Source organism: Haliotis rufescens, unplaced genomic scaffold (assembly GCF_023055435.1).
Source record: "Haliotis rufescens isolate VD_foot unplaced genomic scaffold, xgHalRufe1.0.p SCAF_21, whole genome shotgun sequence".
Taxonomy (NCBI): domain Eukaryota; kingdom Metazoa; phylum Mollusca; class Gastropoda; order Lepetellida; family Haliotidae; genus Haliotis; species Haliotis rufescens.
Genome location: NW_025963902.1, coordinates 14,090,533 through 14,234,711, shown reverse-complemented (window position 1 = coordinate 14,234,711; position 144,179 = coordinate 14,090,533). Strand labels below are relative to the sequence as shown.

Below are 144,179 nucleotides of genomic sequence, written 5' to 3'. Positions count from 1 at the left end.
GCTGAAAAATCTGTCATTATATATTTTATTATCGGATGATTATTAAGTTCAAACATCTTTATGTTTAATTTTAGCACCCAGTAACTGAAATCGATAAGATTAAAAGCAAAATGAAAGTCGATGTATATTTTCCGATTTTTGGCGTCTAATCATAACATAATTAGTATATTGTGCTTTTGAGGCCCTTTTGAACTTTATAATTTTAGTCAATTTGTCAAACGAATTGACAGATCTTTCAGTCAATTTGTGAAATGATAGAAATATTTAGGCATTTTGTAAATTGCCTAAGTGAATCATATTTTACACATTGACTTAAAATACTCACTACGAAGACGTGGAGTTCGTCCGTGGTAGCTTGGATGTTACAAAATAACATAATGTTTCTGATTTTGGAACCACAGTACAGCGTCCACTCTCGATGAATAGCGCAAGAGGGGAACATCTAAATCTTGTCAATGTGTGTTTGTTTGTAAATAATCGAGTCTGGACCAGACAATCCAGTGGTTGACATTATGAGCATCGATCCACGCAATTGGGATCGATGACATGCATCAACCAAGTCAGCGAGCCTGACCACCCGATCCCGTTAGTCGCCTTTTACGACAAGAAAGAGTTGCTGAAGACCTATTCTACCCCGGATCTTCACGGGTCTCTTGTCAATATATTCCGATATATCTTTACATATATATCCAACAGATACATCTCATAGCAAACGTGCTGATTATCAAATGCAGGTAGACTTCGAAGTGGACAAATGATGTGTTTGTTTGTTTAACGCTGCACAGGGCTATAGTCCACTTCTATGACGACGGTCTGTAAATAATCCAGTGACCACTAATAACCCGGATGTTCACGAGACAATAATAATGTGTAGTTTATACGGTAGACTCTTCAATAAAAATTGGATAGTATTCTATAATTGTGACCACAATATCATAATAAACTAAATTTCTTATTGTTTGGTCGTTGGGCCTTTATTCGTTGACATTAGAAACTAGAAACTATTAGAAACTACTGAATAGATGACTGTCAAATATATGCTATTGGTGACCTAGATCTAGTGGACATTCAAATGGATGACATCACTGATAGCCAAATAGATGACGTTAGTGATGGAAAAATATTTCTCGAGCAAGATGGACGCAAAAATCAAAAGTACTCTGATTATATCACACACAGTAGTTCATAAGGAAGTCCATATAATAGATTATATAAATATATATATATATATATATATATATATATATATATATATATATATATATATATATATTATGGTCTCTGGTTGTATGAAGCTGTCCGAGATCATCCGAGGGTTTACCTTGGGTAATCCTTTTTCATGTCTTCTTCATGACGTCATCATAAATTTGATTGGTTCATACCATAACTTGCTGTAGATCACATGACCTTTGATCACATGACATTGTAAGGAAAGATGGCGTTGTACAACAACAAAGTTCGTCGCGCCTTGAGAAAGTTTGTTAACGTGATGATACGATTTAACCAGTGACAAGTACAACTTGGACAGCAGCAATACACAAATTTCATATTCGCCGCCATGTCAGACGAACGCCGTGCCCTGCTCCCTCGTAGAAATGAAGAACTTTCTCTGGGCCCAACCAGGACTCGAAATAGTTTGTGGTCTGTTCGATCTGCCTGTGGGGCGATCCTGTTGTCAGTCGTTTTGGAAAGACTGGCATTCTATGCGCTTGCTGGAAATTTAGTGTTATTTCTCAACAGCCAACCGTTCACATGGGAGTCTTATCATGCGATGAACGCTTCCTTTTATTTTCTAGGTCTCTCGTTTGTGACTTCATTATTTGGAGGATGGTTGGCCGATTCAGTGTTTGGAAGATTCAAGGCTATCATAGTAGCGCTAGTAATTTATATAGTTGGGTATGCCTTTATGCCTCTATTGTCACCAAAGGACGACAGCAAGTCCCTTTATTTGCCAGACGTCTGCCGAATCCACAACGTCACACCGATATCTCATAGAATTCACACGCATGACTTTGATCTCAGTGACTCAAATGACAAGAATCCATTTGATGAAAAATGTGCCTGGCTCATCTTCATTGTCCTGACAGTCATTGCTGTAGGAAATGGCTCATTCAAAGCAAATATTGCTCCATTTGGAGCAGATCAGGTGAGTACTGTAACTGTGGATGTCACTTTAATTTTCCACTAATAGGTGAGTAGAGGTGACATCTAATGGTTTAGTGTCATTCCGTATAACGGTATATTCATATCTCGACAGTTTCGCCACTTACAGTTTCTTTCGTTTCTCGACAGTTTCACTTCCTATAGTTTAAGCGTATCTCGACAGTATCGCCACCTACAGTTTGTTTTGTATCTCGACAGTTTCGCCATCTAGAGTTTGTTTCGTATCTCGACAGTTTCGCCATCTATAGTTTGTTTCGTATCTAGACAGTTTCATATAAACAGTGTGTGTGTGTGTGTGTTCATGCCTATAGTTTGTTTCGTATCTAGACAGTTTCATATAAACAGTGTGTGTGTGTGTGTGTGTGTGTGTGTGTGTGTGTGTTTTGTTGAGCAATAATGCTGTGTTAGTTACTAGATATACAAACTTCAAACATTTATTTTAAAAACAATGGACACATGATACATATAACATATAAACTTGTTCAAACAGAAGTAAAAGCAATATAAAAACAAGTGTATTAAGGAGCTGTTAGCATTACCCAGCACTCACCATAGGGGGTTGTTCTTTGATTCGAACACAGGTTTTACAGATTTTCATTATTTATTCCCTTCTTTGAATTATTTTGATATCAGATCAACTTGTTATTTTTATATCAATGGCTTTAATATCAAACTGTGTTGTTTGGAAATGCAGCTTATGCTAATTACAAGAAGATATTAATATTAAAATTATTGGATTTGTACATTACTGTTACCCTCACAAACAGATTTCAGTGTCCTCCCAAAAGCCTACTGCTTATAACAACAAAGTTCACAGTTGAATGCATACCTAATCCCCTGCCTGTTGCCTTTGTCATTTAAATGGAATAACCCCAAGAATATTTATATACATTTTGTTTTACTAATCAGTCAGATGATAATCACAATAAGTCACTAGCCAAGTTTCAAAAGATGACCAACAGCATCCATGTATTGGATGGGTGTTTTTGATCCCTGGGCGAAATTTTCTTTTAATCGGCACAAGCGATTTTCTACCTCTCGGTAGACTCGTTTTCTACTCGTTTTCTACTCGTTTTCTACTCCTACCATAGTCGATCTGTTATTTGTTCTTGGACCTATCGTTGAGTGATGGTTCCACAATCGCATCAGGAATCGTGCTCCTTCGTCAACCCAGTTAACAACCACATAGTCATTGAATTCAACAGCCCTGAAGTGATACGAAACTGCCAAGATACGAAACCTACTAAAGGGGCCAAACTGTGAAATGAAAGAAAGATACGAAATGACCTGTTACCATCTAATTGAGATTTACGTTACGTTCAAGAGTATTGCGCTTATATAGCGACAGGCATGTGTGTGGCTGCTTGTGATTATCCGGACTAACGCCATGTTTATGGTACTGGCCCACTGAGATACCATGCTGCAGTTTAATATGGATACCCCACTCAGAAACAGTGTACTGACTTGATTTATCTCCTTCATCATTTTAATACCTAGCGCCAGGCAGATTAACAGCATGTACCATCTTTTCATGTCTTTTTGGTATGGCGTGACAGAGTGCTACAATTTATTTTCTAGGTTTGTCAGCACCATATCCATGCTTATGGATTTCACAAAATGGTAAACGTATAGGACATACATCACCTGCATACATTTGATATAACTGAAATACTGTTTAATTAGGAGATAAGCGTGTTCGGTTCCAAATAAGCTTGTTCGATTCCAAATTCAATTTAGCGCTGTTAAATCTACAGGTCACCTAGCTCTACATTGAAAACCGGCTGTTTCAATCAGAGGGGGTTTATTGTGATTTAATAGCCTCTGATTGAGACAATCAGAAACAAGTTATTACCAAATTCATGGTAGAATGCTGCTGTCTTCATGCTCTTGCCCTTAGCAGGAACCTGAAACCAGTCAAGGAGTATCAGTTTTACTCATGGGATTTTGTCATTAAACATGTTCAGCATGGCACAAGAGAAGTCATTTTTTAAACATTTTATAAAGATTTGAGCCATATAGAAGTTAATTTTACAGTAAAACAAGTCGGTTCATCATGTTTCGGGGGGCGTTTGGGTAGCCCAATGGTTAAAACGTTTGCTCATCACGCCGAAGACCCAGGTTCGATTCCCGACATGGGTACAATGTGTGAAGCCCATTTCTGGTATCGCCAGCCCAGATATTGTTGGAATATTGCTAAAAAGCGGTGTAAAACCACGGTCACTCATCATACTGTGATTTAAAGGAGATACCATTATCTATCAGCATAATCATAATGAACACCTGTGGGGATTCTTGGGCAGGCTTGGCACAAAATACCCAATGCTTATTTTGAGACCTTATCAGAGGAACTTGAATATAACTTGAATATAACTTACACCAGTTGCTTGTGGACATGAAATCCTAGCTGCACCATTCAAAACCAGAATGGACCCGGTTCTATAAATGTATCAAGCTGAAACATGCACTTAATCTTGAGGGGGCACGGGTGGCACAGTCGTCGAAGGCGCCGTGATTCGCTGTGCAGAGTTGCATCCCTTGGGCACGCCAGAAACCTATGATTGTGGGTTCGAATCCTGGTTCGCCCAATTATGTTTCTAGGTTTGTCAGCACCATACCCGTGCTCGTGGGTTTCACCGAAGTGGTAAACGTCAGAGACCTGCATCACTTCGGGCTTTCTTCCCACATAAAGCTGACATGCCATGACATAACTGGAATACTGTTAAAAGCGGCAAAAAACCTGATTCACTCACTCACTCATACAGTCAGTTCAGTCAGCTGTGCAAAGATGCGTCCCTTGGGCATGCCCGAAACCTATAATCATGGGTTCGAATCCTGGATCGCCCTGATTATGTTCTAGGTTTGTCAGCATCCATACCCGTGCTCGTGGGTTTCACCAAAGTGGTAAACGTCTAAGACCTGCATCACTTCGGGCTTTCTTCCCACATAAAGCTGACACGCCGCAATATAACTGGAATACTGTTAAAAGCGGCATTAAACCCAACTCACTCACTCACTTAATCTTGAAGTACCCACAGTTTGACGTCAAGCCCCCAAAATCATGACAAATTCTGCATGACACTGATACTAGTGATGTAATGTGGTTAACATAGCTTAGAGGTATTGAGTGTGTTCAAAGACCGATGTAGTGAGGACATGTAAGGGTTAGACATAAATTTGAAAGATTTTGACTTGGCTCATGCAGCCGAAAATATTAGGTTGCATTTTTCAATAGTAGGTTGAACTGGTGCACATTCATAAGCATGCTTAGCAGACATACGTTTACAAACAACTAGGCCCGTGAAGATCCGGGGTAGAATAGGTCCTCAGCAACCCATGCTTGCCGTAAAAGGCGACTAGGCTTGTCATGAGGCGACTCACAGGATTAGGTGGTCAGGCTCACTGACTTGGTTGATACATGTCTTCATGTCCAAGTTGCATGGATCGATGCTCATGATGTCAATCACTGGATTCTCTGGTTCAGAATCGATTACTTACAGACCACCATCATTTAGCTTGAATATTGCTGAGTGCGGCGTTAAACAACAAACAAACAACTAAACACTTATTATCATAACTATGGTTTATATGATCAGGTCTTGCAAAAACTTTGCCAAAAACTTATAGTGCATGCACGATTGTGCTAGTCTAACCCGACTAATGTCGTTTTTTATAGTGCTGAGATGCCACAGTTTTAACATGAATACCCCACTCAGACACAGTGTACAGACTCCGAACAGACCAGTCATTGTTTTATCCCCTTAATGCCGAGCTCCAGGGTAACAACAATCAGGCTAGGAAAGGGTTGGGGCATCTTCCCGAGGCAAGGGTGTTAACTGACTTTAAAAGTCCAGTTTCCACCCTTGCCGAACTTGGCTGGCATTACTTGGCCACCAGTGGCTATTACCAGTTATGTCCCTTTTAAGCCTCTCCTATGGACCAATCAGATTCCACCTCTCTCATCACTTGTGTTTGCTTCACACAAAATGGTGGCGCCGATAATCGATAATCAAGATCTATATTGTGATAAAACGGGACTTACATAGCGAAATGCATCAAATCACCTGAGCACCTTGATTAAAAACATGAAAAAATTTGGAAAATATATGCTGACAACAGGTTGGCGGTGCAAATGCTTTGCAAATCCTGCAATCGACCGAAATCTGCATGCCAGTTTACCAACCGGATTTCGTTTTCGGGGCGCGATATTGATTGGACTATGCATAGACTCGTTAGTCCAGGCAAAATGTAACTCCATAATACCAGCCTAGTTTGGCAAAGGTGGAAACTGGACTTTGATAGTCAGTTAACTCTCTTACCTCGTGAAGATGGGGTTGGCGGTGGGGGTGTGTGTGTGTGTGTGTTTCTGTCTATATTTTATGTGACTGCTTTATCTCAGAATGGAAAGTCATTGGTAACTTCTGTAAGTATGAAGTGTCCATGTCTGTTTGATGCAGGTGAATCAGGAGGGTCAACAGGTGACACTCGGTTTCTTCAACTGGTTCTACTGGTGTGTGAACCTGGGCGCCTTCATCGGGCTGCTCGCCATCACCTGGGTGGAGCAGATGAAGAGCTTCTTCTACGGCTACCTGTCAGCCTGTGTGTGTCTGTCTGTGGGGGCCATCATCTTTATACTGGGTAGGTAGACAGGAGGATTGAGGGGAAGAATACTGTCAATTGTGAAATTAATGCGTCTCCAAAAGAATGCGACCACTGGACCCTAGCCAAAAATGCGACTCAATATGAATGCGACACCACCTCCTCTCAAGCATGAGTGGATTTCTATCTAAAGAAAATGTCCTCAGTCAAGTCTTATTGTTGATATAAATGCGATGTTTAAAAAAGCGAGCAAAGACCACTCTCGCATTTTTCGCATATAATTCACGGTCGCGTTAATTTCAAGGTTTACAGTACTGTTCCACAGCCGTCTGTGTTTGTAAGGGCAACTCAGTCGATCAGGCGGTAAGGCTTGGTGACTTGGTAGATTGCATGTCATTGATTTCCCAGTTGCATGGATTGATTCTTATGATGTCAATCACCTGTAAAGATCTGGTCCCACTTGCGCAAAGGGATCTTAGCACTAAGATGATCATAACTCCCATACTTTAACATAGGGGATTACAATAGTTGTAGTGCTAAGATTGCTTTGTGCGAGTGGGCCCTGGGTTAGAATAGGCCTTCAGCAAGCCATGCTTGTCATAAGCGGCAACTAACAGAGTTGGGTGGTCAGGCTCACCATGCTCACTGACTTGGTTGATGCAAGTCATCCCATCCCAGTTGCGTAGATCGATGCTCATGCTCATGCTCCAGACTCAATTATGTACAGACTGCCATCATATAGCTGAAATATTGCTCAGTGTGGGTTTAAACAGCAAACAACAATAACAACATGTCAATCACTGGATTGTGTGGTCCAGACTTGATTATTTACAGACTGCCATCCTATAGTTGGAATGCTGCTGAGTGTGGTGTTACACAAATGCGGCAGACAGTCAGAAAGTACTGGTATGAGTCCATCTGTTCAGCCTTCGAAATTCACGCTATTCCTCTTCGCGGAGACAATTTTGTGCTGAGAGAAAAGTAAAAATCCTCATTGACAAGTAACACGACCGTCCTCCCCTAATAGGTGATCTTAAAAGAAATATGTGTTGCGTGTCTGGATAGAGGTCAAGTAAAGACAAATAGATTACAACATAAAAACACAAGGTGTGATGAGTCAAAATATGTGAAAGATCATAACCTTACATAATATCACATCACATTCATGGACGTAAGTGAGGATGTTGTTTAGACGTAATTGAGGATGTTGTTTAAAGGTAATTGAGGATGTTGTTTCGACGTAATTGAGGACGTTGTTTTGAAGTAATTGAGGATGTTGTTAAGATGTAATTGAGGATGTTGTTTAGACGTAATTGAGGAGGTTGTTTTGATATAATTGAGGATGTTTTGACAGAATTGAGAACGCTGTTTAGACGTAATTGAGGATGTTGTTTCGACGTAATTGAGGATGTTGTTTCGACGTAATGGATGATGTTTTAACGTAATTTAGGATGTTTCAACGGAATTGAGGATGTTTTTAAGACATAATTGAGTATGTTGTTAAGACGTAACTGAGGATGTTGTTACGACGTAATTGAGGATGTCGTTTAGACATATTTGAGGATGTTGTTTCGACGTAAATGAGGATGTTGTTCAGATGTAATTTGTTGTATTAGGTTGTTTTGTGTTGTTCAGGTGGCTGTTGTTATGTACGACGACCAGCTGCTGGAAGTATACTGACAAACATTTTCCGAATCATCCGTGAAGCTTTTCGGATGCGACGTCGAAGACGCCGGGACTATCGCACAAAGTCAATAACTGGTGGAAAGTAAGTACTTCAAGTCGATCACAGCAAACTCTTTCTCTGTAGGGCATATTGTTTTTAAATTTTGGAATGTGGCATCTTCTATATATATTTCGGTAAGAGGGCATCGGGGTAGCCTCATGGTTAAAGCGTTTGCTCATCACGTTGAAGACCTTGGTTTGATTCCCCAAATGGGTACAATGTGTGAAGCTCATTTCTGGTGTCCCCCGCCATGATATTGCTGGAATATTGCTAAAAGCGGCGTAAAACTCACTCACTAGTTCGGTAAACCTATACTAACACCTGGATGCATTCCCATGGTTCTCGCGAACTCAAATTGATATTCATTGGCCAATTTAACTTGCTGCACTACTCACAGACCAATCAGAATTGTGAGTCAGAAACCAGACTCAATGTTGGTGTGGCAATATCAACAACATTGTAGCCAGTCCCTCTGATTACGATAGAGTTTACAAGAAACTCAACATTGAAAAACTGACTGACATGCAAAAGAAAACCCTTAAACATATTTTTGATGGAAAGGATGTGTTCATGTCCTCCAACATTACCGATTTCGTATTTCATTATCTCGACGTTTGATTGGTTGGTATAAAGTCAATGAATATCAAGGGCGGGTAATTAGAGATCACGAGAACCATGGGACTAGATCAAGAGGTTAATGTAGGTTTACCGAAATGCCAGCCCTGGAGACAAAGAGGATGGGGAGGAGGAGGAGGAGGTTTATGTTCATGGCTCCATAATTTCACTTTGAAGAATTGATCTTGGATTCGATTAAATCAATTTTGGAAAGTCACTAAGATGCTTATGACCTGTCACTTGTTTGGGAGGATTAGTGGTGTAACGGTATGGCGATACAGTATTGTATCCTGATGCACAGCCCACGATACGATGCATCGATTTGGAAAGCATGTATAGCGATACATACCATATTTTCATAACACAGTTTACTTTTAAACATGAAACACGTTTAACAGTTTCAAAGCCAGTTTGTTGTTTCAGTAAAACATACAGTATTGCTGACAATTTGCTATAACAGTAAATAAACACCTTATATCTTCTTCAACTGTACTTGTCACATCTTTTAGAGAGCAGAAAGACATCAACTTGGCTTAGCTTGTACCAGTTAACACTGTATCGTGATACGTATCGTATCGCGACCCCTGTATCGCAATACGTATCGTATCGCGACCCTCCCATATCGTTACACCTCTAGGGAGGATGAGACAGTCAAAGATTTCTATGTTTCCTCCATTCAGAGTGTTGAGATCTGATTGGTTCATGTTATCTTGAAGGGGGGCACGGGTGGCCCAGTCGTCTAAGGCGCCGCGATTCGCTGTGCAGAGTTGCTTCCCTGGGCACACCAGAAACCTATGATTGTGTTCGAATCCCTGTTCCCAGTTCGCCCCGATTATGTTTCTAGGTTTGTCAGCACCATACCCGTGCCCGTGGGTTTCACCAAAGTGGTAAACGTCTGAGACCTGCATCACTTCGGGCTTTCCTCCCACATTAAGCTGACACGCCGTGATATAACTGGAATACTGTTAAAAGCAGCGTTAAACCCAACTCACTAACTCACTCACTCACTCATTTAATCTTGATGAAATATGACTTATCCTGCCTTGGAGGGAAATACATTTCTGAGCGGGAGATTAAATCTCTTGTTGCGAAGCAAAAAAGCTGCATGTTGTTTATGAGTCAATGAAAGTCCAAGACGCAGCACAAGTTAACTTCAGCTCAATCAAACAGCTGTTTTCTATCAGTTTTGAATTTGTTTTAACCCTTTTATAAAGGCAGATTGAAACATGTTGGCAAGATAATTCATTGTAGCGGCATCAGTTGGTGTTTATGTGGTTTTAAGCATCCCTCTTTGTGGTAATAAGCCCAACAAGGGACACATGAAACCACGGTTACCCCTTGTGAAACTGCTGCAACTTATGATATAGATTTATGTCACTGCAAATACGATGTTGGTGATTAGCATCTTCTGTCAGGATGCTATAACCTCAGGGGATTCTGGGTAAGAATTAGTCCCCAGCAATCTATGCCGGTCATAAGAGGCGACGTAATGGATTGGGTGGTCATGGTGACTTGGTTGATTGCATGTCAGCGGTGTGGCTCATTGTTCACAATATCCTTCTCTGGATTGTCTGGTCTAGACTCATTTACTGACCGCTTGAATGTTACTGAGTGTGGCATTATACAACACACGCCAGGTGTGAGTCAGAGGTTGCTGTTGTCACTTGACAGTGCTGTTTCTACCTCCAGGATGGTGGATGAGGCTGAGCCACTCCATGAGAGGCTGAGTTTCTTGGACTATGCCAAACATCGCCATGGTGGAGTGTTCCATGACTCCCTGGTGGAGGATGTGAAGGAGCTGAAGAAGGTCCTGTGTGTCTTTGCTGTCCTCATCCCCTACTGGATGGTGTACTTCCAGGTAACACAGGGAGTAGTTGTGGGGAGACAGGTAACACAGGGGAGCAGTGGTGGGAGACAGGTAACACAGGGGAGTAGTGGTGGGAGACAGGTAACACAGGAGAGTAGTGGTGGGAGACAGGTAACACAGGGGAGCAGTGGTGGGAGACAGGTAACACAGGGGAGTAGTGGTGGGAGACAGGTAACACAGGAGAGTAGTGGTGGGAGACAGGTAACACAGGGGAGTAGTGGTGGGAGACAGGTGACACAGGGGAGTAGTGGTGGGAGACAGGTAACACAGGAGAGTAGTGGTGGGAGACAGGTAACACAGGAGAGTAGTGGTGGGAGACAGGTAACACAGGGGAGTAATGGTGGAGACAGGTAACACAGGGGAGTAGTGGGGGTGGAGACAGGTAACACAGGGGAGTAGTGGTGGGAGACAGGTAACACAGGGGAGTAGTGGTGGGAGACAGGTAACACAGGGGAGCAGTGGGTGGAGACAGGTAACACAGGGGAGTAGTGGGGGTGCAGACAGGTGACACAGGGGAGTAGTGAGGGTGAAGACAAGTAACACAGGGGAGTAGTGGGGGTGGAGACAGGTAACACCGGGGAGTAGTCAGGGAGATGGGTAACACAGGGTAGTAGTGGGGAGACAGGTAACACAGGGGAGTAGTGGGGAGACAGGTAACACAGGGGAGCAGTGGGGAGACAGGTAACACAGGGGAGTAGTGGGGGTGGAGACAGGTAACACAGGGGAGTAGTGGTGAAGACAGGTAACACAGGGGAGCAGTGGTGGGAGACAGGTAACACAGGGGAGCAGTGGTGGGAGACAGGTAACACAGGGGAGTAGTGGGGGTTGGAGACAGGTAACACAGGGAGTAGTGGGGGTGGAGACAGGTAACACAGGGGAGCAGTGGGTGGAGACAGGTAACACAGGGGAGTAGTGGGGGTTGGAGACAGGTAACACAGGAGAGTAGTGGGGAGACAGGTAACACAGGGGAGTAGTGGGGGGACAGGTAACACAGGGGAGCAGTGGTGGGAGACAGGTAACACAGGGGAGTAGTGGGGGTGGAGACAGGTAACACAGGGGAGTAGTGAGGAGACAGGTAACACAGGGGAGTAGTGGGGAGACAGGTAACACAGGGGAGCAGTGGTGGGAGACAGGTAACACAGGGGAGCAGTGGTGGGAGACAGGTAACACAGGGGAGTAGTGGGGAGACAGGTAACACAGGGGAGTAGTGGGGGTGCAGACAGGTGACACAGGGGAGTAGTGAGGGTGAAGACAAGTAACACAGGGGAGTAGTGGGGGTGGAGACAGGTAACACCGGGGAGTAGTCAGGGAGATGGGTAACACAGGGTAGTAGTGGGGAGACAGGTAACACAGGGGAGTAGTGGGGAGACAGGTAACACAGGGGAGCAGTGGGGAGACAGGTAACACAGGGGAGTAGTGGGGGTGGAGACAGGTAACACAGGGGAGTAGTGGTGAAGACAGGTAACACAGGGGAGCAGTGGTGGGAGACAGGTAACACAGGGGAGCAGTGGTGGGAGACAGGTAACACAGGGGAGTAGTGGGGAGACAGGTAACACAGGGGAGCAGTGGGGAGACAGGTAACACAGGGGAGAAGTGGGGTTGGAGACAGGTAACACAGGGGAGTAGTGAGGGTGAAGACAGGTAACACAGGGGAGCAGATCGGAGACAGGTAACACAGGGGAGTAGTGGGGGTGGAGACAGGTAACACGGGAGTAGTGGGGGTGGAGACAGGTAACACAGGGGAGTAGTGAGGGTGAAGACAGGTAACACAGGGGAGCAGTGGTTGGAGACAGGTAACACAGGGGAGCAGTGGTGGGAGACAGGTAACACAGGGGAGTAGTGGGGAGACAGGTAACATAGGGGAGTAGTGGTGGAGACAGGTAACACAGGGGAGTAGTGGACTGAGACAGGTAACACAGGGGAGTAGTGGGGAGACAGGTAACACAGGGGAGTAGTGGTGGAGACAGGTAACACAGGGGAGTAGTGGACTGAGACAGGTAACACAGGGGAGTAGTGGGGAGACAGGTAACACAGGGGAGTAGTGGTGGGAGACAGGTAACATAGGGGAGTAGTGGTGGGAGACAGGTAACACATATTATTGATGCCTGTCTGATGCATTTATGGATGAGTCATAATATCACCAAGTAAATAATGGTGACATATATATTTGGTCTTTTTTTCAGATGCAGACTACGTTTCTGGTTCAGGGCCTACATATGAAACTCATGTTCCACCTGAACGAGTCGAACGATGATCCACCACATCCACAGGTCAGTCCGAGATCGATTTGTTAATCCAATCCTGGTTCCTGTTATGTGGTATCACATGATATCTACTTGGAGATACTGCTTTCCTGACCACCCATAGGCTGACTAGTATAAGCAATGGCTTCAGGTTTAAGTGTTTGAATCTAACTCATGAATCTATGTTATACTACCTTTACTTAGAATCATAGTTGTATTCATTTTAGTTACTGAGTGCAAGGCTAGACATTTCCATTCCAATCTGCGAATTTAGTCACAAGTCCCAAAGCCTGAGTCTAATAAAACAAATAGTAGACTGAACAGTTTGGGCACAAATTTGCCAGATTGCTTCAGTTGTGATGTTATGGTAAAGTTATGTGATGTCATCATAAAGCAATTTGATGTCATGGTAAAGCTATGTGATGTCATGGTAAAGTAATGTGATGTCATCATAAAGCAATGTGATGTCATGGTAAAGTAATTTGATGTCATGGTAAAGCTATGTGATGTCATGGTAAGGTTATGTGATGTCACGGTAAAGTAATATGATGTCATAGTAAAGAAATGTGATATCATGGTAAAGCAATGTGATATAATGGTAAAGTAATGTGATGTCATGGTAAAGTTATGTGATGTCATGGTAAAGTAATGTGATGTCATGGTAAAGCAATGTGATGTCATGGTAAAGCAATGTGATGTCATGGTAACATAATGTGATGTCATAAAGCAATGTGATGTCATGGTAAAGTAATGTGATGTCATGGTAAAGCAGTGTGATGTCATGGTAAAGTAAGGTGATGTCATGGTAAAGTAAGGTGATGTCATGGTAAAGTAATGTATAATGTGATGTCATGGTAAAGTAATGTGATGTCATGGTAAAGCTATGTGATGTCATGGTAAGGCTATGTGATGTCATGGTAAAGTAATGTGATGTCATGGTAAAGTAATGTGATGTCATGGTAATATAATGTGATGTCATGGTAAGGCTATGTGATGTCATGGTCAAGTAATGTGATGTCATGGTAAAGCTATGTGATGTCATGGTAAAGCGATGTGATGTCATGGTAAAGTTATGTGATGTCATGGTAAAGCTATGTGATGTGGAATACAGGGCAACCCCACTTTTCCAGACACTTTCATTTTTAAAGGAATCGTCTGGATTAATGAATTTCTGGACATGCTGGATGTGTCAATCACATAGTGAACCGGCCTTACATTTGATGGTTCAAGTTTTATATGATCATCAGTGGTGTATCCAGAGGAGGCGTTCGGGTGACATTTTGTATGCACATTGCCTTACATGATAACATGTGGAGTTGGTTCTTAACGCAAAATTAATCATAGTTTACATGACATGTTTGAGATTTTTTAGGTATGCTTTTTAGGGGACCCTACTATAGTTACAAAGGTGCAAGTAGAATTAAAAAAATTGCTGAATCCCTAGCTGAATTTATCTTTGACTATGTTATCTTGTTCAAATGTTCAGTTCCTCCTGAAAACACATAGCCCATTTGTACTGGGTGTAATGATAAACTGAAAACATACAAGCGGATAAAACTGAATCATTTACATCCTTTAACATAAGCACATCTGATATACACATTTTTTAGGCACATGGATGGATTCCAGATTAGAATAGGAGAAGAGGCGACTTTATGGATTCATTGGGTAGTAATTTAGTTGATTGTGTTGTTTTGGGACGTTGTTCATGATATCAATCACTGGTTTGTCTGGTCCAAACATGATTATTTTCAGGACTGTCATAAGGCTGGAATGTTGCTAAGTTTTTCTTAAAAAACAACATGGGCCCTAAAAAGTGACTGCCGATCCTTAAATATTTCTTTCATCAATCTTCATGTTTTCAGGGCGTGGCGGGGTAGCCTAGTGGTTAAGGGTTTGCTCTTCATGCTGAAGACCCGGTTTTGATTCCCAACATGGGTACAATGTTCGAAGCCTCTTTCTGGTGTCCCCTGACATGATATTGCTGGAATATTGCTAAAAACGGTGTAAAACCTCACTCACTCACTCATGTTTTCAGTTGGTGGTGGCTTGGTTCTCCCTGTTCGATGTTGTCTTCCTCATCCTGCTGCTGCCGCTGTTTGACCGGGTCATCTACCCTCGTCTGGCCAAGGCTGGACGCCCCTTCGGAATGACTAAGCGTATCATTGTAGGAATGGTATTTGCAATGGCGGCTATGATAGTGGCTGGAGTGGTGGAGCACTACCGATTGGAGGCCTTCTGGCCATATCCTAACAGTACATGCACGAACCATTCCATAAACCAGAAAATCGGTAAGTCAGTGTTAGATTTTGATACAGTATCATTAAATTGAGATTGTTGACTCTCGCAGTATACATACCTCTCTGCAACCCATGCTTGTAGTGTGACGTCATTCCAACGTTACGTCACAATGAGATTCGAATGATGTCAACAATGCCTTCCAGATTGCGGAAACAATAAACTGATGCGCGAGAAGTGATATCCGCACTAGTGTACATAAAATTTTTATGAACTTTGTTATTTCTAACCCAATGAGTAATAATGGAGTATAATGTCAAGGCAGGTTCACAGCACATGGGCGGAGACAATGCCATGTATAACAAAGCTCACACTGGACATGGCTTGATTTAAACAGTGCTTGTCACCAAGTTTCACATCAAGTGTGGTCATTTGGTTAACACAAGCTGATCAAGTTGATCAAACACTGCTCACCACATAGACACATTAATTTCATAATTTACAGTATATTATTTGTTATGGTGTCTTTAGTTGCCGTGAAGATCAGGGGTAGAATCACATTCTCGATTCTGCCCGCGTTTGACATCTACTTCGGCTCGGGGTTGGTAACATTTTCTAAGCTAGCGCAATAAACTGTCGATATTTTGGTAAGTAAGGGACATTGATCGAATGTAGATGACTTGTACATGTGTAAAAATGTGTTATCGATCAATCTACGGCCAGAAATGCGCTTGTCAATGAGCGTATAATAAAAAAATCACCTTGGATATCGAATGTAAACAAACCCGCAAGATGGCGAGTGACGCTCCTTTTTTCTACTTACATATAGGGGGTATATATTTTTATTTACTGACCAATAACGAGTTCGTTCCTGTGGGTAGAATAGGTCTTCAGCAACCCATTCTTGCCATAAAAGGCGACTATGCTTGTCGTAAGATCACATGGATCAATGCTCATGATTTCAATCACTGGATTGTCTGGTCCAGACTGCCGTCATATAGCTGGAATATTGCTGAGTGCGGCATTGATTAACAAACCAACCAACCAACTTTAGTTGCCATATACAGTGCCATATTAGGTTTGCCTTGCCCAATAGTTTTCTGCTCCCCTAATATGACTCCGTATACAGCAACTAAAGCCACCATAGCAAATATTTATGCCGAAAAGTTTACACTATTTGGTAACTTTGTCGGACATGTCATGTCGAAACTTAACACTTGCAACCTAAGACGTTAAGGGTCAAAGGGAGACTACTCTTCCTCAGAGGCCAAACCTTGTTGATAGTTTTAACCTCACATAATCTTTATCAAAGTCACGAAAAGTGATCCAAAGAGACATTAACGTCCTTGCACATCAAAATTAATGATATTAAAACACAAAACACTGTTGAATAACAAATTTCTGTACCAGAATTTTCATGTGAAATATATGTGAGGTGGGTGTTGGAAAATCCAAAATGGCTGTAACTGACGGTATAAGGTCTCATATAAGGTCAGTAACAACCATCTTGGATTTTTACTGATGGTATACAGGCTCATATGGGGTTAGTACTTCTGCTCTCTGAATGGTCAAACTCACTTTGAGGCATAATTAAGAATCAAGTGATGTAGCTTGTCTGACTTGTCTATATTCCTGCAGGAATAGAAATGTATTTTGTTTCAAGTGTGCCACAGGGCAGTCATTATGATGTTTCTGAACCATTTATGAATGTCAAAAGGTATTTTTAGAAATAGGCTATTATTTCAGGCACCTTGAACACATTTTATCATTTGTAACCCCGGTATGATTGTTTCCAGGAAATACAACGTACCAAGCAGCAGACTTCAGCATCCTGTGGCAGATCCCTCAGTATGCCCTGATAGGCACCAGTGAAGTGTTCACCAGCGTGGCAGGTAGGTCCCTCGGTATGCCCTGATAGGCACCAGTGAAGTGTTCACCAGCATGGCAGGTAGGTCCCCGGTATGCCCTGATAGGCACCAGTGAGGTGTTAACAAGCGTGGCAGGTAGGTCCCCGGTATGCCCTGATAGGCACCAGTGAGGTGTTCACCAGCGTGGCAGGTAGGTCCCTCAGTATGCCCTGATAGGCACCAGTGAGGTGTTCACCAGCGTGGCAGGTAGGTCCCCCAGTGAGGTGTTCACCAGCGTGGCAGGTAGGTCCCTCAGTATGCCCTGATAGGCACCAGTGAAGTGTTCACCAGCGTGGCAGGTAGGTCCCTCAGTATGCCCTGATAGGCACCAGTGAGGTATTCACCAGCGTGGCAGGTAGGTCCCTCAGTATGCCCTGATAGGCACCAGTGAAGTGTTCACCAGCGTGGCATGTAGGTCCCCCAGTGAAGTGTTCACCAGCGTGGCAGGTAGGTCCCCGGTATGCCCTGATAGGCACCAGTGAAGTGTTCACCAGCGTGGCAGGTAGGTCCCCGGCATGCCCTGATAGGCACCAGTGAGGTGTTCACCAGCGTGGCAGGTAGGTCCCCGGCATGCCCTGATAGGCACCAGTGAAGTGTTCACCAGCGTGGCAGGTAGGTCCCTTGGTATGCCCTGATAGGCACCAGTGAGGTGTTCACCAGCATGGCAGGTAGGTCCCCCAGTGAGGTGTTCACCACATGCCTGGTAGGTCCCCCGGTATGCCCTGATAGGCACCAGTGAGGTGTTCACCAGCGTGGCAGGTAGGTCCCCCGGTATGCCCTGATAGGCACCAGTGAATTGTTCACCAGTGTGGCAGGTAGGTCCCTCAGTGAGGTGTTCACCACGTGCCTGGTAGGTCCCCCGGTATGCCCTGATAGGCACCAGTGAGGTGTTCACCATTGTGGCAGGTAGGTCCACTAGTGAGGTGTTCACCAGCGTGGCAGGTAGGTCCCCGTTATGCCCTGATAGGCACCAGTGAGGTGTTCACCAGCATGGCAGGTAGGTCCCCCAGTGAGGTGTTCACCACATGCATGGTAGGTCCCCCGGTATGCCCTGATAGGCACCAGTGAGGTGTTCACCATGTGCCTGGTAGGTCCCCGGTATGCCCTGATAGGCACCAGTGAGGTGTTCACCATTGTGGCAGGTAGGTCCCCCAGTGAGGTGTTCACCACGTGGCAGGTAGGTCCCTCAGTGAGGTGTTCACCACGTGGCAGGTAGGTCCCCCAGTGAGGTGTTCACCAGCATGGCAGGTAGGTCCCTCAGTGAGGTGTTCACCAGCATGGCAGGTAGGTCCCTCAGTGAGGTGTTCACCACGTGGCAGGTAGGTCCCCCGGTATGCCCTGATAGGCACCAGTGAGGTGTTCACCAGTGTGGCAGGTAGGTCCCCCAGTGAGGTGATCACCATGTGCCTGGTAGGTCCCCGGTATGCCCTGATAGGCACCAGTGAGGTGTTCACCAGCGTGGCAGGTAGGTCCCCGGTATGCCCTGATAGGCACCAGTGAGGTGTTCACCAGCGTGGCAGGTAGGTTGGTATGCCCTGATAGGCACCAGTGAGGTGTTCACCAGCGTGGCAGGTAGGTCCCCTGGTATGCCCTGATAGGCACCAGTGAGGTGTTCACCAGCGTGGCAGGTAGGTCCCCCGGTATGCCCTGATAGGCACCAGTGAGGTGTTCACCAGCGTGGCAGGTAGGTCCCCCAGTGAGGTGTTCACCACATGCCTGGTAGGTCACCCGGTATGCCCTGATAGGCACCAGTGAGGTGTTCACCACGTGGCAGGTAGGTCCCCCAGTGAGGTGTTCACCAGCGTGGAAGGTAGGTCCCCTGGTATGCCCTGATAGGCACCAGTGAGGTGTTCACCACGTGGCAGGTAGGTCCCCCAGTGAGGTGTTCACCAGCGTGGCAGGTAGGTCCCTCAGTATGCCCTGATAGGCACCAGTGAGGTGTTCACCACGTGGCAGGTAGGTCCCCGGTATGCCCTGATAGGCACCAGTGAAGTGTTCACCAGCGTGGCAGGTAGGTCCCCGGTATGCCCTGATAGGCACCAGTGAATTGTTCACAAGTGTGGCATGTAGGTCCCCCAGTGAAGTGTTAACCAGCGTGGCAGGTAGGTCCCCTGGTATGCCCTGATAGGCACCAGTGAGGTGTTCACCAGCGTTGCAGGTAGGTCCCCCGGTATGCCCTGATAGGCACCAGTGAGGTGTTCACCAGCGTGGCATGTAGGTCCCCCAGTGAGGTGTTCACCACATGCCTGGTAGGTCCCCCGGTATGCCCTGATAGGCACCAGTGAATTGTTCACCAGTGTGGCAGGTAGGTCCCCCAGTGAAGTGTTCACCAGCGTGGCAGGTAGGTCCCTCAGTATGCCCTGATAGGCACCAGTGAGGTGTTCACTAGCGTGGCAGGTAGGTCCCCCAGTGAGGTGTTCACCACATGCCTGGTATGTCCCCCGGTATGCCCTGATAGGCACCAGTGAGGTGTTCACCATTGTGGCAGGTAGGTCCCCTTGTAGGTCCCCTCAAAGAAAGTTATGATCACCTGATTCTTTCATATGACATTCGTTAATTTGAACTGGTAGTTTGTGATTTTTGAAAAGTTTCGAGTTTCCATGGCAACGACTTTGACTCAGACTGAAAATGGCGGTAATGCTCCTTTCTGGAGGGCTAATGCCCGGACATGTCCTATTGGCGGAGGATTGTGTATATATGCATGATATCCTGAACTTGTTGTTGCTAAATATGAATCCTTGTGCAGGTGGAGTGAGGGTTTCCCCATCTGTTCCAGGCCTCCAGTTTGCCTACTCCATGGCACCGAAGTCAATGAAGGGCATTATCATGGGGCTGTTCTACTTCTCCTCCGGGATCGGCAGCTTCCTGGGAACAGCTTTCATCTCCGGCTTCTACAGCACCAACACATGGTTCCACTCCTCTGATTTTGGTGACATCAACTGCCGTCTGGCTTGCGAAGAGGAACCCAAAGGGGACGTTAGGAATCAAGCTTGTCACCTCGACTATTACTTTTACCTGCTGGCTGGGGTGGAGCTAGTCGGACTTATTTTATTCATTGTTGTTGCGAAAGTGTTTAAATTGGGTGTAGAGACCCAACAGAGATTGCAAGTGGGTTCCTCAGAGCCGTTCCCACCTGAAGCAAAGATGACTGATGCTAAAGATGGGCGTCATTCTATACAGAGAACGACGTCTAACTTGTCATCTTAGCATTGAGTCGATCTGGACAGGGTGGGTGGAGTGGAAGATCTTTAATGTGTGATTGGTGTGTGCAGGCTGACTGGTTGAAGATGTTGTTGAACTGGGCCCACTTGCACAAAGCGATCTTAGCCCTAAGATGATGGTAACTCCCACACTTTAACATAGGCTTACAATAGTCGTAGCGCTAAGATCGCTTTGTACAAGTGGGCCCAGTTCAACAACATCTTCAGTGACTATTGTAAGCCTATGTTAAAGTATGGGAGTTACCATCATCTTCGGAATAAGATCGCTTTGTGCAAGGGGGTCCAGGATCAGAAGCTGGGAAGTCTGGACTTTGGATTGTGTGAGAATACTGTATTACGTTTGAGAAAGGTGACATTCAACTTTTTGGAGTTGAATTTATAATTAGTTGGATATTATACTGTGATTGGCAACGACAAAGCTCTCTGTTCTGTAGTGAATTTCCTGAGGTCTTCCCGAAAGTTGTTCATGTGTTTTTATATGTCCAATCTCATTCAAATCAGATCACTTACTCCGATGTGATTCCTCGCTGTGTGAAGTTGTGAAGACACCTCCAAAGAGTGAGTGAGTTGGGTTTAACGCCGCTTTTAACAGTATTCCAGTTATATCACGGCGTGTCAGCTTAATGTGGGAGTAAAGCCCGAAGTGATGCAGGTCTTAGACGTTTACCACTTCAGTGAAACCCACGAGCACGGGTATGGTGCTGACAAACCTAGAAACATAATAGGGGCGAACCGGGATTCGAACCCACAATCATAGGTTTCTGGCGTGCCCAAGGGACGCAACTCTGCACAGTGAATCGCGCCGCCTTAGACGACTGGGCCACCCGTGCCCCCCCTCCAAAGAAGATCACATCAGAACGGGGTGGGCACGGGTGGCCCAGTTGTCTAAGGCGCCGCGATTCGCTGTGCATCTCTTGGGCGTGCCAGAAACCTATGATTGTGGGTTGGAATCCCGGTTCGCTCCGATTATGTTTCTAGGTTTGTCAGCACCATACCCATGCTTGTGGGTTTCACCAAAAGTGGTAAACGTCTGAGACCTACAGCACTTCGGGCTTTCCTCCCACATTAAGCTGACACGCTGTGATATAACTGTAATCATGTTAAAAGCAGAGTTAAACCCAACTCACTCACTCACTGTCCTTAAAAAATATTTTGCTTTGCTGAGGTTTGAACTTTGAACCCCTACACGTCGCATGACATTTCGATAATGATTCTCAAACTACTACCACTTCAGTCACTGGGGTGTTGCAAACTGTGGGAAAATATTTTTGAAGTCATACATTTGAGTGTTATAACTTATTATTGGCAGTGTGTGATATAAAGGAACAGAGACACCTTGTCGTCTAAAGCCAATAGTTGAGAGAATGTTGTCAGGGGAAAGTTGTGTTGCATGTGAAAAATTGACATGGTGCTGATCAAGTTCAATTCTGAATAGAGGACAAAGAACTGAACTCTCGACCAGTGCTTGCAGCTCGTGCATTGTATTTGTGCAAGTGTTTTTTGTTTATGAAAATCATCTTCCTGAGGCAAGGGAGTTAACTGACAATATAAATCCAGTTTCCCCCCTTGCCAAACTAGGCTGGAATTATGGTGTTATATTTTGGCTGAACTAATGAGTCTATGCATAGTCCAATCGAAATCGTGTAACGAAATTGACATCTGGTTCATAAACTGCAGTGCAGATTTTGGTCAATTGCAGATTTACAAAAAATGTGTTCTGTCAAATTAGCATCAACATATATATCCCAAATATTTTCATGTTTTTAATCAAGGTGCTCAGGTGATTTGATGCACTTCGCTAAGTAAGACATGTCTTATTATAATAAAGATTTCATTATTAATCAGATCGTCTTGACTGGGCACTGACATTTTTTTTTAAGCAAATGCGATATGAGAGGTGATATCTGATTGGTCAAGAGGAGGGACACGTCTTCCCGAGGCAAGGGCGTTAACTGACTTAACAAAGTCAAGTTTCCACCCTTGCTCGATCCTAGCGCCACCAGTGGTCATTACGAGTTATGTCCCTTCTATGTCCCTCCTATTGACCAATCAGATTCCTTCACTCATATCGCTTGCATTTGCTTGAAACAAAATGTCAGTCCAGTCAAGACCATCTGATCATTAATCGAGATCTATATTGTAATAAAACGTGTCTTACCCCACAAAGTGCATCAAATCATTTAAGCACCTTTATTAAAAACATAAAAAGATTTGCAAACTATCTGTCGAAGGCAAGCTGGCAGTACACATGCTTTTCAAAGCCTGCAGTCAACCGAAATCTGCATGTTGAAATATTATTTCGTAATGCGATTTTGATTGGACTATGCAAAATGTAACCCTGGAATTCCAGCCTAGTTCGGCAAGGGTGGAAACTGGACTTTTATAGTCAGTTAACTCCCTTGCCCCGGGAAGGTGGGAGGGTCAAAGAAGGGACATAACTTGTAATAGCCACTGGTGGCGCTATGAATGAGTCCAGAAATTGGAGCCTAGTGCGGCATGGGTGGAAACTGGACTTTTACAGTCAGTTAACTCCCTTGCCTCTGGAAGAGGATAAAAATGTGTACATAGATATTCATCAATTTAAAGTATTTTCAAGTGCAACAGTCAGTTAAACACTTTCCCTGGAGGTTTTGTAAGAATAAAACCCTCTTCCTTGGAATAAAACCACCGGGCTGATAAGGGTGAAACGATACACCAATATTCTGATGCATCGCGATACTTGACCAACGATACGATACACGATACACGTGGGTCTATTTATCGATACGCCACGATATGGAATGCGCATCTTACTAAAATGTTCCCTGGCTATTGCGCCTTTCAATATAGCGCCAACTCTGTTATAGAGCGTGGAAACACATGGCTTCCAAAACTTACATACATTTTAATAAGCTCAAGTTTCTTCACTGACAGGATGTTTCTCCCAATCACAAAAAACCATCAGCGCGAGCAGGGAACACAGGAAATACCAGTCAATAAATCCAAACTCAAGTACGCAATTCAATCCTATTAATATACGATCTGGTTATAAAAACGTGTTCATTGTATATCTGAACTAATGTTTGTAATAAATTTTATTAATTTTATTCAAAATTTCATTCAATATTGTTTACCGGTACATTAATTTTGGCAAAATCGTTTGTGAAGTGATCAGTAGTTTGCACAACTCACCGTTATTTACAGCAACCATGGTCAGATTGCAACACGATATTGAAATATGTTATTCCTGATAAAACAATAATTTCAGATACAATTTCTTCAGACCATTGCATCCAAATTCTTTGAAGTTATATCACTGGGTATGTTTTAACTGAATCACCGGTAGATTGGGAGAAAACCTGTGTACAGCTGGTTGCTATTTCCGGCTTAGTTTACGAGGCAGTACACACAACAATCTTAATCTCTGCATATAAAACAATGCCTTGGAGAGCAGGAAATAGAATGATAATGGTAAATCATCGTGTCTGGTGATGTTTTATATAAAATTTCATATTTTTATTGACTAGGTTTGTAATGCCTGTTTATTCACCTGAATTCGCTGAAGGGATACAATGTGTATTTTTCAAAAGCGCATAACACTCGATAAATATGTTTTTTACAATATTCTAATCCTTTTTCAAACTCTGAAGCATACATCGTAGATCGTGTTAGGTAGGCAGAGTATGTACTGTTGTGTTGGTCATCTTACCCCCTACGACTCCACCTCCGTTAAGAGAGGATATCACTGTCCCTGAAAATGTTGACATTTTAATTTTTCTGAAAAAGAACCTGAAGTTGAACTATTCACACTGCGAAGTGCATTGATTATTTTCTGGTGTTTGAACTTTGAAGTTTCCTGCTGTTTTGAAATTTGGCATGTTTTGACGGAGGGTGAGAGAAAGTTCCATTTAGAAGCTTGACAAGTAGTCTTTGTTATTATAAAATAATTTTGACTGTTCCAAAATCATGAAAGGTCCAATCCTGACATGTTTGAAGCCTTGAAATTTAATATATGCTGGTGTACTGGAGTACACTTTTTTATTGTTGCGTATCGAGATACGTATCGTATCGTGACCAGAATATCGAGATACATATCGTATCGTGACCTTCCTGTATCGTTGCAGCCCTACGGGCTGATGATGCTGGGTTTTATCCCCCAGCTCTGGGTTTTATATCTCTTAAATCTCAGAGATGAGTTTTATTCTTCACATAAACCATGATAACAGGTGAAACTTTCATACCAATTGTCATAATTTTCTACAAATCATCTCGTGGTACATGTATTAACATAACAAGAAAATGTATTTGTATGTATATATTTTCCAAGAGGTACATATTTACCTATTGTCTTTCATCCAACTCATCTCCATGCTATTAATTTGTTAAATGCAACTGGAACTGCACGTTTTTAAGCCCTGGGCTTAATTACAGATTTTGCCTTTTTTTTAAATGAATGACATTTCATAAAAAATCAAGCCCAGGACTTAAAAACAAAAAAGGACAAAAACATGATAGGAAGAATGTATATCCCAAGTTTAATGAAACAATACTCACAAATGGAATGAAAGATCAATATTTTAAATTAAGATTTTTTTTGCAAGTTGAAAATTATGAGTCAAGAACATGTTCAAAATTGAAACAACAGCTGTCTAAAAAGTAACACAACAAACGTATATTGCAGCTGTGAGTGTCTGTCATATGTGTTTAAATTGTCACACTGCATGTCCAAAATATCACCTACATTAGGGGTCCAATGTGGCTTGTAAATGTGGAAACGCTGACGGCACTTAAGGTGCAATATTGGCCATATAGAAGCGTGCTACAACACACGTTGAAGCACTTGCGGTAAGGGAGATCAGTCGATTTTTCAACTTGATTTAAGCCCATGTGCTTAAAAGTGTTTTAATTTTCTGTTCTTAAGCCCTTTTGCTAAATATTGAGCTGGCTTTAAAATGTGCAGTCTTGGAATCAAACTTGTCAAATGTAAATACAACTTTCTGTTCAAATAAATTCTATATTTAGTTCTGCAAATGCAATGTTACTTGTTCACCTTACAAAAATTGTGCATACATGAAGGTTAAACTTCAAGAATTTAACTAACACTGGACACTTGGTAACCATGGTAACATTCATTCAGTTATGGAAAAATATTCTGAATTGTCTGTTCATTTTTTCACCCCAACTACAAACCAAAGTTGAATATAAAATGTATCGCAAAAAAACGTTTTTATGATAATGTGTAACATATTATTGTTAATGATTGCCTTGTATGTGCTCTAGTGTATAACTATGTATCCATGTTGGGCAAATTAATTGTAGAAAAATATATTCCTACACATAGAATACATTTTTAATTCTTAAGAGATTATTCCTAATTTTTTAAGGGTTTTGGAGGCAGTAAGCTGATTTTCTCTAATAGTATTGCCTCATGTTTCAGGGGACCTGTTGAACTGCAGTTTGTTAAAGACATATGTTCGGGTCTACAAAAGAAAAACAGCAGAGAGCTACCAAACTATGGAATATGTACACCCTTTAAACAGAAATAGCCACACAAACTGCAAACAAAGACACAATCCCCATAAAATTTGATTGTAATGATAAGCATCTTCCCGAGGCAAGAGAGTTAACTGACTTTAAAAGTCCAGTTTCCACCCTTGCTGAACTAGGCTGGAATTACTGGGTTCGATCGTAGCGCCACCAGTGGTTATTACCAGTTATGTCCCTTCTAAGCCATTCCTATGGACAAATCAGATTCCACCTCACGTATCACATGCATTTGTTTCACACAAAATTGTGGCACCCAGTCAGGACGATCTGATCGAGAATGAAAATCTATATTGTGATAAAACGGGTCTTACATGGCGAAATGCATCAAATCACGTGAGCACCGTGATTAAAAACATGGAAAGATTTGGAAAATATCTGCTAATGAGTTGGCGGTGCACATGCTTTGCAAACCCTGCAATCCACCGAAATCTGCACGACAGTTTACGAACCAGATTTCAATTTCGGTGCGTGATTTTGATTGAACTATGCATAGACTTGTTGGTCAAGCCAAAATGTAACTCCATAATACCAGCCTAGTTCGGCAAGGGTGGAAACTGGACTTTCCTAGTCAACTAACTCTCTTGCCTCGGGAAGATAAATGAGAAGAACCTTTTACAGTTTTAACAAAAACAAACACAGGAAGTCACGCAGACTGCAACAAACAGAGCGCCCGCGAGTACCTTTTTAAATTATGTGATAAATCACTTTAAAAAACGCCACATTCATTGGGATTGTGTCTTTATAATTTGTGTGATTATTTGTAATTAATGTGTGTTTTGTTCGTTTCTTTGTTTTTTAATGCCACACTCGGCAATATGACGGCGGTCTGTAAATTATAAAGTCTGGACCAGACAATCCAGTGATTGACATCATGAGCACATCCACACAATTGGGATAAGATGACATGCATCAACCAAGTCAGCGAGCCTGACCACCCGATCCCGTTTCCTCTTTGACAAGCATGGGTATTTAAAGGGTGTATATTTGCCATAGTTTGGTAGCTCTCGGCTAGTTTTGTTCAGTATGCCTGTAAGAAGAATAAACCAGAAACAGGTGTATGTAGGATGAGATGGTGATGTGACTGCTAACCATCCATCTCACAGGCAGCTAGGGATGTATACTCCTCAGGGAGCTGAGAATCAAAAATCGAGTGCACTCATACGTTAACCGGGATAATAATAATGCAGCACTTTGAGCACGCATGTACATTGCATATGGAGTAATGTGCTTTGCAAGCAGACTATTGGTGTCTAGCGAAATGAAAGTGTACAAATTTACATTGTGTATAACCACAGGCCAAACCTATCAAGTTTTAGTGTCTTTCTCAACAAAATCAGGAAGAAGTGTTTACAGCATCTTTATCCTATATTTGTCTTCAGTAATATTTGGGAAAAAGGCTCATTAGTACGACCATACAGAGATAAGTCTGGCCATTTCATTCATATGTGTATAAGAAATCTGCAAAAATACACTTAAATATCATGTGTATATGCTTATAAAGTATCGTACTGTCAGGGACACCAGTGGCCCAGTCATCTAAGACATGCTTTTTTCTGTGCAAAGATGCGTCCCTTGGGCATGCCCGAAACCTATAATCATGGGTTCGAATCCTGGATCTCCCTGATTATGTTCTAGGTTTGTCAGCACCATACCCGTGCTCGTGGGTTTCACCGAAGTAGTAAACGTCTGAGACCTGCATCACTTCGGGCTTTCCTCCCACATCAAGCTGACATGCCATGACATAACTGGAATACTGTTATAAGCGGCATAAAACCCAATCACTCACTCATACAGTCAGTTCTATGTTAAGTGGAGAGATGGGTAGCCTAGAAATCAAAACATCACCAAAGGCCCAGGTTTGATTCCCAGCATAGGTACACTCATCTTCCTGAGGCAAGGGTGGTATTTTCTATAGAGGCTAGTGACAACTCAAGCCTCTGGAAGATGGGGTCCAATGTGTGAGCCCATTTCTTGTGTCCCCTGCAGAGATTTTGCTAGAATATTTCCCAAAGCTGTGGAATACCATACCTTCTCACTCTGTTAAATAAAAACATATTTGCTTTACATGTTTCCTGTGTTCTAGACAAAGTCATAATGTCTTTCAGCATAACTGTCTATTTTTCGTTCTGTAAACTCATGTCATGGGATGTCCCTAGTTTCACACATAACCTAGATTTCAAACAAATTGAGTTACGCTTTAGTTAATGTCTTCATTTTTTTGTTTATTAATGTTTATTGGAAAATAAATAAAAACATATTTCCATAAACTTGGTGTTGTAGTTTTGAGTCTTTGAGTATTTACTCGCATGAAAAGGTTAAATTATATGCAAGAATACCACTTTAAATAAAACCATGATAGTGGTTTTGCCTAAACTTGTACATCTTCCTGAGGCAAGAGCATTTACTGATTGTAAAAGTCCAGTTTCAACCCTTGCCGAACAAGGCTGATATTCCAGAGTTACATTTTGGCTGGACTAACGAGTCTATGCACAGTCCAATCAAAATCGCAAAACGAACTATACATCAGGTTCATAAACAATATAGATTTCAATGTGCAGATCTCTGTCGACTGAACTGGGCATAGACAGATAGTTTGCAAATCTCAAGTGATTTGATTCACTTTGCAAGTTAAGAACTGTTTTATTACAGTATAGATCTTGACTATCGGTCAGATGGTCTTGACTGGGCACGGCCATTTTGTTTGAGGCAATTGCAAGTGATACGAGAGGTGGAATCTGATTGGTCAATAGGAGGGACATAGAAGGGAATATCTCGTAACAGCCACTGGTGGTGCTATGATCGAGCCTGGAAATTCCAGCCTAATTCGGCAAGGGTGGAAACTGGACTTTAAAAGTCAGTTAATGCCCTTGCATCAGGAAGATGAAACTTGGTGGGAGCCGGGTTTAGGTGCAATTATTATAGTGGTCATATATACCATGGCATTCTTGCCTGAACTTGGAGAGAAGGAGCCCTGTTGGGATTTCATCTTTGAATAGGTTCTCAGTAACTTATGCTACAGTAAACTATGTTACAACGAACACCCATATAATGACCTGACAGATATAATGAACTGTTTTTGGTCCTGTCTATTTGTTGCATATATACTGTATATATGCTTATAACGAACTGCGGTCATAAATTAAAATTAGTGGTACCTTTTAGTTTGTTATAACCGTAGTTCACTGTAGATGGTGACCGGATGTAAATGGATCATATGGTCAGGCTGTGATGGGTTCTTGTCTTCATACCCAGACCATGTGGGCAGAACTATACTCATAACATCTACCACTGGTTGGTCAAGACCAAATTTGATTATTAACATGCTGTGGTGATATAATTGGAGTATAGTGCTGTAGAGTCCTGGGATAATGCTCCTTAAAATAACTTTCACTCACTGGAGGGAGCAGAACAAAGCTACAGTGTTTCAACTTCAAGAATTCTTATGTTTGCGAAAATTTACAGCTGAATACGTTTTTGATGGATGCACAATTGGAGGATACAGGGGTTCATGACAGCGATAAATATAAAAGAAATATCAATAACATACTATTTATGATTACCGTATTCGACGTAATAAGCGCCCCGCTCTAATAAGCGCCCACGGCGATATTTGTTAATATACTGGCTAGTGAACAATCCTAATTAGCACCCCTTCCGATTGATAAATGTACACAAGGCTATTTATTCGTGCATAATACGTTTGTCATATGCATCCTTAATTATGGGCAATTAAATTCTGGAAAAATATATCTGTCGTTTATAAACATTTCAGCATAAACCACGAAATTTACGCTCTTTGAACTCAAAAATATATATTCTAATAAGAGCCCCCTTTCTAATTTTGAGAGCGCCCTGGGCGCTTATTATGTCGAATACGGTAATATTTATTGTGAGGCCTGCTTAAAATAGAAAGATAAGGCAAGTTAATGAAATATTATTTCTCCTATTATTTTCTTAAATTGACTTTCTTGGGAGGGGTGTGTGTATATTTGTTTTTTATATAAATTCTTTTTCGAAGGTTACAAATCTTTAAAAGCTTGATTCAATAGTACCATGTGACCATGATGATTTGGTTGGTTGGTTGGTTGGTTGGTTTGTTGTTTAACGCCGCACTCAGCAATATTCCAGCTATATGACGGCGGTCTGTAAATAATCGAGTCTGGACCAGACAATCCAGTGATTAATATCATGAGCATTGATCGATCCACGCTATTGGGATCGATGACATGCATCAACCAAGTCAGCGAGCCTGACCACCCGATCCCGTGAGTCGCCTTTTACGACAAGCATAGTCGCTTTTTATGACAAGCATGGGTTCCTGAAGACCTATTTTACCCGAAATCTTCACGGGATTGTGACCATGATGAAGTAACTGCATAATTAGGCTGCTTAGTCTATAAAATAGCAAGCAACATCCACGTATGGGTCAAGACTCCAGTGTGATTGTGTAAAGTGAAGTCAGATGAACTAGTGAAACTAGTGGACTCCTCCCAATGCTGGCTGACAAGGGCAACAACAATAATTTTAGTCTGCCCACAATTCTGTACACAATGTATGCTTAAAGTGCTGCATTATTATTACCCCTGTCAAAGGATCAGTGTGCACTCAATTTTTTATTCTCAACTCCCTGGGAATAATAAAACCCAAGCTGCCTGTGAGACGTTACCAGTCATTACAAACTCATCCTACCAGGTACCCATTCACTGATGAGAGAACAGGCATAATATGAACAAAGCCACTTGCCCAAGGAGACATCACATATGCTACTTGTGCATCAATGTGGGGCAGGACCAAATCCCTAGTAACTCCCAGGAGCCAAGCTGCTGACTGTCCGGGACCAATTTCGCCTGATTTGTGACGTGTGGGCTGTGCAGGACCATATGCCACCATTCTGAAATCCTTGATCTGATTGAATGAGAAGTGATGTTGTAAATACAAACATACAGCAGTTCCGCAGTGATAGACAAATATGTATTTTGACATATATATCTAACATAAAATATTAATTTTAGCGCCAATAACATCTTTAAAACAAAAGCAGAACACCACAACAGGGCCCCTGCAATTATCTCCCCTGATTACCTCCCTTGAAAAGATATTTACCGATGACTACTTCAATTATTAGTAGCTATTGAATGTTAAACATTTACAAGGCTTAATTGTGAAATTTATAAAATTACAGATGCAATAATTAGACTCATTTTAATATGCCGGTCATTGACAGGTATAATAAATTTTCTTTGTGAACGATAATCAAATTGGTATGCTGTAGATTGTTTTTGACAACTACAACATCTAAAACAGCATGGCGGATATGTGGCCAGAGGTGGCAACTGCGAAAGAAGAAAACAGACGAGAACTCAATCTCCACGGTCCAGAAATAAGTGAAAGGATTGAGAAAAGAGGGTTTGATAAGCATGTGTTCGATCTGGTTGGTTTGAATTATCTAGACGTACGGAAAACATGTATGACGGAATTATCTGTTTCTGTTTCGAAGTTGGTCAACCTAAACACGCTGATATTGCACAACAACAGGCTAACGACACTACCGGAATCGGTAGGTGATTTGAAGAAATTGAAATTGTTGGACGTATCTTCCAATAAAATAGAATCTTTTCCAAATCTTGACGGCCTAACTGAGCTGCAGTCTATTAATGCCAGTGGTAACCAGTTATCGGCATTCCCAGGTGTTTCAACCCTCACGAATCTACACATCCTCAATCTCTCGCATAATGAGTTACAAGCACTACCGGACGGGATCGGAGACGACAAGTTGGAGTATCTGGCACAAATCCTCGCTGATAACAACGCCATCACCCAGGTTCCAGATGACTTGGCCAACCTAGTTCGTTTGCATACCCTTGATTTGTCTTTTAACAAAATTACTGAACTTCCCTCCCAACTAAGTGAATGTCAAAAGTTGAAAGAATTTAATGTTAAGGGAAATAAATTCAAAGATAGGAAGTTAACCAAACTGGTGGAACAGAGTCATGGAAAGTCGGTGCTGAACTTCCTTGGCGTTCAACTGCAGAAAGAACAGGCAAGTGAGATGGGTAAAAAGGGAGGAAAAGATAAGAAAAAGAAAAAGAAGAAAGGAGGGTCAAAAGATGAAGTCGAAGAACTGGCTAAAGATATCATTGATGTTCTCCATTTCCCATCAGAAACTGGAATTATTGTTCAAGTAAAACCTGCCGTTCTTTCTGTTCGTCCATATTTTGTCTGTTGTATTGTCCGAAAACTGAATTTCAAGAAGTCTCTTAACATGTTCAAGAGGTTCATCACACTTCAGGTAATACAAATTACTTACTTTTTGTTATTGATTGCATGTTAAACAAAAGTACTAAGCTTTTTTGTCATGTAAATTGTGTCCTATTCTTATGTACAAAATACACAATTTTGTGTTAACATGTATGCACAGAGTTGTGTCCCCTGGGTGTGCCAGAAATTTGTAATTGTGGGTTTCAATCCAGGTTTGCTCTGATCATGTTTCTAGGTTTGTCAGCACCATATTCATCATGTTCATGATCATGGTTTTTACGGGGGCACGGGTGGCCCAGTCGTCTAAGGCGCCGCGATTCGCTGTGCACAGTTGCATCCCTTGGGCACGCCAGAAACCTATGATTGTGGGTTCGAATCCCGGTTCGCCCCAATTATGTTTCTAGGTTTGTCAGCACCATACCCGTGCTCGTGGGTTTCACCAAAGTGGTAAACGTCTGAGACCTGCATCACTTCTGGCTTTCCTCCCACATTAAGCTGACACGCCATGATATGACTGGAATAATGTTAAAAGCTGTGTTAAACCCAACTCACTCAAACATCATCAAGACAACAGCACACTTCTCATGATGATCACAAAAAGAGATGCTTGATGTCGATGGGTGGTCACACTCCTGAACTTTGTTAATTGTGTGTCATTGTGTCTTGATGACGTGGAATGTTGTTTATTATATATATTACTTATTTTTCTGGTACAAACTAGATTATTTACAGACTGCTGTTAAATTGCTAAAATTTTCTCAGTTTATGTGTACACAGGCTGACTATATTTGTTGTGTATTTCTCAGACGAGACTACACGACACAATCTGCGAAAAGAGACAAACTGCAACCATTGCTACACATGACCTCAAACTTGTGAAGCCAGAGCTTGTGTATGATGCCCGCTCCCCACAGGCCATTAGGGTAAGTAGCACAGGCATAAAGATTACCAGAGGCCTCTCTGGTCTGGTGGAAGAGTGTCTGACCAGAGAGCGGAAGGTCCGGGGTTCGATCCCTGGCAGCGTATTACCAAAAGACGTTAAAAGATGGTACTTGTTGTTACCCTGTCTGGCGCTCGGCATTAGGGGGCTAAAACAAGGACTGGTCTGCTCGGAGTCAGTATACTGTGTCTGAGTTGGGTATTCATGTTAAACTGCGGCATGGTATCTCAGTGAGCTAGCACTATAAATCGGCATCAGTCCGGACTAGAACAAGCAGCCACACAAACACACACACATACATGCACGTCGCTATATAAGTGCAATAATCTTGGACGCGACGTTAAACCCCATTTCACCTCATTCTCATGATATGTAAATAAATCTGTAAATAAAAAACCTGGCAACATAATCCTGATGACTACCCTGATGGTGCCCACAATATCATTCACTGGTTTTGTGATCTGGATTCAAGTATATACAGCCTATCTGGAATATTGCTGTGTTGTGGAGTTAAACCAAAAAAAACCCACCCAAATATAATCAACATGTTCTTCCAGGTTGTGCCCTTGTTCAAGTCATCCGAGGTCACAGCTGCAAAGTTGGTTTCTGATCTGCGTAAAGAGGCCGATGAAGTCAGGAAGGAGAAGAAACGGAACACGTTCAGTGGCATTCACAAGTTGGTACCCTTAACTTCCTTCCCACAAACCCATCGGGGTTCTGGGTTAGAATTAGTCCCCATTAATCTGTGCTGGTTGTAAGAGGCAACTCTATGGATCAGATGACTTGGTTCGTTCATTGTCATTGTCGTCAAACAGATGGAATATTTCTGAATGTTGCTGAGGGCACCTGGGATTTTATCCCAAAAAAATAAATTGGCCCAGAGAATGCTTGAAAATTAAAATTACCTTTCAGACTGTTGAAAAAAAAGAAAGAATTTGCTTGACACAAAAATACATTGTTGCAAGATGCTTTTAAAATGAATAAATATTTAGGCTCGTAGTTGTAATTAAAAAACATCTGGTTTTGCAGATGTTGCTTAAAAAAATATCTAGTCTCAATACAGAATCCCCCCCCCCCCAACCCTCGCAACGCACGCACGTACACACTACCCTACCCTACCCTACCCTGAATATGAAATGGTGGGCCCCCAAGTGGATGTTGTTTTCTGATGCCCGAACAATATCAAATGGTGGGCCCCCAAGTGGATGTTGTTTTCTGATGCCCGAACAATATCAAATGGTGGGCCCCCAAGTGGATGTTGTTTTCTGATGCCCGAACAATATCAAATGGTGGGCCCCTAAGTGAATGTTGTTTTCTGATGCCCGAACAATATCAAATGGTGGGCCCCCAAGTGGATGTTGTTTTCTGATGCCCGAACAATATCAAATGGTGGGCCCCCAAGTGGATGTTGTTTTCTGATGCCCGAACAATATCAAATGGTGGGCCCCCAAGTGAATGTTGGTTCCTGATGCCCGAACAATATCAAATGGTGGGCCCCCAAGTGGATGTTGTTTTCTGATGCCCGAAAACAATATCAAATGGTTGGCTCCCAAGTGGATGTTGTTTTCTGATGCCCTTAACAATATCAAATGATGATGAAGACATTTTGGTTTTCCTTTTAACTAGTTCAACTTATGAATAGTAATATTTAGTTGAAAATATTGTTACGATAATCATTTGTACGTTCTCAGCAACTTGATTACGAATTGGTAAAATTTGTGGTTTATTAATTTATCTTTTCTAGATACCTGGATCTGTTGAAGGATAAAGCGCATTACCCGTGCTTGCTTGATGGAGATGGTCATGTGATCTCATTTCCACCAATCACTAACAGTGACAAGACAAAAGTAAGTCTAGTCGTGTTAGGGAAGTTTCAACAAAAAGAAGAATGTATAGTCAAACCATTTAACTTTAATTTAGCTTTTTTTTCTTAATGCGTGGCACTGTGTTGTAAGCTGTCTTAGTGTATATTGTTGACAGTAGCAGTAAACCCCTTCACTCTCTGAAATCGTAAGGTGTTAATCATGTTAATAAGTCTCTCAAGTTTGTGCAGAGTTGTCCCTTAGGCTTGCCAGAAACCTGTGATCTGATCCTAGTCTTGCTCGAGGGTTGCACCAAAGTGTTAAAAGTCTAAGGCTTGCATTGCTTTGTGAGTGAGTGAGTATAGTTTTTCGCCGCTTTTAGCAATATTCTAGCAATATCACGGTGGGGGACACCAGAAAAATGGGCTTTACACCTTGTACCCATGTATGGAATTGAACCTGGGTCTTCAGCGTGATGAGTGAACGCTTTATAATCACTAGGCTACCTGACCACACACATCGCTTTGTGACATGCTGTGTTCCAACTGAAATATTGTTCAAAACAGGGATAAGCACTGGTCTGTTAGTCCGAGGCAAGTAACAATCTAGAAGGACTAGTTGTTTATCCAAAATCTAGTTCTTTTACATAACCACTTGTCCGAAATGTGCTGTGGGCTAGTTGGATTGACCAGTGGAGTCTACTGGTTAAAGCCCCTCACTCACTCTGATGTTTTTCAGATCTCCCAGGACACGACTGACATTCTGGTAGAGGTGACGAGTTCCTCCTCCCTGGATGTGTGTAAGAAGGTGGCTGATGAGCTGCTGCGGGAGATGCTGGTGATGGGGGTGGGGACCCCCGTAGAGGAGGCTGCGGAGGCTGCTGCTGACGGTGGAGAAGGAGATGCTGACGCCATTCAGAAACTGGTTGTCGAACAGGTCCGGGTCATTGATCATGAAGGGGGGTTGAAGGTGGTGTATCCATCTCGCACAGACTTGCCTCTCGACATCTACGAGGTCACCCGGGAGTGAGATGCTGGCGGGATTGTCATCTACCCGGCCTGAAAGTTAAACCCACAGCTGCTTTAAGCTGAGTAACCTGCCTGCCTTAAAATATAAACTTTCAATTGTCGGAAAACTGAAGCTCTTTGTAAAAATTACAAATAAAATGTACAATAAAATGAGAATCGGGTGACCTGGCACATTGTCTGCCACTGTGCCCCAGCACGTCCTCATGCTATCAACCACCAGTTTCCCATGTCAATTCTCCATTGTTTAACTGTGGTTTGACCCCCTAGATTATCTGGCCCAGATCGGATTATTTACAGACCACCGTCATGTAGCTGGTGTATTGCTGAGTGTGTTGAACAAGAAGCACACTCTGTATTCTATTGGCTATGGTGAGTTAAAGTTTGTGTTAAATGTCATGAATGGGCTATTGAGTTCATAGTTTCATGTATTGATGATGTTTCTCTTAGGCGACACTTTTTTTTATTTCTTGGTTTATGGATTTCAAACTCATTTCAAAAGTGAGGTAGGCCAATTCAGAAAAAAAAGCCTTCTAGTGATTTGTTTTACTTGAATTTTGACCTAAAAAGTTAGGTAGGTATGAAAAAAAATATTCTGGAGAAACAAAAGTAAAATAACTCAATTTTTCAAGAACATTTGATTATATCCCTGGCACTAAGCTTGTACAATATAACTGGTCACCAATGCGCTTTGCGTTGACGAGCTTTGATGGATCCCAGTGAGACTTCCCCTTGGTTTACACTCGCGTTGCAAATGAAATCTTTTCTTTTTATGTATTTTTTTAAGTAAAGATCTGCGGTAATAAAAAAAGGAGTGATTTGTATTTTTGTATTTTTTCAACATTTGGACTTTGAAAGAGCGGCGCATCTGTAAACCATGTAATATAAGAAATGTTGCCTGATGGGAGTTCTTCATTTTGTGTGCAGTTGTCATATTTCAGACCAGAGAAATTTACTGGTGCTACATTTGCAATAATATGGGAAATTCTGCTAGAATGGAGAATATGAATAGAGAAATATGTTCTTGGGTATGGTATAACGAAACCTTTTTTGTGAAATCAAACAAAAATGAACTTATTGATATCAAACTGGTATTGAGAAATTATTTTGATTGTCTATGAATTTTCAGTCAAATGTAATATGATTGATATCTATTGACGATTCATCAAACTGTCTCTTTCATAATCTTGTTTGTTTATTACTGTTTTAGTTGCAGGGAGATCATGTAGGTTTGTTGGATGAAATGAGGCATGTTTAAATCTTGTCTCGTTGGTGGAGAATTAAAGATTGTGCTACCACAGTGAAAGATTTACATAAGTAAATCATGTACAAACTTTTGAAACAGTCCCTCATGCCATTTGTTTTGTTGGTGTCAATGTAAACATTGAATTGAGCTATTTATTTTTCAGATAGTGCTATCTATTGATCAGGAAGTTTGTTTTGATTTTTAATAGAGAAAAGAAATGAAATCTGTAGCTTGTTGGTTTGTTAGTATTTAGGGCTGACCTGGGCAAGTCATCCGTCATCTTCCATAAACTTTTACTTGTACATGGACTTCTTCTCTGAAATGGATAGATCGATTCAGCTGACATTTTGTGTTGATGTTTGTTAAGATAAGGTGATTCAAGTTTGTTTAAGGAATTAAACTTTGAAATCAAATATGGCTGCCAGTGGCCATATTGGAAAATACAAAAGTGAGTCATTCATCATAAACATCATCCCCTCAGTGGGCCAATGAATCTAACACTTGACATGCTTGTTCTCACAAATGATGATATCTGAATATGTTTAAGAGGTTCAAATCTGATTTCAATAACAGCACCTGCAACCAATTCTTTTTTGAACGTATATAAGGTTCAGAGTTGAAACTAGGTGTAAAATAAAATTAGCGGTTGTGTATTGCAGCAATGTTCTGCGTTAATATGTTCCATCTTGCAGACTTAGAAACATTTCGAAAATTTAGTTTTTTGTTTGTTGATAATTTTGTCCTCGATATTTATACTGAAAATATTTGAATAGCAATGCTGACAGCAATTTTTATAAAGAGGCTCTGTTTGTTGCAGTTGTAAATGTTGACTACAGTATCAGGTGAGCTACAGTGCCTTGGCACTTTTTTTTATGTTATCAAAGGATTTCTGGTTAATTCTATAAAAGATTTTGTTTTCAACAGAGTGATACTGAAGAGGCTTTACAGACAGTACCTACTCAAACATTACCATGCTTCCCAGACAGGCAGAAAAATATCACCTTGCATTTCATGTTGTCCAGTGTTTATGACCAGGAACAATAATTTCAAGAAGTGGCCAGAATAATATATTTTATTTTATTATGGAAAGTACACCCTACATTTTGTAAAATAATCAATAAAATGACATAAGAATTAATGTTTAATGTTGTGCATATTTCTGTTTTAAATTTTGTTACAGCTTCCATTTCAAGAGATGTTTTTCAGACCACAAGTCTCACTTTGATATCTTTAAAAGTATATGTCCCCTATCATGGCACTAGGTCGGGGCACATTGATTTAGAAAAAAAATTAAAAAGGAAATCAGGGAATGTTTGAATTATTTTTCAAGATGACTATATTATTGTGATGGAAGTACATTTTTGAGAGGCATATTATTATCTTCTCCAGTTGTCCTCTGTTACAAAGCAGGTCACTGGTGAATTGAAGTTATCAAGTTCCAGGCAAGCACACAAGCATGGGATGTATCATTCAGGATCATCCTGAATCATATGTCCTGTTCCTATTAAAATTTGTCTATGATATAATTTTTTCGTGATTTATATTCTTGATGTCTTTTCTTTCAATAAAATTGTTCAAATATCTTTTGTGTTACTGTAATCCTTCAGACGTAGCTATCTTCCCGAGGCAAGGGAGTTAACTGACTGTAAAAGTTATGTCCCTTCTAAGCCTCTCCTATGGACCAATCAGATTCCAACTCACGTATCACTTGCATCTGTTTCACACAAAATGGTGACACCCGGTTAGGACGATCTGATCGATAATCAAAATCTATAATATTGTGATAAAACGGGTCTTACATTTGATACTCAAATACAGCCAATTCTATTGTATGGATCTGAAGTGTGGGGTTACCGAAGATATGAATGTTTAGAAAGAATTCACCTACTGGGCATGTAAAAGTTTCTTCGCGTTGGAATAGCAACACCAAATAATATGATATATGGAGAATGTGGAAGATACCCACTTTACATTAATTCGCAAATAAAGTGTTTAAAATATTGGTTATAATTGGTTATAAAATAATATCATCCGTATGCCAGAACATCGGCTTCCGAAAAAAGCTTATAACATGCTCTTTCATTTAGATAGTATCGGTAAGGTTACATGGGTATCGCATATTATGACTATTATTCTCACATGGATATGGGTATATATGGCTTAACCAATCTGTTGGTGATCAACATTTATTTCTAAATGATTTTCGTAAAATAGCAATAAATATGTTCTATCAAGGGTGGCAATGCAACTTGGAAAACAGTTCACGTTATGATTTGTACAGAACATTTAAGACTTTATTAGAGCCAGAAAAATATCTATCAGTTTAACAAATAGTCACCTAAGAAATGTTTATATTAAATACAGACTTGGCTTGTTAAAACTTATGATTAATTATGGACGGAATATATCACTTGAAAGAATACAACTCTGCTATAGAAGACGAAATACATTTTACCTTTGAATGTCCTTATTATGCAGAACTACGTACTAAATATATACCAGAATGTTTCTTATCTAAGACGAGTAGAATAGCGTTTGTTTCTATTTTGTCATCGAATGATGCCGACGTAATGTTTAAACTGTCTTTATTTGTAAAACATGGGATGGAACTACGAAATAATATGTTGAGTGGAAATTCAGAATTTTAATAACCTTACCCTAGAAAGTCCTCATGATTATCACCGATTGTTAAATGAATGTTATGTTTTTATCATTTTTGTTGTATCTCCCAATCTGTAAATTCTCACCCACTGTATTTATCTGAACTTGTATATGGGCCGATGGCCTTTGATACAATAAACATCTTTGACTTTGACTGGAATATATATTTTAGTTCAATCTCATATATGATCTAACCATGTGTTACCTGATACCTATAACGTGTGATAGTGGACTTGATGCAATAATTGATTTGATGAAGTAACTTCCAGTAAACAAGGCTAGTGGTCCAGATAACATTAATCATAGCTTATTGGAACATATTGTCCATTCTATAGACACTCCGTTGTATTTAGTGTTTTATTTGCCTTCACTTAAGCAAGAACTTCCTCATCCGTGGAAATTGACACATGCCATTTCTCTATAAAAGAAAGGGGATAAACATTTACCTTCCAATTATAGACCTGTTCCACTACTATCATGATCCATAAAGATCCATGTTACAATAGTTAATCAGCAACCCATGCTTGCCATAAAAGGCGACTATGCTTGTAAGAGGCGACAAGCGGGATCGGGTGGTCAGGATCGCTGACTTGGTTAGTGCATGTCGTCGATCCCAATTGCGTGGATCGATGCTCATGATGTCAGTCACTGGATTGTCTTGTCCAGACTGGATTAATTAAAAGACTGCCGCCATACAGCTGGAATATTGCTGAGTGTGGCGTTAAGCAACAACCAAACACTACTGTCGTGTATCTGTAAGGTTTTTGGGTGAATCGTTTTCACGAGATTGTATAAGCATGAAAAAGATCATAACTTGCTGTGTAAATATCAATCAGGATTTATACCAGGACACTCAACAACATTTCAACTGCAAGAAATGTTCTATCAAATATTTAAGTCAATTTATACCAGCACGAATATTTTAGCATGTTTTTTTCTGATATGTCTAAAGCTTTTGACAGAGACTGGCATAAGGGTTTATGACACAAGTTGAAACAATATGGTATTAGTGATAATCAGGTTAAATGGTTTCATAGCTCTCTCGCTAACAAACGGCAAAGATGTTAAGCGTTGTCTCACCAGTGAACAAATACTATACTCGCTGGTGTCCCTCAGGGACCAGTCCTCGTGGCATTATTATTTATTTCCACTAATGGCATATGGTAAGAAATGAGAAATTTAACACGTTTGTTCGCAGATGATACCAATATTGGCATATAAATATTAATCTCCTGTTATTAAGCACATTGACAACTCCACGAATAAAGACCTATTCCAATTATGTTATTGGGCACAAACATCGTTGATACAATGCAAACCTACCAAACCATTTATACATCAAATCCCAGATGAAATACCATCAATAGTTCAATAACACATGTATAAGGAAGGGTAGACTGCCACAAGCACCTTGGTGTTACAAAAAAATGATTTCATCCATGCGAAAAGCTAAATATCGGTAAAGCTGATCAAACTTGATAAAATATATATCTATAGTGTTTTATCAGACCGACATAAAAATATGCCACAGTTGTCTTGAAGCAGCAAGAACAATAACAGTCTCAGCCTATATCAAGAAACTGGATGGCAGCCATTAACGTATAGAAGAAACGTCAACAAACTTTATAAAATAATTAATCAGCAATGCCCTTCATATAGAACTGATCTTACACCGCCATCTATCTCAGAACGTCAATTACAAATACAATCTCAGAAACCGCCAAGATTTTGTAGTACCGTTTGCACGGACATCTACGATTAAAAGGCCCTATGTTATAGATACATTGGGCCAATTGAATAATCTACCATTAGAAGTAAGGGATAGTTCGTCATTATCTTCTTTTAAAGCTGTCGCACTGGAGCAGTCCCCCTCACCACATATATACCATAATTGCGGTAGGGGATATACAAGCATACTGCGCACAAGACTGGGATACAACTGTATCACATTAGATTTCAACCTGTTTCATGTTGATTCATCTGATTCTTTTTCCTGTAAATGCAGAGCCCCTTGTAAAAAATTCATTCCATTTCTTTTTTGAATGCATTTTATATGATGACTTTAGGAAGACATTATTTTCAGCTGTTGATAATCTTAGAGGCCAAAAAACGCTACACAGTATTTTGTTGGTGACTCAAACCTATACGTTTTACTGAATACAAATATGTTCTTGTCTGTACACAAATATATAGAAACGACTAACAGATTCAGTCGCTCGCATAATATTATTGTTTCTAAATTGGTAATCATTAATATTGTCAAATCTATATCTAAACACTAAACTGTATAATATTTGCGCGTGCACGCTTTTCTCACTTTCCAGCACATTGTACATATCCCTTACATCAGCACTGTATACATACTGTGCATTATGTTTCCACAATCTTAAGCTTCAAGTGTAAATTGTCTTGTAGAGGTAAGCAGATTCATTCATAATCGTCACAGGTAGGGGCGGTCGGGTAGCCTAGTGGTTAAAGCGTTCGCACGTCACGCCGAAGACCCGGGTTCGATTCCCGAGATGGGTACAATGTGTGGAGCCCATTTCTGGTCTGGTGTCCCCCGCCGTGATATTACTGGAATATTGTTAAAAGCAGCGTAAAACTTCACACACTCACTCCAAATGTCCTTATTGAGGGTCTTACTTCCCATTAACTCTCGAACTACGTATAATCCGAAATTCGAGTTAATAGCGAGAATTCGGTGAATTTATTGATAGTTTCCAGTGATAAGCCATGTTTCGGACCTTGGCGACAGTAATGTGACAAATTAATAATACCGTTTAATGCACGCGTTTAGTTACGCGAGTGAAACTGGGTTATCTGCCCTTGTCAGGATGCCGGCATCCATAGCAACAGTTACTAGGTGTATCCACGAACGTCCGCGTTTTGTGTATAAACGTCGCAGCAACTCGGCGTGATGTCATTGCTCTCCTGCATCAGCTATAACATTCGTGACCACTTCGTGTTATTCCGGGACGATTATTGCAGGTTACGGAAAGGCGCGAGTGTTGACGAATGCAGCTACAAGTAACATAGACGTCACATCGCTTGTTGCGTCACACCATTGTTACCACACAAATACTTCTCTGGTCATCTGCAGCCATGGTCCAAAGACTGAGAGGAGAAGGTATGTGGAACATGGCGACCTATTAGTTGTGTTTGCAATTGACATTCATATATGTTTGTTTGGTCCAACGCCGCACTCAGCAATATTCCTAGTGCCTCCAACTATATGACGGCGGTCTCTAAATAATCGAGTCTGGACCAGACAATCCACTGATTGACACAATGAACATCAATCCACGCAATTGGGATACGATGACATGCTTCAACCAAGTCAGCGAGCCTGACCACCCGATCCCGTGTGTCGCCTCTTGCGACAAATATTGTCTCCTTTTACGGGAAGCATTGGTTACTGAAGACCTATTCTTACCCACATCTTTACGGGTCTGACATTCATAACATTATTCTAATGATAATTGTAAACCTATAGAAAGTGTGTTCTGTGTTGTGATTGGCTAATTTGGGTCACATGACCAAATGTCAAAGGGTGAAAATATGATTTGCATTCCCCGAAGGAAGCGAAAGCAAAGGGTGAGTAAGTACGGGGTGTTAAAGAGTGCGCATGGTTTTTTTTGGAAATTTTCATTCGAGCCCCTCAAGCTAACGCTTTCGGGTCTCTAGATGAATTTCCAAGATGCAAATACTCGATAAAATCCCGGAAATAGACACACACATAGTATTTATCTTCTAATTGATAACTGTGTTGAATCTACTGATAATATTTGTGAAGAATCGTGACAAAGTAGGTTGTGTGACCTTTCCCCTTTCCTACTTCTAATAACTTTCTACTCTGTAATTAGCTTACTTACTTACGCACCGAAAACGTGGAACAATGTCATGATTGTAGCAATCTCATTTTCAGAAGGGCAGGAGTTTGATTTACGGAATGCTCGCCTGATGTACGATGATGATCCTGATCTGGCTATACGAGAAATTAAGGTGTGTATAATGGTTAACAGGCGCAAATTATAAACTGTAAGCAGAGCGTTTATAAAAAAAACAAACCACCAAACAAAAGCTGTTTGTGATAAAAACGTATTTAATAAATAACGATGCTATCGTGTAATTAAGTTGTACCACAAGATCCTGTTTTTCTTCTTGAAGGGACGTGTGATTCAGTCGAAACTTCACCCAGTCCTGTCCAGGAGTACCAAGACAAGTCGCCTGCAGACCACGCTACCTGACACACCCTCCCACATTACCAAGTCGGTGGACGGTAGATATCTCGCCCATCGGGAACATACCTTCAATGATTTCAAAACGGCCGCAGATTTGTCTGCCGCGGGGGATACTTCCCAGACTCCAGTTGCCAACAATGTGTCATTCGTAGGAATGGGTTCTTCAAGTCTGACACAGTTTGGACTCTGTAACACTTCCAGCACGCCAAATACCAGTGTGATCAGTAGAAGTGGAAAGACAAAAAAGACGTCAAAACTCGCCAGGCTGTTCTGCGACGTGCGCCATTTCTTCCGCCCAAACCGTCGCCATGAACGTGAAGGGTGGATGAGCCTGTAGACATTCACTGCCGTGCTCTCATCTATAGTACTATAAATTTGTGCTATTTTTGGACTTTACACCAGTGCGAGTTAGGAAATTGAAAAAGTGCCATTATTGATCTATACAAAATGTTCGTACTACATTGTGTGGGTGATCTTCCTGCATATTGTATTATACAATTGTTTTAAATTGTATTGTTATTCTGACATCTATAAAGTTGTTTATGTTCTATGTACAGGATGCTGTGATGTTGAGGTCCGCTGACTGTATTAACGTATTCCCAAAGTAATCCTCTGACATACATTATCACCATAGACGATTGTGTTTCTTCTTTGTTATATAGCCAACGCCCTGTCTATTCGATTCAAGTATATTCTTTTGATATTTAATATGATCGGGAAAAAACTCCAAAACCTTACACGATCCTTTCCTTCTCAAATATGCAGAAAGACCAAAGTAGCAATACACAACAGTAACATTTACAACAAACATTAGATCCGTGAAGATTCGGGTTAGAATAGATCTTCAGAAAACCATTCCGACTCAGCAATATTCCAGCTATGTGACGGCGGTCTGTAAATAATCGAGTCTTGACCAGACAATCCAGTGATTGACATTATGACGCTATTGGGATCGATGACATGCATCAACCAAGTCAGCGAGCTTGACCACCCAATCCCGTTAGTCGCCTCTTACGACAAGCATAGTCGCCTTCATCTTCCCCAGGCAAGAGAGTTAACTGACTTTAAAAGTCCAGTTTCCACCCTTGTTGAACTTTGCTGGTATTATGGAGTTACATTTTGGCTGGACTAACGCGTCTATGCATAGTCCAATCAAAATCGCGCAACGAAATCGAAGTCCTCTTCGTTCACTGTCGTGCAGATTTCGGGCGATTGCAGGAATTGCAAAGCATGTGCACTGCCAACTCGTTGTCAACAGATATTTTCCAAATCTTTTCATGTTTTTAATCAAGGTACTCACGTGATTTGATGCTCTCCGCGATGTATGACCCGTTTTATCACAATGTAGATCTTAATTATCGATCATATCGTCTTGACTGGGCGCCGCCATTTTGTTAGAAGCAAATACAACTGATACGAGAGGTGGAATCTGATTAGTCCATGGAGAGGCATAGAAGGGGCATAACTCGTAATAGCCACTGGTAGCTCTTCGATCGAGCCCAGGGATTCCAGGACGATAGGACCATTCCCGATTACAATTTGTCAAAAGTCTGATCCAGATCCTGTGGTTCGTGAAGGGAAATTCACAAACAGTCAGATATTGTTCAGGAAGCGTCCCGATTCAGCCGAATTCGTCCCTATTCTCCCGTTCTCACTCCGAATCTGATCCGATTTGTATCATCCGCATGGTACAAAACGACCGAATCTGTCCCGACAGCTTTCCGATTCTCCCGAATGCGATCCGACAGAGATCAGACAGTGAACCGACAAAGACGGTTCGCATTCGGTAAGATCTGGACGCAATCTGGACTCAATCGACAAGAAACCAGAATGAACAATTCATGCCCATTCATCACGACAGCGTCCCGATCCACAGGACACCGTCGAGACAACACAGGACATTGTTACGATTTTGATCCGATACAGAAGAATCTGTCATGACATAGTCACGATTGTAATCCGACTAGACAAAATCGGCTGAGTTTCCCGAATGTTACGGGACGCACCTTACTGTCGGGAGTGCTTGGCCGACCTCTCTGGACCTATCCCGATCCGTAGGACTCTGTTACCAAAGTATACGACTGCGTTAGACAATGATAGGACCTTCTAGTTCTTTGTGGATAGAAATCCGACTTTTACACTTTTCGTGTCTTAGCGCTGTCTGGTTTGCCATAATCGGCACTGTGTGAACCTGGCCTTAAAGTCAGTTAACACTCTTGCTTCGGGAAGATGTGAATGAGCATACTCCTTTTACCACTGATTAAAGTTGATTGGCCTTATTCATCCTAGAGTAGGGCAAAATTTCATTCAAAATTGTGATTTCAGTTTGAGGGGATGAAGATATGTTGTAGAGTCACTGAACCATCAGAAATCCCCATGTGGATACATTCAGTCGATAAGTAACCGTTGGTGTTATTTGGTGGTGAGTGCGCTAGTTGAGTTTAACGCCGCTTCAAACAGTATGCCCGTTCAGCATGTCGTATTAGAGTTTTGTTTGTTATGTTGTTGTTGTTTAACGCCGCACTCAGCAATATCCCAGCTATATAACGGTGGTCTATAAATAATCGAGTCTGGACCAGACAATCCAGTAATTGAGCATTGGATCACCGCAATTGGGATACGATTACATGCATCAACTAAGTCAGCCAACCTGACCACCCGATTTATATTTTAAAACATTTTTTTCAGGGCATACATGTCCAGCGAAAATCATTTGTTTGTGAAATCAAAGGCAAACAATATCTATTTTAAGAAAACAAATATTTTCTTGAACAATATCTATTTTTAAAAACAAATCCGAAGCTATTATCAGTATGACGCTTTACGTCCTGCAGTATTTCAATCCCCCGGCTCACCTCATTCTACTCACCTCTGGCAACATTCAAAGGGATCCATATTGCAACTGAATTCAATAGTTTCATTAGTTCACGTGACTATCACATTACACAACACACGCTGGCGGCAGTCGTGGCCCTGCTGCATATCAAATGTTATCATACCTCAAAATGAGATTGACCAATCAGAGAGCAGAACTGCTAATCCCATATGACTTTATTGATAAAGATTATAGTTCAAATTTTCAACAAGGTTTGACCTCTAAGGTTTGAAATGTAGTTCCCTTTGACTTTCAAGGGTTGTAAGTGTCAAGTTTTCATTTTGACATGACATAATAAATTCGTTGACGCCTCGCCCAATATTTTTCTACTAACCTTATATGACACCGTATACAGCAACTAAAGATACCATCACTAATAATATACCTAATTTCTATCAACCAGCTAAAAAATTTTTTAAATAGGCCGCCATGTTGTACGAACTTTATGAACGAGCATATGAAACAATCTCCCCCATTCCACCCTAATTCCATTCTCGTCTCTATCAGCCAATGCTCGTCGCATTCTCGGTGTTCTTAATACTAGAGGGCGGCACGGGTGGCCCAGTAGTCTAAGGCGCTACGATTCGCTGTGCAGAGTTGCGTCCCTTGGGCACGCCAGAAACCTGTGATTGTGGGTTTGAATCCCGGTTCGTCCCGATTATGTTTCTAGGTTTGTCAGCACCATACCCGTGCTCGTGGGTTTCACCTTAGCGGTAAACGTCTGAGACCTGCATGACTTCGGGCTTTCCTCCCATATTAAGCTGACACGCCCTGATATAACTGGAATACTGGAATAAAAGCGGCGTTAAACCCAACTCACTCACTCACCTTAATACTAGAGTATTCCTTAATAAAATTATTTGTAATTAACCTTATACAAAACTTATTCCATGGACTCATATATACATATACTACTTGTCCATGCATGCCGGAAAAGGCAACTATGCTCGTCGAAAGAGGCTCGCTGACTTGGTTGATGCATGCCATCGTATCCTCATGATGTCAATCACTGGATTGTCTGGTCCATACTCGATTTTGTACAGACGGCCATCATATAGCTGGAATATTGCTGAGTGTGGCGATAAACAACAAACAAACAAACAAACAAAACACCAGCAGAGGTTGTTTGAAGCTGCAGTAAAAGGTTTTAATATGCCATATTGGCTTCAGCGGATCCATGTTTTATGTGTTTTATTAATAAAATAAAAAAACATGCCTGTTGTCAATGCTTTCATTCTAACATCGACGTAGGGTTAAAGTCTGGAGTGGCGATGTGCCATTCCATATGTAAGTATAATAGACATATTTTGGATACTAAAATTTGTCCCTATTGTCATACTGAAGATGCGTATGCTTTGCTTTTTTATGTGTACAAATCACTTTATTGTTCCAAGTGAAATGTATTTTTACCAACATGGTTACTCTTTACAAACAGTGCTTTACGGAAATTCGTATTTGAGTAAGGAAGATCAAATCCAAATATCAGATTCTATTCTAACTTCTTTTTAAAAACTAGCAGGTTTTCAGTTAAGTGAAGGAAGTGATAAATGTATAAAATGCAAATATATTTATCATATATATATACACGTCTAGTTTCTCATGTACAATCCATTGGTTACATTCCACCTTCACTTATGTATCAACTGTATTATGTGTCATGGAGTGGAATTAACACAAGCGATCGCTTGTTTACCAATCCATTTTCATATATTTTTTGTGAAAATAACTATGTTTAAATCATTTGGACAAACATAAAAAAGATAGATGCTGATGATGGTGTTGGAAATTTAAAAGTCATCCAAGGGAATCGATTTCGCACTTAACTCAAATCAGGGTCGCAAAATGACATTATATTATATATTATACATATTTGTTACACTAAAGCCACACTCAATACTCCGCGCTTTGTGATGGCGGTGAGAGCATAGGATTATGTCCCCACGGGGACAATTCCCCTACTCGGACATATTCCCACTTGACAATTCCCCAACTCGGACAATTCCCTACTCGGACATTTTCCCATTCGGACAATTCCCCACGCGGAAAATTTCCTTCTCGGACAATTCCCTACTCGGACTATTCCCCGCTCGGACGATTCCTCAATCGGACCATACCCTACTGGTACAATTCTCCACTCGGACATTTTCCCACATTTTCTCACTCCCCACATAGAATAAGTTTTATTTCCAAACAATAATAATACGAATGCTAAAATATTCATCATCACTTCTCAAGTTTTCTTTAATGTCACCAGCTGGAAGCTGTCGCAGATGAACACGATTCTAACCAAATCTGATCTTTTTTGACATAGAATGCATGAACTGATTGAGTGACCTGATTCCATCAACCTGAAGGGATTACGCACAGAGAAAGAAAGCATTAAACACCCTATATATATATAGGGTGTTTAATGCTTTCTTTTTATATATACCAATTTCCTCTCTCTCTCTCTCTCTCTCTCTCTCTCTCTCTCTCTCTCTCTCTCTCTCTCTCTCTCTCTCTCTCTCTATATATATATATATAGGGTGTTTAATGCTTTCTTTATATATATACCAATTTCCTCTTATAATAAACGTTAAGTTAGGTTTTCCCAGTGTATACAGTGGAATAGATATTAATGAGGGGTGTGGTTACAGTGGAGTGGAGATATCCATTTTGTTGCCGAGGACCAATTCTAAGGAGGAATTCCCCCACGTTACAACATGTATACCCCCCCCCCCCCAACAATCACTGATCCAATCCAACCCCCAAGCAGAACAAAGAGTTTAATTATGTTTAACTCGCCTGGGTAGATGTCGGGCAAAATTAGGTCGACTCTTTGACTCTAATTTGAGGGTTTATTGGCCCCTTTGTCTGTAATAAAGAAAGTGAGGTGGCAGTACGCAACTCGGCGTGTTTAGCAGGTTATTACAATCCTATTGTGTATAGGTGTCAGCGAGACCTAATTAGCATTTCACACAGGCAGGTGCAACAAGTTACCACTTCTATACTGGGACCTTTCATCCCAACACAATTAATACGCAGGAAGCAGTGAGCAGGGGACGGAGGTTTGGAGTGAGTGTAACGGACATATGGATGGAACTGTTTTATGAATGCCAGGTATTATATGACAACACAGAAGACTCCCTGATAATACATAAACAGTAATAACCACTTAGTGGTATCAAGTCTTGAAAGGCATTTAGAAGTGATACCTATAAGGAAGAGAATTTATGAATGTCAACTTCTTTATTATGAGGAACACAACGTTTCGGAGTATATACTTACTCCTTCATCAAACGTTGTGTTCCTCATAACAAAGAGGATGACATCCATAAATTCTGTTCCTCACTAAGAGGTTCTAACAAAGCTGTCGAGGAAAAGTTGGTACTTGTACTTGTACAAGCAGCCACACACACGTGCATGCACGTCGATCGCTTTATAAGTGCAATAATCTTGAACGCGACGTTAAACCCCATTTCGCCTCACCCGTTTTCTTAGTGGAGTGTTAAACAGTTCGTTTCACCATATTATATATTATAATTATAATTAGTTGTTTAGAAAACATTTACGTATACATCCTCATATCCGCATTATGATAGTTTGTATGTTAAATGCATTTAATCTATGACGAAAACGTTTCCAAATGTAATATATTTCAAAGTGATCTGGTGTATTCAAGATAAAAAATGTTGTTTCTTTTCTCAAATATTGTACAGAGACAGTTGTCTTATTTTTGAGTGCATCATAATACTAAATAAAAATAATTAAACAATTCCACGACGATCCTGCAAAAAGCGGCAGTACTTCAGTCAGTTCTGATTTATTGTTCACAGTTGTAAATCAGGTGAGTTACCTCCCCGGAAGTATATCGATCCCAAAGTTCCTGTTGCCAGCGCCGCCATATTTCTCGACTGAAAGCAACGACGCCAACAGGTATCACAAAGGTAACAAAGAAAATCGTCCAAAACAACAGTGACATATGACTTTTGTGTAGAACTTTCAAATGTGTATGTGCCTTCTATCACGACAATGAGTACAGACACAAGGACTGCTAATTCTGGGAAGAAGAAAGGTGGTGGATTTTTATCGCGTCAGGCGAAAGCGAAATCACAGACTGAATATTTAACAGAGGAAGAACTTTTGAAGAGGGACGTTGTGACGCCTGATGATGTATTACGACTTAGTAAAACCACAGAGAGTAAGTGTTTGGATTATTATTTGGTTTAACAATTGATTTGCTTTCAGTGTGCAATTTGGTAAACAATTTCTTGACCTAATTTCTCTATGGATATTGATGTAAACAAAGAAATATTTCCCTGTATTGTTGATATGAATAGGTCAAAACATCCAACTGATTGTATAATGCTAGGGAAAAGGTTGGATGCTTGAATTCCCGTGATTGTTATATCACAATCTTTCACGGAATATCAGTTAATATGTGAAAGTTATCTTTGACAACTGTTTCATTATGTATTGGTAGCTGAGAACGGACTGGATAATATTGTTGCAAATTGTCAAGATCTGTCACTGGATCTTTGACAAAGTGCTTACTCGTATGTGGCAGTTTGTTATGTCAATACCAAATACACTTCATTGTGAAAAGGGTGTAGGAATATTCAATTCGACCATCTGAATCTATATCCTGATCATCTGGGCATTGCCATGATCCTTTTGATAGCGCATTTTCCTCCTTAATTTATGCGATGTTCATGATGTAGACAAACTTATCCTAATTCTGATTGATAACAGTGACATGTCTTGAAAACACAGAACATAAGCAATACACGATAACTAACCCTACTAAATGGTTAATAATTACAATACTGTGTGCTCATGAGAACTAAAAATCAATGAAATCTGTCAGCTGTTTTGCCATTAGTGAATGTCCTTTGACAAGTTGAAATAATGTGGATTGATGTCCCAATTTACTTTGTCAGCGATTAGTTTAGCTTAAGGGGAAGTAGCTATTATAATCATGATAATGCAACTGTTCAATTATGTTGCAATAGAATGTGAGCAATATGAAGACGCATAAGATTAAGAGGATGCACCTTATTAGTTATTTTTATATCTTTCATGAATGTAAGTGTGTAACTCTCTAGTTTAGTAACTGCAGGAGTATACATTGGTATACACAGTTCCCACACCATTTCCTTAAGGAAATAATTACCAAGCATCTGTTACACTTACAGTCTTTAATAAATTGTGACAGTAGTTTGAAGTCTAACATATAATATGTAACATTTATGTGACGCGTAAAACCCTGCTTCATATATAACCTGGACCAATACACTACCATAGCTTCGTATTGAGTCTGGTTGGAAGGATGCAATAGCTCTTGCAGTGTCTGTAAGTCATGGACTTACTTTTCTTGGCAAGTCATTATTGTACATAAGTAAAGCAAGTTTTGTGGTCAATGAGTAACAAAACAAAATAAGTGGTTATGGAGCGACTGATAATCTCCTTTTCAGTCCTGTCTGGAATTTTGCTGGATAAGGGGAGTTTCAGTTCAGAAGTGGAAGATTAGTGCTGAAGAGAAAGTCCTCATTTCCTATCAGAATTGGAAAAGCCCCCCTGTATTATATAAACTCTTGAACTTGGTTTCTGTTTTTCAACATGATACATTAAGTCATATATACATCAAGTAAAACAAGACAAGAAGCATGTGTATAGTGAATCCTATTTTCTAAAAAAAACTACAGCCGTGTTGGGATGTGTGCACATCTTATACATACAGACATATTGTTTTCATTCCCTGAAGCATCAGCCTGGAGAGCGGAAGGTCTGGGGTTCAATCCCCAGCCGCATCATACCAAAAGACATTAAAAGATGGTACTTGTTGTTACGCTGTCTGCCACTCGGGATTAAGGGGCTAAAACAAGGACTGGTCAGCTCGGAGTCAATATACTGTATCTTAGTGTGGTATTCATGTTAAACTGAGACATGGTATCTCAGTGTGCTAGCACTATAAATCGGCATCAGTCACTATCTAAGTGCAATAATCTTGGACGCGACGTTAAACCCCATTTTACCTCACCTGGCATGTCAACAAATGTGTACAGAAGTATGCCAGTTTGTCCTCTTACTATATTGTCTGGTTATAAAAGTGTTCAGTGCTTTTCCATCTTTACGTGTTTAATCCATTTTATTTATTTATCCAACATTTTCTTCATTTCTGTTAACCTTTATTTTGGCAGGTTGCTCCAACTCTACATTATTTAAAGCAACCATTATCATGTTACCTCTATATGTACCTTGGAACGAACCTTAGTAGTCAGTGTGAATCATAAGTGACATGAATTGACTCATGATAAGTCATACTTGTTTGCTAGTTTGATGATATTTAGTCAGTAGTTTGTTTTTCACACATGTGTTCTAGGGCTGATACGACAGGGAATCTAACATATTCTTCTCGGTAAAATACCAATATCAGATTTTATTTCTCCTGAAATCATATCATTTGAGGTTTTTTTATGTTTCACTGATTCACCAGGAGCTAACAGACATTACAAGGTTTTATATACGAAAATCACACACCTGTACTGATCATTTCTGATACACAATGTCTAGTGTATTGTAAATAGCCCAGTAATTGGGACGTACGTGCATGGTTTATTGTCCCTGCTGTGTTTTATTGTACGATAAACAATGACCACGAGTCATTTATTTCTTATATGTGAGATATCAACATTATGTACAGCCCAGCGTTAGAAATTAGCACTAGTCTTATAGTCCTTACCAATTTGTCCAATAGTTAAGGTATCATAAGGACTAGTAGAAATTTGCCAATTTTAAGGGTTTTTCTATATGCTATCATTGTAAGGACTAGTGGACTAAAACTGTTAGTTTCTACCCCTGCTGACAGCTTCTTTAAGGGTGTTGATAAAACATGCAAGCTTGATTAATATTTACCCCAATTTGACTCCCTGAATAGAATTAAGCCTTGGCAATGTCGGACAAATTCATTTTATGAACAGGTGGGTTAAGTTTGGTATTTCCAACGTATTCTTTTGATCCTCACGTTGATTATCTGTACCTTTCCCCCAACACTGATTGTCAAATCTCTGCCACTTTTTTGACGGAATCGTTCGGCCATTGTGTTTATCTATGTTGCCCCACTACATCCTAGGGGAACAACTCACTGGACACTTCCCTCTAAAAAATGACGTCTAATATATCATGATATATGACATCATCAAGCTGCGAGCTCATATTCAAATCTCCAGAAATGACGTCCTGATAGAACAATGTTTTATCGTGAAGTAGTTTGTATGAGAGATGATACTGTCTATCACAAGACATGATAATTCTTGTAAGTCCCCAAGGACGGTCGGGTAGCCTAGTGGTTAAAGCGTTCACTCGTCACACAGAAGACCCGGGTTCGATTCCTGACATGGGTACAATGTGTGAAGCCCATTTCTGATGTAAAACTATACTCACTCACTCGTAAGTCCCCCAAATATTGTCAAGTGATCAGACTGCATGTCATCGATCTCAATTGCGTGGATCGATGCTCACGATGCCTATCACTGGGTTGTCTGGTCTAGACTCGATTATTTACAGACCGTCGTCATATAGCTTGAATATTGCTGAGTGCGGCGTAAAACAAGAAACCAAACCAAACTTTCAAATGAAGCTGGCACTGATATATATGAAATACTTTTCAAAGCATCATTAAGCCAAACTCGCTCACTCCTTTAAGAGTTATGGATCATGTACATGATCAATAATGCAGTGATTTTCATATTTTATGATATTGCAAAACATTCTTAATTACTAAATATCATCAAGGAAAGGTTAGTGGTTAAATGTCGATTTCAATTTTAATATGGCATGTTAGCATGGTTTGCGAATACTACAGTCATGCCCCGCTTATATACAGACTTCAGATATCCGGAAACCTCGGTTCCCGGACAATTTTCATTCAAAACGAAATAATTACTATATAAATTTACCCGTATATACGGAAATTCAGTTTCCGGAACCGAATGGTCATTTTCATACACAAAACACTGAAATGCACACAAAATTGTCTCACTTACCCGGACAATACACTTCCGCTGGTGGTAATCCTTTGATTCGTGAGAAGTCAATTAACCAAGTGACACTGAGTTACGTTTGAGACGAACTTGTTATTGTACATGTAATCCCATTCGATAAAAATGGTGTCTGTGGAGGTCAGAGGTCAAAGTTGTGACTTCAAACTGTGAGTATGGCCTGTAAACCAGTGAAACGTAAGTGACACGCAGTTACAGCACGCAAAAAAAGGGAAATTTGTCTGTTTAAGGAAAAACACCCGTCAGCAAGTTTGGAAACCATTAGTAAGCATTATGGCACTAGATTGGTCACAGTCACTCACAAGGAAGCTTGTGCTTGTATAGAGACCTTGATTACATATTACGAGAACACAGGCGATCTGGACAATTTGAAGGGAAGTAACTCTTCCAGTAAGAAGCTGGTTTCAGTTATATGGAAATTCGTTTATACGGACGAATTGTGAAATGATGCAAGTGTCTGTATAAACGAGGCACGACTGTAATTAATTATCATCCAAGGCACAGATGAATCAGTAGAGCAGTACATACATACATGACTGTTGGTTGTGTTTGCTTCATGTTTAATCCTGTAGTGAGACACAATTTGTGTACATTATTTTGCAAGTAATTGTGTTCAATTAGATATTGCATCAATTTCAGGAGGGTTACTTTTGAATTGATGCTAGAACATCTTGGATAGGTAGAGCTACAGATAAAACTGCGTATTTGCGTAAAATACCCACCTCAAATATTCAAAACCCTATTAACTTGCGTACAGAAACGCATGCATTTAATGAAAAACTCAAATGAATAAAAACAGCACGCTTGAATACCCAATGAACGTTTTCAGCATGCATACATCAGAGCTAATTTCTGAAACATTATGAGCTAAATTAATTTCCGAGTCAAGCCTTTATTTAAAACTGTTATATACATGTAAAATATTTTTATTTATTTTTTAAATCCCCAAATGTGTCCTCATTTTGGGAAAAACCCAATAGAGTGATGAAGGGAAAAATATTATAACCCAATTAAAATACCTTCGAGTAAAAACTCAATTGCTCAAAAAGTTATTTGGAGCTTTGGATAGGATTAAGGCATTCCCAAGTATTATGAAGGAATGTATCACACAATAAAGTGTGGGGCGGTCGAGTAGCCTAGTGGTTAAAGCGTTCGCTCGTCACGCCGAAGACCCAGGTTTGATTCCCGACATGGGTACAATGTGTGAAGCCCATTTCTGGTGTCCCCCGCCATGATATTGCCGGGATATTGCTGGGATATTGCTAAAAGCGGCGTAAAACTATACTCCCTCACTCACAATAAAGTGTGCAGCATTGCTCCTCTCCATGGTTTATGTCTAGGGTATAAATCCACTTTAGCTGGCCACTTCTCAGGTCAAGAAATAAAGCACATAGAGCATTGCTTGGGTCTTAAATTAAAGCCTAGAGTATATTTGCTTATGTTACAAGTGCCTTAGAATCAAAGTAAATTCTATGTCTTAGCCCACCCTAAATCATTATGGCACTGGAACTGCGTTTGTCTTTATTTCGGGTATATTTTACATTTGTTTTAAACCACATAATGCTGAATGGTGTCAGTTTTCTCAATCTTTTGTTTGGGTTATCAGTGTTCCTGTTGGGTTTTGAAACTGTCGGTCCTGGTGTACTGGCAACTTTAAAAATTACCAGTGCCCTCTAATTTTTGTCAGTCCCAACTTTCAACAAATAAATGCAATGACGTCATCTCTGAAGTATCTTAGTTAGATCTGCACGTCGTTCACACAAAGTTCAGTCAACATTTTCTCGCCTTTTTTAGTATTTTGTCACTACAGATATTTATTTAACCTCAAAGCAAAGTGAAATGTTATTTCCTTGCACAAAAAATAGACAACAGGAAACCCTGATGGTAACAGACAAGCTGACTTTGTTCGAAAAATATACTTATCTGAATATCACCAATGTTTTGTTCAACATCAAAGATTTATAAGGTATTTTATTTGCCGGTCCATGGGGTCTGGCAGTAACATGAATCACCGGTCCAAGCCTAATTGTACCGATAAAAAACTTGTAATTACCGGTAAACGACAACACTGGGTTATGTTAACATTGATTCTGAAATTTATTTGCTTTTTGACATACAGTAGGCATGTAATGTCTATGTTCTAAATCTGGCCTTAGAGTCAGACCAGTACTTCCTATTTAAGATAAGATAACACTTTATTATCCCCGAAGGACATTTAGGTTACATCAGCACAAGGTCTAAGCTTTTTTATGAACAAATATAGATATAAATAAGAACATCACAAGTTCACAACCGTAATTAACATCTGATCTGGCACGAACAAATAATGCTCAACAATTATTTCTCACAAAACAATATATAACATGCTACTAGCTGGTAGGAATGAATTCAGGGACAACATTGGCAATAGTAGTTGGTGGCAAGAAGAAAGAAGTGGATACTCTTAATGTAAAACATACAAGATATCAATTAATTATTTATTTGCTGAATTAAATATTTGCTGCTTATGAATACCGCCAATGTCCTGAAGAAACGTTCCAATGATTTTATTCACCATGTTTCAGATTTTGAAGGGTTTGTTTTTGTTGCAAACAGAGAGGTTGTGGTATCAAAGTTAGAATACTTTAAAGCAATGTTTTATAAACATGGAGATGATGGTGGGGTGAATTTGAAAATGTCTTAGACAATGAAGAAAAAACAATCTCTGTTGACCCTTTTTTATATATATATATATATTGTATTTGCATCCTATGTGAGTTTTGAATCAGTGACGGTGCCCAGATATTTATACTTGTCTGCAACTATTGTCTCATGATCAATTACAATTGGAATTAAAAGTTATCTGTCCTAAAATCTATGACCACTTCATTTGTCTTCTGGGTATTTAGACCCGTAAAGATCCGGGGTAGAATAGGTCTTCAGCAACCCATGCTTGTCGCAAAAGGCAACTATGCTCGTCGTAAGAGGTGACTAACAGGATCTCTGACTTGGTTGATGCATGTCATTGATCCCATTTGTGTGGATTGATGCTCATGATATCAATCACTGGATTGTCTGGTCCAGACTCGGTTATTTATAGACCACTGTCATATAGCTGGAATATTGCTGAGTGCAGCGTTAAACAACAAACCAACCAACCAATCTGGGCATTTAATATAGACAGTCATCCTTACATCAGGATCTAAAATTAGAAATTTCATTACTCTATATGAGTTCTAATTCTTTGATTAAACATTGCAGTGTCATCTGCAGATTTTACAGTAAAACAGTATATATAATTTATGTGATGGGAAAGTCAATAAAATTCTTATGTTAGATGCACACGGTTACAGTTTAGGATAAACATGATAAACAAGAAGAAATTTTGTGGAATAAGGTAGATTTTGCTTGACTCAGGCTTCAGACTAGTGGTATATTGATGTTGTAGAACCCGTAGACAGCCAGTGTGTACAACAAGGGGGCGGACATCTCCAGGACATTGATGAAGTGATCAATAGATACATCACTGTCTGGGCCTAGCTGGAGTGTTGTTAGTAATCTCTTGACCACAGTTATTGATGGATTATTGGTGCGCATGCAAGCTTATCCACAGATGATCACATTGACTGATATACCTTCTCACACCGTGTCTTGTCATGACGTGTGGTCGATCATATGTCAGGTTTCAGATCAGTTCATTTCTTAGTGCATTAGCACTGATTGTCACCCAAATTGTCCTGAATATTTTATCTGTATTTGGTAATGGTGTGGAAGAATGCCCTATCAAAAGCTCATAAATTTACGAAAATGTCCTAATGTCATTGTCTCTGGAAGAATTCCTGTATATATATACAGACACTGGCAGCCACTGGCACTGGTATTATCATCCTAACCAAACTTCAGAATAGTTTAATTTCAAAGGACCAGTTGATAATTACCAAATTGTAAAAGCTTTTTATTGTATATATGCATGTTGTTTAATACAGTTAATACTGTCAGCGTAAACCTCAAAATTTGTCTTTCAACTCTGTTTTTTTTTCTTAACAAAATAATATTCTAATAAGAGCCCCCTATTTCTAATTTTGAGAGTGCCCTGGGCGCTTATTACGTCGAATATGGTAACCTAAATTAATAATGCTAATATTGTTAATCAAAATATAGGTGTGATCCATTTTGCCCGAAGTCATTCAATGGTTGTTTTACTTGTTCCATGTGTAAAACGATACAGGATAAATAATTGAATTGATAAATGAATTGATAAATGAATTCATAAATGATTCAAATATGAGGTGGGCGAGGTAAAAGGTGAAAGGTGAAATAGTGTTGTGTCCAAGATTATTGCACTTATATAGCAATGTGCAAGCATGTGTGTGTGTGTGGCTTCTTGTACTAGTCTCGACCGATGCCGATTTTTATAGTGCTGGCCCACTGAGACACCATGCTGCAGGTTAATATGAATACCCCACTCAGACACAGTGTACTGACTCCAAGCCGACCAGTCCTTGTTTTAGCCCCTAAATGTGGAGCGCCAGGCAGGATAACATCAAGTACCATCTTTTATCGTCCTTTGGTAAGACACTCTACCACTAGACCTTGGAGGCGGTCGATTCAAATATGAATCGAGGCAAATAAATGTGCATTGCGTAACATAACATCTCAGTATTATCGATGCTTGGAAATATTGGTGAATTGTGACGTCCCTAGTTCTTTATATTTTTAGTTTACAGTAAGATGAGCAACACAGTAGAGATGGCAACTGTATCAATATTGATCAACAAGATGTCATAAGTATTGTGTTTAGGCAGTTCATGATAGACACATTTAAGTTGCCATGGTAATCTCTCTTAACCCATGTTTTCATCATGGCAGAATAGAGCAGTATTTCAGGCTACTGATTGTGTAGTTTTAGATGTAATTAGTATAGAAAGGGCATTATTGATGTCAAACATGGCTACAGTGGGTTGTAATTGAAGATGTCACTCAGGTGAAAGGCTTGGCTTTCACAAGGATATTCCATGTTTTCAGACTCTTGTGTAAAATACCAAACCACCTGCATCTTTCAAGCATATTTTTATCAGGGCCCACTTGCAGAAAGCGATCTTAGCACTACAACTATTGTAAGCCTAAGTTACATGTTACGCCGCACTCAGCAATATTCCAGCTATATGAGGGCGGTCTGTAAATAATTGAGTCTGAACCAGACAATCCAGTGGTTGATATCATGACCATCGATCCACGCAATTGGGATTGATGACATGCATCAACCAAGTCAGGGAGCCTGACCACCCGAACCCGTTAGTCGCCTTTTACGACAAGCATAGTCGCCTTTTACGGCAAGCATGGGTTGCTGAAGACCTATTCTATCCCGGAATCTTCACGGGCCCCCCAAAAAACTATGTTAAAGTATGGGAATTACGATCATCTTAATACTAAGATCCCTTTGTGCAAGTGGGCCCAGGAGTTCTGCATTACTTACTGGTTCATTAGTTACTGGGTATTATGGATAAAAAAACACTCTTTGAGAATCCTGACCTGAACCTGCCTCACTGTCTTCCCAACGTGCCTACAGTCCCATGCTCAGAAAGTGATGCACGGCTAAACATGAATGTTACCTCTTTCATCTGTGATAAGTTGTCCATACTCAGCTTAAGATCTTGCTTGTTTGACCAACAATGAATTAAAACGTAAATTGAATTGATCTTTGAAAGAGAAGAAGTTCATACAGTCATGTATTAACATGACTATTCAGTCTTAGATTCGGCTTGTAAAACCGATGTGTGATGTGACCGAATTACTGTTTAAGGCGGTGTTAAATTGTACTCATTCACTTACTTTAAAGGAAGACTTGATCTTTATGAAGGACAACAGACAAAAATTCTATGCACTGGTAGTAGGTTTCACCAAAGTGGTCCATGTCCTGCATCGCTCGGGTTTTCTGACCGTCTCCGTGGTCTTGTGGTAGAGCGTCCGCTTGGAGAGCGGAAGGTCCGGAGTTTGATCCCCGGCCGCGTCAAAAGACGTTTAAAGATGGTACTTGTTGTAACCCTGTCTGGTGCTCGGCATAAAGGGGCTAAAACAAGGACTGGTCGGCTCGGAGTCAGTATACTGTGTCTGAGTGGGGTATTCATGTAAAACTGCGGCATGGTATCTCAGTGAGCTAGCACTATCAATCGGCATCAGTCTGGACTAGTACAAGCAGCCACACAAACACACACACACGTACATGCACATTGCTATATAAGTGCAATAATCTTGGACGCGACGCTTAACCCCATTTCACCTCACCTCACCTCGGGTTTTCTTCACACATCAAGCTGACACTCAGTGATCTAACTGGAATACTGTTCTTAGCTGCGTTAAACCCAACTCACTCACTCATTCTATAAATTGCCCATTATTACATGAAGGAAAGTGTATAAACATGTGCAAAATGTCGCCCCCACGGTTATCTTCTCTAAGATTGACTGATTCTAATCAGGAATAGAAATAAACCAAGGAAGTCGACTAGGCCAAATGGGGATAATATATAGCAAACTGTTTAAAATTCTACTAGCCCTTAGGATACCTCATTTGTGAAACTGTTCCAGGCTAGCGGGCGAATAATTTCTATCGCTGCTAATTATGCATTGTTGTATTTATGAGATATCATTTTCTTATTGTTTTCAGTTGTAATTTCTGCTGGCTAATCTAAAAGCATTTGCTGAGATCCAAAAGTTAATTCACACAGCACCTTTTAACGTCTTTTAATGCCTTAATGATATTCTTCTCAACTTTTGATGGGAATAATCAGAAGTTTCTTTCGATTTAAATATATACACTTGACGTTATGAGAATAAGCTTGGTGTGTCATGGAAAGATAAGAAAAACAATATCAATTCTTGCATAGGACTTATATTGGCATAATCTCGAGGCCACAATTATATCAATGCATCAGTTCTATCACTTGTAAGGGCCCTAAGCAATCCTGCATAAATGTTGAAATGGTCCCTCTTATGCTCGACCGCCTCCGTGGTCTTGCGGTAGAGCATCCGCCCGGAGAGTGGAAGGTCCGGGGTTCGATCCCCGGCCGCTTCATACCCAAAGACGTTAAAATATGGTACTTGTTGTTACCCTGTCTGGCGCTCGGCATTAAGGGGCTAAAACAAGGACTGGTCAGCTCGGAGTCAGTATACTGTGTCTGAGTGGGGTATTTGTGTTAAACTGCGGCATGGTATCTCAGTGAGCTAGCACTATAAATTGGCATCAGTCAAGACGTACATGCACGTCGCTGTATAAGTGCAATAATCTTGGACGCGACGTTAAAGCCCATTTCACCTCACCCTCTTATGCTCGCTCCAGTCTTTGCTTTCTGAAGATGTGCTTATACTTCAAATGCTATTTGCGATTTGCTGTGTTAATTCGAAGCTGTTGTCATGTGGTATTGATTTACGTAGAAGTAATGGATGGTGTCATGATGTCCTCGGTAACGACCGACTACAGTAAAACTGAGACTGGTTGTTGGACACTTCAGGAAACAGTGTCCTGCGTGGCAAGCTCTTCGTCCAATTCGGTTGGACGAGTACTGTGCTACAATAATGAGAGTCTATATCTGTGCAGACATGGCCAGTTTCATCAAGGAAGAACTGTACTTCCTTCATATTTTATTCATGTGTGTCATGAACCCTGCAGGGCTAGTGTGGAGAAATCAGACATATTTATGGAATAATCTTTTGATTAGCTTCGCATAATTTCCCCATTTTGTCTGGACAGAACCACAGAGTGTTGTCATGTATTGTATTATACCAAGTATCACAGTAGGGCTGTTTTATCACAATATGTGTATGCTAGGGCTGGGACAGGTAACTCGGGTACCCGGGTCGGGTGGGTACTGAGTAGGACCCGGGCACCCACAAGACATCTCCTGAGACCTACAGTGGGTACCCGGGTAGGGTCGGGTAATAGGGGGGTGGGTACCCGGGTAGTAAATTTGGACTCGTCCCAGCACTAGTGTATGCCCATTATCATAACATCAAATATTGCCCATATATTGTGCAACTGCCAGTCCTTTAGATTGTTAATGACTTATTTACATGAGGTCTTTTCAACTGCTATTCCTAGTGATGATTCTCAGCATGAAATTGAATCAGTATAACTTGTTTGACAGCTTATAAGGATCGGGTTGTTGACTAGCTGATTGTGTCGTTGTTCAAAGAGCTCTGTTGAGATTCCAGGGTTGATCAGTTGGGATCCCTGTGAAACGAGATTCCTTTACGATTTCGTTGTAAGTTGGACATCACAGTCAATGAGTTTTCTAATGTCTACTGTATAAAGACTATTCTTTCACTGACTTCTTCCAAATGACCTGTTGAATTCATTTGGGACATGCCATGAAAAGGTCAAAGACATGATTGAACAAAATCCAGAATAAGTATTAATACATGTACATGTATTTGTCATTCAACTTGTATTAGATAAGGTCAAGGTCACCATTCAGTTTTTGTATAGTTATTATTGCATTGTTAGAACTAATACCTGTTTGCATGCGGCTAGTACAAATTCCTGCGGGCTAGTACAAATTCCAAAAAGTTGTCATTGTTTTAACATGGCGAGGGAATTACTTCCTTATCGGGAAAGTACAGCGTTTGAGTTCTACCTGTTCATTGTCAGTTTCTGAGTTAAGGTAGCCTCTTCATGTATGAAACGTTATGATTGTGTGTATTCTGAATGCTACAGTCATGTTTCACAATAACCTCAAAGATGACCTTAACCTTTGACAGACAATATATCAACATTTCATGTGGTTGGATATGTAAGTTGGTTGGTTTGGTTTGTTGTTTAATGCTGCACTCAGCAATATTCCAGCTATACGATGAGTGTCTGTAAATAATCGAGTCTGGACCAGACAATCCAGTGATTAAAATCATGAGCATTGATCCACGCAATTGAGACTGATGACATGCATCAACCAAGTCCGCGAAACTGACCACACGATCCTGTAAGTCGCCTTTTACGACAAGCATAGTCGCCTTTTACAGCAAGCATGTGTTGCTGAAGACCTATTCTACCCCAAATCTTCACGGGTCTGGATATGCATGTTGAGGTAACCTTGGGCACGCCAGAAACCTATGATTGTGGGTTTGAGTCCCGGTTCACCCCGATTATGTTTCTAGGTTTGTCAGCATCATACCCGTGCTTGTAGGTTTCACCGAAGTGGTAAACGTCTGAGACCTGCATCACTTGGGGCTTTCCTCCCAAATTAAGCTGACACGGTGTGATATAACTGGAATACTGTTAAAAGCGGCGTTAAACCAACTCACTCACTCACTTTACTTGAATCCTCAGGATGGGTAAATGGTGTATCTTAGGAAGTAAAATTAAGTCATGGCCTGGAAATAACGTTCTTGGACAGAAAGGCAATAGTCCAAATTTAAGAACTATATGACAGCAACCCATGTTTGCCGTAAAAGGTGACTATGCTTGTCGTAAAAGGCGACTAACAGGATCGGGTGGTCAGACTCGCTGACTTGGTCTAGCTCTAGAATATTGCCGAGTGCGGCGTTAAACAACGTACCAACCAACCAATCTATGAACATCCTGCCTCTGATATTGTGAGAAACAACAAGCACCACTAGATGATACTGCTGTAGTGTATTGGACTGCTGTATAAGATACAGTAGCCATCTCATTCAATATTCCACCAACTTTGTCATCCTTTCATTTTGTAAGCAGTTGTATTTCTGGCAAGCACAGCATGTGATGCCACAGTGGAGCTGTTGGCAAATCCAAAATAATCTCATCTACTTGCCACAGAACAAGTGGCACTTGAAACTTCTCCGGACATGTTGTTTACTTCTCCTCTAAAATTAAGGTTGTGGGAATATTTCTTTAAGAGAATAGAACATTTATTGAAGAAACAACGTGATTTTGTTACCCTGTATGGATTCTGGCTTAGAACAAGCCCCGAACAACTTATGTTGGCTGTGTAAAGCAATTTTGCATTTCAGTCCAAAACAAATTATCATTGAAATATTCACCAAATCCTTGGGATGAAATCTGTCACAAGGAAAATAACATTTTCTTTCCAAATTTTGCATTTCAGTCAAAAATTGTGGAAAAAGTCACCAAATCATAGGGACGACATTTTTGACGAGAAGAATCACATTTCTCATCCAAATTTTGCATTTCAGTCAAAAAATTATCAAAAAAAATAATTAAATCTAAGGGATGAAATGTTTCGCAAGAGAAATCAGTTTTCTTTCCAAATTTTGCATTTCAGTCCAAAACAAAATATCATCGAAAAATTCACCAAATCTCAGGGATGAAATTTTGTTAGAAGAGAAGTCGCATTTATTTCCCCAAATTTTGCATTTCAGTCAAAAAACTAAAACTGATGGCATTGATCATGGCTCATAATATCAATCATTGGATTGTCTGGTCCAGGCTTGATTATTTACAGGACCCTGTCACATAGCTGGAATTTTGATTGATGCAGCATTAACTACAAACACACAAACATTACTTTGGCTGGGCCACCACTCTCCAACCACCGAATTATACATTCCATGGGCTTTGGACAGTTGAAATTGTCAACCTATGTCCTTTATTGTTGGAGATATCGACTTAGCGGTGTATCATAAGTGGAGGTTAGCTGCACAATGTTTCTGCCAATCAATGTTTAGGTTTATAGTAGAGAACAAAGGGGAAATTGGCATGATTAAGTTTGGGGGATTTAGTTGAGCTTGAGGTTTTACATTTTCAACCGAAACTGAGGAGGAGTGCTTTAATTAACTAATGAGGCGTCTAAATGCAAGAGATTCCTGAAAGAGAAAGAAAACACTGGGATACCTTATAGTGAAACAATACAATAGTCGTGGTATAAAACAAATTCAATAACTGCAGCCTTGAGAATGACCGCATGCAGACAACCAAAGACATGTAAGATTGTATACCCTTTCATCACCTGCCCTAGTGGGTCAGTGGGAAAATGATGGGTCACAACACTAAACATAGACTTACATTTAGTCTCTGAAATCTTATATTACACAATATCCTTCTTGACTCTAAAAATTAAAAAAAAATAATTTCATGCTGATTTCATATGGAATAGAGCTAGCTAGAGCTGGCTAGACTTACTTTTGTATGCGTCGCCCTTTCTAGATATTTTTTTCCATAAAATAAATATGTTCCACAGTCATGGTGCAGGACTACACTAAACATGATATGTGAGGTTGCAGGTTTGATTGATGTCATGGAATTTTATGTGAAAACATTGTGACTTTTAACCAGTCAAAAATCAACATGTGCATATTAAAACACTGTTTATGTCATACAATTCAAAGGTAAGACCCCCAAACCATGCAAACAGGTCTTACAATTGAAACAACTCATTGCATCATTACACCTCAATATTTTCACTTAATTTGTGACCTTGAAATACTTTTTTGTAAAAACTCTGTACATAATACCAATTCTCCTCTTTGCTGACATGACAACGCACCTAATAGTTCATAGCTCTGACTCTTCATCCGTGTGAAGCATCCTCATAAATAATAAGTTTGATGCTCAGTTGTGGCAATACATGATTAATGCTGTGTTACCGAAGACCTGATTGCTATGTGATGGCAGCGTGATTGTACCAACTGCAAGTCAACATCTTCCACATGCCTTTTTCTGATTTCTTGACACTTCATCTTATGAATAATTCATATCAGAAACTTTCCACAAGGAGCTGATCCATAATCTGCTGGTATATTGCCTGACTCGCTTGAAGTTTTTTTTGGCAAAATATGATTACACAGCTAAACTGAATTAGTATGAAAGCTACACATTGATTTCTGACTGTTCAGTCCTTTCTGTACATTCCAGCAAGCTTATGATGACCTTAGTGATGGATTTTCACATTAATTATCATCACACAATTTAGCATCCACCATTATTGCCATGTCCATTGGCGCCAACACTAATGACAAAGCGGTGAATACGCACTGGTTGCCAGTGACAGCAGGTCCTTTTTGTCCAATGGAAAGCTGTTTGGAACGTCACTGGGACATTTGTCTGTATCTAATGTAAGCAAAGCGTTGATCAATACTGGTATTGTGTGAGGGTCTATCTCCACTTATTGCACATATCACTTGCCAGTATGTTAGTGGCTGGGCTCGCTCTGCTTTGTCTGAAGGACTGGAGGTGCTTTTGTAATCACCTAGGTAAACAACTGGTTGGCTGTATTGATTCTAGAACAACTTGTTTATCGTACAATAGATGCCGGGTAAATGTGGATGGGGTTGAGCTGACACACCTGAATGACAGGTTGTATGGTGCAGAGCAATGTTAAGCTTATGGAGCAGTGGGGCAGAGTGGTAGCCTAGTGGTTAAAGCGTTCCCTTGTCATGCTGAAGACCCGGGTTCCGTTTCCCACATGGGTGCAATGTGTAAAGCCCTTTTCTGGTGTTCCCCACAGTGGTATTGCTGGAATATTACTAAAAACGGCATAAAACAATACTCCCTCACTCACTCATTGAGGCAGGTATCTTCATGAATAAGGGGCTAAGGGGCAGCCTGGTAGTTCATGTGTTCTCTTGTCGTATCAAAGACCCAGGTCTGATAACCCTTATTGGTACAATGTGTGAAGCCTATTTCTGGTGTCCCTGATATCCGTGGTTTCCGTGATATTGCTGGAATATTACATGTATTGCTAAAGCGGTAAAAAATACAACTCACCATTCACTTTATGAATAATACAATTACAAACTACTTGAGCAATATCACCTTACTATGTCAGTCTCTTGGTGTGTTTTTGATTAATTTGTAACTGGGGTCGTGTGTTCCTTGTTTTTTCAAAATCCTGGATCTGCCCCTGATACTTGCATAGCTGCCATTATCAGAAATATAAACGAAGTGATAAGATTATCAGCTGTGTAATCTGACAAACTCTCAAGAATATCAACACTTGGCTGTGATACAATCATTGACAATTGTCTTTGCCATGCCGCTATGATGCGATCCGAGCAAACAGGAGCAGTTATTGTGTGTTGTATAGAGGCTCAGAATTCAAATTTCGGTTCATCAGTTAGCATGATAAGAGAAAGCAAACATATACTAAGACAGTATGAAAACGTCGTGGAATTTTGGAAATAATTTTTCGCTGACAGAAAACAAAGAAATTGGTATGTCAGTGTGAGGCCTGAAGGCTGAAGGCTGAAGGCTGAAGGCTGAAGGCTGAAGGCATGCAACATATTGCGATAATGTTGTCTGAGTTTGAATCCTCCTTCGCCTTGTCATACCAGGATATAAGCTTCCAGTCACTTGTTATTGATCAAGAGTCAAAATGCGTTTTCAAAGTGTTTCAGTATTTTTAATTCAGTTAATTTGAATTTGTACACTATGTAACTTTCCTGAAATTTTGACTTAATTTTGTTGGAGTCAGGTGAAATTATGGGCTATCTGTGTGCTGAAAAGTGTTTCATGAAGACCCTGATGTGTGTATTTGTGTTCACTGTCGAAACAGCTGTGCCTTGAAGTGTAAATGGTTAAAGAGTGTCGCAGTGAATTACTTCTACGTGGTTAAATAATGTGCCAGTGATTCCCAATTAAGTCTCCTTTCCCTTGATTCCTGATGACAAATCGTTTCTTATTCTTTTGAAAATAAATATTTTTAATCGGGATAAATAGCCAAGTGTTGTTGAGGCTTCACCTGATGGACTGTGCAGTAGTTTGTAGGCTTCTCCTAGATTACATTGAAGAAACGGTGAATGTGCTTGTTGAATATATCTTGTTAACAACTGGCTCTGTTATTAATGTGTCATGTTCTTGGCGCATGGAAACTCATCATGTGCTAATGTGTTTCTGATGTTAGATCATTTCTTATGTTAGGAGTCTGGCTTTGAATTCTTTTGTTTCTAAGTTTATTTCCTAGTATGCCCAGTCATTAACAAATGGTTGGTTGGTTTGTTTTTTGTTTAACGCCACACTGAGCAATATTCCAGCTTTATGACGGCGGTCTGTAAATACAGACAATCCAGTGATAAATATCATGAGCATCCATGCAATTGGGACCGATGACATGCATCAACCAAGTCAGCGAGCCTGACCACCCGATCCCGTTTGTCGCCTTTTACGACAAGCATAGTCGCTTTTTACGACAAGCATGGGTTGAATATTGAATTGCCCGCAAACTTGATTAAAATCAACGGGACTGGATGTGGATGGGGTTGAGCTGACACACCTGAAGCACAGGTTGTATGGAGCAGCTCGATGTACAGCTCGATGTACAGCTCATAGAGGCAGTATCTTTATGAATATAGGGCGGAGGGGTAGCCTAGTAGTTTGCTTGTCACGCTGAAGACCTAAGTTCGATTACCATGGGTACAATGTGCAAAGCCCATTTCTGGTGTCCCCTGCTGGAATATTACTGAGTGCTGTTTTAGACAACATGACACACACGCAGCACACTCTTTTGGCTGTGTGGAATTGAAACAGTATTTCATAGATTTATGAATAGTGATTGCTTTTGTCAGTTGTCTTTTCTCGTATATGCAGGGACTGATCTAGGTCTATCTACACTTGAGTCTAGAGGACTCTCAGCAATCAATTTGGGTGAGGGACAGAGGCACGAACCATAAATTTTAGTGGTGTAACAATACATGCAATATGACAATACTGTATTGGATCGTAATACGAGGCCCACAAATCAATACATCGATTTACACCCCTGTATTGCGATACATTCAATACAAGTTATATTGCTGTAAAAACATGTGAATATTAACAAAAACTGTACAACAACCAGCTTGCGCAGATTTTCTAGTATTTCCCTGTTGGCTATAAATAGCATAACATTCACAGAGCCCTCCAGCCTGTGTTTCTGCCCTATGATATCCCATCTTCGAACTTTGAAACAAATAATTCAGGGTTTTGAGCCACCTGCAAAGCACTGTATTGGGATAAGTATTGGATTGCGGCCCCATCATACCATTACACCTCTAATGATTTTCCTGGACATCACTGATGTCATCTCACATACTCAGTGTCCTGAACATGCTTACACCTCCACACTATATAATACTGGGCCACAAACGTGGGACACTGGCATCTTATAACATGTATAATAAAAGTGTATAGAAAGGCTCAGTTAAAGCTGTTCTGGTCATTAGATATGCAACCTTCTCATTATAATTTATATGTACAGTAACTTGTTACATATTCCAAAAGAGCTTGTTACATATACGGAGGAGCTTGTTACATATACGGAGGAGCTTGTTACATATACCATAGGAGCTTGTTACATATACCAAAGGAGCTTGTTACATATACCAAAGGAGCTTGTTACATATACCAAAGGAGCTTGTTACATATTCCAAAGGAGCTTGTTACATATACCAAAGGAGCTTAAGGAGCTTGTTACATATACCAAAGGAGCTTGTTACATATACCAAAGGAGCTTGTTACATATACCAAAGGAGCTTGTTACATATACCAAAGGGGAGAAGAAGGGTTGACATGTTTTGTGGACACCCTTAGTTTACAACATGTCAGTTAGTCCAGCTGATAAACCAAAAGGGTAAGAAAAGTTCTTCCTTTATGTTTAAAGTTATTTTGTGGAGAGGATGTTATTAAAATATACAGACGTGGCAAGAGTGAAAAGGTGCTTATAGATTTTTGATGTGATTTTGTAAGATATATGGAAACTATGGCTCCGTATTGGGTGAGTGAGTTAAGAATTATCATGTTTGTAGTCACATCAGCAGTATTTCAGCCATATTGTGACTACAGGGGTGGTGGGGTAGCCTAGTGGTTAAAGCGTTTGCTCATCACGCCGAAGACCCGGGTTCGATTCCCCACATGGGTACAATGTGTGAAGCCGTGATATTGCTAAAAGCGGCGTAAAACCATACTCATTCACTATTGTGACTACAACAATTTAAACATGCATACAAAATTTGTGTAGACTTTCTAAAATACCTGTAAGCAGAGGACAGGATAATAACTTGAGTATCACAGACATTGTATGGAACGATAAAACGATATTACCATACATACGGTAACAAAACATGACAAAAACGAGTTAGAGATCACCAGCAACCAAAGTTATGCCAAAGTTACTAGGGACCGTGGGGACCTACAATATTTCTGCTTCCTGCATGGTTCCCCAGCAGGATTTACACCATTCCTTCAGCCGCCGGAGATTGTGGTCAAACTATGGTCAAATGTAGCAATCAATTAAAACTAACAAATATACTACAATTAAAAATGGGGTAGACCTAAATGTACTTTGAATGATACATATTCTTTCAGGTGGATACATATAGATATTTTCAATACATATTAATCAGAATGTTTCAACCATTTCAATTCTTAAAAAAACCAATAATTAAATGAGAATTAATACTATTAAAAGGATCCTTGATAGATGATGATTTGAATTATTTATCCCTTTTGATGGCAAAATCAACACAATCAAGGAGTCGAGGAGTAGAGGCCCAGTACTGAAATACTCCACACCTATTATGGATTGGGATTTCAATGTTCGCTTTGATTGAAGAAAATCAACCACTGGCTCCACGAACTTTTCTCTTCAGGACAGAAATGCAAGGTTTATGTAACCATGGTAACATGCAATGTAATATTTTGATAGACTTTACTGATGTCATCCCTTATACTCAGGAGTCTGAAGATGCTGACACCTCTGCACTATTTTAACATGCAACCTGATCATTTGATAGATTTAATTATTCAAACTACCATGCTTTTTTGCTTCCCGCAGGACTTGCATTGTGAATTATTTTGCTTCTTAAAATCCTGGTTTTGACAAAACAACTACTAGATTTCTTCCATAAAACACTCTTTAACGTGGACATTCCGGGTTCGACTTGTCCCCAGCAACCTATGTTTTGCAAAATACTGACTCTGCAAAATGTATCTTAATACTTGCTGAATGGGTCATTGTTGTAACGGGTTTCACAGTTAGGTATTATGGACAATATTTATACATTACATTCTTTTGCAAGAGATGTAAGCAGTTAGTTGTTGTTTTTTGTTATTTCTATGTTTCTTATATTTAAAGAAATCATGGTGTGATATAATATCAATAGTTTACGCTGATGCGTTAGAAATTGGCACTAGTCCTGTAGTCCTTGCCAAAATGCCCAAATTTCCCCTAGTTTAGGGTTTTGCTATATGTTATCATTATAAGGACTCAAGGATTAAAAATGTTAGTTTCTATCACCCACGGGTGGCGTGAGTTATGTCCCTTAGAATCCTATGGTCTTAGTTTTGAATGCCAGATTTTTCCTGATCGGGACTCTTAAATTGTCACCTCCATGCCCATGATTATGGGTTTCACCAAAATGGTTAACATCTAACGCTTGAATTACTCTGGGCTTGTCCCCTACAATCGCATGTCTGTTGAATGATTGACATCTAACACTTGAATTACTCTGGGCTTGTCCCCTACAATCGCATGTCTGTTGAATGATTGACATCTAACACTTGAATTACTCTGGACTTGTCCCCCACAATCGGCCGTCTGTTGAATGATTGACATCTAACACCTGAATTACTCCGGGCTTTTCTCTCACAATAGGATGTCTGTTGAATGATTGATATCTAACACCTGAATTACTCTAGGCTTTCCTCCTACAATTGGACGTCTGTTGAATGAGTTACATCTAAGACCTGTATTACTCTGGACTTTTCCCCCACAATAGGATGTCTGTTGAATGATTGACATCTGAGACCTGAATTACTCTGGACTTTCCCCCCACAAAACAGGATGTCTGTTGAATGATTAACATCTAACACCTGACTTACTCTGGGCTTTCCCCCCACAATAGGACATCTGTTGAATGATTGACATCTAACACTTGAATTACTCTGGGCTTTCCTCCCACAATAGGATGTCTGTTGAATGATTAACATCTGAGACCTGAATTACTCTGGGCTTTCCCCCCACAATAGGATGTCTGTTGAATGATTAACATCTAACACCTGACTTACTCTGGGCTTTCCCCCCACAATAGGACATCTGTTGAATGATTAACATCTAACACTTGAATTACTCTGGCCTTTCCTCCCACAAAGGACATCTGTTGAATGATTAACATCTGAGACCTGAATTACTCTGGGCTTTCCTCCCACAATAGGACATCTGTTGAATGATTAACATCTGAGATCTGAATTACTCTGGCCTTTCCTCCTCCCACAAAGGACATCTGTTGAATGATTAACATCTGAGACCTGAATTACTCTGGGCTTTCCCCCCACAATAGGACGTCTGTTGAATGTGAAGTTAACCAAACTCATTCACTTAATCAATGAGAAGAGAAATTTTCCTAGCATCACACCAGATATGAAATTCTCTGACTGGTCAAAAGCTTGACAAGATGGGATGGCATTTGTGTTGTCATGACATGTCCAACGAAGAGCTTTTTGTGTGTTGTTTCTTTTTCCCAAGTAGTTTGAATCCCCAATATTGGAAGTGTTGGAAAACAGCAAAGTCATTTAGATCATGAATGAATTATGTCTTGAACGGACATGGATTTCTCATCCCAACATGTAGAGCGAAAGGTGAAGGTCATCGTGACGAGGATGACAGTCAGCTGACAGTGCAGCAACAGCAGCATCATCATCAGCCAATCAATACTCTGCTTTAGTCTCAGGCTGATCAATGCCTGGCCTTGCCACGGCTAATTGGGCTTTACCTGGCCATCAACAACAGTAATTGTCACGATGATAGACAGATAGCGTGGTAGGAGCACGACCAGGGCGACACCTACATCATGCACATTGTAGGGCCCGCATATTAAGACCAGTGTACGAAATACAGGGTTTTAGGCGATGCACAAATGTGAGTCCAGTACGCTCAGATGTAGAGAATGACACAGAAAAAAATACACTGCGTCTCTAGGGATGCACAACAATAGTCACTGGACCTACACCATATCAAGAACAGTTATGGGTGTCTGTCATTTCATACATTAATCATGGCCACTGTCCTCATGATCTTTGATTCATTCCAAGTTCTAAAGAAATTATCAAACTGTACAGCACACAACACCATTTCATTACTTTACATGTAGGTCCCTCATATTGCCTGCAAGGAACCTTAAAATTACTTATTGAGGTCCTTGGACCTCAACTTTTGTAAGTCAAGGTAAAACCCTGGAAATAGCTGCCTGTTCGGTATCTTGTGGCTTGTAACATTTATGTCGGGAAAGACGTAATTTATTCTAAACTGCCCAAATGTCTATTTCTTTCTGCTGACACTGACTGTATTAAATCACACATTGATTCAGGGCTCCCTTTTCCTCAAAGTGATCCTAGCACTACGGTGATCTTAACTCCCATACTTTAACATAGACTTACGTTCATCGTAGCGCTAAGATCGCATTGTTGAACGGAGCCCAGGGGAGCAAAAGCTACATCTGAGCACAGAACATCTGAGAAAAATGATAATGATTATCTACACCAGCATGTACAAAACAAGTGACACGTGGTCCTGTGCACAGCGCACGTGCCACAAATCAGGTAAAGTTAAGCAGGGAGTCCTTTGATGGGTGTCCTTTTTGGGCAGCTTGGCTTCTGAGAGTTTCTGGACGATTGGTCCTGCCCCACATCGAAGCCTGCAACACAGGTGGTGTCTCCTTGGGAAAATGACTTTGAAATATACCTCTGTTCTCTCAGCTGTGAATGGGAACCTTTAGGATCTTGGCTGTTAACCTTCCAGCGCCTCAGTCAGCTTAGGTTGTGTACTCCCCAGGGAGCTGAGAATGATATTTGAGTGCATTTACTGGGGCAATAGTTCGCATGATGTTCAGCATCGGAAACACACCATACAAATGGACAATTATTATTATCACTATTTCAGACTGATTAAGACCTTGTAATCACATGCTGGAGGCTTGGGTAAACCATGTTCATGTCGTGGGAGATAGTTCATGCATTTCTGAATACCGTATTTGACGTAATAAGCACCCAGGGTGTTTTCAAAATTAGAAATATAGGGGGGTCTCATTAGAATATTATTTTGGTGAAAAAAAAACAGAGTTGAAAGATAAATTTCATTGTTTATGCTGACAGCCTGAAATGTTTATATACGACAGATATATTTTTCCAGAATTTAATTGCCCATATTTGAGGTGCATATAACACACGAGTGGGTATTATACGCGAATAAGTAAGTCTTGTGTACATTGATCAATCGGAAGGGGTGCTAATTGGGATTGTTCACTAGCCAATATATTAGCAAATATCGCCGTGGGCTCTTATTAGAGCGGGGAGCTTATTACGTGGAATACAGTATGTGTCTCTCTGTTCGAGGTCTGGATGGCCGGCCATTTGAACAGACATTTTAGGTCTTGTGATCTGTTTGTTTTTGAAACCACATTCATGAATATTCTAACTGGACCAGACAATCCAGTGATTAATATCATGAGCACTCTGTCTCATTGCTGGTTAATGAGTAATTTATGCCAACTTAAGCAATATTCCTGCAATATCATGGCACGGGGTGCCAAGAATGGGCTTTGCATATTGCGTACCTATGTGTGTAGTCAAAATGTGACTTCCTCATGATAAACCAATACTTTGAATAGTTTACACCAGGCTACACAATCATGTAAACACATAATTTATTGTGTGGGTCCTGGCCCCCACAAAGCAATGGTAGAGCAACGATAGTCTTAGGTCTATGTTAAAGCATTGGAGTTGCGATCACCTTACAGCCCCTATCATTTGTGGAATGGTTGCTGGGCATTTTATTTAGACATACTAATACAAATGTTCTATTAAATGCATATTTATTGTTGAATATGCATGATTTATGGGTTATCTTTTTCTAGATTTCTTTGTGAAGGCACTGATATGGTGAATATCATATTTGACGTTATAAGCGCCCAGGGCGCTCTCAAAATTGGAATAGGGGGCTCTTATTAGAAAATTATTAGAGTTGAAAGAACGTTAATTTAGTGGTTAATGCTGATAGCCTGAAATGTTTATATGCTACAGATATATATATTTCCAGAATTTAATTGCCCATATTTAAGGGTGCATATAACACACTAGTGCATATTATACACGAATAGTTAAGTCCTGTGTATGGTATTGGTTATTAAAGTAGTCCTCTAACCATAAGCAACATAGCACTGTTTATGGGTTGAGTGTAATCACAGATCAATTATAATGATAGAGCATGATAGAGCACATTGTCACCATTCATGGTATAAACAGCATTGCGGATGACACTTTTATGGATTTGTTGTTGTTTGATGCATCGTTTCCATGGCAACAGGAAATAATCTGCATGAGTAGTATCCACACTTCCCTGAAGGATTGTCGTATACCACCTCACTTCCTGGTCACGAGGAACTCGGGAGCAACTGATATTTTAGCTTGGTGATTTGGCATTTTGTTTGCTACTGTAGAGGCCGATCACAGAAATATTAGTTCGTGTGATATTCACTTTACATGGTAGATCGCTTTGTGGCCAGACAACAACCATCTGTCATAGGTTATTTACAATACTCTGGAGAATTGTAATAGGTTTTATGTTAATCATGTTTATAGAAATTTTAGACTTGCTTAAGTAATTTTACGGCTATCAGGCCTCTCATTGGTGTTATTATAGGTGGCAGATTGAGGGGGTACAGATACCTATCAACAATTAGTGAAATTTTTTTTCCGATTTTAGTTTGAACAGTGGTAAAGGATTTCATGTCTTAAATCCAATGTTATTCATTAATATCAAGCATGTCAGTATGTAATCTTTATGTGAATTCTCAAAGATCCCAGAGTCCCCCCTACTAACACTAACTTGTCATGATTTTCGGGATGCAACTTTACCTCAATTTGTTATAACATATAACATGATATAAGGACAGCCCTAATAACACCTGAAATTATACTAGCCCTGAGGATACCTTTTACTTGACTAGTAGGCTCAGAGCTACAAATACTAAGAATGTACCCCATGAAGATAAGATCAGGGTTAGAATTGGTCTTTAGCAACCCATGCTTGCCGTAAGAGGCGACTAACGGGATCGGGTGGTCAGACTTGCTTACTTCGTTGATGCATGCTATCGTATCCCAATTGTGTGGATTGATGCTCATGATGTCAATCACTTGATTGTCTGGACCAGACACGATTAATTACAGACTGCTGTCATGTAGGTGGAATATTGCTTGGTGCAGCGTTAAACAACGATTTTTGGGATGCAACTTTACCTGAATTTGTTATAACATATAACATGATATAAGGACAGCCTTAATAACACCTGAAATTATACTAGCGCTGAGGATACCTTTTACTTGACTAGTAGGCTCAGAGCTACAGATGTGCTGCGTATTTGCGGAAAATACGCCCCTAAATATTCCAAGGCCCAATTACTTTAAATTAACTTGCGTACAGAAACGCATGCATTAAATGAAAAACTCAAATGTATAAAAACATCACGCATGAATACCAAATGAACCTTTTTCAGCATGCATACAACGGAGCTAATTTTCGAAATACAATTACGAGCTAATTTACTTTCCGAGTCAAGCCTATATTTAGAACCGTTATATACATCTAAAACATTATTTCATTCTTTTTAAATCTCAAAATGTTTACTCAGTTTAGGGAAAACCCAGAAGAGTGATGAATAGATGAGTGAAATAATATTGGTTACCCAATGAAAAATGTAATAAACCAATTAAAATAGAAACAGTCGAGTACAAACTCAATTGTTCAAAAAGTTATCCGGAGCTCTGAGGCCAGTGCCAGTGTGTCAATGAGTCAATGACTGGTGGAAAAAACCATCAGTACTCCAACACTGTCCGATGACAATAAGAATTTTTATTTTGTACAAGCTAATTTTTTGGAAGAATAAAAACCTGCAAACTGTACAATGAAAAGATTTGTTGCCTTGTGATAGTTATGATATTGGAAGATCTGTTTCGTCTGACATAAGACTTGTGTCAAAGTTAATGTACCATGTTTTGTTTCAGAGTACCTGTGCCCACCAGAGGCCAATGTGTATGGAATTGACTTCACTCGCTTCAAGCTGCGGGATATGGAGTCCGGCACAGTGCTGTTTGAAGTAGCTAAACCTCCCCCGCCTGGTAAGTTTCAAGACCTTTTCCCATCCCAATTCTGCATGCTCCCTGTGTGTATCTTAGTCTACAATACACTTTGTCTCAGTGGTGGGTTTGGGGAATTTTATTCTAAAAATATTGTTTTATTTTCCTATTTTTTGATAAAAGGGGCGGTCTACTCACTCTTTGATAAAAGTAATTGTTACTTTTTAAAGGATTTACTGGATGACATGGAAATTTCTAAACGTTTTAGTTTTTTTAAGTCTTCCTTCAAAGAAAGTTTCTCTGTCATTGTTTAAAGATGTACAATTTCTAACTCCCATACACCTAGAATATGAAGTGGTCAGCCCTCAAAGTTTCTGTGTTAGGTATGAGTGAGGAAGTTAGATCCCACTACTGTATCCCAGATAAAGGAGTATCGTCCATGAGCAACTAAGAATGTACCCCATGAAGACAAGATCAGGGTTAGAATTGGTCTTCAGCAACCCATGCTTGCCGTAAGGGGCGACCAACGGGATCAGGTGGTCAGACTCGCTTACTTGGTTGATGCATGCTATCGTATCCCAATTGCGTGATTAATTACAGACTGCTGTCATGTAGGTGGAATATTGCTTGGTGCGGCGTTAAACAACAAACTAATGGGATTAGTTGATCAGGCTCACTGTCATTGTAATTGCATAGATTGATGTCAGTCAATGGATATTTTGTCCAGACAGGATTAATTACAGGCCGTCATATAGCTGGAATATTGTTGAGTGTGGCTTTTAACAACAAGCAAAGAAACACTACAAATGCTATACAGCACTTGTAGCACGGAAGTTATATTATGTTTCGCGTCGGTGAACGTTTGCCCTCTTATACTATTGTTATGGCCTTGTTAGGGTTCAGAACCTATGGTTTGGCTGAAACAGGGTTAGAAATTGGCACTAGTCCTGTAGTCCTTGCCAAACTGCCCAATGGTAAAGGTATCATAAGGACTAGTAGAAAATTGCCATTTTTAAGGGTTTTGCTATGTTATCATTATAAGGACTAGTGGACGAAAACTGTTAGTTTCTGTCGCTACTGAAAGTGTTGTGATGCATTAACATTTTGAGAAATTATTTTTTTAGCCTTGGTAATCCTGATGTTGGTGTCCAGCTATTCATGCCATTGGAACTTGACTACATAAGTTGTTGCAGTTCTTTTCTAACTATTATAAGGGTAACACTATTTTTCAGGGCATTATCATTTGCAGAAGCCCGAGGTCTTCAATTAACTGCCTGCCGTAGGAAAGCAGTTGAAAAGACCGAGGGTTTCTACAAATGATAATGCCCTGAAAAATAACGTTACCGTTATTATAGCCAAAATGGATGGAATTTGTTATCAAATAAAAAGAAACAACACTATCCGCTTTGAAACATTTATTACAATCGACCCCAATGTCACTGACCAACTTTTACAAATATGGAAACGTCATAGAACAAACCAGATGACGTCACTATTGAACATGACGTCACCTATCCCTATCCTATGACGTCACCTAACAACGGGCATGATAATGGCCTGTTGTCAAATAATATGAGGGCACTATCAAGTTATCTGATATCATGCGGGCAATTTAATGATAATTCTATCCATTTTAGCTATAATACATATTATTTTCCCTGCTTTAGAACTAACCCGTTTCAGTTACTATTCCTTATGTGTAAACCTTCTACATTTTGAAAATTTATGCAAATCCTGTCGATTCTTTTACTACATTAGCCATGGAATAAAGGACAAGAAGCAGTTTCCAACACTGTACCTGTTGAACTCTTAACATTTATTGTAACTGTCAGAACCCGACTGTTTCAACTGATATTCTTGTGTAGGGGGGGAGGGGCGGTCGGGTAGCCTAGTGATCACACTGAAGCCCCGGGTTCGATTCTCGACATGGGTACAATGTGTGAAGCCCATTTCTGGTGTCCCCTGCCGTGATATTGCTGGAATATTGCTAAAAGCGGCGTAAAACCCTACTCACTCACTCACTCACTCACTCACTCACTCACTCACTCAACCAAGTCAGCGAGACTGACCCCCCCAATCCCGTTAGTCGCCTCTTACCACAAAGTCGCCTTTTATGGCAAACATGAGTTGCTGAAGACCTATTCTTCCACGGATCTTCACCGGTCTTTGAGCAAGTACCCACGCCGCCAGGTACAATGACAAGCAAACTTGTGTAGGAGAGAATGGGTCTACAGTACTTCATGCTTTGTTTTAAAGCCAACTGATGAGGATTAGGTGGTCATGTTGTATGGCCTTCCTGATGGTGTGAAATGTTGCTCATTCTGTCAGCCACTTGTTTGTCTGCAAGGACAGGCAGCTGGCTGGTGTAAAATATCAATCACTCACTTATTCACTGAAAGACTACAGCCCTGCTATCAGATATGCCAAAGATGATTATTCAAAATGTTCTCAATAACTGTTGATCATGATGCTATTTGCTTCAGAAGATGGGGAAGATGCTGACCTTGACCTTGAAGACAGTGATCCTAACGCTGGCCGCTTTGTCAGATACCAGTTTACACCACAGTTCCTCAAGCTGAGGACAGTCGGAGCCACGTATGTAGTCTACTGTCTCTCACCTCACCTTCACGTGCTGATTGTTAACATGTGGGGAGACTTAAACAGGGGGCCCACAGCAAAATGCAATGATTCGTGTTGACAGATGCCACTGACTGTGCACTGAGAATGTCTGAAGTTTAAAGAGGGACCCTGATAAAGTTTTGCACCATCTCTTGTGTCATATGTACTTTATTCCTTGTTTGTCTCATTATTCTGTGGAAGATTTTATATTATTTCAGAATTTAACTCCTTTGTAAAATGCACTCAACCACTGACCCACCCCTTAAGGTTAATTTCAGTGACATTGCCCTTCCTACAACTTGCCAATCTCAGTGAAATCAGATTTTAGTTCTGGCTAAACAAAGATCTGAGGACATCCCATTAGGGGTCATGGCAGAACGACCTTTCATCCGACCAATCAGAGCGTCGCTTACCAGATCATAAAAGTGACAGTCGGAATGTGGTTTCTAATCATGCAACTTCAAAAACTTTAACAGGTATTCCGAACGATAGTCACGGGCTTAACGACTGAATCTATATAATCTAGACCATCTATTAGCCATTCAAGAATGTTCTTTTGTTCAGGTTTCAAATTTTTAATTGAGAATTTGTCAAAATATGTTTCGAAGTGTAGTCACCAATTTGAAATTAGTGCCATAAAGCACGAAAAAGCTTCCCTCTGATTTGCTAATGTGCACTTCTTTTCAGTCATTCCATTGGTCGGTCAGAGTTCATGCAAGGTCATTCTGACTTGCAGATATAGCTAGATCAGCTGGAGGGAAGACATGAGTGTACATAGCATGAATAGTAACCATGTCAACTCTCCATTTAGATAGATTTGTTTCGAGGACCGCCTCTGTGGTCTAGTGGATAGTGTGTCTGCTCAGAGAGCAGAAATTCGGTGGTTTGATCCCCGGCTGTATGATATCTTAAGACGTTAAAAGGTGGCACTTGTTGTTACCCTACCTGGCACTAGGCTTTAAGGGGATGGAACAAAAAAAATGGTCGGCTCCATGGTCTAGCGGATCGTGTGTCTGCTTGGAGTGTGGAACGTCTGTGGTTTGATTCCTGGCTGCGTCATATCTTAAGATGATAAAAGGTGGCACTTATTACCCTGCTTTGCTCTTGGCGTTATGGAGATAAAAAACAACCCAAAACTGGTCTGCTCTGTTGTCTAGTGGATAATGTGTCTGCTCGAAGAGTGGAAGGTCTGTGGTTTGATCCCCGGCTGTGTCATACCTTCAGATGTTAAAAGGTGGTGCTTCTTCTAATCCTGCCTGGTGCTCTGCATTAAGGAGTTAAAACAAAAAACTGGTTTGTTCAGAGTCAATATACTGTCTTAGAGGGGTATCCATGTTAAACCATAGCATGGTATCTCAGTGGACTAGCACTATAAACCCAGCATTAGTACAAGCAGACACACGTACATGCAGGTTGCTTGTTCATCGATCTTGACATTGATTTTTTACGTGTTTCCTCATTCAAATCACATCATCACAATCAGTGTAATGACAAGACTTGGTCAGGTTACAGTTTGTTTTCTTGTGTTTCAGTGTGGAGTTTGTAGTTGGAGACAAGCCAGTCAACAAGTTCCGCATGATTGAGAAGCACTACTTCAGAGAGAAGATGCTCAAATGTTTCGACTTTGAGTTTGGCTTCTGCATCCCACACAGCCGGAACACGGTGGAACATATATATGAATTCCCCCTTCTCAACCAAGAAGAAAGTTAGTTTGCCTTTAGTAGAACAGATGAATTAACTTAAATATGTAAAATAAGGTTAAAATCTTTTTCTCTGATTGTTTATCTGGTATTAACATGATTAAGTCGAAATGATGGCATTGTTGTTGCACTTGATTCGGAGCCAGGAATTCATCTGACATTTTGAAAGTATTTAACAAATTATTGAGAAACTATACATCAACCATGACATGGCTTAAGTCAGAGAAATCACAAGCACATGCAGTAAGTGAACTTATTTGTGATACAGTTCATCTACTTTCTAAAGTTGTGTAGTTGCGTAGCCTTGTGGTAAAAGCTTACACTCGACCTGGGTTCAATTTTCCACTTGGTTACAACATGGAATATTGCTGAAGTAGTGCCAAATGGTGCATCATTTCTCACTATACATGGTATTAAACCCTTCTCACTCACTGCAGGGGAGACCAGTTAAGATCCAGGTTAGAATAAGTCTTCAGCAACCCATGCTTGCCGTAAGAGGCGACTATGCTTGTCGTAAGAGGCGACTATGCTTGTCGTAAGAGGCGACTATGTTTGTTGTAAGAGGCGACTAACAGGATCAGGTCATCAGGCTCGCTGACTTGGTTGATGCATGTCATCGCATTCAAATTGCGTGGATCGATGCTCATGATGTCAATCACTGGATTGTCTGGTCCAGGCCCGATTATTGACAGATTGTGTCATATAGCTGGAATATTGCTGAGTGTGGATTAAACAACAACAAAGAAACAAACAAACTAACACACTACAGGGTAAATGTTAAACTATTTTAAATATGTGTGCAGGAGTCAAACTTAGGCAAGAAAGTTGCGGGTTCTTCGTCAGTTTACTCATACCAAAAGATTTACCTCGATGTTAGCTGCGTGATGTGTGTGGGTCTCCTGGATGCAGTGACTGGGCCGTTATTAATTTCATGTCAAGTTGACACTGTCTCTTAATTCAAATACCCTAAGACCTCAAGGTCAGAGGACCGACCCGCCTAGATTGGCAATTCTTTTTCAAAACATCCCATTTTCCGTTTCAGTTCAAGACATGATTGACCACCCTTATGAGACTCGCTCCGACAGTTTCTACTTCGTGGAGGAGAAGCTGATCATGCACAATAAAGCGGACTACGCCTACAACGGCGGTGCCTAGCGGCGGCACATGGCATCACATCTGTATAAACTGACAGTGTGGGATACTTCTATAGACACAGATAGACAGACTCAACCCTGCCTGATTTCACAGGGAAGTCTGCTGGAGATATGACATCTCGAACAACCAAGGGTACAATAATTGAAGGCAAAAAAGTCGTGTTTAAAGAAACTGACCATTGAAATATTTTGAGCCTGGTTTGTTTTGATAGCAAGTTCCAAGTTTTGATTTAATATTGAAATTGAAATATGACATACCTTGGTTGAAGTTGTGTTTGTTATCTTGCTAGAGACTGGTATCAGTGTTTCTTCAGTAACTTTGATAACAGGTTTCAGATATGTGTTATCTTCCTGATATCATTTTTATACACATTGTAAAGTATGAAAACAATATTTTTAGCTCATCATCTGTTTTAGTTTCCGATCTGTTGCACAGTTTTACAGAAATCCTACCTCATGCTTAACATGAAGTATCTTTTCAGGTAGAAACAGAAATAGCAATATTCATACCAAAGTTTGAGTGAAAATCCTTTGTCTTTACTTGTTGGTTTTAAGCTGGATGTATATTTGACTCGGTCCGGAGAGAATGAATATGAACATGATCATTGTAGTGATGAATATTGTAAAATAACATGTACAGATACCGGATAACTTTTTATCAAGGGAATCACCTGCTCAAGTTATCATTTCCATGTTAAATGTTTTATTGAATTAAACAATTGTACTGGGAATAATTTGGGCCTTGATTCTCCATTCTTGCTATCAAACGGTAATTTTATTTCATGCATTAATATCAGCATGCTTAAGCCAGATTTATTTTTTGGAGGGTTACAGATTTTTTGGGCCCCAAAATTTAGGGTGGTAGGTAGAATATTTATGTTTATAATATACATATTTTTTTCTTTCCTGCCACGATTCGTCATTATTCTTTGTGTTTTTAAGTTTTTAAGATAAATTGTCAATTGGTTTTAATCATAGTCTTTTGAATAACTTGTTTTCTTGATAGCGACTGTAAATGACTTAAGTTTTAACATTGTACTTATTTATGGCTGACGAAATAAAAAACACTGCTTTTCATTTTTTCTTCTTTCAAATTTCAATTTTGGGGATTTGGCAGATTTGTAAACCTAGTTTAAAATAAAGCCTGGCCTTGCATGCCTCACTATCCTTGTGACAGCTATTCTCTGATCTCATCTAAAACCATCCTGATATACTTGATACTATGTATAACAAGTTGTGTTACATGTACCCTAGCAACTGACATCGGTTATTTAATTCCGTTGATCTGAACAAATGTGAAATATTCGCTGGATAATTTAATTCTTCGTTTAATGTGGTTATTTTCACCAGAGGTTGGGGATATGATAGATTTTATTTTGTGATGGTTATTTTTGAGTGACAGTAGTCTCCAAATGTGAGTATTTATTGGCACCGTGTTGTACATTTGTGATTGCATGCATTCTATTTGCTGTCCTATATCTCAGTATTACTGTCTCCACACAGGGGCCTTGTCACAGAACTCTCCCTGCTTGCAGAACAGAAGTTGCAGATCATAGATCATACCGAACACCTACCGTATTCCACGTAATAAGCGTCCCGCTCTAATAAGCGCCCATAGCGATATTTGCTACTATATTGGCTAGTGAACAATCCCAATTAGCACCCCTTCTGATTGATCAATGTACAAAAGACTTATTTATTCGCGTATAATACGCACTCATGTGTTATATGCACCCTTAATTATGGGCAACTAAATTCTGGAAAAATATATCTGTTGTATATAAACATTTCAGACTGTCAGCATTAACCACGAAATTTATCTTTCAACTCATTTTTTTCACCAAAATAATATTCTAATAAGAGTCCCCTATTTCTAATTTTGAGAGCGCCCTGGGTGCATATTACATTAAATACGGTAATTATATTGCAGATATGTCTCATGCATGCATGCTCCGGATTGGTAAGAAAACCCCAGTTAGGCATTTTTCACAGACGCAGGTAACAAACAGTTATTCCCCCAACATCTATATCATTCGGAAAAAATCATACATATCTAGATAATGGCGTCATCTTGAGTTAGGGATACAAATGTGAAGCTTGTATGATGCAAATGTAATGTTAACTGTTACGCAGTACTAGGAGGGACATAAGAAATATACCTTACATGTTACGGTACATTTAAAATAATAGAATGGGTCTTGGCCAATCAGAATCTGACTTGATGTGTAAGGTGATAAATATAATGTAACATTGTTAGAAGAAATACATCTTTTGGTATCTTTAACAACAAGTTGTTGCATAGAAACAGTAAATAAACCCAGTACTTGAACACAAAATGTTAAGATGTCTGTAGAATCTACTCCATTTTGAAAGTTTTTCCTATTTTCGTTGTTATAAATATCAATAATATCTCACTGCCTTCACTTCTAAAAATAGATTCGAATTGCGGTTCCAATTATGTTTCTAGCTTTGTCAGCCCAATACCTGTGGGTTTCACCTAAGTGGTAAATGTCTGAGACCTGCATCAATTCAGGCTTTCGATCCACATTAATCTTCATCCACAGCAGTAGATCTGTAGACAATACTCTAATAATCATTTCACTGTATGAGTCATGGTTGCTGACTTCGAAAACACTCTTCTCTATGTAGGGACTGGTTTGTGACATTGCCCCCAACTCGTTCACATGACTGCGGGGGAGGTTTGTGACATTGCCCCCAACTCGTTCACATTCCATTCCTGTCAGGGTTTGTTTTGTGTCTTGTTCAGGTTCGTTCTTCTTACTCATTGCTAGCGATTCACCAAGGACACAATCCGATACATATCACAAGAATTTGTTCAAGATACAATCTGTATCATGATCAGAGGGTCAGGTAAAAATCTGTATCTTTAATCTAATTTGATATAATACAGTTAAACTAAAATGACTTTCTACATGTTGTTTTGTGACAACACCGCTAGCTCATAGTGATCAGCACTGTGAGTGATGAGGTTGTTTGCTGCTTTTAGCAATAGTCAAGCAATGTCATGGCGAGGGACACCAGAAATGTGCTTCACACATGTCGGGAACTGAACCCAGGTCTTGGGCGTGACAAGGATCAGCCCTACGACTGTTGTAAGTCCATACTTAGTCTGTCTCCCAGAGGGGTGGTTTGGTAGCCTAGTGGTTAAAGCATCAGCTTGTCATGCTAAAGACCCGGGTTCTGTTCCCGACATGGTTACAATGTGTGAAGCCCATTTCCCTGTATTCCCCACTCAAAGCGGCGTAAAACCATACTCACTCACTGTCTCCCAGACCCTAGGGAATAAATTGAAACTCAAGTCTAGAATGATTTGGCAGGTCTAGATTGCCTCAGCTCTAGGCTGAAATTAAGGATTGTTCTTGGCTCCATATGGATTTTATCTTGTTTATTTTGCAGACATATATTTTAAAATAAGAAACCTGGGTCTAAATATCAGTCTAGACTATGTTGAAGTATGGGAATTTTGGGAGTCACTTTGGCCAACGGGGTAACCCAGGACTATGATTATGATTATGATTATGACTATGACTATGTCATTCTGTAGGCCAGTGAATGTGCAGATAGTGAAACAGTTTGTGAAATTCATAAAGTGTATTATATCATATTGGTTTAATAGTGCAGTGCATTTGTGAATCGTTTCTGCATCATTGCGTTGTCATCTGTCCTCTGCATAGATGTCAAGTCTGAAATCCTTGATTCCTTTCACGTTTATTTGATGTGTTTGTTTCTTGATTGCATTGTATTGAAATGATTCCAGGAATTAGAAACTTTCAGTTCAAGTGTTGGACAGTTTCATTATTCTGTTGTGATGAATGTGGTTCAGCTGTGCCTGGACTTACATAACGCTGTAAAGAATGACACGCTCCGAGCTGTCAGAAATTGTCTTCTTGTAAGTAGTGTTCAAATGAAATTGAATGATTTATTATAAAGTTGATATGTAGTTATTTGGATATTTTAAAAGTCAGTATGTACTGAGTGCAGTAGTTGTCTCCCCTTGATTTCTGTCGGTTGGATGAAAAAGTAAACGACAGTTCATACCACCATCTGGTTGCTAGATTCCCAGGCTGTGAGACAATCGTCAACCATTTTGAACATCTATTCTCAGGAGTGTACAAATCATGGATGCTACGATGATAAATGCATTCATCATAGTTCTGTTGGCTCAACAGTTTTGAATAGAGTTTAAAAATATCCAAGCTGTTAAATTCTTTTTGGAATGTTTTTTTGAAGTTTGAGGTATTGAACATTAACAAAACTGTCCTGGTGTCTGCACTGATTATATCTGTATCGCCACATGGATTTTCTCACCAAGGTTCATGTGTTTGCGGTCTATCGTATTACTGCCATGGTTATACGAGGTGCAGCACTGGTCTCAGTGTTATGATTATCATACTTATGGTTATGATTGTTAAAAGCCATTGTAGTGAAGACCGTGCATAATATTAGGACTGAAAGTTCACAGCGCTTGTTTCGAATAGTCTTGCACAGATCTTAGGTGCTTTTAAGTTTGCTCAAGTTTAAGGTGCAATGAGTCGGTTATAAAATCAAAACTTGACCTTGATTGGAAAAGATTTCGAATTCAGTTTATGGTAGTGTCACAGTGTCAGTGCCAAGATTTGATGAAGTCAAACTGTTTTTCATCTGATTACAAAGAAAATATTAAGTTTGAATCTACTAAATATGTTTATCAAGTTGAGGTCATACGAAGTACGACAAATGAGACTGAGATACTTGCTTTTTTGACTCAGTTTGTTGTAGCAGAATTATGTTGTGGACAAAGCAGTTCATTTATTATTTCCTACCTAGAGATGTTGCTGTGCCTTGCTTGTTAGTTGGGAATTGTTTCACTTAGTTGAGGGACTGGTCATTAATTATTGGGTGGTCAGAGGTTTTTGATGCACTGAGGTACTGAAAATAATTACCCTCCCCCAAAGCTTGTCATATTTGTGGATGACTCGCCCCATGTCCTTGTACATTTTTTCATGACCCTGCTGAAAAGACAATGCAAAAGCATCATCATAGAATGCCCATTTTTTCATGACCCTCCCCAAACGGTTATAATTTTTTAGGACCCTCCCTCAGAGACTGTCATGTTTTTGACCCCCTAATGACCGGTCCCTAAACTGTAAGGAAGTTCTAGTTCTTGATCATTTGTGAATTCAGTTACAGAATTATTGTACAGCTTGATTTCAGTTTCACTCCAGATGTGAATGACAAATTGTGCCTTTATCCTACACACAAAGCAATTAATTTGCTCCAGTGGGGAATTGTTTCCTAGAAATACGCACTTCGTGTATCTAGGAGAAGCATGTCGAGATGGATAGCTGCATGATAGTGGACACGGTTGTGCAGAACAAGTAACATTTGTTCCTGAAGTCTGTGACCATGCGGGAATCCTCCAAGTAGTAAACATCTCTTCCGGCATGGAAGGGTTTATATTATTGATGAATGCGTCTGTCAAAATGACAGAAGATGTTTCAGATAGGCGTCAGATCTTAAGACAAGCAGTGGATTCTTATTTGTGTCCAGAAAGACCAAAAAACCCTGAATTTGCTGACATTGGTATTTTGGACGTGAGTAAATTGTCCTTGCCCTCTGTTGTTGGACTACACTCACCTGATGTTGCTCATGGTTGTGGTTGATGCCGCGTGGCACAGCCCACATTTCCCTTTGTGTATGTTTAGAATTACCGTATTCCACGTAATGAGCGTCCCGCTCTAATAAGCGCCCAGGGCGATATTTGCCAATATTTAGGCTAGTGAACAATCCCAATTAGCACCCTTCCGGCTGATCAATGTACACAATTCGTGTACATTTATTCGTGTATAATACGCACTCGTGTGTTATACGCACCCTTATTTACGGGCAATTAAATTCTGAAAAAAATATATCTGTTGTGAATAATACACACAGGCTTTTCTTTTGCACATTTCAGCAGAAACCATAAAATTTACGGTCTTTCGACTCTTTCACCAATATTATATTCTAATATGAGCCCCTATTTCTAATTTTGAGAGCACCCTGAGCGCTTATTACGTTGAATACGGTAATTGAATTTCCACCACACCATTTTAATCAAATGTTGTGCTCATGTACCCTATGACTATCACATTTTAAATGACTAAATTGAATCACATTCTAATAATCTGGTGAGTGGCACATGTCTGCTTTTCTTTCATTTTTAAAAAAAATTGTGGTAGTTTTTATTCCAATCTAAAACTTGGATATTACAACATCCAGGAAACATCAAACATACCACCCAAGACATATTTCACTTGCTTTACATATAGATACAGCAGGTTTGTGTCATGGCAGAATCATTGGGTTGTTCTGGCTCCGCATGTGTCCCGTTTTCATCCCCCCAAATTGGGGTCAGGTGAACACAATTGGGCAAGTATGGACAGTACTGGAATGGGTGACCGACCTGTTTTAAGTGGAGATGCAGCTCATGGGCCATCATTTTGAAACCACAAGTCAGCATCCACGAAAGGGCAGATAATGATGAATACCAGCTCGCTCACTCAAATACAGATCTACCGTATTCAATCGTAATAAGCGCCCCGCTCTAATAAGCGCCCACGGCGACATTTGCTAATATATTGGCTAGAGAAAAAACCAATAAGCACCCTTCCGATTGATCAATGTACACAAGACTTATTTATTAGCGTATAATACACACTCGTGTGTTTTATCATATGCACCCTTAATTATTGAAAAATAATTTCTGGAAAAATATATCTGTCGTACATACACATTTCAGGCTGTCAGCATAAACCACAAAATTTATCTTTCAACTGTTTTTTTTCACCAAAATAATATTCTGATAAGAGCCCCCTATTTCTAATTTTGAGAGCGCCCTGGGTGCTTATTACGTCGAATACGGTATTTGAAATGAAAGTTTCTCAGCTTTTGTTTTTGTGTCTCCTCATTCACTGTATCATTGGGGGCACGGGTGGCCCAGTCGGCTAAGGTGCTGCGATGCATCCCCTGGACACGCCAGAAACCTAGGATTGTGGGTTCAAATCCCAGTTTGCCCCGATTATGTTTCTAGGTTTGTCAGCACCATACCCGTGCTCGTGGGTTCCACCAAAGTGGTAAACATCTGAGACCTGCATCACTTCGGGCTTTCCTCCCATGTTAAGCTGACACGCTGCGATACAACTGGAATACTGTTAAAAGCGGCGTTAAACCAAACTCACTCACTGTATCATTATTTCGTGACTTATTCATCGTGGGGATATGGGGCACCTGGTGGTCACAAGGGCAGGATCTCTCAGGATCACGAGGTCAATCTTAGATTTGCCCTGATCATATTGGATCACCATACCCATAGTTTTGCCAAAGTGCTAAATGTCTTTGACCTGCGTCACTTTGGGATTACCTCCCACATTAATCAGACAAGCCAGAAATTGGCAGAAATTCTGTCAAACTCAACTCACTTATTTCTCATCCTCATAGGGACCAAACACATTTCCCTTTACTTCATTCTTTGACCAGGTTGGTTGGTCAGTCTAGTGATTAGGGTGTTTGCTTTTCACACAGAGGGTGTCTTTGGTGTGTTCCACTTTGTACAACTGTCATGTTGCTGAAAGCAGCTTGAAACTGTACACTTGCATTCCTCTGACAAGGTCACATATTCCCCAACACTGGACATAGGTGTTCCACCCCTAGATGAGCCTCATGCAACACTGGATCCTTGAAGTTAACTGACTTGCACACAGCATTGTAGTTGGCCTTCTAGTTCTAGACCATCTGATTGATCATATATTGGTTCCATAAAACATATAAACTGTGACTATCAATTCCTATATTTCAAAACAAGATTGTCAGTAGTTCAAAAGCTTATCTGACTTTATGGAACCTTGTCTGGGTCATTCCAATCTCATTAAAATCAGATCTTTTATTCCGATACGATCCGATCTGAGAACACCTCCATAAAAAGTCATATCGGAAACACCCTGAGCGAACTTGGACCGCCCAATCAAAATGAAGCTTGTGAAACTTCTTGAGCCAATCGGATGTCAGCTTTCTAAATCAATTCGTCTTCATTTCCTTTCCTGATTTTGAAGTTTAATTCTCTGCAAAAGTAAACTGTCACAGACACACAAATATACCCTCCCTAGTTACCGTTTAGGTGTAGATGCCATGAAGCCCACAAACAATAGGATGGTTAAAACATCTGTGACATTATATACTACTCAAAAGAAGTTAAGGAACACACAGTTCTTACATGTTACTATTAAGTTAATCTGTCATGGCATGAGAGATTAGCTGTAGCCATTTGAAAGAATTGGATGTTCTTTAACATCTTTTGAGTAGAATATTATTTTTTTGCATTTGGATTTCTCTTGATCATATTCTTTTCTGAGAGCTCCTATGGAGGTGTCATGTCGGAGTAAGAGAGTAAGAGATCCGGGCCTGTTCTACAGTGATCTATGCACTACCACTGTAAGATAATGTAAGTATGGGAGTAACGATCTTCTTAACGCTAAGGTCTCTTTTTGTAACATGAGATTGGGATCAGTCTACAGCAATATCAAAAGGGTATTTAGTTTTAAGTCTCAATGACAAAGCTTTACACATCAAGTGAATTGGTACACACTTTCCTAGTATTCAAGTTGGATATGAAGTAGCTGGGTTCAAGCCACTCGTATGCACCATCGTATTACAGTCGTCCGTCCATCACACACCTGCACTGGCCACTGACCCATTGCACAAGGAAGGATAGTCATCTGAAGTTTTCCTCCCATCTCCTCCAGCTGCGTTGGTCTGCAAGGTCGCCTCTCATGTACCAGTGCCACTTTGTTATGTATGTCACAATATGCTGGTCAAGTGAACGTCTTGTTTCTGCAGGATGGTAATATTTGTGACCCAGCCGGAGAAAAAGAGACCTTATGGGTGCTCGGATACAATTGTGCTATGACGTCGTAAAGACATTGGACATAAACTTACTTCACTGAAGATCGATATGTGTGATGTGTTTCTCTGGTATAAATATGAATTGAAGCTTGTGAATTGTATTTTTGTGTTCCAAAGATGCTAAAGTTATGCTAAGTCACAATGTGATTTTTCACCCATAAGGTCCCTTATCTCTTGGTTGGTCACAATTGTAATTAATGATGTAGAAAACTTTGTGCAGATACGTTGTTCCATGCACTGATGTTTATGTTGTTTCATCAGAACTATAAACTGGTCTCACACACCTGACGATGCCTGCCTGGGATGCATTTTTTGTAAAGTACCATAACTTACCTATTTTTAGTGCTCCTGGGGCTCAGAATATTGATTTGTGGGGGTTTAAAAATATAAGGGGTGGGACAAAACACAATTGTTAGTTCATGTTTTGTTTATAATGCTTATATAGTAGTAACCTGTTCATTGTTTCAGGATTCATAAAATCAGATATTGATATTTTTCTACATCTTTAATCCATGTTAAACTCAGAATGGGTTTGAAAACCACTAAGTGGGAATTTAACATTCCATGAATTGGATCTTACAAGGGTTAACAGAGGGTTGGTCTTACAAGGGTTAACAGAGGGTTGGTCTTACAAGGGTTAACAGGGTTGGTCTTACAAGGGTTAACAGGGTTGGTCTTACAAGGGTCAACAGAGGGTCTTGGAAGGGTCAACAGAGGGTCTTGGAAAGGTCAACAGAGGGTCTTTGGAAGGGTTAACAGGGTCTTGGAAGGGTCAACAGAGGGTCTTGGAAGGGTTAACAGAGGGTCTTGGAAGGGTTAACCAAAGGGCACAAAATCAAAACGGTTTATGTAAGGGGAGTAAAGGAATTTGTTGAAGATTTGCATTGACAGCATAGAAAATAAATATTCAGGAGTGAGTACATTGAATGCACTTCTGTAGACTCTGCTTATGTTCAGGTTTGAGCTGTTCTGTGGAGTCAAGTGAGCAGTGTGTGAAATGTGTGTTTTACATTGATTTTATCACCTGTGTATATCTTTGAAGTATATTGTGGTCGATATTATTTAACATTACTTATAGTGTTTTGTATTGTGATTTTAATATGATTTTATCTTTTGTTTTATCAATGTTGATTTGTTAATGATGTAACGCCACACATGTAGACTTTCCTCTCCACATGGAGTGATTCCTGCGGGAATCGTCTACCACATGATATCAGATCTCAAGGAATTGTGATTCAGGAAGGGTTCCGAGCTGGAAATGACACAGGATTGATTGTGCGGGCATGTACAATCTGGTGGTGTGGGCATGCAGGGTGAGACTTGTCATGTGGTAGGTGGTCCTTGTGGGTACGGTTGTTCCATTCTGTACATTGTCAAACATATCTGTCATCATTGTCATGTTATATTGCAGCTTTATTTGCAATTAAATATGAGAATTCTCAACAGATTGTCTGTGGTTTGTGTACAGTAAGCATGTAAAAGAAAAACATCACAACATGAATCACGAATGATTTACTACCTTCACTTTTATTTTTTATAAGTTGGTGGTGGGAGGAAAAAACAAAATAATTTCAACAAACTCATAGGTCACCATCATGAAAGTAATATTATGAAACGATACCGAAACATTTCTTACGAACAGTTTTTTTATTTAGCTAATTGTAGAACGTAGTTGGACCAATTTGTATGGTTAAGTAATTTTTCCATCTAATTTCAGGGTTCTTTGGGCCAATCAAATAATATATAGAAGGTCTCAGTTAAATGTGAAACAAGAAAATGAAATTATGATCACATAAATGATTCATAATGTATACAACAAAAATTTACATGGATAAGGCAGTGGGTCTAGCTTAATGCGTCCTTGAACAGTATTTCAGCTTAGGCTGATCAGCTTATTAAACTAATGCATTTTCACTGTTGCAAAATCCACGAACAGTGCTGACAGACTCCCGATTCACTGCTGATGGCTTCAGGTTTATCATTATGTCTACCTTTCATCATGGCTGCCAAACTCAGTATTTTCAGCTAACAATATGAACTTTTCACATAAACAGTAAATATTTTAAGTACCGTATTCAATGTAATAAGCGCCCACGACGCTCTCAAAATTAGAAATAGAGGACTCTTATTAGAATATTATTTTGGTGAAAAAAAAAGATTTGAAAGATAAATTTCGTTGTTTATGCTGACAGCCTGAAATGTTTATATACAACAGATAAATTTTTCCAGAATTTAATTGCCCATAATAAAGGGTGCATATAACACACGACTGCGTATTATATGCGAATAAATAAGTCTTGTGTAATCATTAATTAATCAGAAGGGGTGCTAATTGGGATTGTTCACTAGCCAATATATTAGCAAATATCGCTGTGGGCGCTTATTACGTAGAATACAGTATATTTGTCTTGTCAGAGTACTTGATCACTATCACGATAGTGGTGGATAATGTTAAAAGTTATGGGAATAGACTTGTGCCTCTTATGACATTGGATGAATATATTGGTAATATCCTGTTCATGTTGTCTATGATGTCTTGAACTTGAGAGAGAAAGCTTTGTAGCCAAAGTTGGTGCAGACGTCTATCATTGCACTGCTTCCTCCAACACTCAGCACCTGGAAACAAGGGAGGAGGGCGGTAAACACGCCAGCAGACAGACCTGGTGCAACACACCAGCAATTAGACCTGGTGCAACAAGCCAGCAGTTAAACCTGGTGCAACACGCCAGCAGTTAGACCTGGTGCAACACACCAACAGTTAGACCTGGTGCAACAAGCCAGCAGTTAGACCTTGTGCAACATGCCAGCAGTTAGACCTTGTGCAACACGCCAGCAGTTAGACCTGGTGCAACAAGCCAGCAGTTAGACCTGGTGCAACACACCAACAGTTAGACCTGGTGCAACAAGCCAGCAGTTAGACCTTGTGCAACATGCCAGCAGTTAGACCCGGTGCACCACACAAGCAGTTAGACCTGGTGCAACAAGCCAGCAGTTAGACCTGGTGCAACAAGCCAGCAGTTAGACCTGGTGCAACACACCAACAGTTAGACCTGGTGCAAGAAGCCAGCAGTTAGACCTGGTGCAACAAGCCAGCAGTTAGACCCGGTGCACCACACAAGCAGTTAGACCTGGTGCAACAAGCCAGCAGTTAGACCTGGTGCAACAAGCCAGCAGTTAGACCTGGTGCAACACACCAACAGTTAGACCTGGTGCAAGAAGCCAGCAGTTAGACCTGGTGCAACAAGCCAGCAGTTAGACCCGGTGCACCACACAAGCAGTTAGACCTGGTGCAACAAGCCAGCAGTTAGACCTGGTGCAACAAGCCAGCAGTTAGACCCGGTGCAACACACCAACAGTTAGACCCGGTGCAACACGCCTGGAGCAATGATCAACTACAAGACCTAAACATCTGAGTACACACACCAATGTTTTAACACTATTTATTCACTGAGTTGCTGAAAAATCATCAAGCATTATTACGTCATTAGAGTAACGACAAATGTAATAAATAAATTAAAAGAGCAGAATACAATGGTTGCCATCTTTTTTTACCGAAAGTTTCGAATTCAGACTGCCATATTTAAAGTCGTGTGAACCATACATATGATACAGAGAAACATTATGTAAGAAGGGGGATAACTCTGTCTGAATATGATCATATTAGGTGCGAGTTACTCTGAATCCAAGGCTTTTGAGTGAGTGAATGAGTATGGTTTTACGCCGCTTTTAGCAGTATTCCAGCAATATCATGGCGGGGGACACCAGAAATGGGCTTCACACATTGTACCCATATCAGGAATCAAACCTGGGTCTTCGGCGTGACGAGCGAACACTTAAACCACTAGGCTACCCGACCCCAAGGCTTTTGAAGGTCATGTTAAGCCTGTGATATAATGCCTGATCCTGCCTCACCTTGTACTTGTCGGAGTTGAGGTTGATGTTGACGTTGAAGACGCTGGTGGGCGTACACGGCACCCCCTGTTTCAGCTCCCCGTTCAGGAACCAGTGGTTCACCATCGGCTCAGTCCCTCCCGATATCAGCTGGAACCAGAATGTCAGCTTAACATGTTAAAGGTAAACTAAAAAAAACTCTCCCACAAGTAGGATATTTTAGTGCCATGGCATCCTTCAGCAACCAATGCTTGCCGTAAAAAGGCGACTATGCTTGTCGTAAGAGGCGACTAATGGGTGGGAATGGGTGGTTAGGCTTGCTGACTTGGTTGATGCATGTCATTGTATCCCAATTGCATGGATCAATGCTCATGATGTCAGTCACTGGTTTGTCTGGTCCTGATTTGATTATTTACAAACCGCCGTCATATAGTTGGAATATTGCTGAGTGCGGCGTTAAACAAAAAACCAACCAACCAGCATAAATACTATTAACGGACACAAAAATCTAACAAAGTGAACAAGATATGATGTCACCATAAAAGAAACATACTTGACAAAGTCCAACTCTGGTAATTTCAGAGGAGAAATATGTATTTTGAAAGAATTTAAGAGAATGGTCAAATATAAAGGTGAAACAATTATACACTGAGCTGCAAATGAAACATCACTTCATGAAAATAGTTTATGACAAATTCCCTTTGAAATAACAAAGACTTTTTGTGGGGGTGCATCACTCTGTATCCAAATTTAATGTTAACGGCCAAAAAGTGACAGCAGCTTAATAAATGACAATGGTACCAAATGCTTTCCATGAAAATCATGGAATGCTGTTTGTGACCTGATATCATTGCTGTAATCTGTAGATGGTTCTCACGTGGACATTTAAACTATTGGCAATCATTTGTGCAGTCTGCCCAAGCCTGGTTTTAGTGGGACTGGGAGGGAAAGTAATTTTTACCCTCAGTAAAGTAGACAGTACTTCACTAAAAAAGAAGCCATGTTTTCTGAAAGGGTGTTCATACTCAATGACCCCCTCCCACGCCCCCACCCCTCTCCGGATCTGCCACTGGTCAGTGTTCACAATGATGTATAACTTGTATTCAATCCAACTATGACTAGATGGAATGTTATCTTACTGTGTCATCGTGAAATCGGGCAAATGTCTGACAGACGCCCGGTGTGTTGAACGTTGTGGTTGGCTGGAGAGATCTCATGTGCCACATCGCCAACTTCGGCCCACCGCCACACACCTGGAGACAATGCCAGAATTAGGAAGGTTAAAAAAACGAAACATGAAACATTTATCTACGAAACACCCACTGGTCACGATGATGACAAACAAAATTGATAGCAAACCTACGATTAAAACAGGCCACATCTCCCCCTCTCTGTCTGAATCACTACATGTGTGTGGGGCCTGTGAAGGTCCGGGGTAGAATAGGTCTTCAGCAACCCATGTTTGCCTAAAAGGCGACTATGCTTAGTGTAAGAGGCGACTGAGGGGATCGGGTGGTCAGGCTTGCTGACTTGCTTGATACATGTCACTGTATCCCAATTGCGTGGATCGCTGCTCATGATGTCAATCACTGGATTGTCCTGGCCAGACTTGATTATTTACATACTGCCGTCATATAGCTGGAATGTTGCTGAGTGTAGCGTTAAACAACAAACAAACAAACAAACGTGTGTGACGTGATGGGGAAACCTGTTCATGTGACCAGTGAGATCCTCTTAATGAGGCTTTTCAACATTATTCCAGTTATATCATGGCGTGTCAGCTTCATGTGGGAAAAAATCCTGAAGTAATGCAAGTCTCGGATGTTAATCACTTTGGTGAAACCCACAAGGGCAAACTTGGATTCAAACCCACAATCATTGGTTTGGGGCATGACAAAGGGACATAACTCTGCACAGCAAATAGCACCACCTTAGACGACTGGGCCACCTGTGTCCCCGCTATACAGTGTCTTTCATGAACCAATCTTATGACAAAGAAAGAGTGTGGAAAAAAACAAGCAAACAACTCTTAAGTCCCAGTGTAATAGGTGAGATGAAATGGCATCCAAGATTATTATACTTTTATCGCGACGTACATACATGTGTGTGTCTGCTTGTATTAGTCCGGACTGATGCCGATTTATAGTTCTAGCCCACTGAGATACTATGCCGCAATTTAACTTGAATACACCACTCAGACACAGTATAATAACTCCGAGCCGACCAGTCCTTGTTTTAGCCCCTTAATGTCAGGCGCCAGACATGGTAACAACAAGTACCATCTTTTAACTTCTTTTGGTATGATCTAACCCCGGACGTTCCACCACTAGACAACGGAGGCGGTCCCAAATGGAATAATTAATGAGTATGGTTGTACTCCATTTTCGGCAACAACAAAGTTGAGGACATCCACTTGAAAAGCTTCAGTACAAGATATGTGTCACCGGTGATGTACTTGACATTGTCATGGAAACTTACCATCCAGTCTTCCCCGGAGTCTAACGTCACACAGCCCAGCCATCTGCCCATCTCTGGCCGACCACACATCTACAACATGTAACCATGGTAACAGTCAGTGACCAAAGTCATACATCCATCTGTCCATTTCCGGCTGACTACACATCTACAACATGTAACCATGGTAACAGTCAGTGACCAGAATCATACATCCATCTGTCCATTTCCGGCCGACTTCACAACTACAACAAGTAACCATGGTAACAGTCAGTGACCAAAGTCATACATCCATCTGTCCATTTCCGGCTGACTACACATCTACAACATGTAACCATGGTAACAGTCAGTGACCAGAATCATACATCCATCTGTCCATTTCCGGCCAACTTCACAACAACAACATGTAACCATGGTAACAGTCAGTGACCAGATTCCCACAACTAGCCCATCTCCAGTCGACTACATATCTCCGTGTAACCATGGTAACAGTAACCTTCCCATCTCTGGATGACAACACATCTACAGCATATAACCATGGCAACAGTCAGTGAACAGTCACACATCCACCTGTACTTCTCTGGCTTACTACACGGCTACAATCATGTAACCATGGCAACATGCAAGACCTCCTCACCTCATGCTTGGAAGGTTCCAGTATGTGAACGGACTCTCCGGGCGATCTCAGGTCTGGATGTGAAATAAAAAAATAAATGTTTGTGAATCATCAGTGTTGTTTTATGACACAGAAAATTCTCAGTTTTTTATTGGGCATCAATGTTCATATATATTTTTCCATGCCCGTCAACGATAAAATATTACTGGTATGCTTTGGATATTTATTTGTGAAGAAATAGTCAGTGAGTTGGGTTAAAATGGTTAACACTGCATTAATCAGCATTACAGTTCCATCAAAGTGTATCTGCTTAAGTGATGTTCCAATCTCATTAAAATCAGATCTTAGTTCTCGCTACCGCTAAACAAAGATCTGAGGACAGCCCATTACGGGTCACGTCAGACCGACCTTGCGCAAACTTTGACTGACCAATGGAATGACCAATCAGAAGGCAGCTTTCTCGTGCTTTACGGCACTAATTTCAAATTGGCGACTACACTTCGAAACATATTTTGACAAATTCTCAATTACAAATTTAAAAACCTAAAAAAAAGAACATTCTGGAATGGCTAATAGATGGTCTAGATTGTATGGATTCAGTTGTTAAACCCGTAACTATTGTTCGGAGTTAAAGCTTTTGAGGTTGCATGATTAGAAATCACATTCCGACTGTCACTTTCATAATCTGGTAAGCGATGCTCTGATTGGTCGGATGAAAGGTCGTTCTGACGTGACCCCTAATGGGATGTCCTCAGATCTTTGTTTTGCGGTAGTGAGAACTGAGGTCTGATTTTAATGAGATTGGTGATGTTCAAATCCCCATTTGGCTACAATTCTGCACAGTACCTAGATGCCACCATGGTCTTCCACCAAAAATAAATAATAAACCATTGGTTTTCAGTCAATGATGTCTACTGCTGTATCTAAACAGTGAACAGTGTTCTACCTCCTTGATATGTTTAAGTAATATTCCTGGTTGTAGAAACTGCAGAAAATGAGTAAATACATTTGAAGTAATTATCAGGGGTAGAAAATATTGAAGTGCCAGTAAAATGTTGAGTGTCGCAACCGCATCAGAGTTATCTGCCCCTGGTTGTGTACAAACATTGCTGGCTTGCTCGTTTGAGAACTTTCGGGATGAGAAAGTTTCCATGAAGGTGACACAAGGACGATTAGAGGCCTTCTTGACTTGACTTGTGTCTGATCTACTTGCCAAGTATGTAAACACCAAATTCCTGCCAGATTCTCCAACTATTCTGGATTCAAGAACTGAGACAGACCTCTTTGAAGGCATTCAAACATGACAATAAAATGCACATGTGGTGGCCTGTGGTCCCCTGCACAGTGCACAGGTCACAAATCAAGTGAGAGTCCTTGGATGGGTGACCGTGTTTCGGCAGCTTGGCTGCTGAGAGTTTCTAGGGCTTCAGTCCTGCCCCACACTGAAGCATGTGTAACACATTTGGCATCTTCTTTGGCAATTAGCTGAGAATGATTCTTGAGTGCACATTGCTCCAGTGAGCGGGGTAATAATAGCGCTTTGAGCATGCCCCTAAGCTAAATGGTGTGGAAATATGCGCAATATAAGGCTAGAAAAAATAATAGTCTTGGTTCTCAGGCACCGCTGCACGTTTCATTTTTATTTCCATTTTTTTTTTAAAATATATAAAAAAATCCTAAAATATTCCAAGTCCAACTGTAGCCAAATACTGTATTCCAGTATTTTACTTATCAAGGAATGATACATTTATGCAGGGAGGCCCTTTCCCAGGTGGAATGTAAACAATTGTTTATCTGGTCACACAATTGTCACACAATTGATACACAATCACGAGTAGTGAGAAAAACTAAACTGATTCATTATTCAATGTGTCTATGCTCAAGAGTCATACATATTTCTGAAATCTATTTGCCGACATTCCTACCCCACATTCTAACAGTTCCATCCTCCGATGCAGACAGACATTCCCGCCCCTCGTTCTTCAGACAGACACGATGGACATAGTCCTCATGGCCGCCCAGAGTTTGCTGCAACACAAAATGTAGAAAAAGTAGTCCACGTTCTTAAAAAAATTATATGACATTTCTGTTAGCTCCTACCTACTTGAATGAGTATGGATTTACGCCGCTTTTAGCAATATTTCAGCAATATCAGGGTGGGGACACCAGAAATGGGCTTCACAGATTGTACCCATGTCGGGAATCGAACCCGGGTCTTTGGCGTGATGAGCGAATGCTTTAACCACTAGGCTACCTGACTAACCCTCCTGCCATCATTTTGATGGAGCATTGCACAAAAGATGGCATGTCCCCTGAAACCTGTGCCTCCGAATAGGGAGACGCATACTTAAGTACGAATTATACACCACAATATATGGTTAAGGGTTTTACTATCAAACTAGTTACATTAATTCTAAGACTTCATGCCATATTGTATACTACAATACACTTTTCAAACAATACATATTGCAATATTTTTTCTGTGTTCTGGTATTTTGGGTAAAATAACAAGTATTGTTTAACCTAAAATCTACAAAGAAGTTCGGTCACCAATGATTTTTCTCTCACGCTGTTACCTCCATGACTAGAAAATGGTTGTGAACTAATGCTGAATAATAATCACTTTAGTACGTAGAAAATGGGATATCACAATATTAACAATACAGATACCTCCCAATATATCGCCATACAGATACTTGTATCACAATATTCACAATTCAGATACCTCCCAATATATTGCCATACAGATACTTGTATCACAATATTAACAATACAGATACCTCCCAATATATCGCCATACAGATACTTGTATCACAATTTATCATCCCAAACTGGCTCCCACAGGAGATATCGCTTTGTCAGATCAAGTGATATCTACAATGTTTAGAAATCATAAGGAATATGTTGTAAGTATAATATGTTGTGAGGAAACAGTTTTTGTCCTCGGTCTCCAACAGTGTACCTCTAGATTCCCGGACTCCATGTCCCACACATGCACGTTGTTGTCACCACACCCGGCAACTAGCTTCTGCCCGGTCTCCTGGACAACAAACAACTTGCCTTGATTAGCAAACAACGTACATCGACACAACATCATCACACAGAATGTCAAGTGTGTAGAAACAGCGTCACTAACAGTGACCTCGCGCTAAGATGCTCACACAGTGGGACACACTATTGTGACACATCAAGCCTTGGGGAATAATTATCTTGCAAATCTCACCCACCTGGCCTGAAGCAGCTTAACTCACTCACTCACTCACTCACTCACTCACTCACTCACCCGCCTGTCCTAGATCAGCAGGACTCAGTCACTAGTGTTAGAAGTAAAATAAATTGCCAGGCTGCCACAGACTTTAGAAGCCGCAGGCCCTGACTAACTTCGACATGCCCTCATGCAGCTTATTGTGACAAAATAAACTGACACATAGATTTATTGCAGGCTACAAGGACCCGTACAAATTTAAAACTACGGGTCACGAAATCTACTTGCCACAGGTCTATGGACAGGCTCATATTTTGAAAACTGCCGCTCCCTGAACTGACCTGAAGGAGCACTCCCTGAACTGACCTGAAGGAGCACTCCCTGAACTGACCTGAAGGAGCACTCCCTGAACTGACCTGAAGGAGCACTCCCTCAACTGACCCAAAGGAGCACTCCCTCAACTGACCCGAAGGAGAACTCCCTCAACTGACCCGTAGGAGAACTGCCTGAACTGACCTGAAGGAGCACTCCCTGAACTGACCTGAAGGAGAACTGCCTCAACTGACCTGAAGGAGCACTCCCTGAACTGACCCGAAGGAGCACTCCCTGAACTGACCTGAAGGAGCAGTCCCTGAACTGACTTGAAGGAGCAGTCCCTGAACTGACCCGCAGGAGCACTGCCTCAACTGACCTGAAGGAGCACTGCCTGAACTGACCCGTAGGAGAACTGCCTGAACTGACCCGAAGGAGCACTGCCTGAACTGACCCGAAGGAGCACTGCCTGAACTGACCCGAAGGAGCACTCCCTGAACTGTCCCGAAGGGGCACTGCCTGAACTGACCCGTAGGAGAACTGCCTGAACTGACCTGAAGGAGCACTGCCTGAACTGACCCGAAGGAGCACTGCCTGAACTGACCCGCAGGAGCACTGCCTCAACTGACCTGAAGGAGCAATGCCTGAACTGACCCGCAGGAGCACTGCCTCAACTGACCCGAAGGAGCACTGCCTGCACTGACGCGAAGGAGCACTCCCTGAACTGACCCGAAGGAGCACTGCCTGAACTGACCCGCAGGAGCACTGCCTGAACTGACCCGAAGGAGCACTGCCTGAACTGACCCGCAGGAGCACTGCCTGAACTGACCCGCAGGAGCACTGCCTGAACTGACCCGCAGGAGCACTGCCTGAACTGACCCGCAGGAGCACTGCCTCAACTGACCTGAAGGAGCACTGCCTGAACTGACCCGCAGGAGCACTGCCTGAACTGACCCGAAGGAGCACTGCCTGCACTGACGCGAAGGAGCACTGCCTGAACTGACCCGAAGGAGCACTGCCTCAACTGACCCGAAGGAGCACTGCCTGAACTGACCCGCAGGAGCACTGCCTGAACTGACCCGAAGGAGCACTGCCTGAACTGACCCGAAGGAGCACTGCCTGAACTGACCCGAAGGAGCACTGCCTGAACTGACCCGAAGGAGCACTGCCTGAACTGACCCGTAGGAGAACTGCCTGAACTGACCCAAAAGGAGCACTGCCTGAACTGACCCGCAGGAGCACTGCCTGAACTGACCCGAAGGAGCACTGCCTGAACTGACCCGCAGGAGCACTGCCTCAACTGACCTGAAGGAGCACTGCCTGAACTGACCCGCAGGAGCACTGCCTGAACTGACCCGAAGGAGCACTGCCTGCACTGACGCGAAGGAGCACTGCCTCAACTGACCCGAAGGAGCACTGCCTGAACTGACCCGCAGGAGCACTGCCTGAACTGACCCGAAGGAGCACTGCCTGAACTGACCCGCAGGAGCACTGCCTGAACTGACCCGAAGGAGCACTGCCTGAACTGACCCGCAGGAGCACTGCCTGAACTGACCCGAAGGAGCACTGCCTGAACTGACCCAAAAGGAGCACTGCCTGAACTGACCTGAAGGAGCACTGCCTGAACTGACCCGAAGGAGCACTGCCTGAACTGACCCGTAGGAGAACTGCCTGAACTGACCCGAAGGAGCACTACCTGAACTGACCTGAAGGAGCACTGCCTGAACTGACCTGAAGGAGCACTGCCTGAACTGACCCGATGGAGCATTAAACCTACCTCACTTACACCACTACCTGAAGTAGTCTTGAAACATACTCACTCACCTACCTATCTGATCTGAAGCAGTGTTAACCCAACTCACTCACTCACTTGATGGGAAGAGTTAAACCCACCTGACCTGAAGTGATGTTAAACCCAGCTACCCCACCCACCTGACTTGAAGTGATGTTAAACCCAGCTACCTCACCCACCTGACCTGAAGCAGTGCTAAACCCAGCTACCTCACCCACCTGACCCGAAGCAGTGTTAAACCCAGCTACCTCACCAACCTGACCTGAAGTTGTGCTAAACCCAGCTACCTCACCCACCTGACCTGAAGTCGTGCTAAACCCAGCTACCTCACCCACCTGACCTGAAGCAGTGCTAAACTCAGCTACCTCACCCACCTGACCTGAAGCAGTGCTAAACACAGCTACCTCACCAACCTGACCTGAAGTCGTGTTAAACCCAGCTACCTCACCACCTGACTAGAAGTAACATTAAACCTTACTACCTTACTAAACAGACCTGAAACAGTGCTTAACCTAGCTACCTCAGCCACCTGACCTAAAGTTTTGTTAAACCCAGCTACCTCAGCCACCTGACCTGAAGTTTTGCTAAACCCAGCTACCTTAGCCACCTGACCTGAAGCAGTGTTAAACCCAGCTACCTCAGCCACCTGACCTGAAGTTTTGCTAAACCGAGCTACCTCAGCCATCTGACCTGAAGTTTTGTTAAACCCAGCTACCTCAGCCACCTGACCTGAAGTTTTGCTAAACCCAGCTACCTCACCCACCTGACCTGAAGCAGTGTTAAACCCAGCTACCTCACCCACCTGACCTGAAGTGATGTTGGTATTGCTATATTTTATTATTCTTGGTTAATTTCTATCCCTGCAACTACCTCACCCACCAGACTAGAAGTGACATTAAACCTAACTACCTTACTCACGTTCTTAAACCCAACTCACTCACTCACTCACCCCGCCCTGAGGATTACCAACCTGCTGATCCATCACAATGGAGTTAACTTCTGGGTTTGTAAACACTCCTCTGAAACAAAATGTGCATATACGATTATCAAGAGGATGCGAAGATATATCTTGGACAGATATGACAATAACACATAAAAGTTTAATTCAGTTTCATTCGAAGCATTTATGAACGTTCACTATAAAACTTTCATGTCACATACACTTGGTACAGTGAAGAAAGTTCTCAGTAGTTGAAGACAAGGTGTTTATTGTTTAACACTGTACTCACAAGTATTAGATAACAGACCACTGTTACATTGCGCATATTTCCACACCACTCAGGGATCAGTGTGCACTCAAGAATCATTCTCTTCTCCCTGGGGACTATACAACCTAAGCTGCCTGTTAAGCGCTAGAAGGTTAAACACATTTCCATCTCATCCTAACGGGTACCCATTCACTGCTAGGTGAACAAAGTCACTTGCCCAAGGAGACGCCACATTTGTTACATGTGCTTCAGTGTGAGAAGGACTGAAGCCCAAGAAACTCTCAGTAGCCAAGCTGCCGAAACATGGTTACCCATCTAAAGGACTCTCCGCGACCGACATTGCTTAACTTCACCTGATTTATGACCAGTGCACTGTGCACAGGACCACGTGCCACCATGTGATAAATGACGTGGGTCTAAAAATAACTGACAATCAAGACAATAGACTTGACAAGCCTGTGATTGGAGGATATTCTGTAAGATTTTTATGTCTTTCAAATGTACATCCAACCATTTATTAAAACTGACCATGTTTTTCTATATTTAGTACTGTCTTTTTCAACATGATGACTTATGCTGAATGTGACCACAGCTATTTTCAAGTAGGTGACATTTGGTGCGAAACTGGGGGTGGTGTGTTTAGCTTCCTGTACTCGGAAAAGGAGCTGGCTAAGCTAGTCATTTTTTATGTTATTATTGCTGCTCTGAGGCCAAACTGTGCACACACGTACAGGTAATAGCTGTTGAATGCTTAGTTATTTTTAAAAAGAAATATAATGTTACTATAGAAGTCTATGGGAAAACATTTGGTTCAAGTACACATGAAGATGCTCCCCTTGTCGTAAAGATAGAATCACAAGATGATCTGAACATAGGTGCCAGGGATGAAATTAATATTCACTTCAATGATTCTATAAAATTTGCTGATTAAAACGATTCCACTTACTTTTTGGGCAGAGAAAATGACCAGATGATTTTAGGAGCCTGAAACACATGAGCATACATGACACAAACAAATTACCTCAAATCTCAGTTTTGAAAGTACAAATCGAATATAATACTGTATTCAAACAAACAAAAAATATTATTTCAATGGTGCCTTTTCCCTCACCTTCTTGCGACAAAGATTATAACATGAACATTAACCTTAACACAAGTTCTCAAATCAACAATTCTATCTAAGACCCAGCATCATACATTTCCCACAATACCTTATTCAAGATGTCTGCCCACCTCCATGCACAGATGTCTCCTTCCCCAGCACTGGAACAACAGAGAATTATTACTAAATATATTAGTGAGAGATATAGCAGGAAGACACTCACAGTATTTCAGGTAGGCCACAATTATTAAATTTACATCCCCTTTTCGTTCAAATATAGTGCCACTGAATGATAACTGAATTGACTTATGTCAGTTTGAAATGCCATAGTGGTGAGAAATATTTCAGTAAATTATTTCAGTTAAATCACATATATCAAGTTATTGCTTAAAGTGAGACAATGCTCCTGCCTCACCTGAAACTAAAGTGAGGTGAGAATGACCGGAAACGGAAACGGAAACGGAAACCGGTTTTGCGGATATATGAAGCATTGTATGTATTATATACTCATGGCCAAAAGATATGTGAACCAGAGAAACATACAGAGAAGTATGTACAGTCAAGTCTTGTTAATCCGACAACGAATTGCTGAATCAGTCTTGTTAATCCGACACAATGATCAGCGTACTCCGTGTACTGCCCGCGAGTACACAGCCCGTGTTTTGATGCGAGACGAGTCAGCTGGTAGCTGCATATTACAACGGCTGCAGAGATAAACTTGCTTAACAATAAACAATTAATGCTTTAAATATAGAAAACAGGATTAATCACATGCTTAGATTACCTCATTCTCATTAAAATCAGATACAAGTTTTCGCTATCGCAGAGGACATCCCATTACAGGTCACGTCAGAACAACCTTTCGTGAACTATGGCCGACCAATGAAATGACTAACAGGAAGTCAACGTTGGACACTTAGAAAGCAGCTTTCTTAAGCTTTGCGGTACCAGTTTCAAACTTGCGACTTCCATTCCAGACTATGCTTTTTAAAGTATTTGAATCAGTCATACAGTCCGTAACAGTTGTTTTGTGCTAAACTTTAGAGGTTGCATGATAAGAAAACATATTCCCCTAACAATGTAACATAACAATATGAATATTTCATTTTGATTTTTTAATTACGTGATTGTACCTTATCTATCGTGTAGTAGTCGATTTTCCATACCGAACTTTGATACTACTTAATTTCGTTTATCCCACATACTCGTTAATCCGACATAATCATATGCAACCAACCATGTCGGATTAACGGGACTTGACTGTACGTAACAGAACAAATGTTTCCAATGTGTACAAATTAATGACAAAACTAACAAACAGTCAAGCGTTACCACAGAGTGCCTGTATTCTCGTGCCCATGATTTCCAAACTTTACACGCTAATCCTGCACAAGACAAATGGTGCATCCCGAGTCATGGATCTATGATGCACATGTGTTATGTGATGGATTCATGAGCGTCGGTTCACACAACATACCAGTATGTTCGTTTGTGCATCGAACCAATCTGATATCTGTTGAATGTGAGTAAGTCTTCATATATTAACCAACATGTATGGTATTTGCGTTTGTTTTGGCAGTGAGTATATATCTGATATATTTTACTTTATGTAAATATTGTTCACCAAGCAAGGTTTCCGGAGGGGTTCCACTGTATCTACAAATTACAGAATTCAGATGTCGATAAATGCCTGAGAAACCCTCAATAGCTGATGAAAAGTTTTAATAATATTGTACGTGTCTCTAGAAGGCTGCCGAAACTATGCAGAGGCATATCAAGAGATCAGTGGATGCAGACAAGCAAAGGAACCCACTGAATTTATAAAACTTTGTTTTCTTTGTTTGTTGTTTAACGCCGCACTCAGCAATATTCCAGCTATATGACGGTGGTCTGTAAATAATCGAGCCTGGACCAGACAATCCAGTGATTGACATCATGAGCATCAATCTACGTAATTGGGATATGATGACATGCATCAACCAAGTCAGCGAGTCTGACCACCTGATCCCGTTAGTCGCCTCTTATGACAAGCATAGTTGCCATTTACGGCATGGGTTGCTGAAGATCTATTCTAACCCGGATTTTCACGGGTATGAAAGTATTAAAACTGTTACTGATGCCTTTTTCACATTGATGATGAAGAGGATTCCACTGACCTTATAAGGAGCGTGCTCGTGGAGGCAAGGCAGTACACAGCTCCATCCTCGCTAGCTGATGTCAAGAAAACAAAACTCATCAACTGCTGTGCCATAAAGGTATACTGGTATATCAGCTGGTATATGTGAGGTGAAATAGGGTTTAACGTTGTATTCAATAGTATTGCACTTACATACCGACATGCATCATATGTGTGTGTGGCTGCTTATACTAGTCTGGAGTGATACCACTTGGATACAGATCAATATAGAATAGCTACCCTACTGTACAATGACTCATAACAGCCCTCGTTTTAATCTCCGAGCATCAGGCAGGGTAACAACAAGTACCATTTTTTAACGTCTTTTGGTATGATGTATGATGCTGACGGTTATTGAACCACAAGGCCACAGGGACGGTCTACACAAAGGTAGATAAACAAGCCCATGTCTTACCATGCTTACCACTGAGCGACAATGTCACAATAATATTGTAAAATACATGGTAATGATATCCAGATGGTCATAAAAAATACTAAAATTGATAAATGTCATGGAGGTGTCCTCTGATCTTCATGCAGAGAGGTATCATATTGAGTAAGATCTGATTTGAACAAGATTGCAAATTTATTGATAAAATACAACAAAATTGAAAAGTTGTTTTCATAAAGTCTCAATAATATTATTATTTTATGCCTGTCATCTGAGACACCTGCAGCTATTTTATGTTCATGAGACAACTGGATGAAATTTCTTTCATATGTTCCTTCCTAAATAACCACTAAAATCTTAATGATCAAAAGTGAGTGAGTGAGTTCAGTCAACTTCCTCTATATGTACAGTATTCCAGTCATATCATGGCGTGTCAACTTGATGTGGGCGGAAAGCCAAAGGGATGCAGGTCTGGGACGTTTACCACTTTGGTGAAACCCATGAGCACGGATATGGTGAAAACCTAGTAAACAGTCTACATTTTGGAATCGTGGACTCACAATTTATAGGTTCCTGGCATATCTAAGGGAAGGAACTCTGCATAGGGAATTACAGCACCTAAGATAACTGGGCCACCCATGACTCAACTAAATTGTCAAATAAGCATGAACCATAAAGAATTCTTATGTCCAAGTCAGGACCAGTGTGTACGTCCACTGTAGTCCTACCTCTGAATGTGAAGACTGGACTGTAGGAGGTATCCACAGCATCTGGCGACAGACTGGAGGATAAACTGGAAACAAGTAACATGCCATGAGATAACACTGGGATTGTATGTGTGAATAAACAACATGCCATGAGATAACACTGAGATTGTATGTGTGAATAAACACATGCCATGAGATAACACTGAGATTGTATGTGTGAATAAACAACATGCCATGAGATAACACTGAGATTGTATGTGTGAATAAACAACATGCCATGAGATAACACTGGGATTGTATGTGTGAATAAACAACATGCCATGAGATAACACTGAGATTGTATGTGTGAATAAACACATGCCATGAGATAACACTGAGATTGTATGTGTGAATAAACACATGCCATGAGATAACACTGGGATTGTATGTGTGAATAAACAACATGCCATGAGATAACACTGGGATTGTATGTGTGAATAAACAACATGCCATGAGATAACACTGGGATTGTATGTTTGAATAAACACATGCCATGAGATAACATTGAGATTGTATGTGTGAATAAACAACATGCCATGAGATAACACTGGGATTGTATGTGTGAATAAACAACATGCCATGAAATAACACTGGGATTGTATGTGTGAATAAACAACATGCCATGAGATAACACTGGTATTGTATGTGTGAATAAACAACATGCCATGAGATAACACTGGGATTGTATGTGTGAATAAACAACATGCCATGAGATAACACTGGGATTGTATGTGTGAATAAACACATGCCATGAGATAACACTGGGATTGTATGTGTGAATAAACAACATGCCATGAGATAACACTGAGATTGTATGTGTGAATAAACAACATGCCATGAGATAACACTGAGATTGTATGTGTGAATAAACAACATGCCATGAGATAACACTGGGATTGTATGAGTGAATAAACAACATGCCATGAGATAACACTGGGATTGTATGTGTGAATAAACACATGCCATGAGATAACACTGGGATTGTATGAGTGAATAAACAACATGCCATGAGATAACACTGGGATTGCATGTGTGAATAAACAACATGCCATGAGATAACACTGGGATTGTATGAGTGAATAAACAACATGCCATGAGATAACACTGGGATTGTATGTGTGAATAAACACATGCCATGAGATAACACTGGGATTGTATGTGTGAATAAACAACATGCCATGAGATAACACTGAGATTGTATGTGTGAATAAACAACATGCCATGAGATAACACTGGGATTGTATGTGTGAATAAACAACATGCCATGAGATAACACTGGGATTGTATGTGTGAATAAACACATGCCATGAGATAACACTGAGATTGTATGTGTGAATAAACACATGCCATGAGATAACACTGGGATTGTATGTGTGAATAAACAACATGCCATGAGATAACACTGGGATTGTATGTGTGAATAAACAACATGCCATGAGATAACACTGGGATTGTATGTTTGAATAAACACATGCCATGAGATAACATTGAGATTGTATGTGTGAATAAACAACATGCCATGAGATAACACTGGGATTGTATGTGTGAATAAACAACATGCCATGAAATAACACTGGGATTGTATGTGTGAATAAACAACATGCCATGAGATAACACTGGTATTGTATGTGTGAATAAACAACATGCCATGAGATAACACTGGGATTGTATGTGTGAATAAACAACATGCCATGAGATAACACTGGGATTGTATGTGTGAATAAACACATGCCATGAGATAACACTGGGATTGTATGTGTGAATAAACAACATGCCATGAGATAACACTGAGATTGTATGTGTGAATAAACAACATGCCATGAGATAACACTGAGATTGTATGTGTGAATAAACAACATGCCATGAGATAACACTGGGATTGTATGAGTGAATAAACAACATGCCATGAGATAACACTGGGATTGTATGTGTGAATAAACACATGCCATGAGATAACACTGGGATTGTATGAGTGAATAAACAACATGCCATGAGATAACACTGGGATTGCATGTGTGAATAAACAACATGCCATGAGATAACACTGGGATTGTATGAGTGAATAAACAACATGCCATGAGATAACACTGGGATTGTATGTGTGAATAAACACATGCCATGAGATAACACTGGGATTGTATGAGTGAATAAACAACATGCCATGAGATAACACTGAGATTGTATGTGTGAATAAACAACATGCCATGAGATAACACTGGGATTGTATGAGTGAATAAACAACATGCCATGAGATAACACTGGGATTGTATGTGTGAATAAACAACATGCCATGAGATAACACTGGGATTGTATGTGTGAATAAACAACATGCCATGAGATAACACTGGGATTGTATGTGTGAATAAACAACATGCCATGAGATAACACTGGGATTGTATGTGTGAATAAACAACATGCCATGAGATAACACTGGGATTGCATGTGTGAATAAACAACATGCCATGAGATAACACTGGGATTGCATGTGTGAATAAACAACATGCCATGAGATAACACTGGGATTGCATGTGTGAATAAACAACATGCCATGAAATAACACTGAGATTGTATGTGTGAATAAACATCATGCCATGAGATAACACTGGGATTGCATGTGTGAATAAACAACATGCCATGAAATAACACTGGGATTGTATGTGTGAATAAACACATGCCATGAGATAACACTGGGATCGTATGTGTGAATAAACAACATGCCATGCATGAGATAACACTGGGATTGTATGTGTGAATAAACACATGCCATGAGATAACACTGGGATTGTATGTGTGAATAAACAACATGCCATGAGATAACACTGGGATTGTATGTGTGAATAAACAACATGCCATGAAATAACACTGGGATTGTATGTGTGAATAAACAACATGCCATGAGATAACACTGAGATTGTATGTGTGAATCAACAAGTACAGACAGTACACCCTGCTACATTTGGATGAAGTGAGGTTAAATGGGGTTTAACCTCGTGTCCAAGATTATTGCACTTACATAGCGACGTGTATGTACGTGTGTGTGCGGCTGCTTGTACTAGTCCGGACTGATGCCGATTTATAGTGCTAGCTCACTGAGATATCATGCCGCAGTTTAACATGAATATCCCACTCAGACACAGTATACTGACTCCGAGCCGACCAGTCCTGGTTTAGCCCCTTAATGCTGAGCGCCAGACAGGGTAACAACAAGTACCATCTTTTAACATCTTTTGGTATGACGCGGCCAGGGATCGAACACCTGATCTTCCGTTTTCCGGGCGGACGCTCTACCACTAGACCACAGGGGCGGTCCACATTTGGATGAGCGTAATGTGAGGATGCATTTAGGATTCATGTATGTTCTGTTTATGTGTATAGTTATTTTGTGAATAATGAGCCGTCTGTTAAAAAAAAGATGGCGTCTGGTAGTAACATTTTACAGTTTGCATCTAGCTTCCTGTAATGTGAGTGAGTATGGTTTTACGCCGCTTTTAGCAATATTCCAGCAATATCATGGCGAGGGACACCAGAAATGGGCTTCACACATTGTACCCATGTCAGGAATCGAACCTGGGTCTTCGGCGTGACGAGCGAACGCTTTAACCACTAGGCTACCCGACCGCCCTGCTTTCTGTAATGAAACAGGACTGTAAGGCTTCATAAACTTATATGGTATGTAATTGTATAACAAAACAAACAATTACTCTTGACGAGGTCATATGCGAAAACAAGGCCTATGGCCTTGGTCTAGTCAGACCACCTCGGGGGCGGGTCAACGGGTCCTTGTTTCTATATTTTGACCTTGTCAAGATTAATTATTTGTATAATCATGATAATGACATTCAATCAGTTAAGATGAAGATTGTGTGACAACCCGATTCTCTTTTCAGTTTCTACACGTTCTTGATTTCTGACCAATCAATTACCACAACATGGTAAATAAATACATACTTGAACACGGCGATCTGGCCATAATTGTTGGCTGCCACGAGGTATTTCCCACATGGAGAGAAGCACTGTGAGAACACGGTTGTGTGGAGAAACTGCCGCACTGACAAACCCCGGTCCTGAAACACACTTCCAGCATTAATGATGTCGCGACTCACCGGTGCATTGTCGGTGCACTGCACCGAATGTTGTCGCAAGCTCTGACGTTCACACAGTTTTGCCCTCACTCCATGAAGGTTCATACTCCTATGAACTCACACAAAGTGAAAGTCAATTATTAATGTACTATTGATTTCGCGACATATATATACACTAACAGGTTATGCATTTTTGGTAAAATAGCTTGATTAGGTTTTAGAATGTTATTTTTGAGAAGAAATGACAGATAGAAGAGTCCCTTTTTTATCACTTTTGGTGCAAAAGTATGCAGCGCCCGATAAACTGCAATGTAACCAAAATAAACAATGAATATGGGCTGGGATGGGTAACCTGGGTACTCAGGTCGGGTGGGTCCTGAGTCGAACCCGGGTACCCTAAGGACAAACTGGACCCATGGTTAGTCATGTGATATAGTGTCTAATGACAAAAACTCATTATAGCTCAGTGGTTACACTACATGTCGCCAATGTTTGAATTTCTTTCTGACGATACACACATTCCTTTTGACTTGATATGTTTGAGTTATAGAGAACGCTTCAGTCAACTTCCGTGTACGCATGATCTGATCGTTTGATACATGTATCTTAATAGTTTTGCCCAGGGCTGCGGAAACAATTCCCAATCAAACATTTTGTTCACAACTCTTGAGACCTGCAGTGGATACCCGGGTAAGGTCGGGTAATTGGGGGTCGGGTAATAGATGGTCGGATACCCGGGTAGTAAATTTGGACCCCTTCCCAGCCCTAATAAATAATGAGAAAATGGTAACAGACGAGGTCAGACCCCGTCTGATGAGAACAAAACATGAGAATAACAAAATTTATCAAATTATGATAATTGAATAGAACATGTTGATGAAGCTACACTAATTATCACTGACTACTAGACGTCCATGAAAACGACACGTTTACATATTTGGAATAATGTCTTGTATACATCTTATGCTATCAACTCACCTCTGTCGGCATACTGTTGTTTACGTTTTGATTCCTACCGCCATACATGTGCTGCTCCAACTTCCGGTAAGGGAGGTAAATGTGAAATGTTAAAACCTTTAGGCTAACACAGTGTCGGATATCGATTGATATGGGTTCGAACCTATGCCTGTCTGTTTTAGTGGAGTTTGTAATGTTAAGAAATATTCACTAGTGAATCTACATTATGAAATACTCATATAGATTCCATGAGAACATAAATGTGTATATAGATAATATAATAATATTAATCAGTGTTTATGCAAAAATGCGTAAAGCAAATATTGCCTCCAGCCTCCAAGTTTATTTAGCTGTCCTTGCAGACGGTAGCCCAGTCTCTGGTCACGCTCAGTTGCGTTGCGTATCATCCGGGTACTCACGGGAAAAAAAACAATAACAAAGGCAACAACCAGTCCGGGGAATTGCGTTAGATCCGTGTCCCTTTAACACAATAAAGTGATTGTACAAAAATGACTATATGTTCTATGATCTGGTCCATATTCAGTCCAGTTCTAGACTTTAAAAAAAAGATATATTGTGTTTCATCAAGACATCTGTTTAAACTAGGGTATTGATATATATTTGACAACGCACACACGCTCGTCACGTCAAAGGCCCGGGTGTGATTCCCCACATGGATACAATGTGTGAAGCCTATTTCTGATGTCCCCTGTCGGGATGTTGCTGGAATATTGCTAAAAGCGGCGTAAAACCATACTCACTCTCTCACTTCAATATAAATTGGAATATTGCTGAGTGCGGCGTTAAACAACAAACAGACACATCCTATTTATCGATTAAAAACTCACTTTCTGTTCTCACATATCCCGTAAAGGTCATACATATGTTATTCCTATAAACAACTCTCTTTCAGAATACAATACCCGAGCAAATAGGAAATGATATTCGTTTCCAAAGGGTTATTTTTCAATAAACGTCATTTCATATACAAAGTTAAAGTACAGATTAAGAAGATGCTACCTTTCCCTTAGCATTACCATGGAAACACCTTCGTCTCCTCTTCACAATCTCTTAAGCATTATGCTTGTATCAAATCATTGTTACAACCAGAAAATATTTAACTGTATTACAAGGTAAATCTCTCAATAACTTCAATGTAAATAAATGTCGTAGTACCACGGATATTGATTCTGTTATATGTACCAACTGTACCAATCAGGAGATTGAAGAAGAGTTTCATGTTTTTTTCATTTGTGAAAAATATAAAACGTTGAGATCAAAATATCTATTTAATTTACACACAAAGACAATGAATTAATGGTCAATTTGTTGAATTCCATTTATGAAGATGCTATCAAATCTTTAGCAATGTCTATAAAACATTTATTTACACAAAGGTTGGTTTTCATATATTTGTTAAAACTAAACTGTGCTTTGGGCCATATGGCCTTACACACTGAATAAACTGTCTCTCTGTCTGAAACACCTTAAGATGAATTCGTCAGCCCTTTTACTATCTTGATAGAAAGGTGTATAAACTCTTTTAGTTTTGTAATGAAAGTCTTCAAAATGCATTTGTTTATTTTGCCAATTGGAATCTTTTTCTCATGTTTGTCAGGACTACTCTAGCACCGAGTAAAAAGGTAAAAACTGTCAAACTAACACTACTCACTCACCATGACGTTCCCGGCTGTGGCAAGTTCCCAGGTGTAACATCAATGACTACATCTGACACCATCTCGCAGTTACGTGACAAGCTGTGTGGGTTGCGTGTGCAGCAAACATGTGCATGGTCATATCACTGTTGCCGTAGTGGTCTTGTTTCAAACTGGTAACTGATCGTCGAAAATAATATCTTTTTGCCATGGCTCGTTAGGTGATGCAACCACAACGACGACGACGATTCTGTGTGAGGGCGGTGAGGTGCGGTGAGGTGAGGTGAGGTGAGGTGCGGTGACTTGAGGTACGGTGAGGTGCGGTGAAGTGAGGTGAGGTGCGGTGAGGTGAGGTGATGTGAGGTGGGGTGCGGTGAGGTGAGGTGAGGTGAGGTGCGGTGAGGTGCGTTGAGGTGCGGTGGGGCGCGGTGCGAATCAGTGCAGTGCGGTGATGAGGTTTGATTAGGTAAGGTGATGTGAGGTTAGGTGAGGTGGCGAGGTGAGGTGAGATAGTGAGGTAAGGTAAAATGGGGTTTAACGCCGCTTTCAAAAGTATTGCCCTTATATAGTAATGTCCAAACACATCTGTGTGGTTGCTTGTACTTGTCTAGTATCCGGTTTTAATGCGCTAGCCCACTGAGATACCATGCCACAGTTTAACATGAATACCCCCCACAGACACAGTATACTGGCTCCGAGCCGACCAGTCCTTGTTTTATCACCTTAATGCTGACTGCCAGGCAGGGTAACAACAAGTACAATCTTTTAACGTCTTTTTATATCACACGGCCCTGGAATCGAACAATCGAACTTCATTCTCCGGGCAAATGCTCTATTCGGAAAAAAACAGGGTTATGATTTGATAATAATACTAATGGTTGTGATCTTGTCACCACCACCACCACCAACAATAACAACAACAACAGCATGTACTACGTAACAGGTTATGGAAACATTGTTAGCTGCTCACGTTTAAGTGCTTTTAATTATGGATTGTTTAAATCGTTTCTTGATAAAACAACAACAAATTGTAAAAAAAGAAAACATCTACCAAGATGCAAAATATCTTATTGATACAGTCAACAATTTTGTATCAAGAACACCGAAGCTACATTATGGTAATTTATTATACATTGAGAAAATTCAAATCATCAAATACATGGTTTGGTAAAAGCGTGGTTGAATAAAAGTTAACAACGCATCGGCAATAATGTAGACATGTATTGACGAGCGCTTTATAGTATACATTCTTAAGAAAAGACCGACAGAGGGCAGATAAATATCATTTTATAAGTAAAACACGAATGTAGACGAGTACCACGTTACATAGTTATGTGCATGCGGCCAAGGCATGGGATAAAACAGCTTAATATGCCATTGCACATATTACCTAAGACATGTTACGATATGATGTTATTGTACGGAAGAATTGGCACCCAAATTGGGCCCCATCATGTAAACTGTCTCCTGAACACATGTGGTTTTGGCTTTGCTTGGAAAGATCCCTGATATTTTTTTTATATAGGCAGTATGGATATATATTCTCAAAAATGGTCTTCAATTATATTTGCTTTAAGAAAATGCTCCTTGTATATGCTTTTCAAATTTAAAATAGCTCACAGTTGTACTGGCCCAGTTTAGATGCAGTTCATATTCTTTAATGATTGTACAGTGCAGACGCTTACATTTACCAAGAGAAATGATTCTGTGTAAGCAGTATAACTTAATTTACTGGAGGCATATGTAATTTAATTTGTTCAAAGAAGATCAGGTTTTTTGGCCTGGATACATCTGAGGCTGTATATTGGCCTATTCCAAGGAATTTTGTATTAATCATTCTCCATGACGCCCTCTACATATTCTGGGTCGTACCATGGATAAACCTCTGTGTCAAAACCACAAGCATGGCGAAGACGGTAATAAAATGATCGAGCCACTCCATCATGTCGCTTAAGATACTGTGTTTGTGCCAAAGCTGGGCATCCACTGACAATGTGTTGGACAGTCTCATTAAATTCAATACATAATCTACATTTCATATTTCCATTTTGATACAAAATCACACATTGATATTACATTATTATAATAATAATAATAATAATAATAATAATAATACTAATACTAATACTAATAATTACAACATCAAATGTTACTAACCAGAAGGGAATCTCCCTGAACATATGGTACAAGTTATTTTAATATAAGATCAATACAAGTAGAACGAGGCCTTGTGTCGACAGCATGTGGTTTTGTAAAGCCGCATGTTTTCTTCCCCCGCGTCGAACGTTATACTAATTATTCCTTCAGTTTTAGAGGCTGAGAATTTCTTTCTTTACAAAAGAGAGCTGAGATTGTTTTTTAAGTCACATTTCGAATTCAACATATGGAAAGAATGGTTAACAATTTCTCACTGTTCAATATTTTGTCACCCAAAGGAGAAATGATATACTCCAGACAGCTTATTGTAATGAAGTCATCATCTTTTATCAATATTTCAGCTGACATATCACAAAATTCACTCCCAATGTTCACATTCTACTCTTGATAAATGATAACCAAAGGTTCTTTCTGAAAACGATTTGGAAGTATCTCCTTGTCACATGATCTGTGTCAAGACATGAACATGGACATGGACACAGAACATCCTGGTTTAAAGCATCTAATGAGTTTTTGGACGTAGAACCACTGAAAAACTACATTCCAGCAACTGGGGATTCATGAAATTTACAACAATGTTAGAAAAGTGAGTAGACCGCCTCCGTGGTCTAGTGGTAGAGCGTCCGACCGGAGAGCGGAAGGTCCGGGGTTCGATCCCCGGCCACGTCATACCAAAAGACGTTAAAAGATGGTACTTGTTGTTACCCTGTCTGGCGCTCGGCATTAAGGCGCTAAAACAAGGACTGGTCGGCTCGTAGTCAGTATACTGTGTCTGAGTGGGGTATTCATGTTAAACTGCGGCATGGTATCTCAGTGGGCTAGCACTATACATCGGCATCAGTCCGGACTAGTACAAGCAGCAACACACACACACGTGCATGCACGTCTCTATATAAGTGCAATAATCTTGGAGGCGACGTTAAACCCAATTTCACCTCACCTCACCTAGAAAAGTGAGTGAGTGAGTTGGGTTTAACGCCGCTTTTAATATTATTCCAGTTATATCACGGCGTGTCAGCTTAATGAGGGAGGAAAGCCCGAAGTGATGCAGGCCTCAGACGTTTACCACTTCAGTGAAACCCACGAGCACGGAAAAAAACATAGAAACATAATTGGGGCGAACCGGGATTCGAACCAACAATCATAGGTTTCTGGCGTGCCCAAGGGACGCAACTCTGCACAGCGATTCGCGGCGCCTTAGACGACTGGAACATGAAAATGTAAAAACATCATTTTTGGTCAAATGTGGACATAGGACCACCTTGTGTCCATGCGAGGGATTTCTTTTATTCAGATCGCAGTTCCATTCTCACAAGACTCATGATTCAGGGGGGGGCACGGGTGGCCCAGTCGATTCGCTGTGCAGAGTTGCGTCCCTTGGGCATGCCAGAAACCTATGATTGTGGGTTCGAATCCCGGTTCGCCCCAATTTTGTTTCCTAGGTTTGTCAGCACCATACTTGTGCTCGTGGGTTTCACCGAAGTGGTAAACGTCTTAAACCTGCATCACTTCGGGCTTTCCTCCCACATTAAGCTGACACGCCGCGATATGACTGGAATACTGTTAAAAGCGGCGTTAAACCCAACTCACTCACTCATGATTCAGGGGCTGTGGCCATCATGGTTTATTCTCCCTGCAGTGTGTTATTGTACGACAAGCAACTCCCACTCATCGTTTATTACGCGTCACTCCTACACCGTGACCCGTGATGATCCGGGGTAGAATGGGTCTTCCATGCTTGCAACATATCCTTTGAGATTATTCCCTAAACTAAGAAAGTAATTATGAAAATAGAAAATGCATTACTTCGTATGTTTAATTACATAGAGCTACTTACAAATTTCTTAAAATCATTAATAATGATTTACCTAGTCACAAAACCGTGAAGATCCAGGGTAGAATACATGTAGGTCTTCAACAAGCCATGCTTGCCGTAAAAGGCAACGTAGATTTCTTGTCTGAAATGAACATATTTTACAGAAAAAAAGTTGTTAAATTAGAGTTATAAAATATAATAAAAAGGAACACAGAGACTTTCTTCAGTGCAGTAATCTAGACTTGCCAAACATTATACATGGGCTGTATCGGATATATTTGTTTCAGGGTCTGCATGTCAGACTAAAAGGCGACTATGCTTGTCGTAAGAGGCGACTAACGGGATCGGATGGTCAGGCTCGCTGACTTGGTTGATGCATATCATTGTATACAACTGCGTAGATCGATGTTCATGATGTCAATCACTGGATTGTCTGTTCAAGACTTGATTATTTACAGCCTGCCCTTATATAGCTGGAATATTGCGGCGTTAAACAACAAACAAACAAAATTAATTACCACGAACACAACTCCCCGAACCTTGATGTTCATAAAGGAAAACATTCGGATGTCAAACGTCGAGTTGACCAAACCACTTCCCCAGAAATTGTTACCAAGTTATTTCACATAGTTTGTGACAATGAATGTCGTTCTGACCTGTCAAATCCGGTAATGTTTCAGTGACAGACACGCGCATCTGTTGTATTTCATGCAGGCGTCACACCTGCAGTGGTTCACAATCATTACCGTAATCAAATACAACATGCTGTATATCTTTAAGTTCACAGATGCAATGCTCATAAAGTGAGTGAGTGAGTGAGCCAGTGAGTGACACCGTTTAGACCAGTAGTTTAGTTAAATCACGGCGAGTCAATTTCAGGGGAAAGGAAAACAAATATTCAGGTTCTTGTTATTTCAATTTTTGGGAAAATCAAACCAGCATCTGAATGGTGCTCACAGACCAAGCATCATAACTAGGGCGGATCTTGGATAAAAAACAGTGCAGAATAAAGTTTCAACAATTGCGTCTAGCAATTACTCTTTGCCCACCACCTTATCTTCCTATGTCATGAATTGTTCTAAATTATAACGCGAGTTAAAAGTGTTCGAACAAGAGGAGTGTTGATGTAGAATATTGTTCACGAAGTTACATTATCTTTAATGATAAAGCGAACAAGTGGAGTGTTGATGGAGATTGTTGTCCACTATGTTACATTATCTTCAAAGATATGGCGTGTTAAAGGAGTTCGAACAAGTTTAGTGTTGATAAGGATTATCGTTGACGATGTTACATTATTTTCAGTGATATAGCGAGTTAAAGGAGTTCCAACAAGTGGAGTGTTGATACAGATTATGGTTGACGATGTTACATTATCTTCAATGATATAGTGAGTTAAATGAGTTTGAACAAGTGGAGTGTTGATACAGATTATGGTTGACGATGTTACATTATCTTCAATGATATAGCGAGTTTAAAGGAGTTCGAAGAAGTGGAGTGTTGATACAGATTATATCCACTGTGTTACATTATCTTCAATGATAAAGCGAGTTAAAGGAGTTCCAACAAGTGGAGTGTTGATACAGATTATATAGATTATTGTTGATGATGTTACATTATCTTCAATGATGTAGCGAGTTAAAGGAGTTCAAAGAAGTGGAGTGTTGATACAGATTATGGTTGACGATGTTACATTATCTTCAATGATATATCAAGTTCAAGGAGTTCGAACAAGTGGAGCGTTGATATAGAATATTGTTGATGATGTTACATTATCTTCAATTATATAGCGAGTTAAAGGAGTTCGAAGAAGTGGAGTGTTGATACAGATTATGGTTGACGATGTTACATTATCTTCAATGATAAAGCGATTTAAAGGAGTTCGAACAAGTGGAGTGTTGATACAGATTATATAGATTATGGTTGACGATGTTACATTATCTTCAATGATGTAGCGAGTTAAAGGAGTTCGAAGAAGTGGAGCGTTGATATAGATTATTGTTGATGATGTTACATTATATCAATGATGTAGCGAGTTAAAGGAGTTCGAAGAAGTGGAGCGTTGATATAGATTATTGTTGATGATGTTACATTATATCAATGATGTAGCGAGTTAAAGGAGTTCGAAGAAGTGGAGTGTTGGTACAGAATTTGGTCATGATGTAAGGTGAAGGTGAAATGGGGTTTAACGTCGCCTCCAAGATATTGCACTTATATAGTGACGTGCATGCACGTGTGTGTGTGGCTGCTTGTACTAGTCCGGACTGATGCCGATGTATTGTGCTGGCACACTGAGATACCATGCCGCAGTTTAACATTAATACCCCACTCAGACACAGTATACTGACTACGAGCCGACCAGTCCTTGTTTTAGCCCCTTAATGCCGAGCGCCAGAAAGGGTAACAACAAGTACCATCTTTTAACGTCTTTTGGTATGACGTGGCCGGGGATCGAACCCCGGACCTTCCGCTCTCCGGTCGGACGCTCTACCACTAGACCACGGAGGCGGTCTGGTCACGATGTTACACTATCTTCAATGATATAGCGAGTTAAAGGTGTTCGAACAAGTGGAGTGTTGATACAGATTATGGTTCACGATGTTACATTATCTTCAATGATATAGCAAGTTAAAGGTGTTCGAAGAAGTGGAGTGCTGGTACAGATTATGTCCGCTGTGTAACATTATCTTAAATTTTAACTTTTTCATGCACATTCTTTACGCCGAGTGTTCAGCTTAAGCCACACACTAATGGGCATGTTAGAACCTGACAGGTATTTACAGTAAACTACGCTTATAACGAACTGACGGATATAACGAACTGTTTGGTCCCGTCCATTTCCTGTCTATATGCCTATAACAACGGTTATAACGAACTATAATTAGTGGTCCCCCTGAGTTCTTTATAACCGTCGTTCACTGCAGTTAAAACTTATTCAGAGTTGTATTTCTAGAATAAAAAAAATATGTGTAGTTAACTGAGCGTGTGCTCCTGAGTCTAAAAAATACACACAGGAAACATTGCAGGACATTTCAGGAAAGCAGCACTTCACTTGATTTAGACAAATACAGCAAGTCTGGGATGGTTGTAGTGAGCGTGGCTCGTTTGGGGGTGGGTGGGGGGTGGGTGGGGTGGGGGTGGGGGTGGGGGGGGGGGGGGGGGGGGTACAGATGAACAAGGCCACCACAGCAGCTCGTATTGTGACCAGTGTGTTTCTGCGCCCTTAATATAACTACATTACTCAACAAACAGAACTCAAGAAAATATGACACAATATTAAACTGAGGCATTTGTTCAGCACCACAAATGAATATTCGTTTAGATGCGATCTAGTAAACAACTCTCTTGGACTTGTAAGAATTACAATGCGATACGAATTTGTTTCATTAATACATATAAATTCAAAGAAAACATTAAAAAGTTAAAAATGAATGTTAGAATTGAATTCAAGGTTAAATATTCAGTAAACTAATCCTTTCATAGTCACATATTGTGAAGATACTTTATTGCGCCCAGGATGTAGTTTAAACGTAAGTGATGATTCCCTCCAATCACTAGAGAAACAACTGTTCTGCGATGGGTGGAATAAGTGACGACCAATCACAACGCACACGACGTGGCAGTTACAGGTGGTATACATGTATATATATACTGGCGGGACTCCTGTATCAGTGCATGTGGTCCACAGCGCTGTGCGTGCACGCTACGATGTTCCCTGTAAGTATAATTCTTTCTTTGTGGGAATAATAGCAGTGGGAAATGTATTTTAAAGTTACCAGTCTACATCAAAGTAGTTTTCATTACCGAGTTTGATATTTCATTTATAAATTCATTGAAAAGAATGTTTGTAACAAGATCATTTCAGTATTGAAATACTAAGCAGCAATTTATTTCCGTTGTTTAAAAATGTATTGTATCATTTATCACCAAGGTTAGATTTTAAACATTCGCCTCTTTATTTTATTCTTTTAAATTATAAATTCGAAACATAATGGACCGTGTCAATAAAAGATATTATGACATACAACACTAGTAGTTTCCTAATTGAAACAATAGTACGAATGCAGTGTTCCAGATGCACATAAAACCTTGCCGATAGAGATTATGTTATTATGTTCCATACAGACATCGTAACTTGCAAATGGTGTCTGTTTGTGTGTTTGTTGTTTAACGCCGCACTCTCAGCAATATTCCAGCTATATGGCGGCGGTCTGTAAATAGTCGACTCTGGATTAGACAATCCAGTGATTGATATCTTGAGCATCAACGAGGTCAGCAAGCCTGACCACCCGATCCCGTTAGTCGCCTTTTACGACAAGCATAGTCGCCTTTTACGGCAGGCATAGGTTGCTGAAGACATATTCCACCCCGCATGTCATCGTATCACAATTATGTGGATCGATGCTTATGATGTCAATCACTGGATTGTCTGGTCCAGACTCGATTATTTACAGACCGCCGTCATACGGCTGGAATATTGCTGAGTGCGTCGTAAAACAACAAAAAAACAACAAATCCTTCACTGCTTCCAGACTGCGTTTCTGCTGCTGTCGCTTGTCACTGTCGTGACGTCATCATATCTCAACGACTTTGACAAGCCTTTTCTGTTCCAATGTCCTCGGCGGAAGTCCATTGCTTCCTGGGAAAGCTATCATAGTAACTACCATGAGGACAGACGCTACAAGTTCACCTGTCAAAAGACACCGGGACTAGTAGGGAAATGTCAATGGCATGGTAAGTGACATATGCACAAATCATCTTGAAACAGAAGCCAGAGTGAAATCCACACATTTGAATAGCACTATGGTGGTAGGACACTTTGACCTTCCCATACGACCTATAATCTTGGACCGTCATATATCGCCTTTTTTCTATTATCGATGTACTTTCAACGTCGCTGGAAACCTCTGTGTTTATAAAGGTGAACTTTTTGTATGTCTTCTAAAGCTGCTGACAGTTCTTATTTTAAACATGACCGTAATGGTCTACAAGGATGTTATTCGACAAAATCAACGTTTCAAAGGATCTGCAGTTTATAAAAACAGACGCTCTATCCACTAGATCAGTCGGAAATACTCTAACGCTAGCTGCATGTTGCACCAAAAGCACTGCAAAGTAGGAAAGTTGAATTGTGAAGACGATTATCTTTTTTGGGGTTGGTCTCAACTCGTTAGGAATTACGTTTTTTATATCCTGCTTTGAACATTTGAACTGCTACCTTATCCACTGATTAGACAGAACTGCTGACAAAAGCGGCATTAACCCACAAATCATCCAATCACTCTTTCAGGCTATGTGAACCAATTTGATAAACCGATATCTTTCCAATGCCCCCACAATGGCGTTATTAGCGGCGTCAACAGCTATCACCACAACTACTACGAAGACCGACGATTTAAGTTCTTCTGTTGCTCCCTGAGAGGTACGTCAGCACACATCTTTAAAAAAAACACATGGTGTCACTTACATGTAACTGGTCAAAATTCATGTTTCTGTAAAATATGTTCTTTAACACAGTTCATACAATTCGTTGATCTGATTTTTCGTTATGAACACGTAAATGTGATTATTGCGGGGAAAATAACCTTATGGTCGTGATAATAGGCCTGTTAATAATAATCGCTTCTGGCAATTGGAATGGCTGGCGAGAACAATAATGTTCATTTGGGATTTAAATACCAGAAATAGTTGTCAACGTATTGTTTACATAACATTATTGTGACATATCTGTTTCAGGTAGACATTTGGTGCGTTGTGGCAAGACCGGCTATGTCAACACTTGGGATGAGAGGTTCACCTTCAGAATGGCTGCTGCACACTTCTTGAAGGGTGTCTTCAGCATTCACCACAACTATCACGAGTAAGTGCATTACTCTGCATGATGCGGTCTCACATATTCTGTCCCTAGACACTCAGCAATATTCAAGCTATATGGTGTAAGTACTCGAGTCTGGGTCAGACAAACCATTGATTGATATTATGAGCGACGTTGACACGAGCTTAACGACCCACCCGTTAATCACAAACGACCAGCAGTACAGATTGGACCTAGGACGAGTGTACACTGATAACTCACTTACCCACAATTAAATTGTATTATTTAAAATCTTTTGTCTCTTACCAATCAACAATGCAGCAACCCGTGAAGATCCGGGGTAGAATAGGTCTTCAGTAATCCATGCTTGCCATAAATGGTGACTATGCTTGTCGTAAGAGGCGACTAACGGGATCGGGTGGTCAGGCTCGCTGACTTGGTTGATGCATGTCATTGTATCCCAATTGCTTGGATTGATGCTTACGATGTCAATCAATGGATTGTCTGGTCCAGACTTGATTATTTACAGACCGCCGTCAAATAGCTGGAATATTGCTGAGTGTGGCGTTAAACAAAAAAAATAAAAAAAATAAATGAAATAACACAGTGATACATACGAAACCTACTGAACAAAGGGTGAAAATGATATTGTCTCCGTAACGGCCATTTTGAAAGTTAGGACAGAATTTGGTGGGCAACTTTAGAGACAGAAGTTTTGGGATCATATGCATAAATTTTCAGCTTCATATATTCTGTTGCAGAGACAGGCGCTGGAAGTTTGAAACCTGCTTGATCCAGTGACGGAAACGTCGTGCCCACATGTAACCAGTCAATACATGCTGCTGTAAAAAAAATATTTTTGTTATATATTTTTTCACATTGAGTTAACCGTCAGGGTCTTCCCTTGCGTCAGTATAACCCTGATACTTTTTTTATGATGAGTATCCGACTGACGGTTCGTTAGTTTGTTGTTTAACGCCGCACTAAGCAATATTCCAGCTATATGACGGCGGTCTGTAAATAATCGAATCTGGACCAGAAAATCCAGTGATTGAAATCATGAGCATCGATCCACGCAATTGGGATACGATGTCATGTATCAAACAAGTCAGCGAGCCTGACCACCCGATCCCGTTAGTCGCCTTATACGACAGGCATGGGTTGCTGAAGACAAATTCTACCCCTGATCTTCACGGGTGTAGGATGTAAGTAACGTGTAGTGTGAAATGTTATGTAAAATATTTCTTGTCAAAGGAAACTTTAATTCTTGTGAGTGAGTGAGTGAGTTTATGCTTTAAATAATCGAGTCTGGGCCAGACAGTCCAGTGATTGACCCGAAGACCTATTCTACTCCGGATCTTAACGGGTCGACTTCACTTGTATTGAAGGGAGTCTTTGATAAAGCTGATAACTGTCTGTGGGTAAAAACTTTTTACATTGTTTTGAAAAAAAAGATGAAAAGAAAAACCGAGCCTGACCACCCTATCCCATTAAATCTCTAAAATTACGACTAGCATAGTCGCCTTTTACGGCAAGCATGCTTTACTGAAGACATATTCTGACCCCGGATCTTCACGGGTCATCAAAACGAGAGGTGGCATGAGCGTATGTATGCCCAACATGCTCTACAGGAACAACTTTTGTAGTTTCTTGACAACAAATTATTCAAATAAGATCATCACCAAATGAGAAGTGTCTGTTAAGAACTGCCTCAGTAAGTCAATCACAATGACATCGCGTCGTAATACATTTACATCACGTACAAGACGTCAAAATGGTCGATACGATAAACGTGACGGAAGAGATTTCCGAAGTTGTTAACAAACCTGTAGCTATTACAAGTGTTAGTCATCACTGATCAATTGGCTGAACATTAGAAGGTGATAGCAGCACACGTAGTCATGCAGCATTTCCCAATGGTACATCTGTTGTGTGAGATGCAGCCGTGACTCGCGTGTAGGTTTGTAGATTTATACATACGTGCGACAGGTCGGAATGAAAACAATTCCACAATTCCCTTCTATAGGATTACTTGTCATGCTATATATTATTACCCTGTCCCGCGACCAGTACAGATCTGGGTTATAAGTGATCTTCAGCAACCCTTGCTTGTCTTAAGAGGCGACAAACAGGAGAAGGTTGGTCAGACTTGCTGACTTGGTTGATGCATGTCATCATATCCCAATTACGTGGATCGAGGCTCATGATGTCAATCACTGGATTGGCTGGTCCAGACTCGATTATTTACAGACAGCCGTGATATAGTTGGAATTTTGCTTAGTGCAACGTTAAACAACAAACCAACAACTTATGGAGGTGTTAGACCTCTCAACCGTACAGGTTGAAAATATACAGAAGAAATGTTTATTAGCAGTCGACACACATACAGGAGTGCGCGCTGCAATGTGATTGGCCAATTCCGGCAAGGGTGGTTTGAAGCGAACATAATAGAGTTGCCTCCCTTAGGCCGTAAATCTCAATACATAACTTTCACCACAATCTTACATCCACACCGCCTAAATAAATGTCGACTCGACATTTCACAAAATGCATGTGAACAATACTTTTTACCAACTGTATATTAACTAACTTGCAATGAAAACGACTTTACAAACCGACCGTGAAACAGAAAATATATAATCTTTGGCTGAATAAAACACATCACACAATCATACTCTAACAATTTGTATCACACATTTTTTTCACAAGGAATGAGAAAACTAGAGGAGTTTACACCATATCAAGAACTCACACATTCACTCTAAGCTCTGTGGTGAATAGGATACATGACTGGGTTGACAAGTGCCTGGGGTACCATCATCTGGAACGGTTGATACCACCATGGGTTTGGTAGCATGGGCCATGCTGGTCCCATCATATTTAGAGTGAGTGAGTGAGTATGGTTTTACGCCGCTGTTAGCAATATCATGGCGGGGGACACCAGAAATGGGCTTCACACATTGTACCCATGTCGTGAATCGAACCCGGGTCTTCGGCATGATGAGCCAACGCTTTAACCACTAGGCTACCCGACCGTCCCCCATCGTATTTAGAGTTACCCCGGGTATGTTCAGGGAAGGGTTCGCGATGGTGTCCCATGTCAATCTCCCTGGTAGAAGTCTGTGACGTCTCCTTCGTCGCTGATGAGTTTCATTACTCTCGTCATCTGCAAAGTCAGTGTCTGCTGAAGTCTGAGAAACATCATGTTGAGGGTGTACCTGACAACTGTCAGTCTCGGGTTTAGCATTGGCGTCACTTGCACTATAATCTTAGGCATTTCGCCCTGTAGCTGTTCCCTCACTGTTGTCTCTATCACCCACAGACTCTCCTGAGTCACTCTCATCAGAGACTTGAGATTCTTTACTGTCACAGCTACTTCCTGCACCATTTTCCTGTACATCTTTGCCACATTCAATAATCATTTTTGAGGAGTTAGTGTCACTTTCACTTATGGGCACTTTGGGAGGTTCTGTCTAGGCTCAGCTTTTGGTCTCACAATCTCGAGTCTAGCCACCAACACTTTACTCCAGGTGGAGGAAGTCAATAGAGACTAACTCGTAGGGAGCTGATGTAGATATAGGTTGCAATGGAGCTCTAGTGAGCTGATTGTGTTTGCGATCCTTCAAGCACCTGCAATCCTCGGTTACGTATCGTTCAATGTCTTTCTGCATATGTGGCCAGTAGAACCGTTCCCTTAACAAAGCCATGACTCCCTCTGATCCATGATGACCCATTTCATTATGAAGTTCAACACCAGTGGTCGATACTCACGAGGCAATACTATCTGAATCCGTTCCTCAGTTCCTAACAGCAAAGACTTTCTACAGAGGATTCCATCTTTATTGAAGAACATCTTCTTCCATTCTCTGAATAAACCAGTAGTCGCCTCATACTTACATTCTTGTTTTGGCTTTGGTGGTCGTTTGATCCTTTTGAAATACTTCCAAACTTTCTGGATAGTCGTGTCAAGCAACTGTTTCTCCTGAATATCTTGTGGGCTAAAACAGTGGAAAGTTGGTCTGACCGCGTTTTCAGGTTTGACATTAACATCATCAGCAAAGATGTGGTGTATGTTATGAGATGTTCGGGATGCGGCGAAAACTACATCGGTGAAACCGGCATGGAATTAAAAGATAGAGTCACTGTACACAAACAGCAGATTAGAGACCCTGAGACCGGGTGGCCCAGTCGTCTAAGGCGCCGCGATTCGCTGTGCAGACTTTCGTCCCTTGGGCACCCCAGAAACCTATGATTGTGGGTTCGAATCCCGGTTCGCCCCGATTACGTTTCTAGGTTTGTCAGCACCAAATCCGTGCTCGTGGTAAACGTCTGAGACCTGCATCACTTCGGGCTTTCCTCCCACATTACGCTGACACGCCGTGATATAACTGGAATACTGTTAAAAGCGACGTTAAACCCAACTCACTCACTCACTCATCCAGAATGGAAATAGCAGTTGTTGATCATGTGTAGGGTATACGATACATTTATATATAGTTCCCCCAAATGGGTTTCCGTATCTTTCCACGTCAGTTTACCGAGAAGCAGCGATTGTACTGTGCAGCATTTCTCAATAACAGCACCCACGTGATCCGATTAAACAACAGCGCTGTCAGAGGCGACTTCGGGCTCTTTGATAAGGAAGAAAGTCGTAACCGGAGGTAAATACTCATCAAGTGGTCCGAGCAATTTAACGATGTCAACATCATGACTCACCATTCCCTTGAAATGTCCTTCTCATTGGCCTTTAGTCACAAATGATATGCTTTCCTGTTGCATCGCTCTCTCGCCTTCGGTCTTGCTCACGGCCGCGATAAAGCGATAACACGAGACGAGAAAGCGATAGCACGAGACGAGAAAGCGATAGCACGAGATGAGAAAGCGATAACAAGAGATGAGAAAGCGATAGCACGAGACGAGAAAGCGATAGCACGAGACGAGAAAGCGATAGCACGAGACGAGAAAGCGATAGCACGAGACGAGAAAGCGATAACACGAGACGAGAAAGCGATAGCACGAGACGAGAAAGCGATAGCACGAGACGAGAAAGCGATAGCACGAGACGAGATTCACCGGTATTTTAGTCTTTACCTTAACTTGTTTGTTTGTTGTTTAATGCCGCACTCAGCAATATTCCAGCTGTATGACGGCGGTCTGTAAATAATCGAGTCTTGACCAGACAATCCAGTGATTGATATCGCGAGTGTTCTACCTGGAACTTTTCAACATTTTGTAGGCTATAGATGCTATCTGGATAGAGAAACAAAATGCTGTCTCGTTTCGTTTGCACAGACGCATGTATTTGTTCTTGTATTGTTGTAAATTAGCAAAATTCACACACACGACAGCACAACAGTCTTTTACTTGACATTATTTTACAAAATCTCCACAGAAAGGCCGCGGATAATTTGCGATTTATAGGGAAACTCCATTGCCCCTTTCATGGGAGTTACCAGTTTTATGCCTTACATCACTGACCCGGATGTTTACACACCACACCAGCATCTAAATATAGTAACTTCCTGACGACCGATCACTGCCCTACACAATGCAACGAGCGTCTACCGAAGTTCAACAGAGACAATGTAACATAGTTACAATCGTTGTTAAACAATACAATACACTGCCATAAAACACGATGTTAATGTGCTTGTAGAGAGGTGATACTAGATGACCCATTATAGTATCTTTTCTTTGTTCAAGTAGGAATATTCATATGTAACAATTCGCTATCTATTAAACTGTCTGATTGTTATCAGTTGAGTGTTCTGGTGTGAGTTTTGTAAACATCTACAGCACATATAACCAGACAGACATGTACAGTCAGTCACAAAGACAGAGAGAATCGCGGCGCCTTAGACGACTGGGCCACCCGTGCCCCACAAAGACACAAAGTAAAAATAGAAAAATATATTAACTTGAAAAGCATAAACATGTGGGTTTTTTTATATACACACATGCATATGCTACATGCACACACACACACACACACACACACACACACACACACACACACACACACACACACACACACACACACACACACACACACACATTTATATATATATACACACACACGCACACATACATACATACATACATACACACACACACACATACATACATACATACATACATACATACATACATACATACATACATACATGCACACATACATACAGACAGACAGACAGACAGACAGACAGACAGACACACATACATACATACATACATACATACACACACACACACACACACACACACACATACATACATACATACATACATACATACATACATACATACATACATACATACATACAGTATGACAGAGGGAGACAGACAACACACCCATCCACCCACATACATACATACATACATACATACATACATACATACATACATACATACATACATACATACATACATACATACATACATGCACACATACATACAGACAGACAGACAGACAGACAGACAGACACACATACATACATACATACATACATACATACACACACACACACACACACACATACATACATACATACATACATACATACATACATACATACATACATACATACATACATACATACATACATACATACATACATACATACAGTATGACAGAGGGAGACAGACAACACACCCATCCACCCACATACATACATACATACATACATACATACATACATACACACACACACACACACACACACACACACACACACACACACACACACACACACACACACACACACACACACACACACACACACACACACACACACACACACACACACACACACATACATACATACATACATTTGACAAAACTACATTGTATACTTATTTAACATATGTTACAGATAACCATAGTAATGCGCTTTAGTCAATTGTAAGGTTTTAGAAGGGTAGGTGCTGTCATAAGAGCGCATGTGTCCATTTGACCACACTCTTCTGTATATAATTCATTAGCCTTGGGCGTGTTTCTCAAAGCCGTGCTGCGACTATCAGTGGTCTATATGTGTTGGGGTTACGATCACTTTGTGGAACAGGGACGTGGCATGCAAGACAACTGAATCAGAATGTATGTTTTTAATTTCCATAGGTTGTGTTGCTAGTTCTCTAAATGTGTCTCAGTATTTTGAACTCCCATAACAATTTTCAAAAACTTTACTGAATGCCGTAAAAGGCGACTGTGCTTGTCGTAAGAGGCGACTAACGGGATCGGGTGGTCAGACTCGCTGACTTGGTTGATGCATGTCATCGATACCAATTGCGCGGATCGATGCTCATGATATCAATCACTGGATTGTCTGGTCCAGACTCGAATATTTACAGACAGCCGTCATATAGCTGAAATATTGCTGAGTGCGGCGTTAAACAACAAACAAACAAACAACAAATATCATCTTACAGAATGCTTGTGTCGACGACGTGGGTGGGGTGGGTGATGTGGGGGGTATGCATAAAACTAAAACAAACAACAAACAAACTTGTAGCTGAGCCAGTTTTAGTGGTCACAATTGGCCCCCTCATCGTACCCCACCCTATGGATTCAAACGTTAGGGGTGGTGAGGAAGCCAAACGTTTGCTCATAAAGCCGAATACCCAGGTTCGAATGTGAAGCCAATTTCTGGTGTCCCGTGCCAGGTTGTTGTTCTGGTATTGCTAGAAGCGGCGTAAAACCATATTCACTCACTCACTTTTAGATCGAATCGCCTTCTGAGGGAGTGAGTTAAAATCTAACGTCGCATCGGCATTATTTCAGCCATATAGCGACGAATCGCTTTCTAAACATGTCTGCATTACTTGAAATATTAACTTCTTTTTTATTCTTTCAGACACGCATCAGCAAACATGAGCGTATGGACAGACTGGCTGGACTACATCCCAGTTGTGGGGACAGTCAAGAACACGGTTGAGGCTGTATCAGCCGTCTGCCATGGCGACTATGCCCTTGCAAAGGAGAAGGGAGCGGACGCAGCTCTGGGTCTTGTGCTGGATGTTCTCACAGCTGGAACACAACATGCCGCGGGTACTGCGTACCTTACAGTTGTTGAACATATTGTGTTCAGGGGCACTACAGCAAAAGAAGCCATGAATGCCATTAAAGGAGCTGGCGCAAAATCGGGGAAAGGAGCTGGCGCAAAATCGGGGAAAGGGGCTGGAGCAAAAGCGGCTGCTGCTACTCAAGTTCCGATCCAAGAAATGACCAAGAAATCCAAAAGACCAGCAGACTCAAAGACTAGCAAGGGTGAGAAGAAAAGGCTATCTGAACGTGGAGAACACGTCATCAATAACAACGTTCTAAAGGTTTTTAAGACAATCATAGACCGATTTGCTACTCGGATTGGAAGCACAGCAGCTGAACTGTTTGAAAATAAAGAACACACAGCCACTTATCAAGCATATTACAGGCCCCTTCCACAAAACATCACCCAGTCAATCGGGTACCAGATGGTTGCACACATTCCGGAAGAGGACCAATACATTGATGCCAATGCAACTGCCTATGGAGTAGCCATCAAGGAGATTTCTGACATGGTGGTCACTTATATGTACGACTATTACAGCAACAACTTCTACAGTGGTCCTGCCGTCGATAGGAGCATCATCGATCTGATTCGTTTACTGAACAACAGCCAGTTGTATGTGGACGAGTACGCCAAACAGTACTGGCTTCGGCATGGCGGGGACGAGGCCAAGTTTGAGGACAGCAGACAACAAGTAGTGAAGATGTTCAGACGTCTGTGTGCACCTACAAGCGGGGAAAACGAGGCAAAGCAGTGGGTGCGCGATCTAACTGGCCATATGTAACTGTGCTGACATTGATGGTGTGGCAAGAAGAGCACAGTAAGCTTCTTCTTCTCACCTCAGATGCCACGAGAAACTACTGATACCTGAGAAAGCTCAATCAAGTATACTGGCCTTTAATTGTCAAGTCAAGAGGAGGGAACCTTTAACTTTATACGGAACATGGACAACTATGCTGTGATGCCATGTGAAGTAAAGATGGTAACATCGTTATATATACTGAACGTTGATGCCTACTAAAACGTAGGGACATGATACTTTAACACATAACTATACTAATGTTGGATGTCAAGACAAGATATATTGTGACACTAAACAGTACTGACATTGGATGTCAAAACAAGATATTGTAGCACACTTAACTACATTGACATTGGATGGCAAGACAAGATATTGTGACACTTAACAGTACTGATATTGGATGTCAAAACAAGATATTGTAGCACACTTAACTACATTGACATTGGATGGCAAAACAAGATACTGTAACACACTGAACTATATTGACATTCGGATTTTTCTAGGTCTGTGCAACTTGTTCTATTTGCACAGCATAGATGAGTTACTAATCTACAGAATAGTGTTGGTTTGTTATGTAATATGTTTTAAAAAAATAGTATAATTGTAAATTCTTTTAGGTCTAGGGGCGGTCGAGTAGCCTAGTGGTTAAAGCGTTCGCTCGTCAAGCCGAAGACCCGGGTTCGATTCCCGACATGGGTGACATGTGTGAGTCCCATTTCTGGTGTTCCCGTTGTATCTATTGCTGGAATATTGCTAATATTCCATCTAATTTCAGGGTTCTTTGGGCCGATCAAATAATATGTAGAAGGTCTTACAGTTAAATGTGAAGCAAGAAAATTAACTACAAATTAACTAATTAAAATTATGATCACATAAATGATTCATAATGTATACAACAAAAATTTACATGGATAAGGCAGTGGGTCTAGCTTAATGCGTCCTTGAACAGTATTTCAGCTTAGGCTGATCAGCTTATTAAACTAATGCATTTTCACTGTTGCAAAATCCATGAACACGTACTCCCGATGCACTGCTGCTGGCTTCAGGTTTATCGTTATGTCATAGTCTACCTTTCATCATGGCTGCCAAACTCAAAATTTTCAGCCAACAATATGAACTTTTCACATAAACAGTAAATATTTTAAGTACCGTATTTGACGTAATAAGCGCCCAGGGCGCTCTCAAAAATAGAAATAGGGGGGTCTTATTAGAACATTATTTTGGTGGAAAAAACCGAGTTCAAAGATAAATATTGTGGTTTATGCTTACAGCCTGAAATGTTTATATACGACAGATATATTTTTCCAGAATTGAATTGCCCATAATTAAGGGTCCATATACCACATGAGTGCGTATTATATGCGAATAAATGTCTTGTGTACATTGATCAATCGGAAGGGGTGCTAATTGGGATTGTTCACTAGCCAATATAGTAGCAAATATCGCTGTGGGCGCTTATTAGAGCGGGGCGCTTATTACGTCGAATACGGTATATTTGTCTTGTCAGAGTACTTGATCACTATCACGATAGTGGTGGATATTAAAATTTTCATGCACAGATATTAAAAGTGATGGGAATAGACTTGTGCCTCTTATGGCTTTGGATGAAACAGTTGGATAATATCCTGTTCATGTTGTCTATGATGTCTTGAACTTGAGAGAGAAAGCTTTGTAGCCAAAGTTGGTGCAGACGTCTATCATTGCACTGCTTCCTCCAACACTCAGCACCTGGAAACAAGGGAGGAGGGCGGTAATCACGCCAGCAGACAGAGCAGTTAGACCTGGTGCAACAAGCCAGCAGTTAGACCTGGTGCAACAAGCCAGCAGTTAGACCTGGTGCAACAAGTCAGCAGTTACACCTGGTGCAACACACCAGCAGTTAGACCTGGTGCACCACATCAGCAGTTAGACCTGGTGCAACAAGCCAGCAGTTAGACCTGGTGCAACAAGCCAGCAGTTAGACCTGGTGCAACAAGCCAACAGTAAGACCTGGTGCAACAAACCAGCAGTTAGACCTGGGGCAATAAGCCAGCAGTTAGACCTGGTGCACCACACCAGCAGTTAGACCTGGTGCAACAAGCCAACAGTTAGACCCGGTGCAACACACCAGCAGTTAGACCTGGTGAAACAAGCCAACAGTTAGACCTGGTGCAACAAGCCAACAGTAAGACCTGGTGCAACAAACCAGCAGTTAGACCTGGGGCAATAAGCCAGCAGTTAGACCTGGTGCACCACACCAGCAGTTAGACCTGGTGCACCACACCAACAGTTAGACCTGGTGCAACAAGCCAGCAGTTAGACCTGATGCAACAAGCCAGCAGTCAGAGCTGGTGCCACACGGCAGCAATTAGACCTCGTGCAACAAAACAGCAGTTAGACCTGGTGCATCACCAGGTGTTAGACCTGGTGCAACAAACCAGCAGTGAGACCTGGTGCAACAAGCCAGCAGTTAAACCTGGTGCAACAAACCAGCAGTTAGACCTGGTGCACCACACCAACAGTTAGACCTGGTGCAACACGGCATCAGTTAGACCTGGTGCAACACACCAGCAGTTAGACCTGGTCCATCACCAGGTGTTAGACCTGGTGCAACAAACCAGCAGTTAGACCTGGTGCACCACACCAACAGTTAGACCTGGTGCAACAAGCCAGCAGTTAGACCTGGTGCAAAAAACCAGCAGTTAGACCTGGTGCACCACACCAGCAGTAAGGCCTGATGCAACAAGCCAGCAGTTAGACCTTGTGCAACAAACCAGCAGTTACACCTAGTGCAACAAGCCAGCAGTTAGACCTTGTGTAACAAACCAGCAGTTACACCCAGTGCCACAAGTCAGCAGTTAGACCTGGTGCAACATACAAGCAGTTAGACCTGGTGCAACAAGCCAGCAGTTAGACCCGATGAAACAAACCAGCAGTTAGACCTGATGCACCACACCAGCAGTTAGTCCTGGTGCAACACACCAGCAGTTAGACCTGGTGCAACAAGCCAGCAGACAAACCTGATGCACCACACCAGCAGTTAGACCTGGTGCAACAAGCCAGCAGTTAGACCTGGTGAAACACGCCAGCAGTTAGACCTGATGCAACAAGCCAGCATACAGGCCCGGTGGAACATGCCAGTTGCATATGGATGCAACACCGTGCAACACACCAGCAATTAGACCCAGTGCAACACACCAGCAGTTAGAAGGAACACTCCCTCAACTGACCTCGACGAGCACTCCCTCAACTGACCCCAGGTAGCACTCCCTCAACTGCCCCGAAGCGACATTAAACCCATCTACCTTATTCACCTGATTGGAAGCGACATTAAACTCAACTACCTTATTCACCTGACCTGAAGCAGTGTTAAACCCAGCTACCTCAGCCACCTGACCTGAAGCAGTGCTTAACCAAGCTTCCGCACCCACATGACCTGAAGCAGTGTTAAACCCAGGTACCTCTCCCACCTGACCTGAAGCAGTGCTAAACCAAGCTTCCGCACCCACATGACCTGAAGCAGTGTTAAACCCAGGTACCTCTCCCACCTGACCTGAAGCAGTGCTAAACCAAGCTTCCGCACCCGCATGACCTGAAGCAGTGTTAAACCCAGGTACCTCTCCCACCTGACCTGAAGCAGTGCTAAACCAAGCTTCCGCACCCACATGACCTGAAGCAGTGCTAAACCCAGCTACCTCACTCACCTGACCCGAAGCAGAGCTAAACACAGCTACCTCACTCACCTGACCTGAAGCAGTCCTAAACCCAGCTACCCCACCACCTGACCTGAAGCAGTCCTAAACCCAGCTACCCCACCACCTGACCTGAAGCAGTGCTAAACACAGCTACCTCACCCACCTGACCTGAAGCAGTGCTAAACCAAGCTTCCGCACCCACATGACCTGAAGCAGTGTTAAACCCAGGTACCTCTCCCACCTGACCTGAAGCAGTGTTAAACACAGCTACCTCACCCACCTGACCTGAAGCAGTGCTAAACCCAGCTACCTCACTCACCTGACCCGAAGCAGAGCTAAACACAGCTACCTCACTCACCTGACCTGAAGCAGTCCTAAACCCAGCTACCCCACCACCTGACCTGAAGCAGTGCTAAACCCAGCTACCTCACCCACGTGACCTGAAGCAGTGCTAAACCCGGCTTCCGCACCCACCTTACCTGAAGCAGTGCTAAACCAAGCTACCTCTTCTACCTGACCTGAAGCAGTGTTAAACCCAGCTTCCTCTCCCACCTGACCTGAAGCAGTGCTAAACCCAGCTACTTCTACCACCTGACCTAAAGTTTGGTTAAACCCAGCTTCCTCTCCCACCTGACCTAAAGTGGCAGCCTGCTGGCCCTAACCAGTTGGTAGACTTTCACATATCTTGGGGGTGGTGGTGTTGCTATATTTTATCTCTTTTGGGGCTAGTGGATGTTCTTGGTTCATTTCCATCCCCGGAACCTGTGGTACCTTACCTACCTGACTGGAAGGGGCATTAAACCCAACTACCTTACTCACCTGACCTGATTCGACCTTAAACCCAACTACCTTTCTCACCTGACCTGAAGCGACCTTAAACCCAAATATCTTACTCATCTGGCCTGGAGCGACCTTAAACCAAACTACCTTATTGACCTGACTGCAAGCGACATTAAACCCATCTACCTTACTTACCTGACCTGAAGCGACCTTAAACCCAACTACCTTATTCTCCTGACTAGAAGCGACATTGAACCCATATACCTTTTTCGACTGACTGGAAGCGACATTAATCCATCTACTTTACTCACCTGACTGGAAGCGAGCTTAAACGAGGCTACCGTATTCACCTGACTGGAAGCGACATTAAACCCATCTACCTTACTCACCTGACCTGAAACGATATTTACCCATCTACCTTACTCACCTGACATGAAGCGACCTTAAACCCAACTACCGTATTCACCTTACCTACAGAGACATTAAATCCATCTACCTTACTCACCTGACCTAAAGCGACCTTAGACCCATGAAGATCCGGGGTAGAATAGGTCTTCAGCAACCCATACTTGCCGTAAAAGGCAACTAACGGGGTCGGGTGGTCAGGCTCGCTGACTTGGTTGATGAATGTCATCGATCCAATTTGCGTGGATCGATGCTCATGATATTAATCACTGGATTGTCTGGTCAAGACTCGATTATTTACAGACCGCCGTCATATAGCTGGAATATTGCTGAGTGCAGCGTTACACAACAAACCAATCAATCTAAAAATGAAGCGACCTTAAACCCAACTACCTTACTCACCTGACCTAAAGCGACATTAAACCCATCTAACTTACTCACCTGACTGGAAGCGACATTAAACCCATCTACCTTATTCACCTGACCTACAGCGACATTAAATCCATCTAACTTACTCACCTGACTGGAAGCGACATTAAACCCATCTACCTTATTCACCTGACCTACAGCGACATTAAACCCATCTAACTTACTCACCTGACTGGAAGCGACATTAAACCCAACTACCTTATTCACCTGACTGGAAGCGACATTAAACCCAACTACCTTATTCACCTGACTGGAAGTGACATAAAACGCAACTACCTTATTCACCTGAACTGAAGCGTTTTTAAACCAAGCTCACTCATTCACCCTGTCCTGAGGACTACCAACCTGTTGATCCATCACTATGGAGTTAAGTTCTGGGTTTGTTAACACTCCTCTGAAACAAAATATGTATACACAATAATCAAAAGGATGCGAAGATATAGCTTTGAAAAATATGACAATAACTCATTTGAGTTCAATTCAGTTTCATTTGAAGCATTTATGAACGTTCACAATGAAACTTTCATGTCACGTACACTTGGCACAGTGAAGGGTTGTTCCAAGTAGTTGAGTGAGTGAGTGAGTTGGGTTTAACGCCGCTTTTAACATTATTCCAGTCATATCACGGCGTGTCAGCTTAATGTGGGAGAAAAGCCCGAAGTGATGCAGGTCTCAGACGTTTACCACTTTGGTGAAACCCACGAGCACGGGTATGGTGGTGACAAACCTAGAAACATAATCGGGGCGAACCGGGATTCGAACCCACAATCATAGGTTTCTGGCGTGCCCAAGGGACGCAACTCTGCACAGCGAATCGCGGCGCCTTAGACGACTGGGCCACCCGTGCCCCCCTCAGTAGTTGAAGACAGGGTGTTTATTGTTTAACACTGCACTCACAAGTATTCTAGGTAAATGATCAGCGTTCCCGTTTACCGGTAATTACCAGTTTTTTACCGGTAAAATTAAGCTTGGACTGCCAGTCCTTGTGGACCGGCAAATTAAGTACCTTGTAAATCTTTGTTGTTGAACAAAACTTTGGTGATATTCATATAAGTACATGTTTTAACAAAGTCAGCTTGTCTGCTACCATCAGGGCCTGGTCTATTCCTAGGTTAAATATCCATTTGTAGTGGCTACGTCTTGAAATATTTTTTAAAAAAGAGAAAATTGTGACTGAAGTTTGTGTGAATGACGTTAAGATATAACTAAGTTACTTGCACTGAACATGATGTTGAAAGAATTAAAACCTAATAATTTTCATACATTTTTTAATTTGTTGAAAGTTGGGACTGGTAAAAATTAGGGGGGGGGGGGGGGGGACTGGTAATTTTTAGAGCTAATTTTCAAAAGCCAGCGGGAACACTGATGATTGGGTCCATTAATAACTGATGTGAAGGTGAAGTGAAATGGGGTTTAGAATACTGCACTTATAAAGCGACGTGCATGCACATGTGTGTGTGAGTGTGTGTCTGCATGCATGCATGCGTGCGTGCGTAGCTGCTTGCACTAGTCCGGACTGATGCCGATGTATAGAGCTAACATACTGAGATATCATGCCGCAGTTTTAACATGAATACCCCACTCAGACACAGTATACTGACTCTGAGCCGACCAGTGCTTGTTTTATTCCTTTAATACCGAGCGCCAGGCACACTAACAACAAGTATCATCTTTTAACGTCTTTTCGTATGACCTTCCGCTATCCGGGCGGACGCTCTACCACTAGACCAAGGAGGCGGTCTTATAAATAACTGACAAACCAGACAATAAACTAGACAATCCAGTGATTGACACCATGATCATAGATCCACACAATTAGATACGATGACATCAACCGAGGCAGTGAGCCTGATCACCTGATCCAGTTACTTGCCTTGTGCGACAAGCATCGTTAGTGTGGAAGTACATTCTTACCCAGAATCCCAATGGACTGAAGACAAGCTGAGTTCTGATATCAGATAACAGTACACATGAGTGGGATAGTGAGTGAGTATAGTTTTACACCGCTTTTAGGAATATTCAAGCAATATCACGGCGGGGGACACCAGAAATGGGCTTCACACATTGTACCCATGTTTGGAATCGAACCTGGGTCTTCAGCATGATTGATGAGCAAACGCTTTAACCACTAGGCTACCTGACCACCCCAGTACACAAGAAGATACTCCCCTTGTCGTAAAGATATTATCACAAGATGATTTGAACATAGGTGCCAGGAATGAAATTAATATTCACTTCAATAATTCTATAAAATTTGATGATTAAACCGGTTCCACTTACTTTTTGGGCAGAGAAAATGACCAGATGATTTTAGGAGCCTGAAACACATGAGCATACATGACACAAACAAATTACCTCAAATCTCAGTTTTGAAAGTACAAATCGAATATAATACTGTATTCAAACAAACAAAAAATATTCTTTCAATGGTGCCTTTTCCCTCACCTTCTTGCGACAAAGATTATAACATGAACATTAACCTTTACACAAGCTCTCAAATCAACAATTCTATCTAAGACCCTGCATCATACATTTCCCACAGTATCTTATTCAAGATGTCTGCCCACCTCCATGCACAGATGTCTCCTTCCCCAGCACTGGAACAACAGAGAATTATTACTAATAATATTAGTGAGAGATATAGCAGGAACACAGTCACAGTATTTCAGGTAGGCCACAATTACTAAATTAACATCCCTTTTTTGTTCAAATATATTGCCACTGAATCATAACTGACCTGACTTGTGTCAGTTTGAAATGCCATAGTGGTGAGAAATATTTCAGTAAATTAATGCAGTTAAATCACTTGTATAAAGTTTTTGCTTTGACAGGTTGAGGAGGATGCAAGTGGGCCATTACAGAACGCTTGCGTGACTACTTGTACTATGCACCAGGGTTTACAGTTTACAGTCACAATAACCCGTTAATGGTTCTACTGGCCGCTCAAGACAGAAAGACGAAATGTAACCAAGGAATGCAGGTGCTTGAAGGATCGCAAACCCAATCAGCCCACTAGAGCCCCATTGCAACTTATATCTACACCAGCTCCCTTCGAGTTAGTCT

General features: G+C 40.9%; 6 protein-coding genes across 7 annotated transcripts; 5 read left to right on the top strand and 1 right to left on the bottom strand.

Annotated features, from left to right (window-relative positions):
- Positions 1-1,414: 1,414 nt before the first annotated feature.
- On the top strand, positions 1,415-21,212 carry LOC124121308 (solute carrier family 15 member 4-like). The gene is made up of 8 exons (XM_046484299.2): positions 1,415-2,146; positions 6,618-6,798; positions 8,395-8,527; positions 10,790-10,958; positions 13,151-13,237; positions 15,249-15,501; positions 17,245-17,340; positions 20,132-21,212. Exons 1-8 carry the CDS (start codon positions 1,559-1,561, stop codon positions 20,560-20,562), a joined length of 1,938 nt encoding a protein of 645 aa, XP_046340255.2. The 5' UTR covers positions 1,415-1,558; the 3' UTR covers positions 20,563-21,212.
- A 10,172-nt stretch (positions 21,213-31,384) lies between these two features.
- LOC124121305 (leucine-rich repeat-containing protein 47-like) lies at positions 31,385-38,956 on the top strand. The gene is made up of 5 exons (XM_046484289.2): positions 31,385-32,391; positions 33,167-33,283; positions 33,858-33,976; positions 35,045-35,147; positions 35,841-38,956. Exons 1-5 carry the CDS (start codon positions 31,408-31,410, stop codon positions 36,129-36,131), a joined length of 1,614 nt encoding a protein of 537 aa, XP_046340245.2. The 5' UTR covers positions 31,385-31,407; the 3' UTR covers positions 36,132-38,956.
- Positions 38,957-43,099: 4,143 nt separating this feature from the next.
- On the top strand, positions 43,100-44,806 carry LOC124121324. The gene is made up of 3 exons (XM_046484322.2): positions 43,100-43,161; positions 43,960-44,036; positions 44,202-44,806. Exons 1-3 carry the CDS (start codon positions 43,137-43,139, stop codon positions 44,610-44,612), a joined length of 513 nt encoding a protein of 170 aa, XP_046340278.2. The 5' UTR covers positions 43,100-43,136; the 3' UTR covers positions 44,613-44,806.
- Positions 44,807-50,995: 6,189 nt separating this feature from the next.
- LOC124127869 (protein unc-119 homolog B-like) lies at positions 50,996-89,142 on the top strand. 2 transcript variants are annotated; one of them, XM_048401284.1, is made up of 5 exons: positions 50,996-51,330; positions 78,128-78,241; positions 80,686-80,794; positions 82,351-82,523; positions 83,561-89,142. In XM_048401284.1, the coding sequence occupies exons 1-5, from the start codon at positions 51,162-51,164 to the stop codon at positions 83,671-83,673; spliced, it is 678 nt and encodes a 225-aa protein (XP_048257241.1). In that variant the 5' UTR covers positions 50,996-51,161; the 3' UTR covers positions 83,674-89,142. The 2 variants fall into 2 exon arrangements, with proteins under 2 accessions (XP_048257241.1, XP_048257240.1); XM_048401283.1 differs by having other exon boundaries at positions 80,683-80,794.
- A 5,734-nt stretch (positions 89,143-94,876) lies between these two features.
- LOC124153032 (THO complex subunit 6 homolog) lies at positions 94,877-115,651 on the bottom strand. The gene is made up of 14 exons (XM_048401282.1): positions 115,566-115,651; positions 114,454-114,569; positions 110,488-110,552; positions 109,349-109,403; positions 107,302-107,353; positions 107,037-107,074; positions 105,853-105,901; positions 102,536-102,613; positions 101,499-101,601; positions 99,595-99,647; positions 98,982-99,050; positions 97,643-97,756; positions 96,525-96,653; positions 94,877-95,228 (listed from the first exon to the last, which is right to left on the bottom strand). Exons 1-14 carry the CDS (start codon positions 115,611-115,613, stop codon positions 95,139-95,141), a joined length of 1,059 nt encoding a protein of 352 aa, XP_048257239.1. The 5' UTR covers positions 115,614-115,651; the 3' UTR covers positions 94,877-95,138.
- Positions 115,652-124,828: 9,177 nt separating this feature from the next.
- On the top strand, positions 124,829-127,838 carry LOC124153033 (hemagglutinin/amebocyte aggregation factor-like). The gene is made up of 5 exons (XM_046526141.1): positions 124,829-124,886; positions 125,702-125,903; positions 126,460-126,591; positions 126,906-127,029; positions 127,746-127,838. Exons 1-5 carry the CDS (start codon positions 124,845-124,847, stop codon positions 127,783-127,785), a joined length of 540 nt encoding a protein of 179 aa, XP_046382097.1. The 5' UTR covers positions 124,829-124,844; the 3' UTR covers positions 127,786-127,838.
- Positions 127,839-144,179: the final 16,341 nt, after the last annotated feature.

Bases quoted from the DNA above. Each gene is read 5' to 3' on its own strand.
- LOC124121324 (XM_046484322.2), top strand. From the start codon at position 43,137: ATGGTCCAAAGACTGAGAGGAGAAG. The intron at 43,162-43,959 runs GTATGTGGAACA...TCTCATTTTCAG, and splicing joins CCAAAGACTGAGAGGAGAAG to AAGGGCAGGAGTTTGATTTA. The intron at 44,037-44,201 runs GTGTGTATAATG...TTCTTCTTGAAG, and splicing joins TGGCTATACGAGAAATTAAG to GGACGTGTGATTCAGTCGAA.
- LOC124121308 (XM_046484299.2), top strand. From the start codon at position 1,559: ATGTCAGACGAACGCCGTGCCCTGCTCCCTCGTAGAAATGAAGAACTT. The intron at 6,799-8,394 runs GTAGGTAGACAG...TGTGTTGTTCAG, and splicing joins GGCCATCATCTTTATACTGG to GTGGCTGTTGTTATGTACGA. The intron at 17,341-20,131 runs GTAGGTCCCTCG...CATCTGTTCCAG, and splicing joins AGTGTTCACCAGCGTGGCAG to GCCTCCAGTTTGCCTACTCC.
- LOC124127869 (XM_048401283.1), top strand. From the start codon at position 51,162: ATGAGTACAGACACAAGGACTGCTAATTCTGGGAAGAAGAAAGGTGGT. The intron at 80,795-82,350 runs GTATGTAGTCTA...CTTGTGTTTCAG, and splicing joins CTGAGGACAGTCGGAGCCAC to TGTGGAGTTTGTAGTTGGAG. The intron at 82,524-83,560 runs GTTAGTTTGCCT...TTTCCGTTTCAG, and splicing joins CCTTCTCAACCAAGAAGAAA to TTCAAGACATGATTGACCAC.
- LOC124121305 (XM_046484289.2), top strand. From the start codon at position 31,408: ATGGCGGATATGTGGCCAGAGGTGGCAACTGCGAAAGAAGAAAACAGA. The intron at 32,392-33,166 runs GTAATACAAATT...TGTATTTCTCAG, and splicing joins AGAGGTTCATCACACTTCAG to ACGAGACTACACGACACAAT. The intron at 33,284-33,857 runs GTAAGTAGCACA...ATGTTCTTCCAG, and splicing joins GCTCCCCACAGGCCATTAGG to GTTGTGCCCTTGTTCAAGTC.
- LOC124153032 (XM_048401282.1), bottom strand. From the start codon at position 115,613: ATGTATGGCGGTAGGAATCAAAACGTAAACAACAGTATGCCGACAGAG. The intron at 101,602-102,535 runs GTACACTGTTGG...TTTGTGTTGCAG, and splicing joins TGGAGTCCGGGAATCTAGAG to CAAACTCTGGGCGGCCATGA. The intron at 96,654-97,642 runs GTAAGATAACAT...TTCTGGTTCCAG, and splicing joins CCCGATTTCACGATGACACA to CTGATATCGGGAGGGACTGA.
- LOC124153033 (XM_046526141.1), top strand. From the start codon at position 124,845: ATGTGGTCCACAGCGCTGTGCGTGCACGCTACGATGTTCCCT. The intron at 124,887-125,701 runs GTAAGTATAATT...CACTGCTTCCAG, and splicing joins TGCACGCTACGATGTTCCCT to ACTGCGTTTCTGCTGCTGTC. The intron at 126,592-126,905 runs GTACGTCAGCAC...TATCTGTTTCAG, and splicing joins CTTCTGTTGCTCCCTGAGAG to GTAGACATTTGGTGCGTTGT.